General features: G+C 35.3%; 3 protein-coding genes and 1 non-coding gene across 5 annotated transcripts; 2 read left to right on the forward strand and 2 right to left on the reverse strand.

Annotated features, from left to right (window-relative positions):
* Positions 1-11,045: 11,045 nt before the first annotated feature.
* Positions 11,046-101,448, reverse strand: LOC128017335 (NT-3 growth factor receptor-like). 2 transcript variants are annotated; one of them, XM_052602685.1, is made up of 17 exons: positions 100,901-101,448; positions 87,563-87,637; positions 84,263-84,334; positions 66,498-66,566; positions 60,548-60,702; positions 59,351-59,493; positions 59,122-59,263; positions 55,533-55,838; positions 54,202-54,216; positions 52,747-52,796; positions 52,550-52,652; positions 33,385-33,573; positions 24,924-25,054; positions 23,230-23,402; positions 19,568-19,811; positions 13,775-13,933; positions 11,046-12,490 (listed from the first exon to the last, which is right to left on the reverse strand). In XM_052602685.1, the coding sequence occupies exons 1-17, from the start codon at positions 101,146-101,148 to the stop codon at positions 12,305-12,307; spliced, it is 2,460 nt and encodes an 819-aa protein (XP_052458645.1). In that variant the 5' UTR covers positions 101,149-101,448; the 3' UTR covers positions 11,046-12,304. The 2 variants fall into 2 exon arrangements, with proteins under 2 accessions (XP_052458645.1, XP_052458646.1); XM_052602686.1 differs by lacking the exon at positions 54,202-54,216.
* A 19,574-nt stretch (positions 101,449-121,022) lies between these two features.
* Positions 121,023-121,095, forward strand: trnar-ucg (transfer RNA arginine (anticodon UCG)). Its single transcript has one exon. It is a non-coding gene; the product is annotated as a tRNA-Arg (tRNA).
* Positions 121,096-131,650: 10,555 nt separating this feature from the next.
* LOC128017336 (39S ribosomal protein L46, mitochondrial) lies at positions 131,651-133,480 on the reverse strand. Its single transcript, XM_052602687.1, has 4 exons — positions 133,207-133,480; positions 132,826-133,030; positions 132,553-132,723; positions 131,651-132,153 (listed from the first exon to the last, which is right to left on the reverse strand). The coding sequence occupies exons 1-4, from the start codon at positions 133,432-133,434 to the stop codon at positions 131,906-131,908; spliced, it is 852 nt and encodes a 283-aa protein (XP_052458647.1). The 5' UTR covers positions 133,435-133,480; the 3' UTR covers positions 131,651-131,905.
* A 210-nt stretch (positions 133,481-133,690) lies between these two features.
* Positions 133,691-140,243, forward strand: LOC128017337 (28S ribosomal protein S11, mitochondrial). Its single transcript, XM_052602688.1, has 6 exons — positions 133,691-133,881; positions 134,445-134,561; positions 135,468-135,566; positions 136,069-136,198; positions 136,998-137,063; positions 139,929-140,243. The coding sequence occupies exons 1-6, from the start codon at positions 133,802-133,804 to the stop codon at positions 140,034-140,036; spliced, it is 600 nt and encodes a 199-aa protein (XP_052458648.1). The 5' UTR covers positions 133,691-133,801; the 3' UTR covers positions 140,037-140,243.
* The last annotated feature ends 3,936 nt before the right edge of the window (positions 140,244-144,179 follow it).

The following is a 144,179-nucleotide window of genomic DNA, read 5'->3' on the forward strand; positions in this document are numbered from 1 at the left end:
TACGCGCTGAATCATTTGCAGCGATTTCTTACATCAAAACAGTAACAGGATACTTTGGCTATTAGACAGCTATTTTGCATGCGCCATTATTTATAAATCAATCAAATTAAAACACCTTATTTTATTTTATTTATTTATTCCCATTTAGCTTTTGGCTAAAAGTAAAGGCAGCTTATTAAAGGATTACTTCACTTACAGAATTAACATTTCCTGATAATTCACCCTCATGTCATCCAAGAGGTTCACGTCTTTCTGTCTTCAGTTGCAAAGAAATTTAGGTTTTCTAAGGAAAACATTCCAGTATTTTTCTCCATATAATTGACTTACAATGGTGGCCAATGGGTTTAATGTCCAAATTGTTTCAATGCAGCTTCAAATGGCTCTACATGATTCCAGCCGAGGAATAAGGGTCTATCTAGTATATACTTTTTAACCACAAATGCACATCTTGCACTAGTTCAACTTTAAGAAACAGCATTGCATTTGAAAAAAGCATAGGCTACTGTAAGTACATGAATAGGTAAACAAAAAGGTAAAGACACTCAATGAGTAAGAGAGATAAGATCATAGTCCTTAAATAAATTTTTATTTTATTTTATGAGTTTAAGATATTTTACAGGATGAGAAATGTCAGCATGAAAACATTGAAAATTTGGATAATACTTTATTTTAAAGACTAATCCTCTCTATTAACTACTTGCTTATTAGCATGCATATTTCTAGCATATTGGGTGTTTACTAGTACTAGTACTAGTACTAGTATAAAGCAAGAATTAATGCCTTATTCTGCATGGCCATATTTTAGATCCCTTAATAAATGTAATGCTACCCCATACTTAAACTTTACAACTACCTTATTAAATATTAATAAGCAGAAGTTTCAGAGTTTGTTCAGGGAAAATGCTTTTTTAGAAGTGAATATGTGTTCTTAAGTGTTACTAAAGTTTGTTCTTATGAATAAAAATTTGCAATGCAAAACAAAGAAATTGAACAGTAAAATCAACAGCGTGGTTACTGTCAGGAAAAAAATAAATGTATCTCTTGGAGAACAGTTTAAATCACATTTCATAAAAGGATTACTTGAAATTCTCCTGAAGGGAATGTATCTGATTGCAATGATGAAACAAATGAAACAAGTCTATTCCTCAATTCTAAGTATAAATTGGAAACATCACCAAGGCATACATAATTATGCCATAAAAAATGAAACTAGTGACATCATGACAAAGATTGGCAGATGGATCTAGCAACTACAGTGAGCCAAAGACAGCAGACAGGGAAAATATTTCACTGTTTCGAGCCCTCTAAACAATTGGGCCCTATCAAAACATTTACTATGATATAATGAAATACTTGTCATTTATACAGTATGCTGCTTCGAATTGAAGAATCTGCTTTAACCCCCAGATAATGTAGTCATGGCATCTTCCAGCAGGACCATTGTACTGAAATCAGCCAAACTCTTATCCTTTGAGATTGTGATCATTTTGATGGTATAACATAATTTGAAAGTCTTGGAAATGTTTTCTACCGGCCTTGCTTGTGTGACAATACATTTATTTTAGATTTTTTTTTTTCATACAAGTCTCCAGCATGAGAACATACTCTAACTGCTAGGTCATGGCATCAAAAGGATATGTGACTGTTTGATATCAACATGATCAAAATGACGCAATGCATGAACAATGCATTATCAAGGTAATGCAATGCTTGATGAAGGCACAATCAAAGTCTTTAAGTTTCTAGAGTTTTTGTCTTCTTTAGATTGCAGTTACCTTTAGTCACCCCACACCTCTGTACTAAAAGGCCAAGTTAGCTCACCTCTACTGGCAACATGCATTTGCAGCTCCCCACATTACTATTCATGCTCAGATGAAAGTAGAAAAGAGGCATTTTTATTAGCAGAATGTCTTCATGCTGGTATCATTTATTCAGGTTTCTCTTGGAGAAAGAACATGAAAAAGTGCTTTAGCTCCAAGTCCTTATTTTAACCCCATCATCTTGCCACAGTAGCTACATTGAAAGTGTCTTACGAGAGGTAACCAAATGTTTATGTAACCAAGTGCATCTAATGGTTGCCTAATGAGAGCACTACACATTTACCCTTCAAGTTTCAAGGTGAGAGGCCTCTGCCAGCTGAATCGTCCCATCCGCTCAACTCACCGCCTCTGACAGCTCCGAGAGTGAGCAACAGAGAAGATCTACGGGAATCAGATGTTGCTCTCTTATACAAACAACCTTTGAGGCATGCCATTCCTCTGCTTTGTTTGTCAAAGACATAATGTTTTGACAGAAATCCAAGGGAATGCTTAAAAGGACTTTGGTGCATTGAAAGACATGTTGTCATTCTCACAAGTGTAGAAGTGAGTGTGCAGGAGACTGCCGACTTTGTACAACATTCTTATTCATTCGCGCATTCGGAATATAAGACACTTTAAGTGGGCACAGAGTTAGTTTGTAATATACACTTTATTTTTAGTATAACATTTGAGAGATACACCATTATGATGTTAAATGGAATAATGCAATGAACTACAAATTGATCGGGGATGCAAAGAGTAATGATGGGGAATTAATGCTTAAGTGGGAATTTCTTGTGAAAGAATAAACTTCAAGTACAAGTTTCAGTCCATTTGTACGATTTAAAGGTGCACTCAGTAACACATTAGAAATATGAAAACAAATAAGCAAATACATATCTCTGATTAGAGAACTATTAATTACAAGTAGAACAGTTATATGCAAATTTGTTTTGGAGTGCTTTCGTAGTTGTAAGGCACTAGCCTCTAGTTGTTGCTCATGTAATGACTCTCCCAACCATTAGTCGGCGCTGTCACTCATGAGGTGTAATTACTCTCCCATCCACTAGATGGCCCAGCCTTTGTAGAACTCTCTGGGTCACCACTAATTAGGGATTGATTTCAACCACCTGCTGGTCATTATCTTGTTTGTGTTTTGCCCATTTAAGTGTGCCTCTTCCTTGGACTTGTGTTCAATCTTGAGCTAACTTATTGTGTGTAATCCTTGCCTAGGAAGTCAAGTTTGTTAAGCTTCTCGTTTTGTTACTGTTCATCTTTTGTTTTGTATTTTCACTGAAGAAGCATGGCTTCTTTCATGTTGTACTTTGGGAACTTGGAACCTTCAGTGATGCCCTTTTGTTCGATTGACAAATCCTGCTTGTTATTCTTCTGCTCTTGGGTCCAATGGATCTCTATCATCCACCATAGACCAGAGGTAAAGAGGTAGTTCAGTTGACTAGAAGACCTGAGTTCGATTCCAGCCTCAGACACCCATTACAGGAAGATTGAACCATGGAAGTGGACCTAGCAGAAGGAGCCCCACCTGCCTCCAATGTAGATCGTATATTAGCTGCTCTTTCTGGCCAAGCCTCCACCATTCGCAGACATGAGCAGATCTTAAGTGGGATCCTACAACGCTTAGGTGAGCAAACTGAGTCCCGAACCTCTCCAGTGTTTACTGTTCCGGCCAGGATCACATGCTGCTTCAGATCTCTCAAGGGACAAGGAGTGTAGCTGAATTTGCTATTGAGTTCCGCACGTTAGCCACTGAGAGTGGTTGGGACCAACGAGCCCTGAGAACAACGTTCCACCATGCCCTGTCCCCTGAACTCAAGGATGAACTGGCCTTCCGAGATCTGGCTCCCGACCTAGAGTCCCCTATTGACATTGCTATCAGGGTATACAACCGCATTCGAGAGTGCAAACGCTGTGGGGAGGTCCGGCTGCCTGAGCCCCAAGCTTCTGCCAGTACCCTTGATCCACCTCCACTCCCCAGGAATTTCGAGTAACCCATCCAGCTGGGAAGGACCAGACTGTCACAAGCCGAGAGGGAATGACGCATAAGGGAGAAGTGCTGTTTGTACTGTGGAAAGCCAGACCACTTCAGGTCCAACTTCCCTGAGCTGACGGGAGAAGACCACTCTCGTTCGAGAAGAGGGGGGCTGGGACGAGAGTTTTCACATTCCCCCAACCAACAGCTTCTGGGGTTTCACTCAATGCGTCACTGAATTGGGGCAACCAACAACATAAGCTTCGGGCCTTTCTAGATTCAGGGGCTGCTGGAAATTTTATGGATTATACTTTAGCCAGAAGCCTAAGAATTCAGCCCATCTCTCTTCAAGAACCCCTGACCATAACTGCATTGGACGGGAGACCTCTGGGGTCTGGTCAGGTGAGACAGTGCACTACACCCCTCCATCTCCAAATCGGTTGTCATAAGGAGAGGATACAGTTTTTCTTGATTCATTCACCAGAGTTCCCTTTAATCCTTGGTTTCCCATGGGTTATCCCTCCGTAATCCACAAACTGTATAGATTGGATAGCCAGGGCAGTGATTGATTGGGGTACTAATTGTGGTATTTCAGGTCTCTCTCTCTGTTATTTTTCATTTCAGTTGCTGGCGAAGTCTGACTCCCCAACCACTTCCAAGCTGCTGCCCATACCTCTCAAGCCACCAGCCCAATCCACAGAGGTGTTAACTATCTCCAAGCTAAGACCTGTATCCTCCGGCGTCCCAGTGATTCCTCCTGAGCTGTCTCGAGTCCCCTCAGAATACGCAGACCTCTGTGAAGTTTTCAGCAAGACCCGCGCCGCTTCTCTGCCACCCCACAGACCGATCTGCTACCAGGTACCCGCCCTCCTCAAGGGAGACTTTATTCCCTCTCTGCCCCAGAGAGAGCTGCCATGGAGGAATATATTAGTGACGCTCTTAACAATGGATTTATCCATCCATCTACGTCACCGGCAGGGGCTGGGTTTTTCTTTGTGGGGAAGAAGGATGGTGGTCTTCGGCCGTGCATTGACTACCGGAGCCTAGCGGTAAAGAGGTAGTTCAGTTGACCAGAAGATCGGAGTTCGATTCCAGCCTCAGACACCCATTACAGTAGTAAATCATAACATTATTTACAACTTTTCAAAAAAATAAGAAAAAAGATAAATTGTAAACTACTATTAACAGCAAATCGCTATTAACACTGACAACAATGTAAAAATATGAAAAATAATTTCACTGGCTATTAAAACACACATATCGTAAACTATTGTAGTATATTTAACGAGAAGTAGAGGTTCTTCACATTGGCTAAATTCAGATAGCAAAATATTTTTTCCTATTTCTGCAACATAAAGATATGACATAGTATAATTAAGTGGGTCTTGTGCTATTCTGAATTCATCCCTTGTATTTATAAATGCATCAAAACTGGTTACTTATTCTATAGAGTTTATGAAGGAAACACAAGATGTGTTTGCCAGTTCAAAGGATGCCGTCAATGTTAGTTTGCTGTGAGTGGTTGTCAGGGTGAAGCTGTTGTTGCTATGGTGTTCTGGGTGGTTGCTAGTTTTGGTGTGATTGAGTATCTAGGTATTGCGCTTAAATCATTCTTTCAATACATTGCAAGTTGTAAATATATCATGATTGCATGTATTGGTACATTTTACAGGAAAATCCTATTTCTGTCTTTCTACTTGTTTAACTTGTTACTTTCCATTTCTTTGTAATTGTGAAATTTTCGAGCAATTTCTGAGATGTTGTGGTTCATTTGTGAAAATATGCTGGGTACATTAGACTTATGCACTGATTTTATCATTTTTAAATGAAAAACAAAAACAAGACCCTTTGAAAACAAGAATTTAAGTTTACAAAGGAAGAAGGCAAGATCCAATTTATCCTACATGAGAATGTTAACACATGCATATCAAATGTGAAAAATGTTTCAGAGGCAAATACCACAGTTGCTTACATGCTTGTCTGTCTGCTGAAGGAGAACTTGACCTACACACGGTGTCCTGCGATTGACAGGCAACATAAAGTCAAGCCCAGCTAATTAGATTAAGAAACATAGATCCATGCAGGCAGTGTATGTGACAGGCACATTGATCAATCTGCTCTGCATGCCTGTGAGATTCTCTACATTCAGGGATTCTGTAAACTAAAACACAGAATTGGCTGCTCGAAGGGCTTGGAGTTGGATGCAATTAGTCAGGTTTGAATGTGTACAGATAAAAATAGCATGTAAATGATTCACTTAACTGAGTGTAAATAACGGAATGTTACAGTGTAAAGGTTGCACAGCAAGCTGAACAGGTTTCTGATATAAGACAGATGTCTATTAGAATACGCTGGGGACGTGAGCTCTCTTTCACATTAAATAGAAAGCACTTTATGTTAGCTGTTCTGAATAAGAGCATCAGCTAAACGTTTTAAATATAAATGTAAATACATTCAGATAAGTATATGCAAAAATTTAAAGAGTGCAGCGGTTGCTGTAAGGATGTAATACATCTGTGATACATATTTTTTTTTATCTTTAAATTACAGTTTAAAGACAGCAAAGATTATGTTGTGTTTCAAGATATGGCTCTTTTTTTTTTATTCAAGGCTTGAGCTATTAGAACATGATGTGAGAAGGAGCAAATACAACTGAAGATATTTCAAATGCTCAGGAGACACCTTATAATAATCCTACTAAATATCATTAACAAACGTAGTTATGCTTGCTATTAAACAATGTACATTCAAATTGTTAGGAATGTCATCAGCCTTTGATTCATTCATTGAATCAAATGAACTATGGATGTACATTTTGTTATAATGTATTTCATGTTTGCGTAGCGTTCAGCCTTTTGAAATTTGACCAAATAGTGCTCCACATGGTTTTGCAGATTTGGAAATTACCCAAAATCTGTCAATTCCATAGGTTTTAGCATAATATATCAACTCAAAAAGCAAAAGCAAACATAAAAGCATTATAAAAAAGTGAGAGAGAAAAAAAACTAAGTACAGCTTTTAAGCACGTAATTCAGCCCTGGTGCGTAACTGATGGAAAGTAGTCCGTGATAGCCATGAAGGACTTTTACATGAAATGACTAGAATGTTTGCTTTCCGCTCTGATCAAAAGGCCAATTAAGTGATCCACAGTCTGTATAAATTGTTTGTGGAGTTTAGATGCAAAGGGCACCATGCATCTGCCTGACAACTAATTATTATATTTCCAATCTGAATGAAGCTATGCTACACCGTTGTCCAGGGCTAGGATGAAACAAATCTGTTTCCTAATTTGTCTGACTAAATTCTGTAAATTCCGTTCTATATTTATAATTTTCAGTGTAATTACAAAATCTACCAGCAGGGGCCAGTGGGGTAAACTAACTTGGAAAAAAACTTGACCCCTTCTGGTCACTGGTTATCAATTGCAAATAGCACATCACAGTTCACTGCTGTGTCATGCAAAATGGTGCTAAATACACTAAAATAGTATTTAAATTAAGTCCTTGTCATTCTTTTCTGCACAAACACAGATCTTATGTTAATTAGGCTCATTATCGTGTCTCATTCACAGAACTCTGTGCTATTTGTCTGGCGTAATTAGCATCATATTGCTGCCCACAGAAAGCAGGCGGTAAATGAAATGTAATGTTTATGTTTTCTATTGTTCATGGCAGCAGTAATTCATCAAAAGATCAAATGATGGCGAAGAGCATGATATCCGGGCATATATCCACACTTTCACCATTTTAAAGAGCCGACAGGCAACATCAGGAACTGTGTTGTGCAAATTGCATTCAGCATTTAAATGTGTGTGAAAACTCAAAAGGCTATTGGTGACAATCCATTGTCATTATTGGTCACTAATAACAGTATAAAGCATCCTTTGGTCTGATGAAATAATAATAATGATACATTTCAACATTGAATATGAATTGCATTCACTATTTTCAACTGATTTGAAAATATATGATAAACTTATTCTTAGCTTATAACTCTCGCAAGTGTAATTTAACTCTTTATAAGCCCATGGTTGACAGATAGATAGATAGATAGATAGATAGATAGATAGATAGATAGTTACATGTTTTTGCATAAGTGAGTGAGAGTAGATTTAGCTCAATCAAATTTAAGTTTGATTGAACGCGTGCACATGAAAAGAGTTCCTCCTGCAGGGGAAACCGGGTTGAAAGATGATCGAGCATGGTTGTGTGTGCAGTAATGCAGTGTTGCCGCAGTCCACACATTCTCTTTTTAGATGGTACACACTCACACAGCAGACAGGTAGTCGAGCTGTCAGACACACACAGCAGACAAAGCCCCTGAGGGTTGCAGCCCTGGAGTGGAGCTCTCATCCCCAGTGCATTCTAATAAGCTCTCGGCAGCCTGGCTCTCTGCAAACCAAGGTTAATCTAGGTGTCAACACCTGTCGCCGGAATTGGATAATGCTCCGGGGTGACAGGAGAAAGCACCACAAGTATGTACAGCTCTTCAACATGACTCTCCCTTTGTTTCATGTTTTCCATATTTGGATCAGTCACTGGATTCGCTTAGTTTGATTCGAAGAAAATTCCTAGATTCATTCCCCTCCTTTTTTTACTTACTAGTTTAAAAATTGGAGTCAAAGTTACTCTTAATAACTTTAACACTTGATTATGGTGCAACTGTGTGCAATAATTCACAATATCCTGTCATCACTAATCTAGATATAATGTTTTTCTAAATAGGGTTGCTCTCTCGGGAACAATTTTCACCTGCCAAACTAAGCATTTAATGTGACCATAATGTGCCAACATTGTGCTTTAAAACTTTTTGAACACTTGTGGCTATGCAGTGGTGTAATGATTGCGTGGTTGAAGTGTAGATTATACGGTTTCATTACCTTTGATGTATCACCCATTTTTTTTTTTTTTTGCAAACTGTTTATAAAACATTTGCTGAAAATTTACTCCCCTTCAGGCCATCCACGATGTAGGTTTCAGACTTTTTTTTTCTTAATCAGTGAATGGGTGCCGTCAGAATGAGAGTCCAAACAGCTGATAAAAACTTCACAATAATCCACAAGTAATCCACACCACTCCAGTCCATCTTTTAACATATTGTGAAGTGAAAAGCGTCCAGTTAAAATATCTTCTTCCATAAATAGTCTTATACCCCTAATATTTAGCTTTCTTCAGTGAAAAAGATGGGTCTTCTGAATCGGGAGAGAAATATACACACATTAAGCACTGCTTACCAGTGAAAATTGCTCTATATAAATAAATTGGTGGATTTTGGTGTGAGAGCACAACAGGATATGGACTTTTTGGCTGGATGAAGCATTCGTATGGATTATAGACTGCTGCTTTATCCGGAAATTGTGGTTTGAGGTTAAAACACCTTAATGACAAATTTGTTTCAAACTTGCAGCGTTTTGCTTCACAAGACATTAATTGATGGACTGCATGTGGATTATTGTGATGCTTGCATCATGATGAATGTATGTTATGTATAAAGAACTTGAAATGAGTTCGATTTTTGTAATGTTTTTTTTTTTCTTCGGTCTAGAAAAGCTCTTCAACTCCCTCAAGGATTATGTGATTTTAATCACATTATAGTCATATTTTAGCTAAAGAGGACAATCAGTCATAATGGAGAATGAGGGCAGGCTTTCGAAAGTGGTTAAATAGCTTTAAAGGCAATTGTCTTTGTAATTTAACAGTGGTGTCATTTTTTTCTTTATTTTTTTTTAAAGTTCATTTCAGTTTAATAATAATATATTGTAAGTCTCAATACTGTCTTTGTACCTGTCGTGATTCCATGGATAATAATCTAGAGTGTTCTAATAAAGCAATACAATAACTCAGATGTATTGCAGTGCACATTTGTGTTGCGTTTATGAAGGCAATGGGGAATGTAGGTTTAGTTCTCAGTCTGTGCACCCTTAAGGGATTTAATATTGATACTGAAACAGCTGGGTTTCACAGCGCTCCATGAAAGTCCCCCTTCATTATGATAACGCCATTGACAGGGAACATCTTCATCTGCCTAAAGCAGTCCCATCTAGCTAGACTTGAGTGGCTCATATACACAGAGTTCCAGTCGGGGGTATGTATCAAATGTTATCACTTTAAAAGCAATACAGTAGTCATCATGTGTGATGGAGAAATTATACAATGGACACAGCAATCTCTAGTTGAATTTGTGAAATTGTGATGATCAGATTTAATAAGCACTTTGTCATGCTCCTTCTGTATATTGTCAATGTCCATGCATGAAATGTCATGGTCAGATATTTAACCCCTTGACAGACATTGCATAACAAAATAACCCTTAAGATGAAGAAAATAAACCTTTATTACCACTTCAGGTAATAATATGTACCTTTAAGGTACTAACATGTACAATATAGGGCTAAATTATGTACAAATATGTATATTTGAGCTTTTGTACCTTTGGGGACCACCCCAGTGACAGCTTAGTACCTTCTTTTCTGAGAGTGTACAGTTTGCATCACGACATTTTCACGACAAGCAAAACATCACATTTTCCAAAAGGTAAATTCTCATTACTTCTCATTCTCAGTGATTTATTTATTTTCTAAAGCATAATATAATTGACTATTTCTATCATGGGTTTTTTTTTTTTTTTTTTTTTTTTTAAAGTAAAATATGACCTGGACATGTTTTGTAGATGTACATTTAAAATTGCCTGGATTGCTAAAAGGTATCAAATGTGTTGACGCAAAATGTATAATGAAATATTGTAATTGCATAATCTGCAACATTACATTTACAGCATACAATTTTTCCATCACAGGCGTATGAGTATATTTGACATTTAATGGTTTAATGATATGATTATGGTTACTCGTTAAGCCTGACAACCATTGCATACACATGGCCTCAGTTTCCACATGAATAAACTAAATGCACTGCTCAATACATATAATTTGCACATTCTAAATATCCTAAAAACACTCTTTTATTACAAGGAATTATATTACTAAATATCTTTCAAAGAAATTGCCACATTAAAATATGTTAGAACCCAAAGGCTTTTTCCTCAGCTGATTGCTAGCCAGCAAGGCACTATTGTGGATAGGGCTGATATTCAAATGCTATTAGAATAAACTCTATTAGAATTCAATGTACTTTGCCTCAAAAGCAAAAGACAGGACATATCCAGCCGTCACAATGAGTCAAAACTAGGTTATGCTACAAATCTCTGAAGTGCCGTTATCAACAATAGATGGCCTAAACACAATGAACAGAAAAGACTTGATTTGACAAGGTTCTTATATTTATTTTATACTTAATCTAAACATCCATTTGAATATGTCGTTTGCAAATATCTGTGGTACTGCAAAGAGGCAAGAGAATCCACATCGAAATTGACGTCAAAAAGATTTGGTGTCGCATAAACAAACATCTCAGAGAAACAGCCCCTGGTATAACATAGAACAGTTTAGCTACAGACAACAACATGAAATTGTTAACTTCAGATGCAATGGCATTGATATTTATCAAACGCTATGAAGACTGCGAAACGTTAATTCAAACAGGTGTCATTTTAGGATCTCGGAGACCAAGAACCTGCAGTTTAGTTCTAGTTTTACCACATTCAGTTTTGGCAGCACGGTTACAGACTGGACTCGGGCCGGGATATTAGACACACCCTGTATTAATAGTGAGCCGCAAAGTGCTCATTTTAAGATACTGTGTGATATTTATGTTCTCTCCTGGCTGACCCTTTTCTAAAGAGTACATCACAGAAGAACTATTGTGTGTCGAAAAAGAAATCAAAACACATATAAAGGAAAATAAGTTAACAGGTTGACAAGAATAGAAATTTACAGTATATACAATCAGGTACGATGAAAATATATCAACGTTTTAGTATTCTTAAGGTTCCATGTTGCCTGCTCAAGAACTATAGACCGTCAAATCAAAGTTGCAGGAACAAAAAAAAAAAAAAAAAAAGTAAGAGAAAAAGATGCATCTGCAAAATAATCGAAATCTAATAAGGCATTCCTCATAAAACCCCAGCTGTTAAAGCAGAGCAGAACCGAAGAGCAGCCGTCTTGAAAAGATAATATATCAACAGCACTAAACATGACAGGCACCCATACTTCACCTTCAAAATGAAACGAAATAAATAAAAATATATTCATATTTGTGTGTATATATGCTTATAAAATGAAACACTGAAAATCATAATTTCTCAAAATTAGAGCCGCCACACCGAAGGCAACATTCTGCTTTCGCCATCATTTTATAGGAATCTTTTTTTGTCTTTGTAGAATAATTCTGTACACTATATACTGTACCAGTAAACAAAATGTAAAAGTTTGTTTTTAAATATTTTTTACTTTTTTTTTTTTATGTATACTCAGTGTATCGAAAAAAAGTGTTGCAGGCACTTAAAGTCCATCTCCGACGTGTTGGTGTTTTTACAGTGGAGCGCCGACGCGGGGAAAAGGGCTTGTTTGGTTATTCCTGGATTGTGTTGGATTCTGCTGAGAGCCGTCGCACCGGTCTCAGCCGAGGATGTCCAAGTAGACAGGCGTGGCTTTTCCCAGAGCATAAAGAACTTTCTGAATGTCTTTGATGTTCAGTCGTTGTTGCGGCTCTCTTTGCCAGCAGCCTAACATGAGGTCGTACACTTCCTTAGGACACAGACGAGGCCTGTCTAGAACCCGACCTTGAGTAATGCATTCAATGACCTGCAAAAAAAAAAAAAGAGAGCAAATGTATGAAATTGATTTAGAGGTAGTGTGTTTACTTTTTAATGCTATTTCAGTCAAATATAAATAACGTTGCACTTTGTGACTCTGTTTGAGCTTCCTGACCAATCTGATACAGAAACGTTGGTTGAAATAACGGTGAGATTTTAACTCTGTTTGTCCCGTTCCCATAATTCACTCATAACAAACTCCCATTTGATCAATATAAGCATTCTAATCTAAAATATTACACATCAAAAATAAACAGCATAAAGTTATTCTGTTATAGTTATTTCTAATCTTTTATTATTTCTAATAAAACTTTCTAATGGTGGTGTATTGTTTCAAATTATTTTTAATTGGACTGAACTCTTATTAAAAATTTAATTAAAATATAAAATAAAAAAATAAGAGGTATACAAATGGTTAAGATGTAATTACTTTATATTGAAATATATTTAAAACTAATTTATTAAAACAAATTGTCACCACACACATATGTAGAGAGACTTATGTGTAAATTTAATCGAAATTGAGATTTATGCATCATCTGAAAGCTGAATAAATATGCCTTCCATTGATGTGTGGTTTATTACGATTGGACAATATTTGGCCGAGATACAACTATTTGAAAATCTGGAATCTGAGGGTGCAAAATAAATAAATAAATAAAGAAATAAAAATGCTGAGAATTTCTCCAAATGGATTCTTAGCAATGCATATTACCAATAATCAAAAATTAAGTTTTGATATATTTAAGGTAGGTAATTTACTAAATATTTTCATGGAACATGATCTTTACTTAATAACCTAATGATTTTTTGGCATAAAAGAAAAAAAAATATTTTGACCCATACATTTTTATTTATTTTTTTGTTTTTTGGCTATAGCTAAAAATATACCCCAGCAAAGTTTGGTTTTGTGGTCCAGGGTCACATATGAGCTTGTCATAATGCAAAATGGAACTGACAGATCCACAAAAAGGGAATATACAACTTCCTTTGCACTTTTTTTTTTCATTTTATTTTTAAATATACAATCTTTGGACCTTTTCTTCCTTTTATTTAATGCTCATGTCAGTGCACATATGATGCCTTAAAATACAGTCCAGTAAACTGATCACGAGTTTTTCCAACATAACTGTGTGTGTGGCGAGATGTGAGCTGCTAACCTGATCTCTGACAGCATGACACCCCGCCTGTAGAGATCACACTCACTTTCTAAAAATGTCATATTCACACTGACGTTCTAACAATGGCTCCATCTCTTTTTGCGAACATTTACCTCATTATTAGATAACTGATACCATGGCTGTTTCCCATAGGTGAAGATCTCCCACATAATGACTCCGAAGCTCCATACATCGCTCTCTGTGGAGAACTTCCTGTACATGATGCTCTCCGGAGGCATCCAGCGTATGGGCAGCATGGTGTAACCTCCCACCTAGAAGACAGATTAACCATCAGGCATTGCTCACAAAACATATTACGCAGTATGGAGGACATTTCCCTTTCTTTGTAAACAAGCAAACAGCTTAGTCTACTGATTTGAATTGAAAATATGCATACATGACACCCGACAGAGGCTGTCACAGCTTACTTTTCTTGTTTTCTTTTTTAATGCAGCACTTAATTTTAATTCAAGAAATACTGTATATATATAATCCTGAAATATAAATTTTATATTTTAAGGCTGACATCCATGTATTAAGTTGATACACTTTCTGCAGACGTTGTGAATTGCGTTATCAATGTGCTCTGGGAGATCATGTGCTTAACTGTTTTTAGAGGCTGACTTTGAAGAAAAAACAGCATTGCAAAACATTTTCTATCAAAAAAAAAAAAAAGTTTTTGAAGCTGAAATTAATTACAAAAATTGAACTGTAATGAAAGTGTGTATGTGTGTGGCAGTTCAGTGAATTCTGCTGCCACTGCGTATGATACACAGACCCCAATGAGGATATGAAAGAGCATGTACACCAGCAAGAATGAATAATGTAAATATAAACTACTGTTCAAAAGAAAGAATTTAATACTTATATTCAAAGATGCAATGATGCATTCTTAATTCATGGATGCATTAAACTGATAAAAAATGACAGTAATGACTTTTAAATGGTTAGAGATAAAATGTATTTCAAATAAATGTTCTTAATCTTTCTATTCATCAAGTATCTTGTAAAACATTTATCGATGTTACCACAAAAATATTAAGTAGCAGCTATTTTTAACATTGAAATATTTATTTTAACACCTAATCAGCGTATTAGAATGATTTCTAAAGGATCATGTGACACGGAAGTCTGGAGTTATTATGCTAATTTATCATTTAATTTAATATTTAAATATTAATATAGAAAACAGTTAAAGTTGTAATAATTCTGTACTTCACAATATTACAGTTTTTACTTTATTTTTGATCAAACCAATGCAGCCTTCATGAACATAGGAGACTTTTTTTTAAAAACTATAAAAAAAAATTTACCAACCCCAAACTCTTGAATGGGTGAGTATTTACACTAGAGCTGTCAATAGATTAAAAATAATAATAATTAAAAAATTAGTGGCACATTTTTTTCTAATTAATCAAGATTGATCACATACAATATATTTATATTTTCATAATTTTACATTGAATCCCCAAATTAATGCATAAATAACATGATGTTGTATTTTAAATAAGTTTGATGACATCTTTTAACTACGTTGCATATTATTCATGAAGACCATTATCACTGATACCAGTATTGCTATTGATACTAACTGCATTTCCCCTCAGTTCAAGCCATTAATTATAACCATTCAACATTTATCAAGCCAAAGAATGGCAGGTAAATTTACCTTTTGGCATTTAATTTTACCTATTGTACCAAATGGCACTTTGAGAGAAGAAGCAGTGCTTCAAACCATAAAAATATAACCAGTAAATATTTATCACTCAAAGTGTTTAAAACCCCAAAATTGTATATATATATATATATATATATATATATATATATATATATATATATATATATATAGTTGTATATTTAGAGCTTTCCAACTACATTCACTTCAGCCATAGTTGACTGATCATGAAAGCAGCCAATAGAAAGTTGTTCTTCACAGCACGTGTGTGTATCGTAATGGGATTCTTCTATAATATAATTTATAAGAACAGAATTCTTATAAGAACAGTACATAACACATTGATGATCCTGACCCACTCTGTAAAATGCTTTGAGTGTGAGAATTGACTAAACAATAATTTGTTAATTGTGCATGCACTCAGTTTCGATTAAAACGGCTTATTCTCAAATCTATTTCTTATTCACATCAATTCCACTTCATTCATCATGCTGTGCCAGCATGAAATGTTCAAGAGACTACCGGGTATTGCTGGAGCCCTTCCAGCTCGGCGTGGAATTGTCTTTGTAATTACTATTCCCTGTGTTGTGTGCCGTTACATTGATCCTACTTCCGGCTGGGAGAGAGCAGACTAATGGAAGTCTACCTCCACGTAAGAAATTAGCCAATTTCCTGTGACTACTGTCTGCTGCATATAGTCAATATCTTATCGAAACCTTTTCAGGTTGTGTTCTTTAAATGAGTTTGTGTTTATTGGTATTTTAGCTGCTCCTATTGCAAGTGACAGTTGGGAGAAGATACCCATTCTGACACAACACTGACATGTCTGTGACATATTTATAACATTTAGTATATACTGTATGAAAGATTCGATTAGATTACGATTATCACTTTCAGTATCTGAAAGTCTACAGACAGTCATAGTTATGGTTTTTCTTTTTTCCTCAGCATTACTTCTGTTTGATTATTACTGGTGACAACATAGACAGTGGCGGGTTTAATAGGCTGCATTCACGCTAATGCACAAGTCTATTTCGACATACTGTATCAGCTGTTTTGTCCTGTTCTGTCAATTTCATGTCATAAAAGTATTTGGAGATGCAAGTGCTTCAGGATGAAGAAACACAAAGTGCACATGAAAGTCTGTCAGTATGTGAGTTTCGTGCATCTTATATTTACTGCATTCCAAGCGGCATCAATGAAAGCAAATCTAAAGTATAAAACTGAAATAACGGCGGGTGGAAGCACACACTGTCAAGCAATGCACACATATCTCACATCCTGCAATGAAGCCCACCACGATTGTCTCTAGTGCATATGCACCACATGCAGGAAAAAACAAGCTCAGAATAGATTCTGAAATATTTAGAATTGTTTCAGAACTGCTGAAGAGAGGATCGCGATGCATCACAGAATCTATTTTTTTCTCCTGCCATAGTAACTACACAGCTATTACACAGTAATCATTGCCCTGCGTCTCATGTAAACTCTAATATGTTCTCTTTTAAGTATATAAGGCTGCAACATCTTTAATTGAGTATCCTAGTGAGAGATGTAGTGAAATAAAAAGCATGAGATATGCTTCTCATATCTGCAGTACCCCTGCTGTGAAACCATCTCATTTGTGATATTAGATTTTTGTTGTTGTTGTTTTTGCATGAAACAAAATCTAAATGTATTAGATGAATATGTGTTTTACAAAAAAATACACCTGAAAGCATAGATAACTTAAAACATCAATATGTTCTGCCAACTTTTGTAATCAGTACGTTTTATCTATAGTATAAAGCTTTGAAGTCAGTGTCTTGCACAGTTGTTCCCCAGCATTGAATTGAGACTGACTAATTAACAAATCAAACATAAATTGAGGTAGCAAACAAGATGCCAATAAGAAGAATTAAAAATGCATCGAATTGTCAGGAATTCATATAACTCTATTAATATAAAACAATGTGAATTCTGTTTGAACAGTGACCTACAGCTTCAAATGGTATTAGAGTTACTGGATATATTCAAGTGAACTGCTAATTTAAGTTGAGTAACACTAATCTTAATAATGGACTTCCACGAGAGAGACACACACACATGGCCCTTAAATAATGTAAATTACTTTCAAATCCCTGATTAAGACGAGCAACTAAAATTGGTTAAACAGTCATTCAGACCACTATCCACTGTATCACCTTGGGCTTTGTCGTTGAGACTGGAGCAATTAGCTTGACGGTTTGAAAATGGATAAGCCCATTAGGCAATAAAAGACTGAAAGTGGAATTTGATGAATCTTTTTCTGTTCTGTCAGTGTGGTGTGGGTTTTAGGAAGAAGGCAACATGTTTTTTTTTTTCTTTATTTTGGTAGATTGTAAACTGGATTACGGGTTAGTCTGTGGCTCGGTGGTAGAGGGCTAGATTGGATTATGGGTATGAAGAGCAAAGCAGCATGGTGGAGAATGGATTACAGCCCCACTAGAGCTACTCTCTGGGCATTTACTCTTTTTCAACAGGAGAAGCAGATCTATGCATCCATGACCGATAACAGATTTCGCCAACCTTTTACAACACTTGGCTGAATCTCAAGTAAAAACGGACCTTTTGAGAGTTCAGAAAGAAAACCTTGTCAATGTGATGACATTTCATGTGTATTTACAGGGTGTTAAAAACCAAAATGTTTTTATAGCACTTGTTTATAGCGTGTAATCGGCTATCGGTGGTGAAGAAAACCCACGACGACATCTAAGACAATCCGCAGCGTGTTTGCAGGATCTAGGATCTGTGTTGTGACTTTCCCCTGAATCTGTTTTCTGTACAACCATCACTGCCTCTAAACAGAGTTATCAAAGACATCTCATGCAAAAAGCTACTCGGCGGGCCATTGGGTGACAGGATGTCGATGTGCCACTTATAACATCTTGACGAAGGCGGTTGAATTGGTCACTGATGAAAGTACCTCAATCGCTCTTCCAGTCATGCTCCATTCCTGTGGCCAGACGCTCGAGCCCCAGAGGACAACAAACGTCAATATGACTCGCCATGTGTGGATTACGTGCTTGGCAGGATCCGCTATTTATAATCACTTGACACAGTGAACGTGTCCAATGCGGTAATAATTTCGTAATCTCTCTGCTTTGTCAATATTGCAGACTGCGCGTAAGTGTGTGTATGTGTGGCTGATAAAGATGTTTCTGGCCTTTAGCTTATGACTGGCTTGAATACAAAAACCCTCCACAAACCAGTTTCTCAGTGGAATATTTTGAAGTCCTTGGCATTTAACTCGATTGAATATCTTACTGTTTTTAGTACAAATAAAGGATAATATTTATATATATATTTATTGATTGGGAATGTAAATGTAAAATAACCACAGATTTAATGATGCGTCTTGGACATTTTGACCTAGAGAGGACTTTTCATTTTCAAAAAATGTTGATAGTTTTTGTACTTTTCCCCATCATGTTAAAAAATGACTGGCCTACGAAAAAAACAAACAAAAAAAAAAACAACCTTTAATCAGTTCTTTTTGGAATGGAGTGATCTGGGATTATACAGTTTTGAGTGTGTGTTGCCAAAGTTATATATAAATAATTATTTTTTCACCCAACAACTGGGGTGCATAAGCCTATGAGGCAATGAGGCCTGCAATCAACCAATTCCAACAAGAAATGCATATCTGGGGCAATTGAAAGCAATCAAGTTAACAAAAAGATTAAATCCAATGTCATAATGTTGGCTACCACAGAAAATTATTGAATCTAATCCATTAACTGAAAAAAAGTTAATATTATGGTATTAGTCTGGCATTTACAATGGAAGTAAACAGGGTTACGCAATAAATATTAAAATATATGTAAAAAAATAAACATCCCGTTAACGTCAGACTGGTGTGATAAAATCACTTGCAATCCTTGCATTTGCAAAGTTATACTACAGTACAATAAATCTATTTGTGCCAGAATTTTTCCACCAGTTTTATCCACACAGTGAAAGTCAATAGGTTCCTTAATAAAATTGGACCCGAGTGACTTTCACTGTATGTACAAAAATACTTTCAAATATCATTAGGGTGAATAAAAAATGTATTTTCGTTCACTATAATGGACCCTTTTACTTCAGTTGAAAGTGCCTTACTTGATTGTAATTTTTCTTTTACTTAAAACCTGAAAGTTGAAAATAAAATATCTATTTTTTTATAATTGACCCTTTTTTACCACAAAAAAATGTAGTTAATTAAACTTACTCTGTAGTAATCTGAGCTGTAGATGTCTCTGGACATCCCGAAGTCGCCGATTTTCACGAGCAGGCCGTTACCCACGAGGCAGTTGCGGGTGGCCAGGTCACGGTGCACGAAATGCTGCGAGGACAGGTAGACCATGCCTGCCGCTATCTGTGTAGCGATATGAAACATCTGCGAGAGACCAAGTTCCCCATTAGGCTGCATCGGTTGGCCGTCAACGAGGATCATGGCGTCTGGACCATGGGCTCTGAAACATGGGGAGAAAGGCGCATTGGTTACACTTGTTAGTCTTGGCAGTAATTGTCCTTCACTTCTAAGCTTTGTCCAGGTTTGCAGTTACTTGCGTTTAGGATCTGAGCAGGGAAAATTGATTATGGATCAATGTGAAAGGGCACAGGGTCGAAGTGGTCAAACGCACTGCCTTATTGCCCCATAAAATAATTCCCCCCCTAATCCTTTAATCCTGTAAAGCTGTCTAATTTGAAGTGAGTAAGTCAAGGCAAAGAAAAATGTGCTTTAACTGCTTGGTGAAATAAAATCGCCAATTCAGTTAACTTTTTTCGATTATCTCTTCACTCTGGGAAAAAGATTTTTGTCCGATTGTGGCAGCATTTGCATAAGGTGGGTATTCAATAGGGCTCGACTGTAATGTGTGCATCTCTTCTGGTCAGTGCCTCTTCAGCAGCGTGCTCTTGTATTTGAAGAGCTAAAAATCAGAGAGCTAACAATCCCAGCGGCAGTGCTGCTTTAGATTGCAACAGGCTGGATCCGGAAAAACTAACTAAAACAAAACAACAACAACAACAACAAAAAACATTCATTTTCTTTAATCTGAACAGAGATCAGTTTCCATAGAAATGTGAACCCTACCAAATATGCACAGCAGTCTCCCTACGTTCCAAGAAAAACTTGTGTTGTATTTTAACAGTGTGCACTGTGCAGTAAACTTGAACTATATTACAGTTTATATGTACACCACCGTTGTTTAGGGTCTGTCAGATTAAAAAAAAAAAAAAAGTTGTATGGTCATAAAAGCTGCTTTTCTTTAATCAAAAATACAGTAAATACAGCAGTATTGTGAAATGTTATCATAATTCATAATAACTGTTTTTGGTTTAAATATATTTAAAATTTTTATTTATTCCTGTGATGCCAAGCTGAATTTTCAGCATCATTCCTCCAGTCTTCAGTGTCACATGATCCTCCAGAAATCAGTCTAATATGCTGATTTGCTGCTCAAGAAACATTTTTTTTTATTATTACCAATGTTGTATACAGTTGTGCTGCTTAATATTATTGTGGAGACCGTGACTTATCTTTAAGATTTATTTTAAATATAATTTTTGTCTTTACTGTCACTTTTGATTAATGCTTCCTTGTTGAAAAAGTATTATAATATAAAAAATCTAACTTAATAAAAATTATACTGACCCCAAACTTTTAAACTAGTGTATAATGAACAACTTGCTTTGCTTTTATAATATATCAATTTATGATTCAATTACATATGATCTTTACCGAGTATGTACATTTTAAATATTTTTTGATTCTAATCAAAGTTTGCGAGATATGAACCAAACCACAAGTTGAGATTGAACTGTTTATTACTTAACTAAAAATTGCTGAAGAGTATTTCTTAAAATGTCTATAGATTAAATGATGGGGGGGTCCTAACCATGGCTGCTGAAAAACTAAGCTTTACACTGTTGTGCACTCTTCTACAAATGATATATTCTGACCTGTCTAATATGATATAAATCATTTTGCCATCCATGAAAATCAACAAGACATGTATCATTGAAGCTTTTCTAAAAAATAATTTCATCTTTTTTTTTTTTTTTTTTTGAAATGCAAGTCTGGCCATCTGCATAAGTGAAACAATTCTCTCACTAAACAAAAGAATAATTTATTATAATCACAAATCACTTTGCTCCCAGAAGACAACCATCTCACTGCAGTACTCTATCTGCCTTTATATTTTCACAGTTCTCCCCTGCAAATTATGATTCACATGGCCCCAATCCACCTTGGGACATGCATGCAGTGAAGTTCAATCACATGCTGCCATTTTGAAATAGAATCTTGTGTCTCAAAACAAGACATATCTAATACCTACATGGGCAGATGTCTACATAAACAACATTGAAACTGACATGACTTTTCATAGTTGGATTGATTTGAGGAGCAGTAACCTTATGACTCATAGCTGAAATGATACAATTCTTCATATGCATATTTTAAATCATACTGTATAACTACTTCCGTAAATCTTTCAGTTACCTTTAATATCTGAATGACTTCTGCTAAACAGTTATGATATGAAATGGAGTACAAAAAAATAAAATAAAAATCTTCAGAAGAGAACTCAATAATGTTTGAATTTGCTTACAGATCAAATTATCTGAGATATTATGCGCAATTCTCCATGTTTCCATTTTTATTTATGCTAAAGGATTTTAAGAAAGACATATTTTAGACAAAGTTAATTCTACAATAACAATAACAGAGCTCAATTAAGTTTACTGTGCTACCTGTGAGCAATAAAATTTTCCTCTGGTTGGCTCTATCCAACATATTAAAACATTTTCATTGCTTGTTGCAATGCATGATAACGTTACATCATTTATGAAGTAACGTTATCCCCCTTTTTTTTTTTTTTTTTTTTTGCCAAAATAAGGTATCTTAGGTGTTAGAATAATTTCACTTACTGCAATTTCAGACAGCTTTTGCTTAGGGAGTTCATAACATACTGTAGTCCTATAATTCCAGCCCAGACATTTTTGCACACTTATATTGGAATACTGAACATTTGGAATAATTAATCTATGACTCAAACAGTCATCTAATTCCAGACACCTTATTATTAGAGTTGAGCTCTTATTTTCCATCAAAATGTTAAAATTTACAACAGACAAATGACAGACAGCAACTAAAGCATCAGATGTGCTGAATGAAAATGCAAATACATTCTCTGCCATTAGGTGGCGCTTTTGCACAAGCAGAAATACAGTGTTAACCTACTTGCTACTGTAAACAATTCAGCAATCGATTTTATAAGGCATTATATGGAGATAACATAAAAAAGTCAACTAAATATTTCTGAAGAAAGTCAGTTTCCATTCATTCATAATGTTTCCCCCTTTAAACCAGTAAAAAAATTCTCCAACACCTTGCTCCTTGCTTCCAAGCAGATATTTCTGAGCAGGCACTGAGTGACAAGAAGAAAACACATGTATGCAAAGTCTGATGCGAAATAAAATTGTTTTGTTATCCTCTCCAGATATTCACTTTTCAAATATTTGATTATTTTTTTAAGATTTAACATTAAAATTACTCCCTTTCACCACTTTTCTCGCACATCCCTAATCCATATGAAGCATATGTGATGCAAACATCACAATGTATCAGTTTGTAAATCATGTGCTGTAGTAAAAGATTTTTGAGGTCATAACATAGTATCGTGCAGGAACTGCATGAAAGTTATTTAATAATCAATAATCTGCCCTTGTAATCATAATTTGTGTGATAAAGAATACAAGTTGTGGGTTTACTATCTCTAGTGTTCATTTCAGCAGGAAACAGCAGTGAGTGGTATTTATAGTTACATTTTTAGAGGCACGCTTTTCCAAGGAGACTTTGCTGTGTAAATCCCAATATAAAAATACCTCAGAAACTTATTGAGGTCTCCATGCTTCATGTACTCAAACACCATGATGAGAGGGTCGCCATCCACGCACACGCCGTAGAACGTCACGATGTGCTCGTGCTGGAGGTTGGTGAGGAGCTCGGCCTCCCTTTGAAAGTCTTTCCTGGCAGTCAGGGTCGGATCTTTGAGAGTCTGAGAAACAAAAAGCATGTTTACTCTTAGGAGGTGTACAGATGAAAACAAATGCATGGCGGAGAGCGGGATGCCACGTCTTTACTGAAGTACTGAAGTCCTCTAGGCAAGGAGAAATGAGACGGAGGTTAAACTAATATGCCTAATTGCATTTCAGGACGTCTGCCATCAATTGAAAAGAGATGAAAACATTCAACAAAAGGCCACAGCATGACTTGAAATGAACGAAAGTGCTTCAGTGACACGACTTGCATAAACTGTGTTCACTGAGGAGTTAAAATTAAACTATGAATACAAACAGTATACGTAATAAATACAAATGTAATGTCTCATTTTGTTGCACATTATTTGGGTTGTAATAAACCAGTCTAGCAGAGGTTGGATATTTCTGAATATTTGCAATATTTTCCAGTGGTGTTTGTAATTGTATTTCCTGACACAGCATTAAAAAAAAACACAACCATTTAATGTTCCCGGGAACTTTAAAGTGCTTCCTAGAATTTTCACTGTGAGTCCTGCTCCTTCCAATTAAATGATAACTTGACCTGAATGGCACATGATGCAATTTGATTTTAATTATAGAATTGCCCTGATCTCTCCGACACAAGCAGAGGGAGGCATCGAGAGAGAATGGTGTATATGACAGATGGTGGATCGCTCATTTTCGTCAGGGAAAGCGTTAGTGCCATGCCACTCAACACAGTCCTGACGTGCTGGCTTTCTGCTGCAGCATCCTGCAAGATATCCTCATGACACCAGAGTATTTTCACAGCATCTTCAGTTATCTTTATGATGTAAAAGTTTCAGTCGCTCTGGTGAGGCAGTTCATTCGATTAGAGGAGGAAGTTCAAGATGTGGAGAGCGCTTTCCGATGGTTAAATTATATTATTGGCCTTAATATGTCTTTCTAGACCTGTTCTCAACTGTTTTTTGCAAAAGGACCCATATATTACATTGGACATAAAGTGGAGAACCAATATCTGGAGAGTGCTTTCCAATGGTTAAATTATGTTATTGATGTTATACCAGTTCTTAGCTGTTTTTTTTTTTTCAAAAGGACCCACGCTAGAGACAAAAATAGTTTGTCATTCAAAAGTAAGGATTTTTGTATCTGCTTCATTCTTTGGACACATAACAAAAAAAACCATGTTTATCCTTGTCACCACACACACACACACAAACACACACACACACACACACAAACACACACACACACATATATATAGGTTAAAATTGAAAGCCTGAATGCACTGTAAGTTGCTTTGGATAAAAGCATCTGCTAAATGCATAAATAAATAAATATATATATATATATATGTGTGTGTGTGTGTGTGTTTGTGTGTGTGTATTTTGTTTTATTTTTTATTATTACATTTAGACCCAAACTTCTTTAGATTGTCTGAAATGAGAGCAGCAATGTGCATTTACTTTCATAATGCATATTCCTGGTAATAGAATGGAGTGCACAGAAGCAAAGCATAGCCAGAAGAAGGTGCTTTTAACTGCAAAAACATGCCTTACCTTCACAGCCACCAGCATCTTATCTTTGGTGGGGCTGAGGTTGTAACATTCGGCCAGAAACACCTTCCCAAAAGCCCCCTCGCCCAGCTCCCTCTTCAGAACAATGTCCCTCCGTTTAATATGCTGCACATCTAAAAGAGAAACACAGATAGAGAAAAGCATATTGTTATTAAATTTATGTTTTGTATGTCAAGGTCATGAGTTCACAATGGTGCAGCAAAAAGATACTACTGTGTTGTTTTAGTAATTCTATTATTGTACTAGTTTTGCATATATTCATATTTCGAATCAGCTTTGATATTTTCAGTTGCAATTACATTTTTAGTTGAAGTTTAATTTCACAATATTAATTTAAAAACTAATTCAAAATATTAATAAAAACTATAATAGGCTCTGAGTGATACCAAGTAGCCAAGGCAACATTTGTAATCCAGTTTAAGCTTTTAATTTAATTTAGTATTTTATTGTAGCTTTATTTAATGTAATGTTGTTGTACAGTATGTCTTGGTTTCCCCAGAACATGTGTTTGGAATCTGTCGGTGAATCTCATCAACTTCCATAATATACGATCAAACAATGACGAGAGAGGTCCAGGCATAAAATTATCCAAATAATATCATCATAAGAGTGAATGTCCCTCAGGAACAGGTGGCAAAAATGAGTGCAGAAACCCAAGCCAAATTAAATATGAGTGACAGGTTATCTGTATGCGCCCGTTTTGCGTGGTGTGTTTATGCATACTTGTACAAGTGTAAATAAAGGCTTCAATCGAGAGTTGTTTGCATTGTGTAAAAGGTCAGTTCTTGTGCAGATGGTGTTGTAGAATTGCTGCTTGCAGTTACAGCTGGATGTTTTTTGGGTGTTTTTTGTCTTCTCCGAGTTCTCTTTTTCAAAACAAAATGAGTGTGATGCAAATGAGAGTCAGTTGTAAAAGGTCTCTTTTTGCCATCTGTTGGGAACTCACCTGGGACTTGTAATGCTTTGCCATCAATGTTCATTGTCATTTCCAATTATTTTTGTGAATTTAAAGTAGCTTAAAAGCAAAAATGCTAAAAAAAAATAATAATAAAAAAATAAAAAATAATGCTACAAATATGACTCTACACAAACATAACAGCTTCTCTTTTCCTACATCTAATTATTTAGCTATCTACTCATTAGCCTCTACCAAACAGTAAATATAAGTTTCTAAATGAATCAACTGACACCACAGGCTATTAATTCATGTGCATGATGTAAACATATTATATACCCTGTTATAATGCTGTCAGATCAAAAATAACCGTTAGCTCTATGCATGTCCAAAACAAAATGGTTTGTTGTACTGGATCAAATTCTACTGGTTGCTATGGTGAAGCCAATTTATATTATGCTTGGGTCATTGGGTAAAAAATGCTATTCTGAGGCAAAACAGTGTGTTTTGCAATTAAAGATAATAAATATTCCTGTTCATATCAAGTTTTTATAAACCAGCATATTTTGGGTAAACAAACGTACACTCTCAGAAATAAAGTCTAATATGTGCTCTTTAGATATTAATATGTACCTTTTATGTATTAATAAGATACAAAAGTACCATCTGAAAAGGTAGCAACCCAGCAGCTTTTTTTTTTTTTTTTTCTTAGTGTACATCCATGGAGAAAACCAAAATGGCAAAGTGAAGTATGTTTGTATATATAATGCATTATAAAAGTAGTCATATAATGCCTTCTAATGCACCTACTAGGTTGAATGTGTTTTTATAGCCTTTAGCTGTAACCAGAGTTAATATAATCTAATCATTTATAATACAATAATTGTAATACTTATAAATGCATATTTATTGTAAAGAATATGATGCATCAACGCATACGATCAACATGTACATCAGTCACATTATAAAAAAAATTAATTTTACATGTTATTGTTGCATTACTAGATGAGTGTTGTAATGCATTCAATAAATGCCATTTTATAATTAGTTATTATGAAACAGATATGATGCATTACAATTATGAATACTTTTATAAAACATATAGTGTTTTCAAGTTATATTTAAATAAATTATAAAAAATGTGTTGATAAACTGTCAATAAAACAGAATAAAGCAAGATGATATTTAGTATACTTTGCCATAAGGGCAACAATAAATCTCAAATATACAAAAAATGTTAAAATATTTATTATACATATTGTAATGAATAATATCTTTTTTTTTATATAATAACTGTAATTATCAAACCACATTTATTGTTGCCCTTATGGCAAGACGTTATACTGAAAATTATCTTGCTTCAAGCTCTTTTTTTATTGACAGCCAATAAATTGAATATTTTAATAAACACTAAATAATAAACTTTTAATAAACTTAAAAAACTGTACATACTTAAAAGTATACAAACTGTCAATAAAACAGCAAGACTGTATTCAGTATGGCACCTTGCCATAAAGGCAACAAAACGTAGTGATCAGAGTCACTTGAGCCACTGACAGACATCCAATATCAAGTGCTACAATCATCATTGACTCTCAGAGACTTGAGCAGCAGGGATCTAGTGGATTGATGCAGGATCAGTTTAAGTCTGGAGCACCTTCCCGTCCCCCAAAACCTCATTTGTATTCACTTGCTCTTCCATTAAGTGGTCCACTGGGTTTGTCCCGTCCTCCAAGTGAACAATTACATGTGCACCTGCAGTAAGAGTCTGGGATGGGTTAACTTAAAGGGGTCATGAAATGAGAAACCAAATTTGCCTTGATCTTTTGGAATATAAGAGGTCTTTGTACCATTAAAACGTCCTGCAAGTTTCATAGCTTAAGACGTCCTCCCCATTATAAACGAGCCATTTATTTAATCAAGCTCTAAATACAGCTCGTTCTGGATCCATGGTAAGAAGTGACGTCACGGTGCGAAGTGACGTTCCAACCATTTGCATATGACCGCCTCCAGCACCAGACAACTACGCTCATTTCGGATCGTTGTCGAGCCGCGCGCCTCACAAGTGTTCAGTCGACGGACAGCGAGTGGGTCTGTGTACAGGAAAATTACAATGCCATGCAGATGTGCTGTTCCTGGCTGTGGACAAACAACATCTTTGAATACGCTGCCGAAAGATCCTGACGTCAGGGAAAATGTAGAATTGTCATTTAAGGGTATTAACAATATTACTTTTAATCACTGGCTAATATAAACACATTTGTATAAGAGAATCTTGAAAATATGTCGCCTTTCTAGTAGGATTAAAAATGTTGCCTCATCAATGCTGCATCTTCAAATATGGCCTGTGCATGCATTTTTGTCCTTGGTACACCCCATCATTTCATTGAAATTAGGTAAATAATGTTAAACTGTTAGCATATTAAGCTATAGAATAATTATGCAACAATAATCCGTTTTCAAGTGTCTCGGGTTACAATTTTTTTATTAATTCAAAATAGTTTCACTTTCCATGTGGACACGGGCTGATCCAGTGTTCGTTGTTGTGGTGATGGTTCATTTTCCTCTGATTCCTCATCTGATTCCGGCTCAAACATATAAGGTTTTATCATCGCAAGAGCCATCGCTTCGAATGCATCACCCGCTACTAAACAGTTACGCTCAATCCGCAAATGTTCTGTCAAATGTCGTTAGCCAATCATAACAGTGGGCGTTAACACTGAACTCTTAAAGGGGAAACAACCCAAAACAGACTGTTTGAATCAAAGGATGAGAAACAGGGTGGGAAAATGTCATAATTCACTACATTTTAAAAGTTTTTTTTTTTTTTTACTATAGTAATACTATAATTGCACCTTGGGGACCATAATAATAAAATAAAAAAACCCATGTCATGACCCCTTTAACCTTCAGCTTCTCACCCAACCGATAAAGCCCGGCTCCCTCAGCTGCCTATTTACCACAATCCGTTTGTGGAAAGACTCTGAATTAGAAAGGCACTATCCCAAGACTCATTGCCATTTATTTATTCCTCACCCTGACTGAACCTGTATCAGCCCCTGAAGGCTGAAATTAGGAGAGCACAGAGGCAGGTGCGTTTGCGACATCAAAAATCTATGCTTAAAATAATGCTGTTCGTTCCTAATGAAGCAACCATGATTTCTCAGTTAAAAGGAAGGAATTCCTCCAGGTCATGCAGACCATCAATTTAAAAGGCAATACAATCTAGTTCTGAAAGCATGGTGTTATAAAAATAAACATACATAAACATGCAACAATTTGGAATGTAGGCCAGCACATAGAGGTTAAATTGACTACTTTGGTGATTTTTTATTACCTTTCTGAACATGGGCAGTATACCATACATACTGTACATTTTCAATGGAGGGACAGAAAGTTCTCGGACTAAATCTAAAATATCTTAAACAGAGTTCTGAAGAGGAACGGAGGTCTTACGGGTTTGGAACGACATGGGGGTGAGTTATTAATGACATAATTTTCATTTTTGGATGAACTAACCCTTTAAGACTGGTTTTGTGTTCCATAGTCACAAATATGGCTGATCAGTTGTTGTGAAGCACTTGGTTTGTGTCGGTGTCCACCTTCACTGAGATGGTTTGATGAGATAATAGTTCAATTATGAGCAGTAATAATAGATGGACTGAATCCGAATCTTTGTGAAGGTGTGCACGTTCAGAGCTCCATTAAACCTGGTCTGCATTAATTTACAATGCCCTTTTTCTGAGCTCATGCCTTTGTCTTCTCACTCTCAAGCCTGATAAATTCAGCTTGTCATTAAATGTTACCTTGAAACAATCCAATCGAAGTAATTGTGTCCAGAACAATGAAGGTGTACGCAGGAGACATCAGCATGGATATATCTTCTCTAAACGTCCCTAACAGTTCAATGTGAACAGGACACAAAACGGTCACTGCTGAATACAATATCATTGTCACTAATCTGACGAAATGAGACAAATGAACGGATATTGCAGGAGTATGATAAAAACAACTGCTCTTCTCAACTGTATCTTTAAGACGGGTTATTTAAAACGGAAGGTCACTATTTTCATTCATACAAACAGTCTATAATTGCAGTTTGGCTCCTGCTATACAGTACATTCATATGTGGCATTTTCTTGATTGTATTATATAGTCTAGATGTGTTTTTAAATATCTTATAGAGACATTATGTGACAAAGGCATCCAATAACAGTAAAATAAAATAAAAAAATGTTTTAGAATTTAAAATATCTGTTGTCTATTTGAAAATATTTGAAAATGTAATTTATTCCTGTGATGCGAAACTGTATTTTCAGCATCATTACTCCAGTCTTCAGTGTCATATGATCCTTCAGAAATGCTGATTTGGTGCTCAATAATGTTTATTATAATAATCATTGTTGAAAATAGTGAGCATAAGATTGAGGGCATAAGAGACTTAATAATAATAATAATAATAATAATAAAAGGTTTATTCTGAATTCTTTTTTATTGATCACTGATGACTTTTTGTTTAATTCAAAGGAAATAATATGATAAATGTGGTAAACGCAGCACTTGCTCAAAATCATCTATATTTGTGATGCACAGTCCAGATCTTGTATTTATAGCCTTTGCACTCACAGATTATTAAGGACATTTTGTTTAAACTCAAAGGACATAATCTGACAATTTGATCAATGTGACAAATGCAGCACTGCTCCAAATCATCCATATTTGCAATGCACAGTCAGGATCTTGTATTTATAGTCGTTGTACTCACAGGAGCTCATTGTAGATCCCAGTGCACTCACTTCCCCTAGGAATACTGCTATCTGAATAATGATCTTCAGTCTATTGCATGTGATCCAGCCGCTGTATTTCCCATGATTTATGCCAGAAATCCCAGCTGCAAATATTTCGTGATTAATAATTAAAGAAATTAAAGGGCCATCTCACAGAAATCAATTTCCCTTGCTCTTCTGAAATAAATGTGTTATGTTAACATAATCCTGTTTCGTGATCTATATGGAAAAATGCACAAAAAAAAGAAGAAATGTCTTTAACAATTTAGGCAGTTTAGACTGTTCTCCTAATACAGATCAGGCAAACGTAAAAACAAGGTGCTAGAGATTATTCTCGTATCTAGTTAAAGCAAAACTATAGTTGATGTAAGTTAGTTGGAGCTGAATAACAACGGAGAAGCTGTGTAGTTCAGGAAAATTCACCTTGGGTTGAAAAGGAAAGTAAATGCAGCACAACTCAATTGTAATTGCAGAATAGCTTGTGTGAGTCAGTCATCTTATGGATTCCTGAAAAGTCAGCATGTCATGGCTCAAGGGACTCGCTTACTTGAAACCGTGCAACAGCTTCCTTTCAAATACATCTACTGCAGCAGTCTACAGATAAAACGGCAATCAAATAATATTTTTATTTGTCAGAACTCCTGTAGAAATTATACTCTTACAAGGATATTTCTCATTTAGCATTTTTCATATTTAGCATAAAAAATGTATCTTGCATTGTGACCTTAATGACAATTAAAGCAATTTTTCCACAAATGACCATAATGCATCCAGATTTTACTTTTAAGTTTCCTTTATGCCCGTTATTAGATTCTCCTTCATGTATTACAGTAAAGGAATACAATAATGCATTTTTTTTATGAATTGCAGTTAAATTTTTGCAGTATAGAGTATTACTTTGTGTACATAAAATCTAAATAAAAAAAAGGAAATAATAAACGTTATTTTAAATATTACAAAAACAAGATTGACAATGTTATATGTGGTTTCTGCAGGTTTTATGAAGGTAAATTTAAGTCTTTTTCAAAAAACCTTTTAAGACCAAGTAAAAAATGTTTAAGGAATAATTTGAAGGGAACACAATATTTCAATATGTACTCTATAAAAAACAAGAACTAATACCCAGTCACTCCATCCCACACTCCTTACTATAAAAAAATCATGAGCTGAACCTTGGACCATTTTTATAAGGTGTATCTTTATATAAATGATTCAGCTTACTACAGCTAGCACATAAAGGGCTTTCTAGTAGCCCAGAGCCTGAGAAGTAAAAATATACCCTCTCTTCAGCAGCTAACTGCCATTTAAATATCACACACTCATCAGACGTAGGCACACCACGATGGTTATGTATCTACAGCCATAAAGATTTTATGCCATCCATTATGCATAAAGAGTTAATTTATTCATGAGGGCAAAATGTGATTGTCCTCTGCCTTTTGATTCCTTTTCATAGCTGTCAGTGCACCCTTTGAATAGACCACTGTTTTGTGCCTGGAATATAAATAGACTGTGTGTGTTGATGTGTGCAAGTCTGTGTCTCCATATATACCATACTATGTTCTATAAAAAAAAAATAAAAAAAAATCAGAGCCCCTTTAAGCCATTAAAACTGGCTAATGAGAACACTTACTGTATGTAAAGTCACAAGTAAATTTGTTCCAATTAATTACATAAAAGGTCTAAACTAAGACGCTATTGCTCCAGTAAAGTCATTTGAAAGTCTTCAGTCACAAAGAAACCCAAAAATAGCAAATAAATATATAAATGATCACATAAATCTTGGCATGATCTCTGCATTTACATTTCTGCCCATTTATACTAAACAATGGTGTTGGCATTTGTTCCCATGCACTCTGCAGTAAGTGCAAGCTACGGGTATCCAAAAGTCTTCTATTTTTAACACCGTTGTGCTTATTAACACTATATCTTCAAATCGGCCCATATCCTGCACTCTATGATGAGGATATACTATATTATAATTAATGTAGTTTTATTAAAGTTGTTGTCACTCAAGAATTTAGTTTGACCATGTATTCCATACTGTACAAAATTAAAATGAATACAAATATCAGGAAAAAAGCAAGCTACATAAGCAACTCAAATTCATGTGTGTACAGAACAGATTTCACTTTTGAAATGGCCATGATTGATACTATGGTAACCATAGCAAAACTTTGGCTTCCTCAGTGGTTGGTATCTGCCATTTTTGGAAATATTACAGTGACCAAAGACTAATTATGTTCGGCGATATTAATTAACCCATCGTCGGCAGAGCCGTCATGTTGTGTTTACGTTTGGAAGGTTGCTTGGCAGAGCACGCTCTTGAAGGGTTGCCATGTCCATTTATTATAAGCAACACTTTTTAAGCATCTGCGGGTTTGTTGTTTGGGCTCAGTTCAATGCAGGTGCAGTTCGCAATATTTTGGTATGTGGAAAATTTCCAAGATATCGCATTTGGATTTAAGCTTATTACAGTTCAGCCTTGTTCTTATTTGCTGTTTTTACAGCAAGTTCTGGCAATACTAATGAGTCAAATTGCACCTGGTTCACTGTAATTTATTGCATCACGCATGTAGAGAAGAGACACCACTCTTATACGCATTTAAATATGTCATTAACAACTCGTTTTCCAGTTCAGTTCAGGACACACAGAATTTCTTTAAATGTGTTTGTCATGACTTGCATCTTTCGGAAGTCAGTTGCAACTCCAACCACACTGAAATGGATCACAACATCAAACAGTGAGACGTTTACTCACAAGTGGTTGGTTTGTTGCAGCTGTGTCCATGTCGAAAGTACTGCGGGTTCTCGATGACAGGAATGCGACTCATGCCGATTACGACGGCGTCCGGTCCCGCCTCGAGAGAGCAGGGTGTGACGATACCATGGTTGACGTGATGAAGAGGGCTTGCAGAGTCTTCCTCCCCACTGATGACTGCCACTGGGCCTGTAGAATAATCACAACGCAATGATAAACCATCAACCAACGTGAATGTTATTTAGAAGCATTAAAAAAAAAATGGTCTATCACAACATGGCTTTGATCCAAATCGAATGCTGATTACTGTCTTTGTAAAGAGCCAAAGGAGACATTAAACTTTAAACAGCAGCTAAACAGGAGGACTTAACAACCATCGGCTCATTTCACAACATAAAACCTTCACAAGACTACAAAGACGTCACAAACTCTTTCATCAAGTTTACTTATTTATTTATTGTGAAATTGACAGTGGTTTAAAATCATCCAGATTTGCCACCTGAGGGAGAGCCATTGAGCTGAACTGGAGAATTAGAAAGATAGGGTGGTGTTACGGCTGGTAAACATATAATTTTCAACAAGCCCAGCTCAAAGCAGTCGTTTGTTCACAAGCACACTCAGGGGACCAGTTTAAACACGGCCAGCCAAGCAAATCATCAACACAGAGGGACTGAAGTACTGAATGTTGTTTCTTTGTCTCCTCATATGTCTAAAAACTGTTTGTAATAGTTCAGACCTGGACAGATATCTGTAAACCCACCTAATGAGTATCATTTCAGTGAATTAATTCCAAGCCGAGCTCTTGTCAGTTAACGTTTGATGTGAAATTCAGTTATCCTACTGTAAAAATGAATTCCTTTTTTTCTGAATACCCAGATTTTCTAATGAAAATCTCTAGCTCTGTTCCAAAACCTAGTGAGCTGCCTTGCTGTCTAATGAGTGCTGCAGTAATGAGTGCTAACATTTCTGTTCTATTTTTTTTTCACTTTCAAAAACGTTTCAAAAAAGTTTTTTTGTATGCAAATTTAACAGTATTTTGTTGTATAATTACATTAAATGCAAGGTTAGATCTATTACAGTTACATAGGTTTTCATCATCAAATTATGATAATTATGTATTTATTTATTTATTTAATAATCCAAAAACAAATAGAAAAATTATTGTTGGTGTGTTGAAGGAATTCAGTATGAAGCTTATAGTTTGTCATCCTGGCAGCCCATCTACACACACACACACACACACACACACACACAAGAAACACTAGGTAAAATATTAATATAAATATTAATATATTATATTTATATTCCACATTTATGTCCACAAGCCATCTTGGACTATTTTAAATTAGCTAGTCAAGATCCATTTTGGTTTTGCCTTTTTAGTGAAGGATACACATCATGCAAATTTGTCAAATGAAGAAATCTTAAAAGTCTTTGTGCCCATGACGCTTTCAAATGCTGTCTAGGTAGGCAGCTCACTAGGTGAGTTTGTCATATCCTGTGAATTTTTAAAGCTAACATCAGAAATAATAGTTTTCCATCGAATCAATAAATCTCACCAACTCTTGTGTCAGTAGTGGTTGAAAAGCACTGCAATTTTCTTCTTTTTTTTTCTCTCTCTTCTCACCCTGACTTTCTCAGGGTTATGGAACATTGCCCAGACTTGCTATAGGTGTAACCCCTCCAAATACAACCCTGGGTGCAGGGGGTGTGTAGTCTTGCCATAACAGCAGAGCCGCAGACAAGACGCAAACACTAGACTGAAAGTGAAGTGCACAAGTGACATGGCTTGTTTATTTGTATTGTGTGTTGAATTTTTTCAGGCTTTGAATAAGGCATAAGGTTTTAGCTCAAGTCCCTATGTTTGCATGTTAAACTGCCTGCTTGTCCACAACAGTTTCTTATGAGTATTCTGGATAAAAGCATCTATAAAATGTCTTAACCATAAATGTACATGAATGTCAGATTGAAGAAGCTATGCAATCGTCTGCAATTCTCTGAACTGCTGAAGCCTCTGCTCATGTGGTGAAAGAACACATACCCCAAAAGTAAACACACCCCATGTATATAACCACATGTCTTTTGGTTGGTCTTTTGAGTTTGACATTTAGGGTCCTAGTGAGAAATGATGCTTGTTGGCACAAAGTAAATCTGAGAGTTCAATATTAAACATTTGAGTGTAAGTCTTGGTGTTCCCAGTCAAATCTCACTCTGAGGGATACAGACGAACGTTTTTGAAGAGCCTTCACGAAGTAGGCTATAGGAAATTGATGACTCCTCCATTGGGCTGATCATTTATTTTGTTTATGATTATATAAAAAGCTTTGGGAGAAAAGCTGGATAATATTTTATTCTACAGCAATGCTAAACCTACCATACGCATTATACAAGTATAGTTCGTTTTTAGCCACTGATGTTAATGGGCTGTATCTCACAAAAAGCCATGGTCATTTTACCCTGAAAAATAAATAGGTAAATGTATTTAAATGTTTATTTCTTGCATTAAGAGAGTTATGCAGATTTTAAGAGCATTTAAGATTTTTATGGCATTTTTTTTGTAACAATTTATAACATTTAAATAAATCTAGATCTAAACTCAATACAATAATTACAATTATTCTAAGTGGTAATTCTGATTAGATTCTTATTACTACTCAGCATAAAATTTGCATAAATTAAAGAAGGTAAAGCAAATACTTCCATGGATACTACATACTGTACAATATTGAGGTATAAATAATAAATCATTTAATATAGAGTAATGATTGGATATTAATGGGAATATTCGATTTAATATTATAGTAATGGAAAAAAGGAAACTATTTCATCTAGCAAATTATACTTCATCCCTTGCTTTGGTTTTGGTGTTAAATATGACTTGGACGTGTTTTTGCAACAGGTAGATACTTAGGCTATGTGCATCATAATTAGTAACTTGTTATGCAAAAAAAATAAAAAGTAATGTAAAATGTAAAAATTTAGTTTGTCATTGTACAACCACATCAGTTCGCAAGCAATATGTCAATATGTTACAAGGGTAAATAAAAACAATCATTAACTCAATGGTCGAGAACATTATGCAACTGTATTGAGCAGACTCAAAACAGAAACGTAGTGGACACGTTACTAACTTAAGAAAAAAACTACTTGTGTAATTCATAATGTTACACAGGCTTTATGAACACTAGAAAAGCTAAGCAAGCACTCTAAAAGCATTGGAGCAGATTTATTCCTACTCTACACTAGCACACATTCTCCTGAACAGAACTGCAATGAAACAATAAAGAGCTGCTGTCTTCACTCAGACTCCAACCATTTAAACCGAGGGAGAGGTGTGATCAAAATTGATACGGTTGCATCATCCTGGGCAGTCAGTGGTGGGCCACGATTGGGCAGGGGCCATTAAATATTTACCTTTTATTACAGTCGCAGGGAGCGCAAGGAAACATGTGATCATTCAGATTCTGACAGTAAGACTGCTATTGATCAGGCTACTGCATGGCCCCATGACTTCACTGATCCAACAGTGCAAGGAAAACTCAACAAGCCGCATTCATATCCCACAGCAAATGCAGAGAAAATAGATTTGGACTCTTTAGTGCTAGCACAACAATTCATATTGAACTCAAATGAGAGTATGCTATATAGGCTGCAGGTAGAATAAGTGTTTGAGGTTGTATGGATATCTATCTATGTATGCTATGGAACTGACCCACAACTGACTTGTTTTCTTATAATTCTGAGAAAGAAAAAAAGTTATGACATACAAACTCAAAATTTTGAGATATAAACTCCCAACTCTGGGTTTAATTATTTTTTTTTCTTATCTAACAATTATAAGTTTTTATCTCGCATTCAGTTTTTTTTTCTCTCTCTCTCAGAGTCGTGACTTTTTATCTTGCAATTCTGATTTATTTTTCTCCAAGTTGAGTTTGTTTTGCAATTTCTCTGAATTCACAAAAAATATGAATTGTGATATCAACTCAAAAGTCCAACTCAAAAGTCTGAACTGTGATAAGAAAGTCGCAATTACCTTTTATTTTATTTTTTCTTATTATTTTATTTATTTATTAATTTAGTGACATGATATTGCCTGTTGCAAAAGTGCGCACAGTACTCTTGCACTGTCCTACAAATACAAAACACTGAAACCAAGGCAACACATTTTAAGTCCTTTTTAGACCATTTTGATGAAGAAAAAAAAAACAATCTAAAATAGCTGTTCATATTTCTGAAATGTAGCTTCTATAACACTTGCTAAATTAAATATGGTCATGTGACAACAATGTAGCATACTACTTTTTGAAACATACAACATATGTGCAACATGCATTCTGTATCACATACTATTCTTACTAAATGGAAAGTATTATATACTGTATACTGTGCAGTACACTTGAACTGCATTCCAAACATAACCATAGCTTTTGTTAAAGATTAAGTCTGATCAATAATCAATCTCGGTTTTATGGGTTGCATTAACTTGAGTGCGTGGTTTATTGTTGGTTATTATGGTAATCAATGTAAACTTCTATGAAAAACCGTCTGATGACAGAACTTGGCAATTCCACTAGCAATAAAATAGCCTCTTTTATGTTAACCAATCTCATACAGGTTATTCAATTAGTAAAGAACACAAGAACCAGTCAATAATGAAGCCTATCACTGATTACAACAAAGGGTTAAAGCAAATATATTATCCAAAATGAACATTTTGACATCCCTGTCAATAGTGTGAAATATGTTTTGTAAATATATAAATTAAGCATGTAAATAAATATACAAACTATATGTATTTTGCTTTTGTATTTTATTATGTTTCATAAAGCTCCCTCTGTGATAAATGTTAGGAAATGTGCACATGTAGATAGTTTGTATGTCTTCATGTGAATACAAATGAATTTATAGACAAATGCAGGGTCCCAAGTTTGGTTCTAAGAGGCCTGAAGGAAAGGAAATCACAACAATAACCAAAGACAATTACAATCTCCTGAAGCTCGCCCGACCAAAGCACCAGACAGGGTTCAATCACAACTCAAAGAGTCTAGGAAATACATCTGCAAATACCGTGGCAAACAGAAAGCTGAAATACACACCCGCTAATCTTAAATGTGCAGTACAGATAATCACAGAGGTGAGCCGCTGTCACCCAAAATCTGGGTTTGCATAATGGGCTCAATCAGACACAGTGCTAGAGGCAAGAATGTAATTATTGTCTGATTCTCCTCATGTCGTGCCACAGACAGTTACATAACATGTATCATATCAGCATTTCTTTTTAGCTCTCCAGTTAATTCTAGATAGAATTCTATGGGTAGTCCAAGAGGTTCATTAAACACAAACAAATCACACACAGGGGCCCTTGGACTATATTTTGCGGCTCTTAAATCATAATTTAGCTGTGTTAATCCCATCACAAGACAGGAACAAACAAGCTCAAAATGAGAACAAAACAAAAGAAAGTGCAAAACGCTTCATTTAATAATTCAAAAACACGTGATAGAAATAAAAGCATTTTTGTTTTGATGTTGTCTGTGACCCTGTTACAGTGTCTAGAACGCAGGGATTCCCCTGTCAACACTGCTTTTGCTCATCAAAGGCAGATATGAGAAGTATTTCATTTAGATTCATCTAGCTATTTATAGTTATTAACAGAGTTGCAGTTTTGACTAGTACTTGCAGACATTGGAGAATTGTCTGCAGAATTACTGGAGAAACAAATATATTAAAACATTTAATACATTTAATAAAACAACTAAATAATGAACTAAATTTTAAAAAAGCATTCAGTTCTATTTACCATCATGAAGAAAGTACTCTCATAATTTGAATAAAATTGTACATCCCGCCTCTTGTGTTCATGCATATTTGTTTTTGCAAATCAGTTTGAATAAATTAAATGAATGCATTAACGGAAAGTCTTATTAAACTGTAAGCAATACACACACTTACATATTGATACTTTGCCACGTCAAAATCAAACCTCAAATGGCCTGAAAGCATGATCTGTGGGGGTTTTTTAGTGAGCAAGCTTGTTGAAATCAAAGGTATACATCTCCACATCAGTGACCAGCAGACATGAACTGGCCATCGGGTCAAGTAGTGTGCCGATCGCCGAAGCCATTACAGCGCATGCGAAACTGCAAAAAGCAAATACTCTAAAAGTGTGAAGTGTTGCTACTCGATGAAAAAGCAGAGCGGGATCAGTTACCCGCACAGTTGATGGCAAAGGTGCACTGCGCTTCCGTCACAATGTAAAATGATAAACAGCGTAATGCTTGGTCCATTCAGATAATTGAACAGAACAGCTTCTTTCTCTATAAGGGTCTAATTAATTTTAATTCAAGTAAAATTTTAATTCAATAAGAGCCTGATTACAGATAAATATCGGCGTTAACATACAAATGGTAAAGTCCTTAAAGGGATAGTTCACCCAAAAATTAAAACAGTCATCATTTACTCTCCATCGTGTCATTCCAAACCAGTATGAATTTCTCTATTCTGTGGAACATAAAATTTGAGAAATTCAATTTTTTTCTTCTTCTGTGAAGTAGAAATCAAGGGTAACCAAATTGTTTTTTGATAACATTATACAAAATATTTTCTTTTATGTTCCACAGAAGAAACTAAGTCGTAAAGGTTTGGAATGACATGAGGGTTAGGAAATTATGACAGAATAACAGTCAATTGTCTGCATTCAAGCTCAAAATCTGTGCTTTACTGTCAAGTCCAAGTGACAAAAATGCATTATTAAGTTTGTTGCATTTGCTGTTAATTCAGTAATATCATTATTTGTTTCTGTCCTGTTTTATTTAGTCATTTATTTAGCCCAGCACAACATTCACACAAGTCGTGGGCTGGATAAGCTGGGCTGGATCCAGATCTGGCCCTTGGTAATCATTGTTTACCGAGCTCTGATGACTGATGATCCAGAAATAAGTTCATTATCAAAAAGAACAGCTGAACACCACTTAATAAATAAAATATAGAATTAATAATAAAATATAAAAATATACAGTGTCAAAATATTGTTACAAAATATTTTGTTAAATAATGCCTTGATTTATTATAAATGTAAAATGCTAAACTGATGAGACTTGGTTTTAATAAATAGAATAACCTATTACTGTTAATGTAAAAATACTAAATCAATTTTTTTTTCTGACAGTGTTAAGTAATTATTTTTATTTAACCAAGAGAATGTGACTAGAACATGAATTTCCATTTAATTAAAAATTCATTGATTAATTCAGTTTTGTAGATAAATGCCCTTGAAAATATTAGTCAAGGTTTCTTCCATAGCCAGGTTTACGAATTAATTGCTACATCAAACTGTTCGCTTTCAAAGCATCAAGAAAAAATGCATAAATTTTTCACGATATGACCTCTTTAAGGATACCACTTTAATGTAAAGTGGCACTTCTATTCTAAACAGCACTAATGACAAACTTCAGTGTTTTGCTTTAGTCAACGGGAGAGCTTCCGATGCATTTAAATCATTTCTACAGTTTTCAAACATTCACACTGTGTTTTCTTAATTCCTGCTCTTTCAGATGTCATATAAATACTCGATGAGGGGGCTTTGCAGCACCGAATGCTGCCTGAGGCTTATCACTGTTTGAGAGAAAGCAAACAGCTTTTGTTAGGATTTCAATAAATTCTGTCCATAACCCTTTCAGTTTATTTCCTACACGAGGCAGAATATCCTCCAGCAATCAGTGTGCTGCTGAACGATAGCAGCGTTTTTTAAGTTCCAACCCTTTTTTGATTTTCCGATGCTGCCCTTGAAGTCATTTTGTTATGTGTGAATCAAAAGGAATACCCGTATCTCATCTCATGCTTGTCTGTCTGTAATTGTTGTATTAGTCCTCAGAAAGACGCTCTGCTAATGTCTGCGAAAGACATAAGTGGGTAGCTTTTTGTGCACGTTCTGCAAACACTAACCAACGCTGGTATGATTCATCAAGTTCTTGAGGATGCAACATGATTCATGGTTTCTCTCTTAGTGATTTCCAGAAAGCCCATGTCCCAGAGAGGGTAATTAGATTGGCACGCGAAGTGGAGACCAAATTGGACAAGTAATACATAATATATGATTGACGTATATATGATTACCAGTATCTTTTAAGTAAATTTCAAACTCATGTTTGAGAGGATCATGCCATCCATTAAATCTTGCCAATTAACTACTGTACTGTATTTAAATCACCTTATATCACTTCCATTCAGAAGAACTCTTGACATGTCTCTCTTATTACAGCAATTAGACAGATTTACAATAGCTCTTTTCCAAAAGTGAGTGGTCTTGCTTATCTAATTAGGCTGTTAGTGTCGAAGACATAAGCATACTAACAACATGGAACCGCAAAATTGACTGGTTTGAAGTGCTTTACATATGTAGCAACCCTCTTCACGATCATGGCACACAAACAGCAGTTCATAATTCCTTATTTAAAAAACTTGAGTTTGAGAGTATGTTGCTAAGCCAACAATGTGACATGACAAGAACAGCACACTCACATATTGAGTCTTCAGTGTCACATGATCCTTCAAAAATCATTCTAATATTCAGATTTATTATATACTGTATACACTCACCTAAAGGATTATTATGAACACCATACTGATACTGTGTTTGACCCCCCTTCGCCTTCAGAACTGCCTTAATTCTACATGGCATTGATTCAAAAAAGGTGCTGAAAGCATTCTTTAGAAATGTTGGCCTATATTGATAGTATCGCATTTTGCAGTTGATGGAGATGGGATGCACATCCAGGGCATGAAGCTCCCGTTCCACCACATCCCAAAGATGCTCTATTGGGTTGAGATCTGGTGACTGTGGGGGCCATTTTAGTACAGTGAACTCATTGTCATGTTCAAGAAATCAATTTGAAATGATTCGAGCTTTGTGACATGGTGCATTATCCTGCTGGAAGTAGCCATCAGAGGATGGGTACATGGTGCTCATTAAGGGATGGACATGGTCAGAAACAATGCTCAGGTAGGCCGTGGCATTTAAACAATGCCCAATTGGCACTAAGAGGCCTAAAGTGTGCGAAGAAAACATCCCCCACACCATTACACCACCACCACCAGCCTGCACAGTGGTAACAAGGCATGATGGATCCATGTTCTCACTCGGTTTACGCCAAATTCTGACTCTACCATCTGAATGACTCAACAGAAATCAAGACTCATCAGACCAGGCAATGTTTTTCCATGTCTTCAACTTTCCAATTTTGGTGAGCTTGTGCAAATTGTAGCCTCTTTTTCCTATTTGTAGTGGATATGAGTGGTGGGGTCTTCTGCTGTTGTAGCCCATCTGCCTCAATGTTGTGTGTGTTGTGGCTTCACAAATATCTAGCTGCATACCTCGGTTGTAACGAGTGGTTATTTCAGTCAAAGTTGCTCTTCTATCAGCTTGAATCAGTCGGCCCATTCTCCTCTGACCTCTGGCATCAACAAGGCATTTTCGCCCACAGGACTGCCACATACTGGATGTTTTTCCCTTTTCACACCATTCTTTGTAAACCCTAGAAATGGTTGTGCGTGAAAATCCCAGTAACTGAGCAGATTGTGAAATACACAGACCGGCCCGTCTGGCACCAACAACCATGCCACGCTCAAAATTGCTTAAATCACCTTTCTTTCCCATTCTGACATTCAGTTTGGAGTTCAGGAGATTGTCTTGACCACGACCACACACCTAAATGCATTGAAGCAACTGTCATGTGATTGGTTGATAAGAAAATTGAATTATATGTATGTATATATATATAGAGAGAGAGAGAGAGCAAGAGAGAGAGAGTGAGATCATATATATATTGACTAGCATTTCTCAACAATAAGAATATTCCTTCTGTTTAATCAACATATGAGGATGATGAGTGATTCACATTCTCTAACACACAGTGTGTGCTGACATTTTTCAGAAGCAAATTGCGATCTTTAAAAAAAGCAACTTCCTCCCACATCTGGGATTAAAACGATTATAGACTATTTTCGGGGTGTGTGATTCTGAGAGTGCAGTGATTTCCGTGCTGTTTAACAAACACTCGAGCGCTGGAAATAAGACTGATTTGCATTTGCCCACTCATCTACAGTGAACATGACGCGTTCTCTGAGGGATGACGCTGGTATCAGAACATGGCAGACGCTGTTTTTGAGATGTACAGTGAAAGGCTACAAGTGTTCCTCTAGCAGATCAACTGGATGGATCACTGTGTCATTGACTAATGTCTGAGATACGTGACTCTTCGCATGCCTTCAACGGAGATCCTAAATATGCTGAAAATAAAATAAGGAAAACATTCGATGTTCGAGTTACCAAGGATCTCCCAATGCTATACTATCACAATGTGCCATAAATTGTGCATATTATCCTGTCAGGGGGGACAACAATTTAACCCTGGTGACTGAAAAATGACAGATTTAGAGATTTATTTTTATTTAGTGGATACTTTTATCCAAAGCAACCTACATTACAACAATTCCCTTGGAGCAACTGGGGTTAAGTGCTTTACTCATAGGCACAATGGTCATACTTCGTGAATCGGATCATCTAGGGCTCAATCCAGCAACATTCTTGCCTTTAGCCACCACAAAATCATCTACTATGAAAGCAGTACATTTAATGTGGAGTTCCAATATAATTCACTTTCTTTATTTTTTATACAAAACACAAGATGTCCTTGACATATTGGCAGTGACATATTGGTCGGATGGCCTTAAATGAATAGTTCACCAAAAATGATGTATAGAGGACTCATATTTGTGGATTATTATGAAGTTTTTATCAGCTGTTTGAAATCTTATTCTGACGGCACTCATTCACTGAAGAGGATCTGTTGTATCTGATGTAATGATACATTTCTCCAAATCTGTTCTGATGAAGACAAATTCATTACACCTTGGATGTCCTGAGAGTAAATGCATTTTTAGCAACTTTTTTGGTGAACTGTTCTTTTGACAATTCAACAAACTCCTATTCCAAGAAGAGTCACCATGTGCCTTATATTCAATTTAAACCAGCTACTGTATATGCACTATGCAAGTTTTACCAACGTTTACGATTATTGCTTCTCAGGTTGTACAAGATTTATCACAAAGGCAATTAATCTAACATTAGTCAGCATGTAACACTATGCAACCTTCAAATTTAGTCTCAGACGACAAAATCGTCTGAATCAGACGACAAAATCGTGGCAAGAATACAGTGTGCAGCCAGCTTTAAGTTAATGGACATGCTTTGCTCTGTTGAGGTTGCCTAATCTGGGAAATTACTTCTACAATTGCTGCTAATTATCATGCTCAATGATTAAAAATTGGCTGCATTTGTTCCCACTGGAGCAGAAAAGCAGTACTAAGACAGATTAAGTTACAAAAGCTGTGACATGGGAACAGAAGCCTTTTTAGAAGCAAACGCTCATCTAAACTTCGGCCTTTTGGGTGCTGACTAATTTTACAGTCATTAATTAATGCAGGATATTACAGAACCCTATAAGACCATGCATTTGAAGTTTGCTCTTAGTCTGGAGGTCCAAAAAAAAACATTTTGGAGGTGCATTACATGTATACTTGCATTCAAAAGTTTGGGTTGGTAGGATTTTTCAAAAGTCTCATGCTTACAAAGGCTGCATTTATTTGATAAAAAAAAAAGAATGCATTAAAAACATTCCTATGATGCAAAGCTGCATTTTCAGCATCATTGCTCCAGTCTGCAGTGTTTCATGATCCTTCAGAAATCATTCTAATATGAATGACACTTGAAAACAAGGCTACAACTTTATCATCAATGATTCTTTGGGCAATTTTACTTCCAGCCAACTTGAGTCTGCATGCTTATATAATGTTGTTTTTTTTGTATGTTTTTATTTTAGCTAAAAAAGAGAGAACAATAACAATGCATGACCTCTTAGCTTCCATACAACAGAAAACATGCTATTTTTACAAACTTTTTGCTATATAATTTCAGTGCAAAAAAAAAAAAAAGTCTAGACAAAAAGTTCTTTATGCAAAAATCAACATCAAAGTGGCATTGCATCGTATAATTATTCTGCTTGCAATGAAACACTGTATTAATTTTCCTTTGTTCAAAACTTTTGTTACTGTAAGTCAGCCTGGGCCATGTTATCATACAGACTCTATTCAAACTTATAATTATATATAAGTTATAATTTTAGCCTCGGGAGTGCTATCTGTTTTTAATTATTATAAACCATATACTTTTTAAGAAAGTAAAGGAAAAAGTTTAAAAACTCACACTGATTTATACTGACAGGATGTTCAGTATTCAAAGTGTAGCCAACAGCGAAGACATCACTGTAAAAATCTGCATTCTGAATTGCACTTGGTCTTGTTTCTGTTCTGATTGATCTTCTATTTGTCCATCCGTGCTGCATATCATTTTTGCTGCCATGCAAATGCTGGTATTTCCTTCAGGAAACACAAAGGCTTGAGATGTGTACACTAACACAGACTCTGATTCTGCACCGCGATAGCTCTCATCATTGACGTTATGAGCATTGTGGAACCTCTATTAAATTAAGTGACCTATCAATGGATGCAGAACACTGTTGAGGGGGAAACACAGTCTTGATTCAGTGTGGAAAACAAATGATTTCTCCACCTCTAGAGCACTCTTCACGATCACGTCCCCCTCTCCTGTGACAACCGTGACAACACACCATGACGATCACAGAAATTGCCTATTATAGATGACAGTTCCGCTAAAGTTAATGCACAAAATGCCCCAGTGTTTTCAAAAACATATTGCACAGGTCAAACAGAAGTCTATGGAAGACTGGGATATAGAGCGTGGATAATCGGGATCAGGATAAATGCACGTACATATATACATAAATGCATGTATGGAAACAGGTGCTTACACAATACTGAAATTTTGCATAAGCTAGGACAATATATATTTGTATTATTTTGTAATTGATACTTTTATTCAGCAAGGTCACTTTAAATTAATGGTCCTATTAATATCTAATTGTACCAGTGGTCAATAACCTCTCGCTCTATCAAATACAGCCATTTTGTTTAATCATGAACAGGGCATTACATACCAGAATGGAGCCAGTGATTGTTGTCTCAAAGTCCGAGCAAGCTATAGCATTATGATAAAACATTACAAAAGCAAACCTTTCAAAACAAATTGCACAATAACTGAACGTCCAATCTCTTTCTGGTTTCCTTGGCTGATCCAAAGTTTCTCTTCTGGGAGAAGTTTTAGCTGAGGATTTCTTCTCCTCTAGAATGATCCACAAATAAAAGCCCAGAATAAACCAAACATGTCTGTAATGAGAATTCTGATAATGGTGTTCTGGAACTATTTCATCTCACTAGTTCACAATTTACTGCATACAAACTGTTTTTATATAATCTACATGTGCTCACCCAAATCATTATCAAAGCACGTCCAGACCACGTCAGATTCTATTATGTTTAATTGTGTTAGGGCAAGAGGGACTAAGCCATTTCACTAGCATGAAATTGATTTAGTGCACTGCCTTTAGGGGGCCAATAATGACCCTTCGTCTCTGCATGACACACACCTTCATCTCCATTTCATACAGCCTTAAGAGGGAGAGAACCGCGTTTATCAATGTCCCCTATTCCCTATATAATAGAGTTGAGATGAGCAGTATCTGTCTGGAGAACAGCATTGAGAGGTTAAGTGATTTAACTATGCAGTGTTATCTAGTATGTTGGGGAAAAAAAGAGGTTCTTTACAGCAGCTCATTTACAGAAAAAAAATCTATCCACAGGTTACTACAAACAGAGACCATACTATAAACAGAAAAAAAGAAAAAATACCACGGTTGTAAGTATTTCTGAATTGAATTTAGAACACATGTACATATATTTTTAATGTTAAATGCTTTTAAATCAGCTGAATTTTAATTGTGTTAGAAAAAAGGATACCTAATTGCAATTTAAATTTCAAAGATGGATGTCAAACTTGATGGATGGATGAATGGATGGATGGATGGATGGATGGTCGGAAGCAATGAATGGATGGATGATTGGATGGACAGAATAAAAAGGATGGACAGATAGATAATTGATGCTAGATGGATGGATGGATGGATGGATGGATGGATGAAAGAGTCGATGGATGGATGGACATATAGATGGATGAATTGAAGGGTTTGATGGATTTTAACAGATGTCAAATGTCAAATTTCATCAGATGGATGGATGGATGGATGGATGGATGGTCGGAAGCAATGAATGGATGGATGATTGGATGGACAGAATAAAAAGGATGGACAGATAGATAATTGATGTTAGATGGATGATTGGATGGATGGATGGATGGATGGATGGATGAAAGAGTAGATGGATGGATGGACATATAGATATAAGTCCTCTTCCTATGATAAAAAAAATCCAGTATGCTGATTTTTAAAAAATCTTTATCATATTCTAAAAAAAAAAAAAAGTATATATATATATATATATATATATATATATATATATATATATATATATATATATATATATATATATATATATATGCAGAATTTACTTTTGATGCATAGAGTGTTCTGAGTGGTTGCTTATCCCATTCCAAAAGCTACTCTCTATTACATGGCTCGAAAGACCTTTTCAATGTAAGTCTTTGGGCTTTCTTCTGTTTCATAGTACACATAATGCAAGTCTGGCCTCACTTTTCCACTTGAATTGAGATATCATTCATCTTTGTAGTGCAAACAGTGTGGGATGAGTAATGAGTCAAAGTTTAACACTTTTTCAGGTTTCAGGTTTGTTCAAATGCTTTAGCAAACACCACTTATAATACCAAATACTGCTACAGTCAGGCATGGTGGTTTCACAATGGCACTGTGTGAGAGCTGGGGAGCAATTGAGCAACAAATGAACCTGAAACAATGATCAAATATGAGATGAGTAAGGATTTTTTGGAACACAGGTGTTTTCTATCTCAAGAGGGGAATATGTTCATTTTTATTACCAAAATGATGTGATTACAGATACTAGTCCGGTCGCAGGTAGGGCAGGGATATGGTTGAAACCCCAAAGTGCATTAATTCAATGGGGAAAGTATCCTTTTAAACCCCCATCTTAATGGAGTGAAGTGCTTTTCAAAATTGAAAAATAGAGCTGAATGGCCCGGTTCCACTGTGAATGAGGAGGGGAAAAGGCAGCGGGTCCTTGCTGTGATTTTGACATCAGAAAACGGCTATTGTCCTGAATCAGCGACAGCTTCACTATGTCTTTGTACGTGGCCTTCTGTCAAAGAAACTGCATGTCAGGGTCACTGCAGACATGCGAGCGGGTGTCTTCACATGTGAGCTGTTGTTCTATGTGTGGCTCCATTGACTGCTTCATTGGCTCGGGCAAGGTGAGTCAGTCAGGCATGAAATCTTTGGGTTTGATGATGTGTGCCAAACAGCCCTTGGCTTATTGCAGTAATGTTGCCGAGGAAGGTTTAAGCCCTTGTGACAGTGATGATAGGATCTTAATAGGCAGGTGAGCTATCAGGGCAAAGAGCGGAGGGAGGCAAAGCGGAGGGTTTTTGCGGTGAAGCTAAAATAAACTCTGTCACATGCAGTTAGTTACCGTCGTGAGCTATGACTCAGTCTTCCTCCCAAATATTTGGCAAAAAGCAGATCTCATGGCATTTCAGATGTCTGACATGACATTAAGATATGAACAAGCATATATATAAGGTACACTATCATTAAAAAGTTTGGGGTTGTTAAGTTTTTGTTTTCGGTTTAATTTTTGAAAGAAATTAATACACTTGTTCAGAAAGGATGTGAAAGTACAGATGATTTCAATATCAAATAAATTCTGTTCTTTTAAACTTCCTATCAAATCGGAAAAATTGTTTCTACAAAAATATTGATTCATCATTGATAATAATAATAATTTATGTTTTTTAAGCAGCAAAAATTCAGCTTTGCATTTCAGAAATAAATTACATTTTAAAATGTATTCAGACAGAAAAGAGTTATTTAAAATTGTAATAATATTCCTTAATTTTTTTAATTAACAAATTACTGTTTTTATTATATTGTTTGATCCAATAATAAATGCAGCCTCTGTAAGAATAAAATACTTCAATAACACTTAGTTATTGTAACACAATAACAATAACACACTAAAGTATTTGTCAACATTAGTTTAGCATTTGTAATATACATTTCTATATTTACATACATTATTAAAAGCACAAGTTGTAACTGTTGTACTTGTATTAACTAATATTAACAAAGGCTAATAATTACTGTAAAAAAAAAATTTTGTTCATTATAAACTAATGCATTTTATAATGTTAACTAAAAAAAAGACAAAAACTTGTGAAAATCATTGCCAGATATGCAGGTGTGTACTTGCATACATTCTTTGCACTTCCATTAACCTATTTAGGATGATAACATCACAGACTGACCTCTTGGCTCAATAAATTAAATACAAACTTCAATGCTTCTTGTTTTGCAGTGTTCCAGGAAAGTAAAGCAGATAAAATATTTTAACTTTTAAATGTATCATTATTTGGAATGTATTGTTTTTAAAAACAAAAAACAGAAGCCCTAGAGCACAACATCACATCCTGATGGATGCGGATTATCCTAAATGCAGTAGTGCATACCCGCAGTTAGTAATTATCATAATACCCATCCAAAACATCTACATACTGTGTGAGTGCTTTCCGCCTAACTTCACAGTCTGCAAATGTATGCCTTATGCTCTATAAAAACTTGAAGCACATGAAGCATACATATATATAAAAAAAACTTACATTTTAAATTTTATGGATCAAGATTCTTGAATAAAAACACAAATCTGATTATATTACAGATCTGAGGCTGGACAAAATATCTGATTATAATTCAGATAAAGCCTCAAGCTCTCTTAAATAATCCTCCCCTGACAGGAAATGAATGCATTATGTGGAACTGAATTTAATAAAACATCTTAAATATCCCCAGCGGAAATGTTGCAAGGAGAAATGCTTGAAAACAACATTTCTTGTGTACTTTCTTCTTGGTAATCCAAATCAATTATCTGTTTTGTTATTGGCATTTTGATTCATAGCAGACAGGAACTGATTAAAAGAAGTTTCCCTAACCAAGATCAGGAACTTATGGAAGCAAAAACCAAAATCTGTTGATCATTATAAAGGCAGCCATGCAATGTTTTCTTCCTTGCCACAATTTTGTAATACAGAATATTTTACAGAAAATGATTGCCATCCCAATGCAAAAGTGTATATTTACTTCCATGCACATAACCTTTAGAAACAATTACCATCTGACTAGTCCATTTAGTATTGAAGACTACTAGACTACTGGTAAAAATTGATAATGCACTTAAATTAAGAATTTCCCTCTCTTGATATTTACACACAATAACCACAAAACATCAAAATGAAGACTGAGCCAGATTATGAAGCTTTACCATTAACAGAAGTGCCCTGAATGGCTTGAAAGGGAAGAAAAGCCTGCTGAAAGTTGAGCGGCACAACACCTGTTCATGATTTTATGATTTAATAGCAAGGGTCCAAACACCAAAAGCGAAAAATGCACACACACACACACAAAATCAGGTATTACTTGCTGCCTCAAAATACTCTGTGATCAAACTCCAACGGCAAAAAAAAAGGCTCCCGAATGATTGAATGAGGCAAAAATCCAATACAGCTCAATCTGAGGTAATGGCTGCCTAAGACCTCCAGCTGATCTGAAGAGAAAAACAGTACAAGTGGTGTATTGTGGGAAGGCCAGCATGCTGAAAAGGGCTCATATTGACGTCACGCTTTGAGTGTCAATCCTTTTATGCCTCTTCAACCTTGCCAACGATCGTGAAACATAATGAGCCGTTCCTCTCGGAGTGAACAGAACTCATAATTTCTGTCTCTCGCAGGACTGTCACAACAAAGTGAGAGAGCGTTTCATGTTATGACACATATGAGGAAAGAGCAGGTCAAGGGGCTTACGCATAAACTCAATGTGTTCATGTAGGTTTAGGAGAACAATCTTTGAAAAGCGAAGATGGATGTGAGGTCAGCAATGCGGATGGGAAACAAAAGATAATTTCCTGAAATTTGTTTGCTCTTTGACATATTGCCTCGGACACACAGTCATTATTCAAAGACTGAGTGAAATGAGGGCAACTCTGGGATAAGATGGCAGTCTCAGGTTTATAAATGTGATGGAGTAAAGAAAAGGTAGTTGTAACACTTTTTAGTTTGAGTTATTTGTTAATGTTTAGTTTAAACCCTTGAAGGTTTGCCTCTTTCAACTGTTAGGACATGTCTGCAGTCATTTCCAATGCCAATTAAATGTATAACTATGCAAACATTAATGGAAGCAACAATAATGTAATGTTTAGGATCAAATAATGTACTTAATGAAATAACAATTCAAACCAGAATTTACAAAGTCATTTTTATATAGCCAACTTACATTTAACATTGCTGTGTAAGTGTAAAATGATTACTTATGTTACTTAAAATTGTAAAATGTGTTACAATTATTATTGTTACCGTGATCTAAAATGACTCGTATCGTCATATGTTTTTTTTTTTTTGTGGTACTGCCCACCTCAACTACAAACGTAGGCCTGAATATTAAACCGGATCTCTGAAAACACTGGCTCCACAGTGATTTCAACTATAATATTAGCGGAGGAAGTCAGGCTAACCAAAGAAAGGCAAACTCGCAGGCATTTCCGCCAACTGCCGTCCCAAGGTCTGAGACCGGAGGATGCATTCAACTCAAATTCTATTCACACAAACCCACACAGCACAAACCAAACCCTATCTGACTCATGACTTGCCAGACCATGTCTAAAAGCAGGCTCTAAACATAGCCTAAAACCAAAGCCGAGAACTCCTGTTATGTTACAGAGTGCCTTGAGATGATTGACAACTGAAAGACTGAGGAAATCTATTGTGCTGCTTCAAGAAAGGATGAAGAGAATTGAGAATACTTAGATTTTTACCTTAAGACACATTAAGACAAAACTATTTCCATCCAACCACCTGTCGTAAAGAGACCATTGTTCACAATCCAATCAATTCCCCATGGATAAAATTCCATCCAGCCACATATCCACTCACTTTCCTGAAAATATGGAGCAAAAAGTTGCCTTTATTTCAACATATAGCAAAATAATCGAGTCATACCTTTTATCCCAAATTTGTTGCGCCTGCTGTATTTGTTGATGAGGACGAAAATCACAATGAGGAATACAAAACCAAAGCCAGCCAGACCAACAGCAATCGACATCTACAGGAAAAGCAATACAGCAGTCAATGACATACGTCTGCTGAATTTGAATTTAAAGGAGAACTTTAGCCTTTTGCTTTTAAAGACATCTTACTCCAAATGAATCTTCTTCAGGACTCTTCGCCTCATCTTCAGATGTTGGAGCTAAGGGGAAAAAAAAACAAAAAGACACTGCACAATTAAAGAGGCCAAAAAAATGCTTTCCTTTAGACAGTGTTTTTGTTGTTAACCAAAACTTTTTTTATTTATCGCAATAAAGCTGAAATTTAATAGAAATATTAAATGTAAAACTTTTAAATATTGCACAAAATTAGATAGGTGACACTGGCAACCAACTGAAAAAAAATTGTAGCTTTAGTACAAAAATTACAAAAACCTAAACTAAAATTAAAATGAAAACTGAAAATATAAACTAGATATTAATAAATTAATAAAATATTTATATACTGTATATAATACTAAAATAATACTAGTTGTTAACACTTTTAATATGTACTGTATATAATACTAAAATAACACTAGTTGTTAACACTTTTAATATGCACTTCTTAAATGTTCATCCTTGGCTTCAGCAAACCTAAACAAGTTAAATATTTCCACCATTATTTCTTATAGGGATAAAAATAAAGCAATTTAACACACATCGACACACATCATCACACTCATGTGGATTAAGTCGTCATGTCATTAAACTGCTTGTTATAAACTTTTTGGCAGAGTAAAACAATTTATGAATATTAATGAATGACTGCTAATTTGATACCAAATTTTAAAATATCTGAATTTAAAGACATAAATCTAGTTTAATTAGATTTTTGATTCAATAACTTTTCATCCTTGGAACAACTAGGTTTGCTTCCACCAACATATTGAATTCTGTCTGTTCCTTCTAGATATGTCTATTTTCAATTCACTTCATGACTTGTACATTTTTTATGCTGCCTGAGGGGCACACTGTAAACTGTTTTGGTTCGGGAGGCTTTAGTTTGAACCCGTGTGGTTTGTTCACAGGTGTCAGGGAGGAATTGCCATTTAATTGAGTCATAATGGCAGAGGTGCAGCAGGGCTCAGATATTACCACATCACGCACCCAAGGCACGAGCTGTCCTCGCCGGACTCGAAAACAATTACACCGTCCTGAACTCTTAATGCATAGAGCTTGTATACGTGCCAAAAACATGGTGTAATTCATCAGGGCTATTCTGTAATCTACCTCTGTTTTGTATCATTAGAGGTGTCCTTTTTTTTTTTTACAGATACTAGAGAAGATTTCAATTTTGCTATGTTGAGCATTTTTGTTTGCCAACTTCTGTGTTCTTGGTGCACTTAAGAGGAGGTATTATTATGAGATACCACTCGAAAGAGGATACTCTTTTATCAAATTCTTCAATGTTGACCTTAAGATCATAGATTATGTATTTGAAGCAATATATATATGTTTTTTTAATATTTTTTTTTCAATTTTTTTTATTAGTTCAACAAGCAGAACAGGGACATGAGATGTTTTGTCTGTCTGTATTCTTTTGGTCAAAAAAAAAGAGGCACTTACTGTAATCAATCATTCCTGAAAGAACAGCATAAGTGGAGACAATAAACACATACAAAAGTTTAAAAATATAAAACATTTTAAAGCATAAAAATGTACCATTCAAATGTTTGGGGCCAATAAGACTTTTTGTTTTAGAAAAAAAAATACTTTTTATTTGATACGCATTAAAGTTATGTATCAAATATTTCAAATAAATGCTTTTCTTTTGAACTTTCTACTAACCATACAATCCTGAAAACTCTTTTAAACAATTATGATATTAAGAAAAGTTTATTGAGCAGCAAATCAGCATATTAGGATGATTTCTGAAGGATCATGTGACACTGAAGACTGAAGTCATGATGCTGAAAAACTCAGCATTACATCACAGATATAAATTACATTTGAAAATATATTGCAATAGAAAACATTTATTTAAAATTATAATAATATTTCATAATATTACAGTTTTACTGTATTTTTAAACAAATAAATGCAGCCTTGGTGAGTAGAAGTGACTTCTTTCAAAAATATTACATAATTTTACCGACCTCAAACTTTTGAACTGTAATGTATATAGATTTTACAGTGAATTATATATTCCTATCCTAAATATATATATACATATATACACATACATACACAGTACAGACCAAAAGTTTGGACACACCTTCTCATTCAAAGAGTTTTCTTTATTTTCATGACTATGAAAATTGTAGAGTCACACTGAAGGCATCGAGGGCTATTTGACCAAGAAGGAGAGTGATGGATCACAGTCACCGGACCTGAACTCAATCGAGATGGTTTAGGGGTGAGCTGGACCGCAGACAGAAGGCAAAAGGGCCAACAAGTGCCTAAGCATCTCTCAGGGAACTCCTTCAAGACTGTTGGAAGACCATTTCAGGTGACTACCTCTTGAAGCTCATCAAGAGAATGCCAAGAGTGTGCAAAGCAGTAATCAAACCAAAAGGTGGTTACTTTGAAGAACCTACAATATGACATATTTTCAGTTGTTTCACACTTTTTTGTTATGTATATAATTCCATATATAATTCCACATGTGTTAATTCATAGTTTTGATGCCTTCCGTGTGACTCTACAATTTTCATAGTCATGAAAATAAAGAAACCTCTTTGAATGAGAAGGTGTGTCCAAACTTTTGGTCTGTACTGTATATATATATATATATATATATAATATCACATATATTGTTTTGTTTATATAAGCAGGCACACATACCAAGGTATATCAAAATAAAATGAATAAATATCAGAGTCATTCCTATCAATAAATATCAATAAAACCCTCAATCCCTCAGGCTACAAAAGTAAATAAACAGTTAAATAGCTTACCCTCATCCTCAATGAACGGTGGCTCAAGAAAATAGCCGTAGATGGTTTTGGTGACTGACCCGAGGGAGTTGGAGGCTACTAGGGTGTAGTTTCCATTGTCGTAATGTGTGGGGTTCTGAAAAGTCAAGCAGCCTTCCAAGTAATCTTTGTAGTGCTCCATCTCCATGTGGATGTACTCGCTCTGCAGAATCTCACGGTCCTTGTTGAACCAGCGCAGTGTGGGATGGGGAAAGCCCCTCACAGTGAACTCAATGCAGGTGTGATGGCGCCGCTCCGGCTCGTCCAGCTTCAGTATTACTGGTGGAACTGATATCAGGAAAGAAAAACCAAGATTTACACAGATTTCTCAACCATGGTAATACACACACATACACACATACTCTTTCCACCACAACTCTCTTATATTTTTGGAATCAACACTATGGTAACAAACCAATCTAATTTTATTACCTGCAAAATGACAGTGCATACAGATAGTCCTAAATGTCAGATTTAAATAGACAGAACAGAATGGGGTGCAGTGTAAACGGAGCCTAAATGTGCTTGGAAATATGAATATCTATTCCCTTTCATTGTATGGAAAACTGAATCTCAGACATTCAGCCTAACATCTCATTTTCAGTTTCACAGATAAAAGAAAATAATACTGTACACACAACATAAGACTGACGATGGTGACAGACGACAAGAAGAGTGGGTTAATGATGATCAATTTTTATTCCTTTGATGTTAAAAGACTCAAAGATTCACTTTTTGAGAAATGCACCTGCATCGTTATTGTCAAGTAAATAGAAGGCCCACTGTTATGTTAATATGCACTATAAGTTCATGAAACAGCTCGCAATCTTGCTGTCACAGACTGTATCTTATTGTACGTTATTTAAAGGTAAACTGCATGCAAGCATATTGTCCGACACTGCACATTTGTTTGTGATTCAAATGAGAAGGCATCGTTATTGTCAGCTGCCTTCTCTCACTGAAGTGATTTGTGCTTGACTGACTGATGAGACTAGACGAGAGATATATCCCTCCTGTAGAGCAGCTCGGCACACATCCCGCCTAAACAGATGACATGTGTTTTAGAATCAGCATGCAGGAGCACCCTTGCTCTCGGCCTGTCTGCTCTCACTACTGCATGAGGCCTGTCATTTACAGATTCCTGCTGCAATCCCACTAGAAGAGAGAAAGAGAACGGGAGGGATGTGCATCCCATATGTGCATCTCATATTCCGGAGCTTTTGATCGGAATGCTAAAATCCAACGGGTGCACATTTCATTAGCATTATTAATGTGGCTAAGTGGAACAGGGCCAAACCTTTTGGCTTTGCTGACTCTGCACCCAGTTGTGATGTTTCTCAAATCCGATCATTTGGACTGATTGTCCATGTTGTCGGGTAATGAACATTATAGTCAAGAACTGGTCTACAGAGGCTTTTATTTATAAATAAATAATATAATTTATAAAATGGATATTTATTCAATTAATGTATTTTCATGTTCATATGAATTTAAATATATACTAAAAGTATATAGAAATATATATACACATACATATAATTGCATTCCGAAGACGAACAAAGCTTTTACGAGTTTGGAATGACATGGGGGTAAGTGATTGATTATAAAATTTTCATTTTGGGGTGGAGTATCCCTTTAAGCAAAACAATTTCTGACAATTTTAGTACTGATCGATCATCAAAACTGATTAAAATAATGTTTTAAAATATTCAAACGAAAAATCATGAGACTTGACAACATTAATAAATAGAAATTATTAAAACACTTTCTGCATCATGACATAATTATAATACATCATCATAACGCATTAATTATGCATGGCACACGCAGTTAAAATAGTTTTGCTATTTAAATATTTAATTCTAAAAAATTTGTGAAAAAAGAAAATTATCAGGGGCACAAGGCAGGAAGCAATGCAAAGAAGAGGAGCATAAAAAAATATCAATAGCCAATATTGATAAAAATCTATTAACTTTTTTTTTTAATTTAAAAACATTAGTGCATTAGCCCATGATGTTTATGTCGTATTTTGAAATAGCCTTTATAGAACATATTTACTTGATTGGACACCAAATTTCAACAGGATTAAAAGCTAAGTATAATATAGTTAGCTATATACAGGGTTTATAAGCTATTAGAAATCATTCCTCACTCTTCCTTAATAAAGACAAGACCCTTGTACAGTTTTTCCTTTCAGTGCCTGTATATCTTGCCAATGTCATTTCAATTTAACGTCAAAGTCATTAGTCAGCAAAATGATAAAATGTCATGCTTTTCATCTATGCAGTGTCTTAAAATCATATGTTGTTTAATGAACATGATGCCTGAGTGTCAGATCATATCTGTGTCATAAAACATTAACGCCATCAGTGAGAAAAAGTCCTCCATTACTATTAAAACATGTATAAAAGTTGCAGAGATGTTTCGGATTCAGTCCTGCCTCTGTCTAATTCTCATCTTATACCTGTTTAACACGATGCAGAGCAGGTTTATTTTTATGTATGCATTACAACCTAACACCTTCCCTAAACACATGCGCACCCTCTGATTAAATTAACACGGTCTTACAGGTTCATAGCTGTTAATTGGTGTATCATTTCATTTAGTACCTTGTTCTATTTTAAACCTGTCCGTACAGAAGTAGGGTGTTATATTTAAAGTTTGCAACATCAGTAAATGTATTTTCAATGTGACTTTGAAAGGATTCATGGACCATATTCAAATAAATGACAACAATTAATCAGCCTTTTTTTTTTTTTTTTTACATACTTTTACCCTTTTAATACACCAAAACCCCAACCTAAAATATATTATCATACCACAATCAAATTTGATTAAAATTTCTGCATTTAGTATATAATTTTATCCAAAATGACTTACAGTGCATTCAGGCTAACATTTTTTACCTAACGTGTGCTCCCTGGGTATCGAACCCACAACCTTATGCTGCTAACACAATGCTCTACCGCTTAAGCCACAGGAACACTTAAGTCTTAAAATTATGTTTCTAGCATTGCTTTAGTCAGTGACTGCTTGATTCAGTCTGATTTTCCAGACAGACTGAGTGATTTATTCAAATGAATCCATTGAGTGATTCGTTGATTAACTGCACACCACTTTGCATTGTATTTTTGTTTCATATGCACACAGTGAAGACTACACAACAGTTGTGTTTATCTATATCTTTGAAGTACACATTCTCTTTGCATACAATTCCCAAGCTCTTAACTCGACAATTATATATATATATGTTTTTTTTTTTTTTTGCTGTGCCACTGCATATCCAGAAAACACTGCTGATATCTTGACCTCTCATTTTGTTTGTAAAATGAAGCCATTCTTCGCTCAACCTGCAGCAATTACAGGACGCAGATTAAATACCATAAAAAGTAAAAGTAGCAGTTAAGGAGAATTTTATTCTTTATTATTTATTTTTTTACTTCTGGTTGCTAAATGTACTAGCATATCTTTTCTCACCAAGCTGCATAACTGGATGTCATTGCAGTATGAGTAATAGCCAACAAAATCAAGTATGAGACATGAAAACCTGTAACAAGCAATATATACGTACATAGCACAGCCAGCTGAAGGGACACATTGGTCATTCCGACCACATTCTCAGAGATGCAGGTCAGAACAAATCCGTTGTCGTCTCTGCTCACGTTGACCAGCGTCAGGTTGATGGAGTGAATGTTGGGCCAGTAGACATTTGACTGGATGGCAGACGAAAAACATTATGCTACGGTTAGACTGAAAATAAGGTTAAACGGTGTGTTTGGGGTGGGATGATTGGCACCCACCTGGTGTGTGTTGATGGAGAGAAGGCCGTTCACGGTCCAGTCCACCTCAGGTACCGGAGACCCAGAGCCATTACAGCTGAGGGTCACGTTACCCCCCTCCAGCACAGTCAGGTTACTGTGAGCAACGCTGATATCTGGCAGGTCTAGATCACAAAAAGTATTATTATGGACATTACTAGATTATACTCTTACAAGACTTTACCATAATAACCATAGTTTCTGCCAAAAATCTGACTTTTAAGTCCATAATGAATTAACTGGAATGGTATATGGTGTGAAATTTCTGAATATTTTTTTTTGTTTTTACAACCTTGAGTCCATAATGAATTAATTGGAATGGTACGAACTTTCTGATTATTTCAGTCCTTTTGATTGCTAATACAGTACCAAAGCATAATGTAGCATTTGGTGGAAAGTATGGAAAGTCAATCATTTTTGATGTTCTGTTATATATACACATTATATAGAGTTGCTTTATACTTAAATTTACTGGAAACTGGTTAAATTTCATGCCAAATTATATTTCAGGATGACAGCTGTGTACTGAAATTAAAAGAAAGCATCTATATCAGTGCTGTACCTTCAACCCAACCATTAAAAAAAGGCTTTGGTAACTGAAATAAAACTAAAAATAATTATGAAAAACTAGATGAAAAACTCACTTTGGCTGCTAACTGAAATAAATACATTTAAGTTGAAGTACTAAAATTATTTAAATAGAAAAAATAAACTAAATAATTTTAATTTAATGTAAAATACTTATATATACTGTAATGGTATAGAAATATTATTAAAAGTTCTAATAAAAAAGGGCCACTTATACATGACTAACTAGCAATTTGGGGCAAATCATAACCCCCAAATGTGCATAGTTTATACACTGGCAATTTACAAACATGTATGATTTAGTTTTTTTTTTAACATAAATAATGGATAGATAATTATTATTATATAATTATTTTTTTCTTATGTGCAATTTTGCATGAAAAAAAGAATACGAAAGAATAATAAAAAAATGGTTGCATGATTTCCCTCATAAAGATAGCAATGTAACTAACAGATCTTACCTCACTCTCCCCAATACTGCATCATAATGTGAGACAAATATTGCATCATACGAATAATATAATCTTATATAACAATATGTAGTGCATGCTTGGCCTACAGCTGTATTATTTATGAAGAAAGATGTCTTACCACAGTAGGCGATGCTCATTGATCTCAGGCGGATCTTGCTTGCGCCATTCTTGCAGTAGAGGTGCTGGGTGTGCAGGCCAGCCTCACCTCTCAGCTGCCAGAGCTGAATCCATCGGATCTCACAGCCACAGTCAAAGACGACCCCCTCCAGCCTCCTGCATCAACAACACAGCCAACCCTAGTTATACAGTCCCCAAACTCCACCATTGTCATGCTGTTTTAATTCTGAACTGGGCTTGCAAAATCAATCAAACTTTGCCTGCACTGGTTAAAAACAGCAGCTTTATGACACTCTCTCCCGGGTGATGTGGCATTGTGACCCGAAATGATTACTGAAAGGTTGTAGTTTCCTACATAGGGAAATCCATAAGCAATCAACATTATGCCCTTGAGTAAGACTCATAACCACAGGCAGCAGGGTGTTTCATTCACATGTGCTACTAAAAATAGTGGTGTGTGAACTGTATTTACATGTAGGAGTATCTGTATGAATTTTTTATATAGTAGTATAACATAAGTCATAATTATCATTTTGAGAGGTCTTAAATTTGTGGATGGAAATGCAAGAATCGTGATTCAGCCTAAAGTGATTATTAATCTTCAAAAGGCTATAATTCCTTAAATAAATGAGCGTTGCATGATTAAAGTTAAAACGCAGTGCTGTTGCGCTTTCTATATTCTCACATTTTCAAAGTAGTTCGCAATCAGTGAATACAGTGCATTTAAGAATTGATGAATTGTGACAGTGTTTACTTAGATTATTAATTTTGTAGTATGTTGGAGATTGTTGCAATAGTGGATATTTTATCTCCTTCATATTTTTGAATGAGCAGCATTCAAAATGTGTCCTGGTGCGTTTCAGACTTGTTTATAATTAAATAAATTATCTTGTAAATGTCTTTTATTGAAGAAAAACATATTATTTTATACATTTTCATTGAACTTTATTTTTTATTTTTTAATGCGTTCCTAAATTTTCCAGTTTTTCAGCTGGGAAAAAAGTGAATGTCAAACCCAGGTAAGTGCAGCCTAAGAATCTGCTAACTGACTGTACTTACTATTGCATGACATGCACTGCACACATGAGCATTTTGTCAACTGCATCTTCTACATGTCACATACATGATGCAAAACACAAACAGCATTAAAAGCATGGGTATTTGCATTTCAAAGCTGTAAAACTGGCAAGTGCACAAAGCACACGATTACCATTCCCAGCAGTGACATTCTAGATTCAGTTACAAAAACATCAGATTATTAAATGATGTTTATGCAAAACATAAGTAAAAAATGAAAAAGAAAAACACTCAAGAAACATTAGCTGAAAGCAGATCTTAATAGCTTCCAGATATTTACTTTATTTTACACCAGAAACTACCCAAGTATGTAGACGTGCTTGGGCAAGAAATTGTAAGTGCACTGTCCCTTGACAAATCTCATTCCTGACATAGCCTAGGTAATAGAGTTCCTCTATGTCTGTGACATTAAAAACAGATGCGTTATTATTCAGATAGCTAGCTATAAAGAGTTGACAGCTGAACTTAACTGCAAGATTGTGAAAAGAAAGAAGTGACTGCAGCAGACAGCCGCTTGCTTTAGTGCCTACAGAAGGCAGTTTACACTAATGCCTTGCAACACAACACATTCTTTTTGCAAATTTATGAATTATGTTCTGAAACATTATAGAAAGCAACTACATGTGAAATTGATCTTGCACAGCTATGAGAAAGTTTCTAGAGTACAAAAACGTTCAGATATTTTTTTTTTACTGCAAAACAAAACAATTTTATGTAAACAAACTACATATACATACTACCATTCAAACACTTGGGGAATGTTTCAAAGAAATTAATATTATCTAGCAAGGATGCATTAAGCTGATAAAAAGTGATGGTAGACTTAATCATTATTTATTAAAAAAAAAATCTATTTCAAGTAAATGCTTCTACTTTCTACTCATTAAATAATTAACAGCACAACTGTTTTCAAGATAAATAATAATAATAATAAAATATTGAGCATTAAATCAGCATATTAGACTGATTTCTGAAGGACCATGTGACATTGAAGACTGGAGGAATGATGCTGAAAATTCAGCTCTGCATCACAGGAATACATTTTACAATATATTACATAACCGATTTTCTAAAACTAATGAACTCTTCCATAAAGTGCATAGTATGCTGACAAACAGGAATGTGATAACATACAAAGCTGTACTTGGTAAGTGGACACTGATTACTGGAACAATACAACATTTCACTTTATGATAAACACAGTCGCAGTGGCTGAATGGAGAGAAAGATGAGGCGCTCACAACGTGATGAACTGTATATCATTACCCACAGGCTTTGATCTCAGCGTGAAACTTTAGTCCATTAATCTGTATGCTCGGGTTGGAAAATACGCTACTGTATGTTTTCAGAGCCCTTCATTATTTTGCAAATCCCTTTCTGCAAACTTCCAGGAGCCAGGTCACCCGCAAGAACAAATTCATCTGTACAGTGCGGAATGAGCTGACAAGTAGAATGGCCAAAACGATTTGAATGTGATTTTAAGAGAAATATGAAACCGTGACTTCATGAAGTATACTAACAAGTTGTGAGAGATACTGACAACAACAAAAAAAGATGTTTTGTTTTCTAAGGCATCATTTACGCTACCAGGAATAACCCAGCGGCAGCCAATGGGGGGCCTGACTCTCATCAGAATGACTAACAGCCCATAACATGATTATGCACGCTGATGAGATTTAGTTGGGCATATGCACCTGAAAACTATTGAGAAATTAAACTGTAAAATGCAACTCCTCATAATGTAATGGGATATATATATATATATACACAAGTATTAGTATTAGTATTAGTATTTATTTATTTTTTGAAGAATAAAACAAAACCAGATCAAGATTTTACATTAGACTTTAAGTGGAGACCCAACATACTACTGAATTTGCTTAAAAGTAAAAGTATTTTTTTATGTTTTAATGTGGTTTATCATTTGTTTTCTGTATTTCAGTATTTTCATGATTTTCTCTGCTATCTGTGACCCTTAACAGACCTGTGACCCACCAGTTGAGAATCACTATCTGAAAGTCTAAATTCTCAATTCTTATTCCAAACCCTCAGGCTGATATTATATTACAATGACTGTTAGGATGGATTGACTTGGTCTGAAAATCAATAATGCCTGTGAATCTCATCTAGCTTTGAAGATTACACCATTATAACTGATACCAATCCACACCATTCATCTCCATAATACATGCAATTTGTTCAGTGTTTTACTCACAATTTTACTCAGACAGAGGACAAACTCAGACCTTATGCTGATGTTTTATGTCTGCAAGTGTTTGTATACTAAGTGTCCTTGAAGACAATGACTTTGTCGGCTTTATTGCTATGCATTTTTTTCATTTTCATTTTAAGTGCAGTTTAACCATATGATCAATCATTTTGATGGCACGTCATGCCAGTGGTGAAAAAGTATATATGTTTTATTTTTGTAAGAAAATGACCAGTTGTTTCACTAGATAAGACTTTTATTCCTCGTCTGGGATCGTGTAGAGCCCTTTGAAGCTGCACTGAAATGCCAATTTGGACATACAACCCATTGGTTGCCATTGAAGTCCATTATATGAAGAAAAATCCTGGAAACTTTTCCTCAAAAACCGTAATTTCTTTACAACTGAAGAAATCTTGGAAGACATAGGGGTCAGTAAATTATCAGGAAATTGGCAAACTAAATAACATAATTTAATGAAGCATAGCATTAGATCTGGCAGGTCAGATCAGTCAAGCTTGCATCGGCTGACTCCACGTCTACCTATAGAAATATAACGCCTATCACAGCATTCCTATGTAGGGTCTATTCAGTATTATTCAGCAGCCTTTTCACTTTGCTCAAGAGCTAATTACCCTCCCCCATCCCCAGCTCCTCCTTTCATCCAACAGTCGGGACTTGACTTTCTGATTCCTTATTGAATCAGACTCATTTTTAATGAATTACGTTGTTATATTAAAGTGTCATTAAGAACAATAATGACATTTGCTAAATGTGGTTGTATTCTGTTTATCCTAAGGGGTTTAATGCTGCTCTCCCTGCTCTTATCCATGCTAGGCTAAATGGATGGGCAGGGAATTTTTGCCCAGAACAGAACAAAACCACCAACCTAAACTGTATGTTAATTGTCAATCATCTTTGACAATAGTGGTTCTGACAGAACTATAGATTCCCCCCTTAAAAGCAATAACAAAAGAGCTAACCGTAATAACTATAAAGATTTTACATCCACTATAGAAATCTCCATGACTTTGATTAATTTCTATAGCTTTCCCAGGTCTGAATATTATAATTTCCCTCATATTTACAGATTATTCCTTAAAGAGTTATTCCAGTAATGGCCTTTGATCTTTCAATATTAGCTCATAATGGCACATTTTAGAGTTGCAGTTGAACACTTATTAAATTCACTAGTAAATTATCTTTCATTTCAGCACTGAACTGTGCTGAAATGATCTCTAAAAGCACCCACCTGGTAAATAAATTCACCACAACCGTGAACACAATCAGAATCTGGTAAAACTAATTTCCTAGAGGAAAGATTTGGAGAAATGACAGGAGTTGTTTATGTTATCCACGATATCCACATGAGTGAAGACAGGAAAAGGCAGCAATGTGCACAATCCCCGAATCCCCCCCAAAAAAACTGAAATGAAAGGCCAAAAAATGTGCATTATAAAAAATTAAGCAGGACATATGTCAGCTGCTCAAGTTGTGTTCAGCAACAACAAAGAACGAAGACGGGACATGTCAAATTCTAAAGAATTGAATAGTTTTGTCATTTTAAATGCAACACGACGACACCATGTCATCTCTCACAATCAATAAACAAACTCATCACTTTATGTACATGCAGATTGCTCAAATATTCATGACAAATAAGAAAATGAGGTCAGGCTCCCAGCAGACAAGACCAATACATTTCACTGCCATGGCTTAATTAACCAGCATGAGCAACTCGACTGTTCGCAGACATGTAAAAAGTGCTTCTGCTTCATCACTGGAGATGTTTTGCTTTGACAGAGACACAAGTCTATCAGAAGATGGGAGCAGGGGGTGCACAAACAAATTAGTTGACAGTAAAGTGCTGAAAACATTTCTAATGAACACAGCGATGCAATCGAACATCAAGCCTGCATTTCAGAGTCCAATTTGGCAGCCGAGTGCTGCTTATCACAGAAAATCTACACAGAGAGAGTTTTGAGATTTATTTTGAATTGATTAATTATTGCTTGGTCTGTTTTTATGAGCCTGTCCTCCAACAAAAAAACAACCATATAGGTTGTTTGTGCAAGCACCTTATTACGACCTATATTTACGTTTGAAAGTTAAGCGTAAAAATAATGACAGTATCGCGTTGCGTCTGTCGTCATGAAATGACGTATTACGTCATTACCAATCAAAACGCACATTTATTTAAATGCAATGTGTGGACTTTTTACACCAATCTCACAGTAATTCGTACATATTTGACAAGAAGGCTTTTTCGTTCGAATGACCACACCTAACCCCACCCTAAACCTAACCCTCACAGAAATCATGCTAAATCATTATTTATACAGCATATCCATTTTACGTGCACATCCGTTCTCTGGGTTTGAGCCCATGATAGCATGATTACATATCAAGGTAAAACGCAATAATCTACCAACTGAGCTACACGAAACGCAAATAAAAGAGAACAAAATATTAATATGAAAACGACCTTTTGCCAATAGGGGCGCAATTGTAGTATACGCTCTGATGGGTCGTATTTCAGGGATTTGGACAAACGACCTATACGAGCGTATTGGTTGGAGGAAAGGGTTGGTTTTTATACTGTGATTTGGCAGCTGAATTCATGTAGTCATTTTTGGAAATACTATTAACTAATGCAGGATGAACTTACAGTTCGACCAGCTGAAGGTGCTGAAAAAGCTGCCAAGAGAGTGTCGTCAGAGGGTTCTTGGACAGGTTTCTGTGCAAAAAGAAAAACAGAAAGAGGAACAGCAATTTATGATTTAGCTGTGAACAGAGGAAGCAATTAAACCAACATAACATAAGGCTTGCAACATATTTTACTCCCAAAATGTGACATTTCCTGTGAGATTTGTGACATCAGCTGAAATAGAGAGAAAGATGAAGCAAATTGTGTAGATTTAATGAAGACAAACATTTTCTTTTAGTATTTTGAAAAACATGATCTGATGAATCGAGCACAATTTTTATTTTATATTGACCGTAAAAATATAATAAATTGAAACTTCATTACACAAAAAGCTTTTAGGGGACATTACATGATTATGATAAATTTTATCTACAACAGGATAGAACTAAATATAATTTTATAAAATAAATGCTTTTTATAGTTAACAAGAAATTTACCTTAATTATAGTTACTTTCTTTCTTCTGCTGAACCTAAATGGAGATATTCTGAAGAATATTGGTAGCTAAACAGTTGCTGGTCCCCAGTGACTGCCATAGTATGGAAAAAAACTTTTGGTTACCAACAATCTTCAAAATATCTTCATTTATGTTCAGCAAAGAAACTCATACAGGGTTGAAATGATTGAAATGAAAACATTTTGTGTGAACTATTCCTTTAAGTTGAACTTACTGTTTTTAGTTGTATTCACTAAATTAAATTGAGTTTCTATATCTAGCATAGCACAAAAACAAACAATATTATTATCATTAGCACAGCTATTACTCATTGAGTTAAGAAATATACTTTATAATCTTTATTCAGTCAAATAACCACAAGCTCTACTCTTCAGCACAATGGTAAATAGCTAAATCATGTCATACAGCAGAAACTCTTTTAAAATATGAAATGTACTGTAAGTGAATTTCTGTTTACTCCAAAAAATTTGCACATTTACACACCTGATTTGGCCCTATGAAAAGCATGCTGGGAACTAAACAAGTAATTTCACTGAAAAAGTTTGGGGTAGGTAAGATTTTGCTATGATGCTGACATGGAAATAAATTACATTTGAAAAAAAATATATTAAAATAGAAAAGAGTTATTTTAATTTGCAATAATATTTCCACAATATTGCAGTTTTTTTTCCGTATTTTTATCTAATAATAGCAGCCTTGGCGAGCATAAAAGACTTTCAAATAAATTATAAATTTTTAAATTTTTCAGTGTAGAATAGAAAACTCAAAGGCACCTTAACAAGTGCAGATTTTTCCCCTGCTGTTACATATTTACAAGATCGTCATGATTTCCTAGGCAAGAAGTTAAGAAAAATCTTGATACATCCAGTGTGCTTGAGTCTAATACTAACAAAAACTGTACATTTTAAAAGTGTACACAGGCTAAAATGAATATCACTCAAATATTAAAACGAAGTAAACCTTAATATTTAAACCTGTTCCACAAATACTAATTCAGTGAACACGTTCTGTCAAACACAACTTTAACGAAAGAGTTAACATGAGAGAGAGGTACTTTATGCAACAGGAAATCAGAGGGAGCCTCCATCACTGCCAAGAGGAGCTGAGAGAAAAGGAGCAGCTGCAGGGGCCGCTCAGCCAAATCAATAAAGAGAACTTGAGCAGTTCGCCGTCTACAAATTCAGTAGATGCAATGAAAGACTGCAGGTTTTAAAAGCCAACAAATTCAATACAAAGAGGTGGTCTGGGACTGGAAAATGGCTTTTAACTAACAAAGCCAGAGGCATGATATGTGGTAGGGAGCATTAAATAAATCTAGTGGCTATAAAGAAAGATGGACATCCATGATATGGAGAAAAAATAGAGCAGATGTCAGAGAACGGATCTCTAATTCAACTTCAATCATATTAAACATAAATATTGGTCAAAATGGAAATATAATATGTTTTTATTAATGCATTTATTTTTATTTTTTTTCAGTGCAAAATATGGTTTTAAATGGACCTTGGTCTGAAACCTTTCAGTAGATCTGTTCCTGTCTATCTCAAATATAGCAAATAATACATTTAAGGAAGCACTCAGAAGGAACATATAGCCCTTATCTTTCCCTAAAAGTAGAGAAGACTTTTACAGGTTTATCAGTGGAAAAAGATAATGTTTTATCATTTACAGAGCATCTGGCTCAATGATTTAAAGCTTCTGCTTTCATATAAAATAATCAGCAATGAAATGATTGCTGATATGTACAGTAGAGTTCAAAACATTTGGGTCAGTAAGATATTTTTACATGATACTTTTATTCAAGAAGGGAACGTTAAATTAATCAAAAGTGTCAGTAAAGAGTTTTATAATCTTACAATCTTTTAACTTGCTATTCATCAGACAATTTTTGTCATCAAACAATTCTGAAAAAAAAATATGTATCACTGTTTTCACAAAAATAGTGTTTTGAAGAGAAGAGAAGAGAAGAGAAGAGAAGAGAAATTTAAATGTTATTAAAGCTATTTTGAATAATATTGCACAATATTACTATTTTTCTATTTATTATATACTGTAACTCATCTTATTTGCGATACAGAATACTCAAATTGTACAGCTTGATTATAAAGATCAGTCATACATGTTTTGCACAAGTGCATGATTAAATAGGAAGAATCTCACAAAATTACACTCAAGAAGAGACCCAAACCACATTTAGAAACAGAATATCATTAAGACTTGCAGATGGCCTCTTTTAACTTTGACCAGTAAGCAGCCACATAGCATTTTTTCCCCTAGAAATCTGCTCTTTCGAGAAGCACACAGCTGTGAGGTGGCTGGAGTGGTGGATGCATGTCTTATAAGAAGCTATTTTGACTAGACGACTGGCATATTCTCAGGGTCATTAGAAACTCTTATGAGTTTTATAACAAGCACTGCTCGCTGCCAAAGCCTGTCGCCATAGCAACAAGCTCTCTGATGCGGTCTGATGCATGGGGAGGGGCTTTGTTGCCGCTGTGTGCTTTAAAGTGTCAACACCCACAACACACACTCAAAAACACACACGCTTACACTCTGACAGAAGCCTTTGACCATTAGTCCGTTTTTATTTGAAACTCATAGTAATTCAAGCATTCAGTTTCTGCTTCAAGAGCTTCTGATGGAGTCTTATTAAAATGTGTTGCATAAGTCAATCTGTGTAATTGCACATCTTTGTGGGTGTTACTTAAAGGTGAAGCATATGAAAGTGTTATTTTCAGTATCTCTGTAGTGTTATAAAAAAAAAACAGCCTGACATAACAACATGGGATCATCAAATGACTCTTAACATCAGAATGTATGTGCGGTTTAAGATAATTTTATCTTAAATATTATAGATTGAATAGCTTATTCGTTATAAGTCGGCAAGGGATTGTTTACCTGAAGCTAATCTATTACAAAATATTTTTCTTTAAAAGAAACTTTGCTTTTCATTGTGGGGGTCCAAAATAGTTTGTTAGCATCTTATCCAGAGTCTCTGCAAAGCCATGCACATTGTGACAAAATCACAAAACAGTCTGAGATGAAATATGCCACATAAATGAATAAAGTCGGACTGAAATGATCAGGCACTGTTAAAAATAAGGTTCAGCTGCTCGTTTCTAACATCGGGATTGTTTAGAAGGATATGCAGAGTGACAGGTGCTACACACAGTTAGAAATAGCACAAGGTTTGGCAGACTTTTCTATATTTTTTGATTTGATGTTTAGGAATAACATCTCTATGCTTTCTGTTTTTAACTCACCATGTCCAGACCAGCCAAATGTCTGTACAAGCTGATCAGCTACTCCTTAATATAACGTAGAAATTAGAATTTTAAGCTGCTTTGCATCGTGAAAAGCGCTGTACAAATAAGCTTGAATTGAATTGAACTGAATTGTACAAAAAAACATCATGTAACTACACATGTGTTAAAAGGAATAGTTCATACAAAAATTAAAACTCTAAGGTGCAGAGTTTGTTTCTTCACTGGAATATATTTGGAGAAATTTAGCATTACTTGATCACTAATGGATCCTCTGCAGTGAATGGGTGCCGTCAGAATGAGAGTCCAAACAACTGCTAAAAAAAATTGCAATAACCCACAAGTAGTCCACACCACTCAAGTCAACCAATTGACATCTGGTGAAGTGAAAAGCAGCACTTTTGCAAGGAACAAATCCATCGAGGCATTCTAACTTTAAACCGTCGTTTCTGGCCAAAATAACAAAAACAGGCCATACTCCATACTTCAGTTGAAAAAGTCCATTGCATATTTGTCCTCTATGAAATATATACATATTTAAATATAAACATATTTCTTTAGCACTGTTTGGACTGCCTCACTAAATGGTGCTTGATCTGGGCATATTTCTTTCCTGATTCAGGCGAGATGCATTCTTCATTGGAGAAAGCAATATTTTGAACAGAGGACTTTTATTTTAGTTGGAAGCAATGGTTTGAAGTTAAAAATGTCTTGATGGATTTATTTCTTACAAACACTCAGCCTTTCACTTCACAAGCTGTTAATTTATGGACTGGAGTGGTGTGGATTACTTGTGGGTTATTGTGATGTTTTTATCAGCTGTTTGGACTCTTATTTTGACGGCACCCATTCACTGCAGAGGATCCACTGGTGAGAATCCAATGTGTCAGTCGGACATCAGAAAGTTGTGCAAGTTAAGAAAAATCAGTTTTGCAGTCTCCTTTCAATAAGCAGTGCTTCTGGGGAGGAACTTTTGAGTTGTGAAAGTCACAGTACATATCCATAGTACATCAAACTCATTTATCTCAGAAGATCAAGGAAAATGTGATTGCTCATCATCTGACCCCTTTAAGATAATGACAAACCTGTGAATTCAAAGCACTAGATCTCTATTCCTATCTGCTGGACAGGAGATTTACAACAGTACAGCCTCTACACTGGTCTCATCTTCATTATTGCAACTCACTGTTGGCCGACGGCCCAGTATAAGCAATAAAATGTCTGCAGCACAGAATGCTGCAGCCCAGCTGATCCTAAACCAGGCCAGGTATTCATATGTATTTCCTCTGCTATGAACCCGCTATTGATGTCTGGATCAAGCTCCAAAGCCCAACAATGCAACTGCTCAGGTGATTTAGCCTAGTGGTTAAAATTGTACACTTTTTTATTTACTATTAAATGAAATGTGCTACATTTAGAATTTACATTTGTCGCAATGCATTCTGGGATTGCTTTATCCTGAATATTGTATCTATATATATATATAGAGAGAGAGAGAGAGAGAGAGAGATTTTTAAAATTAGGTTTCTTAAGGCTGCATAATCTTGTCGCCTTCTATTTAGTATTTCTATATATATAATGGGTGCAATTTGTTGTCCAGTTTGATAGACCCCATTCTCAACATCCATTTGGGCTTTATTGCTATTAACATGTTTACTTTGTTAGTGTGATAGAGGCATAATTTCTATTAATTTCCATTGTGAGATCCATCAATCAGTATCGTGTGATAATAATTCCCACCTTAACTAACACAGATGAAGCATTGAGTTAATAAGTACAATAGTAAATGGTTTATGTACATGCATTTGGGGTATTTTAAAAGAATAAAGTAGAAATGCTTAATTGGTGTAGTTTTTAGTTTCTATAAAAAGCTACACTTAATACATTTGCGTCCTGGTAAGCATTAAATTGATCATAAAGACTTAAACACGATTACAAATTTCAAACAAATGCTGTTCTTTTCTATTCATAAAAAAATCCTGAAAAAATGTATTACATCAAAAATATTGTTAAAAAAAATATTGTTAAAATTGATGTTTCTTGAGCAGCAAATCAGCATATTAGAAGGATTTCTATAAGACCATGTGCTACTGAAGGTTGGAGTAATGCCTGATGAAAAAAAATTTAACAAATGAATACTGTGGTTGGTAGACCACAGCAGCATTTTTCTCTAAAGAATCTAACACTTTTGCAAGTCTTAGCAGATAAGAGAGTCTGCTAAACGCCTTCAGTGTAAATCTAAATGTTTTGGTGTTTTGTGCAGAGCCACCTGCATATTTCAGGAGCTGCTCTTTTAAAAGGTCATCTTTCATCACTGTGAAGAAAAATGTCAGTGCAAATTGAACAGGGTGGATGGTAGTTAATGACTATGGAAATAAATTAATTTGCCACCAGTTGTGCAGGAGTCACACAGAATTCATTGATTTTTTTTTTAAGTTGCAGTCTAGGAAGGAGATACCAAAATAGTCATGCCTAAGAACATTTGCATTTTCCAATTCTGAACTCCCAAACGTCTGTGAAGGATATTTTTCTGTATGTTTCACAGAAAAGCTATGATCTTAGACTGCCATATAGTCATTTGATGGATACTGTACTTGCTGCAACACGCGCAAATTAACTATTCAAATGTAAAATCTAAAGAGTACCACTGTAATACCATGATCATGTGCTGTTGAGTATCAGGTAAATACCATGAGACATGAATACTGTATGTTAATCAACCACAGCTGGGAAACAAACTACACAGTCTTTTAAAAGCTCTGAGAACCACATTATCAGTCGAAAATACATGTAAGGATATACTTCCTCAATACGATTCAGAATAAAATGAGACTCATGTAACCTCGCACCAATCAGCGATATACAGAGGAGGTTTATGAATCATCATTATGTGCTCACAGGCATTCTGCTACTCGCTTCTGATGCAACTGTTTATGTGTGGGTCAGTGAGGGATTTCAATACGAGAGGCAGGCCAGTGATTCAGAGCTAATAACAGGAACCACACATCAATTACAATTTCTACAATTTGTCAACAAGAAATTATGACATAAATACTTCAGTTACCAAAAACACAAATAAAAATAAATAGAATTATAAAAAAAACATAAAAAATAAACAGAAAACTGAACTAAAAATTTTAAAACATTTAAAACATTAAAATATATATATATTTATATATATATAAAAACAGTCAATATGTTAATACTAATATGCAATTAGTTAATAGTGAATCGTTTTCCCTATTCTAAAGTGTTACAGAATTTCACTGAACACCAGTTTTATTTTAGTATTATTTATATAATATTTTATAGTTTTAGTAATACTTTTAAATAGCTTTTTTTTATTATTATTCATATTAATGTCCCAGTCTTTTAAATAGAAAGAGAGAGCTACACACTTATAATTAAATTATTTTAATCATAAAAGACGCCGTGTGAAGGTGAAGGAAGCTGTCAGAGTTATACAGTACATAGGCTACCTTTTACAGCTATATACAATTACATCTTTTCCTTAACATAAGATCTAGAAACCAATACAGCCACATGAAGCTCTGCACAGAGCTCCTCAAATCAATCAATCCATCACAGAAAGGTTACAGGCTGTGTAAACACACATTGAGTCATAAACGGAGTTAAGCTGTGCACATTTAAAGACTGGCTGAACATTTCTCTTTTTTTCTTTAGAAAGATCCCTGGAATGACATGCTTGGGGAAAGAAATACCAACTGGGATCTTAATTGCTCAGCTCTGGTTCAAGGGCTGAGATGGAGTTCTGCCAGTGTCTGTTTTTGGCTTGACTAAAGCTAACTTTTAAGATCTGTGTTGTCAGAGATGCTGCTATGGTGCCACCCACCCTGTTCAGTTCCCTCTGCCTTTCTCTCTTTCTCTCTCCACGAGGCTGAGTCATGCTACCGTCTATTATTCAGAACTGCAGATACCTGCTTTAAATTGAATACACAGCTTGTGAGCCCTACAACGTTTGGCAATCCAATCGTCAGTGTATGTTGATCAGTAACAGTAGTGAAAGATCCTCTTTACTGTCTGTATCAATATAGGGTGAACAGCTATTCTTTCATGGCAAAACTTTGGAAAACTTGGCAGGTATCAAAGGAGTTTCAAAGACTTCACAGCGTTCTAAACCATGAAACATAAAAGTGTAATCTAACTAAAGTTAAAATATATGTTTCATTTTAAAATTGATTATTTTAGTTTAGTTCTAAAGCTACATAACATATATTATGTATATATATAAACGATAAAAGCTAATTCAAAATATTTATACTGTTAGTGAACAGTAGTCAGAGATTTCCTTCTTTTCTCTAAAGCACAACATTTGGAGAGAAAAATAATAAGACAGGAATTATGTCACAAAATTCACAGTATTCTAAAGCATGAAACATTAAAGTGATGTCTAACTCAAATAAAATAATTTGTTTAAATTTAATGCAATGTCGCCTTTAATTTCAAATTGCTACTTGTTGTTTGAAGCCAGTTCAGCCTGTATTACAACAAATGAACATGTTTTATATGTACTCTTTCATTCTTTCTTGTTTCTTGCTTTAATAAAGAAAAAATGGCAGTCAGTATTGGAATTGGCCAATTTGCTTGTAAAAATTCAGCAATCGGAATTAGCCATGAAAAATTGTGAACGGTGCATCCCCAGTTATCATAATGGCTCTCTAAACTCACTTATATTAAGACATTCAAAGAAAGTTTTCAACCCTTAAATGCAACAACAGGAACCACAATAGAAATATTTTTTTTCCAGACACAAGTGGGTGCTGTTAACAGAATGTGTTATTTTCACGTCAACACACTCATGTTAATTACTGAGAAGTTGCATTGAAAGGCACGCAAGTTCAATAATAGTTTAAAAAGGCTCCATTAATGCCTTGTTCAGTGTAAATGCATTCCAATTGCTCTTTGCTGTAGAAAAAGCCTTTTTAATAGACAGAAACAGTAATATGCACCGGTTTTGTATAAAATAACTGACTCATTTCATCAGTGTTTGCACGCTCTGTGGCACCAAAAAGAGGGAAAACAAAAAAGGTACTTTAAATGTAATATATTGCAGGTCTCTGAATTAGACAACTGAGAGGATTGCATTGCACAAGATGCTCTGCCCCACAAATGGCTTTTCGAATACTGTCCCCTTTGATTGTCTGGCTTTGATGACGCTGGTTTTCAGTGATTGCACAATGAGGAGAGGAAATAGATTCATGAGATGGGACATCATGCTTTCAAGCATAATCCTGGCAGGAGATGCTTTAAAAGAGAGGAAATAAGCTCAGGTAGGGAACAAAAACACTTGGGACATGAAAGATCCACTGCTACTGCAGCCAGACCGAATCAAGCATCGCCTGTGTTTCAGTTCCTCCGGGTGGTCTCTGCACCCAGCAGGTGAAACTACCTCTCTGCTGTTTCCTTCAATAGCTCTCCTATTTCATTCATAAATCCATTTGGAGTCTCATCAGCTGTCAACAGTAGCGAAAGCACGGTCTATAAAAGTCACCTGTTTACTTTCCCAAAGGCCTACAAAGGAATCAACACTTTGCTAAACTATGTTCTGCTTTTTCTAAGTTTCTTGGCAAATAGTTGTATCTTTTTTTAAGCATAAATTAAAATCCTGTTAGATTTATGCTTAATTAAGCATAAATTAAAATCCTGTAAGGTTTATGCTTAATTAATAAAAGAAAAGAAAATAATAATGCAAATGAGGTGCTTTCTAAAATACTTCCTTAAAATAGGTTGTAGTATCATTTAACACAGTTTTAATATTCTCTACTGATTTTGTTGTTTAGATATTTGTAAAGAATTACAAGACAAATGTGCTTATTAGAAAAGATTTTCAGAGTCAGCAGCTTTAGAAAAAAATATTTATGACTATTGGGTGAATGTCACCTAATTAATATTTATGAGTCATGCTAACAAAAAACAAGAACTGGTACAGATCGATCTGGTATAGATCGATCCCACACTCTAGACTAAAAGCTTTCATTTTATATCATTGTATATCATTACATCTATTTTATTCCATCAAGGACACTTGATTAAATAAAAAATGATTAAATTGATGCTGAAAATTCAGCTTTACCATCACAGGAATGATTTTTGATCAAATAAATGCAGCCTTGGTAAGCAGAAGAGACTTCTTTAAAAAATAAAATTAAAAAATAATAAAAAAGCTTATCGACCCCAAACTTTTAAACAGTGTTATACAGTATTTACTTAAACTCATTTCTACCATAGCTCACCCTGTACTGTAATACAGCCCAACCCTTAAATGCACCAATAAGGGCAAGGCTTGTCAGGACAGACACTATAGGGTCCTGTGAATGACAGAGGTGTGAGGGGCACTAATGAATGCCGCGCTGTCACTGTGCCCAGACCTGGCAGAATGCCGGCACCTCACAGCAGCTCAAAGCTGTCATCCACGCAGCCGCCGTGCCCTGGCACCTGGGCCCGCCACCTTCAGCTGCTCTGATGAGTTGAGAGACAGGGGCAGATGGCAATGTTGAACTGGCACAGGGTAACGCTGTTTGGAGCAAAGCTGCATGCCCCTGCAAAACTCAATCAGCGGGCTGCCTTGATCTGGTGGATTGGCTAGAGATTTGGTTTTCCTCACGTAATTGGACGCACTATATCAAAGAGATCAACCAGATCAACCAAGTGTGGAAAGAGATACTTAACAATATACTCCTATGCTCATCAAAGATGCTTATTTGATTAAAAAAAAAAAAAAAAAAAAGTAATATTGTGAAATATTATTACAATTAAAAATAACTGTTTTCTATTTAAAAATATTTTAAAATGTAATTTATTCCTATGATGGCAAAGCTGAATTTTCAGCACCATTACTTCAGTCTTCAGTGTCCCACTATCCTTCAGAAATCATTCTAATATGCCGATTTGCTGCTTAAGTAACATTTCTTATTATCAGTTGTTGAACACAGTTTGTGGCAATCATGATACTCGTTTTTTCAGGATTCTGTACAAAGTATACTTCCTATTCAAAGAAAAAAAAAATTCTGAAATAGATGTCAGTACAGCAATGCAAATTCACGTAGATAGAATATATGAGGACTGTAGAGAGCATGTCAATAATAAAAACAAACAAACCCAAAGTACATCCAAAGAGGATGTATGGCCACCCTAGGAATAATCACTGTAAACGATGGCTTCTCGTGACTTACTGTCTGGCCCAAAGAAAGAAAAAAAAATCTAGAAGTCAGCTGTTGACTATAAAGGATGTACTGAATAGTGGTGGGATATGAAATGAAATCACACTGCCCACATAGTTTCCTGTTTTAGTTATTGGCATCATCTCTGCCAAGCTGACCGATATGGCAAGCAAAAAATAAAAAAGATTGTGAGACGACAATGCCAGAGTCCTACTGTCTGGAGGCCTAACCTGACAGGAGCGCTCTGGCCTGTTTGGCTTCTGTGGGTTTAAATTAGATCAGTCAGATATATCCACAGCGTGAGCATAACATTGTGCATGAAACCTGCGCTTGTACAGTACAGCATGCTACAAATGAATGTCCCACACTTTCAGTTTTAACTAAGCCATGCTATATGTGAAAATTCTTTCATTTTTATTATTTGATTACCGTTAGTTGTATAATTAAGGGGGAGGGGTGCAAATCAAAATTTTAAGTGTAACCATTAAGTCCTCATGTCATAATGGTCCATGCATATTGCTTCAGCTCCACATTTAATATCAGTTTTAGATTTAACTTTATTACTCATTTTGTTCAAGAAAGTGAAATGATTCAGAAAGAATGAAGATGAATGCAGCTGCAGCCTGTAATTCGATAAAAGCATGATTGTTTCTTATACGAAGAGAACAGTTACCGCGGGGAAAAAAATCTAAAATGGAAATAAAAATGTAATTATATGTGCAAATTTGCAGCACAGAACCAGTCATGTAAACAGCTCAGCTCACTGCCTGAAACATCTCAGAAACCACTTGAATAAATGTCACTGTGAGTTCAGTTTTTGTTCACATTTTTCTTCAATTATGTTAAACAGGCCGCCCAACTGAGACTGAACAATGTACAATGAGTACACCAACAAACTTTTTTTTTATTGTCTCGGATGAAACGCATCCTCTTCTGTGCTGCAGACTCAACTATCAGCTGTTGTTGAGAACGCCGGCTAAAACAAGATGAGCCCGACGGTGAGTGGACGGGGTGTGAATGGAAGACATATTCCCACAATCCCCCGGAGTTTGAGCCGACAGTGATGAGCTTGAGCTCGCAGCTGTGATAAAACATTCCAGACTGGAGTGAGTGACAGCGGCTCGGAGAGGCTGTCTTTACCTGTGTACACAGAGTGTCAGGACGAGCGCCCGTTACTGTCTGTCAAAATCCAACCTGCTGACTGAGCAAAGCATGTGAGCTGGGGTGAATCAATATTCCCTAATCTTATTTAAAAGACAGAAATCTCGTGGGGTGGGGTGTGGGGGGTCAATTATATTATTTTTAGCCCGCAGAAACAACAATACATTTGACTTATGTATCATATATCTGCCATCTTGAAATTACAGCGACTCACTATAGATCATCTTTAGCCTCCACTGACAGATGCTTTCAGAAAATTATCATTTTTGGGTGAACAATTCCTAAAACCTGGATGCATGAGCAAAAGCAAATATTCATTAGAATAAATGAAAAGAAAATGTGTTCTGTTGCTGATTGACAACCAAATTTAAGTGCAAATCATGGCAGATGATTAGCTGGTGTCCCAACTGACACAGGCCAAACAGCTCTGCAGGACAAGCAAGGCAAGCCATCAGTAATAAAATACAGTATAAATCTAATCTCGGGCTAGTGATTCAATATTGGGAAGCTATTCTACAATGACACAGTAGAACATTTACTTTCTTTTCATGAAGTAGCACTACGTAAGATGTGCAAGATCCCAAGACATGCTGCCGTTTATCAGTAAATGATGAAGTACTTCTCAACGGATAATTTATTCATGGAATGAAACCCAGATGGGACATTTAACAAAAATGAAGTCAGACAACTCTTGACACATTTTCTATTTTTTCATTTAAAAAGGCACAGCATTCAATACAAGACAAAAGAAAAACGTATGACATCAAAGTGCACCTCTTATGCCATTTTTAAGGTTCCTAGTGTTGTTTTGGGACTTGGGAGGCTCATTTACCAATTTTACATGCATGCAAAGTCAAAAAACACTTTTGTTTCTTAACAATCTACATTTAATTTCACTGCATATCTCAATGATTCATAAAACAAATTCGTACAAAGCAGTTAGAAGAAGTCTTTCTAAACCCCTCCTTTGCGTGAGCCTACTCTGCTCTGATTGGCCCAGTACTTTGTTATAGAGAGAATGTATAGAGAGAAAGCATGGTATTGATTTTACCCTATAAATTCAAGCCCGAGTCCGATGATGAAACATTTAGTTGATCAACCAGACACTGATTCACACAATTCGTTTTTTCACAACGACTTCGGCTTCACAACTTTGCAGAATTGCAGTATGGATTAATGTTAGATTTTTTTACAATGCAAAGATGCAAAGTGCCTTAACAATGTAAATTGAATATTTAAAAATGTATTTCTGAAAAAAAAAAGTAAAATAGATTTTTAAAAATATATGGTATTATAATAACGCCTTTAATGTTTTGAAACCACAAAGAGAGACGGAGTGCTTCCCAAGCCTATCCAAACGCAGTGTAACAAACGAAAGAGTGTAACATTCAACCTTTAGCAAAAGCAGCAATTAATTCAAGCAGAGGATCACGTTAGTGGACAGACCCCTCTATGTACCCAACCACAGCTATTAGCTTATCACCCGCAAAGGCTAAATGCTGTGTGTTCTGCATATCTTACGGGGATATTTGGAAAGCTTTCACAGCCTCTAAAATCTTCCTACTTAGCTACATCCAAATCTGTGGGTAGCTTACAGACTGTTCACTGGCCATCTAATGCACATTTTGCACAAAAATTGCAAGTGACTTCTTATAGTCAGGTGGTGCACCAGTCACGTGAAACAAACAATGTTCACGGCCGATACAGTTTTCAGTCTTGAACTGATGATTGAGCTCTAAGTGTCCATTATGGGACAATATTATAATAGTCCGTAATAGTGTTCCATGATAGCACTTTATATCATTTACAGCTGTTGTGCATGAGAAAATATAAGCTCACATTTGAAAAATACACTGTAACACGCATGGACACTAACTGTAAATAAATGTAATCAGAAAAGACCATTTTACCACCACTGTTGTCTCGATGAACAATACATGCTGCATCTGCCAAATGGAATCTGACTAGTCTGACTAAAACATTTAGGGCCAAAAAAAAAAGCCGTTGTCATTCTCTTGTGAGTCTACACAAGTGTCGTGATGGGGTAAAGTGATCTGTCAGAAGAAACAACATATCAGTAAGACCACAAAAACAAATCAGGCTTCACTGGGCAAAAGCTCTTAAGATCAGTGCAGGATCCCAGGGCTTTTATACTAAAAATACAATTTTTATTTTTGATTTTGAGGTCATTTTATTTATAGTCACACATATAAAGCTTAATAAATAAATAAAAAGATTGTAATATAATACAGTTGTTCTAATTACCATTCATTGTATTCAGCCTATTAGTAGTCTTTTCATAAAAAGCTATTCAATTATGAATAAAATTATACAAATGGCACAACATCCTTCTCAGACAGATCCTGTAATTTCTTTTTATGTCCACTAATGTATAATGTGCCTTTTTGAGTCTTGTACAAATCAAAATCTGGTAATGGGATTGAGCTTGGGGTATTTTTGGTTTTCTTTGCTGTCCTTGGCAACCCAAACTCTTTTTTTGATTGGCTTTTAATATTCCATAAAGCATGTTATATTTAGAATATGTAAGTTAATCATCTAAGGCGGCTAATGCATCTGACTGTCCTATTATATGCATCTACATAACTGTTCTTTTTCTAACTTTATTTACTTGGTGTTTGTGCTGTTGGCTCTAGAGTGCTTTACACAACAGCATGTGCAATGCATGATAATTAGTTCAGCGACAGCTATGCACAGCCAGGGTATTAAATTCAAACTTAAAAATTATTAAAATGCATGTTTACAGCTAGAGTGAAATAAACTTGTGACTGAGAATAAATCAGATTCTGTGAATATATGCAATACAGCTTTCTAAATTCAGTTTGAATTTCCACATGAATGAAGCGCCAAAAAACACTTATTTAAATAATATTTAATGCATTAAAAAAAGCTAAAATAACAATATTTACAAAAACTGTTTCCTGTACTACATAGCCATGCCGCTGCATCACAAATATGTATACTTCACATAACCCATAATTGTAAAAAGGACAGTATGTACTAGACCATAAGTAAAGTATGATGAAACATCAAAAATGTGACCAACAAAAAGCATTTCCACTATTGTAATATTTCAATATGTCTAGCTGTATTTCACACATAACATCACTCAGCCCTACTAAAGTCATTTTATCAGAAATATTCTTGTGCCGGTCTAAGTCATGTTAAAAATGAACACACGATATTTGATGTCAGAGGAGGGGGTTCGGTGAAGAAAGGAGAATCACGTAGAGGAGAAAGACTTAATGAGGGAGAGACTCTCCACCCTCCCAAGAGGATATGACCTTTCCTCCTTCCCTACAATGGGTCCTTCAAATTTATTAGGCTCCTGTTGATATGTGGGCTGTGGAGACACAACGTCTGGCCACCCAGTCTGTGCCCCGTCATTTAAAACACAGGACGTTTAGGACGCATAAAAACCGAAAGGTTCATTTAAGTCCATGTGTGGAATCATCAAGCGGTTTTCTTTAGGGGGCTGGGGAATTAATTTTGATGGAGATGTGGTCGACATTAAAGAGTGTGCTATCAGTCAAACATAAAATGCATGCCAGAAATGTAAAATAATCTACTTATATATATATATATATATATATATATATATATATATATATATATATATATATATATATATATATATATATATATATATATATATATATACTTGTTATTGCAGATTTTTTTCTCGGGTGAATACCCCAAAATCAAAAGAGGAAATTGAGGTACTGGCAACTGCTTGAAAATAGTCTCAGTGAAAATCAGAAACTAAATATAGAAGGAAGAAATTAAAACAGGCATAATTTTCTTTATGCAGAATATATCTCACTATGTAGTTTTTATTAAACCCTCTTAAAAATAAAGGTTCTTTGTTTGGCATTTATAATCCCATGAAGAACCTTTAACACCCAATGAACCTTTCCTTAGCACAAAAGTGGAAAAATATTCATTAGACTTATTATAGACTATTATTATTACCTCTATAGGCATATTATTATTATAGTCTTCAGAGAGAGAGTGTGATTCATTTATTCAGACTAGAAAAATCAACTCTATCAGAGTCAAGGAAGTCTAACATCTCAGTAGTTGTACTGTACTTAACTTATTCCTTAATCAGTATGTTTTGTCTTTTGAAAATGCTGCCCGTTACTGAAAGTGATTTATTTCCATCGGTCATTCCAGCTTCAAAAGTGGCCACTTTAATCCTCTAAGAGCCACAATTGAATAAGACATAAGTAGTCATCATCTTTTTATTAAAGTTCCTGACAGTATTTCTTAATGAGCCCACAATTAGCCTGTCCATCTGCTCTGTCCGTGCCTCAAGTGAACACAGGATATTTTACTTTCTAGCCCATAAGTGCTTAGCCTGTTCACTTGCCTTTACCTGAGACCATTATTGCATACTCTAGAAAACCATGCATTCCTCTGGTTCTGAGACTATGACAAATATTAAAAGTCACAGACATTTTGCTTACTGGCATGAAAGGTAAAAAAATTAGTAATAGGAGTTTTAAAATGATTTCTCCTCGCTATGGTAAAAAGACTGTCTATCCATTAGTTGTGCAAGGATTCAAAGAAAGGTCAGCCAACATGAAAAGTAAAAGCTATGGTTTCCAAAAGAGACCTATCTCCAAAAGGAACCTGCATTTCAGATGTAAAAAAAAAAGTTATCAGCAGAAAATTGTTTAAAATAATTTAGCATTAAAATAAAAATTCACTTTGTCTATTTTCCACATGCATATTATTGATGTTATTGTGAACTATTCATCAATGCACATTTATTTTTTGACCTCACAATCTGTTTTTAGATTGTCAACTCGATCTTACAGTGAAACGACAGACTTGTCTCTGGTGATGTATTTTGGAGTTCTCCAATCATTTAGTAAACTTAAATCCCACTCTTTTCTTATAATAGACTGCAAGCTCCACATTCAACCAATCTGTCATCCAATCAACAACTGAGTGATAGAACCAAGTCCCTGCATGTTTTCCTTTTCGATAGTCCCTTTCATTGGAAATATGTCAAAATACAAAAATGTTGCTACTTCCATTTGATTATAATATTAACTTGATTTACAACAGGTCACATGTTCCTTTAATAACATCATCTGTTCTTTCCAATCATGGAAAAAAAAACATTTTGTAGACAAAAATTTCACTAAAAATTGCTATTAAATTTCACTATTGATTACAAAGAAACAGCAAGTAACAAAATAAATTTAACTTGACAATAACCTTTGTTTTGTTTACAACTTTGAAAAATATTTTTTACAATGTGTCTAACAAATAATTGGCCCAATTTTTATGGCTAGCTATTCTTGACTTGTTGATAGTTATGCCATTAAAACACTGAGTAAAATCTAATCAAGTTGATCTCTGATTGAAACTAATAAACGTAAGAACGTTTAAAAGTCATCCCAATGACTCGGATCTTTTGAATTGTTCACTGATTCACTCATTGACTCTTTTCATCCACTGCATCACTACACCAGCTACTATTTTCTAATATTACAATCTGAGCTACAATATATGCACTAAATGTAGCTTGCCCAACATTGTTTACAAGTGCATGGAAGCAAACAAGAATGATTCATTCACTTAAAAGACTCTTTCAGAGAACGACAAAAACACACTTGAAAGACATTTTACTCACATGTAGCGGAGGTGAGGGTTCTGCACAAATGCACGTGCCTGGATTGTCCGTAAACTGCAATTTATTATAGTCCTGGGAAAAATAAAAGAGAGAGAGAGACGACCACATGAAAAATGCACAGTTCCTCTCAAAAACCTGTGAATGACAGGTGTCATTGGCTGGCCACAAATGACAAGCATCAATCCAGCAATGATGAGGGCAAATCAATTTCATAAGATGAGACCACCAACATTTATATTAGCCTCCACACAGCACAGTTCATCCGGTAATTTTGACTGAGGGACCTGTTGTTAGTCATTTGCACCTGGCATTGGTGCGATCATTCAAATGTCGATCATTCAAACCTGGGGAAGCCAACAGTTCATTAAAGCCTCGCAGTTTGATATACACCGTTTATGATGACAAACTGCAGAAGCAATCTCAGTTCACCATCTTTCCCATCTCTTCAGAGAGTGTCGTTACAATAATGGTATCATCAGGGTCCCCAATTTTACAGCACTGAGCCGCAGCAGTAGCTGGAATGAATTGTGCATCCTAAAGACTCTGTGCACATTAATTGGTAATGACTGCATCCTTTTCATTACAGGAATTTAATGCAAAAAGTGATTACACTCAGAACACCCTTATCCGGTGAACAGTAATCAGTACATAATTAGTTTTATTATTATGATGGCTCTATAGCTATAACTATTTCTAGGAATACAATTATCCATCTCTGTTATGTGGGAGATATAAGGAGGATGTTGGCCATGTTTATACCATTTCTCCACTTAACCATTCAGCTCTTAAAAGCCTGAAAACAAATGCAAGGGGCCTTATTACGAAACCCTCCTGATGGTCCTTCACGTGACACGCATGAACTTGTGGGGGTGGGATTACGAGTGTAGGCAGATATTTCATTCTGGCACTGCTGCAGTTGTGCTTCTGTATGTGCTGGTGAACTCCCTACGAGCAGGTCAGTGGTCCTTACCAGTGTTTGAACTCGAAAAGTTGGGCAAAAAAAAGAAATAATAATAATAATTAAAAAAACATAGCACTTCAAATGTTGTTCAGGCCTTATGTACTTTGATTACCTCAAGATCTATACAAGGTTAAAAGGCTAGTTTAGCCAAAAATAAAATTATGTCACCATTTACTTACACTCATGTCCTTCCAAAACAGCATGGTGTCTTTCTTCCGTCAAACACAAAAGAGATATTTTGGGTACAAACAGCATTTACAAACAATAAAATAAATAACATTTTGTGTTCTGCAGAAGAAATTAGGTTATACACGTTTGGAACTAGTAAATGGTAACATAATTATTATATTTGCATTAACTATCACTTTAAGACTTGCATTAGATGGATGGACACATAGATAGATAGGTGGATGGATAGACAGATAAATGGCAGACAGACAGAAAAACGGTTGGACTAATGGACGGACAAATGATTGGATGGAAGGACAGAGGGATGGATGGATGGATGGATGGATGGCCGGATAGACAGATGGTTGGATGGATTGATAAATAGATAGATGGACAAACTAACAGAGATAGATGGATGGAAAATACATGGTTAGACAGTTGGACGGATGAAAGTGCAGATGAACAGATGGTTGTATGGGTGAATGGAGAGATCAATGGATGGTTAAATAGACTGATGGACAGATGGATACATGGATGGATGGATGGTAGACAGTTGGATGGATGGATGGACAGATGGATACATACATAGATAGATAGATAGATAGATAGATAGATAGATAGATAGATAGATAGATAGATAGATAGATAGATAGATAGATAGATAGATAGATAGATAGATAGATAGATAGATAGATAGATATTTGGAAGATGGATGGATGGATGGATGATAGACAGATGGATGGATGGATGGATGGATGGATGGATGATAGACACTTGGATGGATGGATGGATGGATGGATGGATAATGGACAGTTGGGTGGATGGATGGATGTACATGCAGATAGATAGATAGATAGATAGATAGATAGATAGACAGACAGACAGACAGACAGACAGACAGACAGACAGACAGATAGACAGATAGATAGATAGATAGATAGATAGATAGATAGATAGATAGATAGATAGATAGATAGATAGATAGATAGATAGATAGATAGATAGATAGATAGATAGATAGATGCATTCATGTGTTTGGTTATGTAACGTTGCTATCTGCAGTGTTTGTGCTTAAAAAAAGATGTGAAGCGCAAAGCTCAACACATGCGGAAGTTGATGACCTTTAGTGGAACCTCAGAAGATCATTTAGAAGCCTGGAAAACTGTTCCCAGGTGTGGGAAGGTTCAGGAGAGCCCACCGTTTGCAGAAGAGAGAGCTATGTTAATGAGAAAAAATGCAAATTGGAAGCTGGGAATAGTCCACTTGGCTTCCTTTCTGAGGGATTAAGGAGAGTGGAGTGAGAAACTCTGTCTTGAGGATACGATGAAGAGAGGATGGGGTGAGAAAGATGGGAGGGCTTGACAGAGGTGAAAGGAAGCTCATAAGTGGGAGTGATGAAACTCTATGGGAGGTCTGGATACGCAGCAGATGGTCCAGTCTTTTTCCTCCCACTAGACCTTTCATCTATATATTTTATATATGTACTTTTAACTACATGAAATCTTTTAACTATGTTTCACTGGTGAAACATTGATGAGCAACTCGTTATTTTACTCAGTAACATTAGAATTCTCATGTTCTAATATTTCACAGTATTACTGCTTTTGATTGTATTTTTGACCACCATAAGAGAAATATCTTACAGACCCCAAACTTTGAATAAAAGAGTATTTAAAAAATCTAAGAATTACATAAACCCTAATATCTATTATCTTCATATTAAAGATATTAAACCTTTCACAGAAAGAAAATACATTAATATCACAATTTAAATGTGCAAACCCACTGCACACTTTGTCATTTTTACCATAATTTTTTCAAGTGTTACTTGCCATACTGTCTAATCTAACCCAAGTGAAATCTCTTGGGTAAATGTCACTGGAGACTGTGTGAAATCACCTGTCAGACTGTGTGATATAGATCTCAGGTCTTTAGACACGATTGACAGCGTGGAATGTGTGATCAATCATCTCCCATTTTGACATCCCCATCGACAAACAGAACTGAAATTATATTGCACAAACACAAGCAAGCCCTTGAGCAAATGTCAGTGATGTTTCGCCCTGAGATTAGAGGAAGCGTTCAACAGCCCAAATCGTAGAGTGTGCACCAGGCTTTAGTTTAAAACACAATACATCCACCAGTATAGGATCCGTTCTTTTAATACTCACAGTCTCTGGAGTCCTGTGTACAGTTCCATGTCAACATCCTTAAGAATCTGCAATCCTGTCCAGTTCTCTATGTGTCTACAAAAGAAAGAGAGACATAATATTGAAAACAGAACCATTAGCACCAGTTTATTAAAGCAGGGGATATTTGTTTTTGAGTAACGACAGATAAGCTTTTAGAAAAATTGTTGTTAGCATTTATTGTCCACCAAGAAAAATTGCAGTCCGATTTCTTGGTAAAGTAATAAAATATCTCTCCTAAACAAGCCATGCATTTTGACATATCATTTATTTCCGTAGTAAAAACATGCTGGATAAATTATATGCTGAAGTTTAATACTTAGGGTAGAGGTATATAACCATAAGCAACAGTAAATGTGATTTACATGCATAAAAATATGCTGATAAGCATAAATGAGCACATTATGCAATGCAAGATAAAACATGTTTACAAATTATCTAAAAATATGACAGTTATTACCGCTCTCCCTTACTGTGTCATTGAACGCCATTATCAGTGTCAGAATCTGCTTGAAAACATGCTTCCATTTAATTCAGCTATTTCCAGGGCATGCAGCATAGCCTTTAGTTCCTATTCCACAGGCTTCTTATCTGCCAGCTAAAACAAACACAATCTGGACAGAAGTGGTCCAAGCAGGAGAAATCACAGATGTGCCGCTGACAGAACACAAGCACACAAAGAAGCAAACATGCTTCTAGATCCACACACACCCTGACAATGCCACAAGCCCCTAGAAGCACAGTCCAGCACAGTACATCAGGTAGATTTAATGTTTTTGTTTACAGCAGTGGAGAAAGTGACACTTTACAAATGAGTCGCACTGCAGTTAATGTAATACAGCAGAGGCCTTGCTACTTTACTGCCCATTGGTTTTATAGAGCGTCCTCAGGTCACTAATTTCCCCAAAGAGCATTGACTGAGCTCACCACTGAACCACGTCTAAGACCATTTTACATTGGTCATCATGTGGAAAGTTTTTCATATATGTGTATGTATATACGTATACAATTTAACAATTATTTTAAGTTATTTTATGTATAAATAATATGCAAATCAGACATTACTTGCTGGATGAAAATAAATCTATAACACTATTTATGTATGTATATATGTATGTATGTATGTATGTATGGGCTGTAAAATCAATGATAAATTGCATCCAAAATAAAAGTTTGTGTTTACACAATAGAAGAGTGTGTACTGTATGTAGATATATGTAAGAAATATATGTAATATGTAATATAAATCAAGTGTGTGTGTGTGTGTGTGTGTGTGTGTGTGTGTGTGTGTGTGTGTGTGTGTGTGTGTGTTCCATGAATGTTCCATGAAGATATTTTGTAAATTTCTTACCATAAATATATCAAAATGTATAGTTTTTGATTAATAATATGCATTGCTTAGAATTAATTTGGACAACTTTAAAGGAAATGTTCTCAGTATTTTTTTTTGGCAGCCATAGATTCCAGATTTTCAAATAGTTGTATCTCGGCCAAATTTTGTCCGATCCTGATAAACCATACATCAATGGGAAACGTATTTATCCAACTTCCAGGTGCTGTATAAATCTCAACTTAGAAAAACTGACACTTAAGACTGGCTTTGTGGTCCAGGGTCACACAAACAAACACACACACACACACACACACAAATACATGTAAATATTTCTTAAATATATATGCATGTGTATGTATGTATTTATATATAAAATAAAAATGATACATAAATATAAATAGTATACAAACATATATTATGTAAACACAAATTTTTATTTTGGATTTGATTAATCATGATTAATCGATTTGACAGCCTTTATTTATAAATTAGTAAATTATAAAAGTAATAAATTATTAAATAAATAAATTATAAAATATATCAAATGTAATTTAAAAAAAATATATATATATATATATATATATATATATATATATATATTCTTTTCCCCAACAGTCTCCATTGCTTTTATTTATTTTTTATTTTTTATTTTCTAGATATTATTATTATGTTCTATTTTAGGTGCACAAAGCCATGTGAATTATTCAAATCAGTCAAAGGCTCTGAACATGTTTCATTTCAGCATCTGATGAAAAGCCTCTCTCGGGCTGTGCACAAGTTCATGGCTGTATTCTCCATAATCTTCTCACCAGTCTCTCCATTGCTCCCAAAATCCATGCCTGGGCATGATTGATGACTTTGTTTAAATGATCTACATCACAAGTACACAGAGCAAAATGGAAGAACATTTAATAAAATAGATTGTCTCAGGCGTCCTCTTTAGGCATTGATCGACAACCTTTTTATCTCAGAGTCAGGCTTTGAGTAAAGAACCCTAAAAACCCCAAAATATATTTTTTTAATCCTTATTTACTTCCATTCCAAGAATAAAGAATGCTTAAGAGCACAACTGTGAATTTGACCAATTTAATTGTTTCAAATATTATAAAAGCAATTACAGTAACCATATCTGTAGAAAAGTACAATATATTTCACCATGACTGCTTGAGTTGAACATACTGTTTTACTCTTCACAGACTTTTTTAATGGCCTTCCTTCTACTTCCACATAGCATCTGAATAAATGTAATTATTCAGAGACAGGTGTACAACATGCCTAATTTATAATGGATCTAGTCGATGAAATTACAGCTAGCCTCCATCCAATGGCGCGGGAAGGGGGGTGCTGCGGGGGCTGCAGCCCCCCCCGTCATAGCATCAGCCCCCCCTGGGGGGGCTGTGGACTAACCTAATATTGTACTTAAAAACGTGAAAAAAATAAAAATATATTCATCAGCAACACACCTGAACGCAGGGCCAAGCTTGGTGCACTTTAAATTGAGGTAAGAAATGGTTTTAAATCCCTTATACTGCCGCCGAGCATTTTAGCATTATTTATTTCTGTATGCTGTTGCCTATTCACCGTAGTCCTGTGGCTGAAGAGGCCTAGCATAAGGCAGCACATCACTAAATAATAGTGAATAATTATTTAGTGAATATATGACATATATACTTAATTTTTTTTTTTTTGTTTGTTTTGTTTTTTTCATTAGTTTTTTTTTCCTCCAGAAATGACCATCCCCGTTCTCAGTGGCGTTTTCTCCCTGAAGCCAAGGGAAGCCATCTCTTCCGACAATCACTATTATTGTAAATAAAAAAAAATATTTGACTTGTGACATGGCCTCTCATTTCTATGGAGAAAATGAAATAAATGTAGAGTTTGTCATGCTTTGTTCCGATCAGAATAATGGGCGTTTACTAGCCGCTCTCAAGCGCACGACCGCATGCATAATTTTGCCACAAAAAAACCGGCAAAAGAAATGATTATGAATTTGTCAAAAATAGCAAGGAGACATTTAATTATTTATTAATAAAATGGTGTTTTCTGTGTCACTGCAAAGACGATGCGGACTCGCCATGAACGCCAGAGAGAAATGCACATTTCATATGGATTAGGCCTACATATTCAGAGAGTAGCCTATTTCTTTTCGTTTTGAATATTTTCGTTTAAAAGTAGACATTTTTAAGCTTTCTATAATAGATAGCCTATATTTCTCAAAACTGTCTGTGAGGCACAAGCTGAGTTTCTGCGCCCTCCAGTTCACGTGCAATACAAGTGATGTGCCGGCACCTTATTACGTCTGCTAATATATTTGCTTGTTTATTAAATACAGGCAATGGGTTGATAAAATATTGATCAAAATTAAGATACAATTTATACAAAACGAAAATCTTTTAAACAGAGTCTTTCTACAAAACAAAACTCAATAAAGTGGTCCAAATCATGTCTTACCCACTCCATGTCTCATAGGCTATTGCGCATGATGTATCATATCTTTCTCATGCTGCATGCTCACTTTCATAATAAACATTGATTAAATAAATAAAAAAATTACATTAGCCTATAATATTTAAACAAATATGAAACCAAATATGTTTTCTTTAATGGTTACAACACATAGCCTAAACAGTACAGAGATTTTTTTAAATTATTTTTATTTATTTATTTTTATTAAACATCAAAGTACAAGTACATCAAGTACAATTTTTGTGTATAAAACAGTAACAATCACGCCAGGGGAGAAGAAACAGCTTCCAGCACGCCTGCCTCCATCTGTTGCTGATTTCAGCTTCAGCAATCCAGGATTTACATTTCCAGTGTATAAAAACAACATGTCTCACCTTAACCGCTAACAAGCTATGAATCATTTGTAGGTGCCTGGTTGCTGATTTGCATTTTAGACGCTGGAAATATATATGGCCTTGTGTGAGACAGCACTTCTAAGGGTTTCTTAGCATTTGTTACATGGCAGTTAGAGTATGCAGGATATTTTTTTTCTAAATTAACAACATCTGTAATTACATGCAGTTGCATTTACATTTTCTGAAGTAAATGTGAGTGGTGTTTGTCTTCTGTAGTGCTATGGGTTTTATAGATGCACTGTTATGTGCTTCCTAAGGCTCTCTGACAGGTTGTTTGCATGTTGCCAGTGTGTTTCAAATACTAGGTGTTTGCTACTGTTTAGTGTTTAAGATGGTCAACAGAACAAAGTCACAGCTCTCCTGAACATGTCACATTATTACAGGTATCAAAAAGGAGCACATTACAAAAATTACAACAATCCAAGAATGTGATGACATGAGACTTTTTTTTTAAATCTCTGTACATGAGATTTGTACAGAAAACTATTGGAGAATTTCGATGTAAGCCAAAAGGAGACTGGTTTTCCTTTGCTATAAGCAAAACATGGTCCTCACGAGACTAGCATATTCTTACCGGAGCCGGGAATTTTTTTATATAACTGCCACTGAATTCATCTGAAAGAAGAAAGTCATAATGTATGACTTGAGGGTGAGTATTTCATGGAGTACTTTTCATTTTTGGGTGAACTATCCCTTTAAATACTCTGTATGTCAGATTTATAGTTGAAATGGCAAAAAACGAAATAAATAAAAGCTAACCATTTATTCTTCTGTACATATCTCTGTGACTGGAGAGATATGAACACCTGATGTTCACAACAGGTGCACAAATGGGCCACAATGCATCAAACTGAAGAAAATAGATGAACTAAATACAAAGTAAACACTCGAGTATTCTCTGATATGTAGTTCTTGAAAGAAACCAGTGAATTGGTTTGTTTGTATGGTTCATAAAAATGAAACATTTTCACAAAAATGACACACTGAAATGAATCGATATTAAGTAGGCCTACTACATTTTTGATTTTATATTGTGAATGAGGGTGTTTTGTCGTATTTAGTCTACATATACCTGTTCAAATTTGACACTGCCACCCTAATTGAGATTTTAAAAATAAATAAATAAAGCTCTGATTAATTTATACCTTTGGCGAGTATATTTTTGGTTATAGCTTAAGATGTTAACAAGCCTATAATTTAAATACTTAACAATTAACAAAATACACTTTTTGGAAGGAGCTTCCAGAACACTGGTCAGCCAGAAACATTGTGAGACAGCGACGACTTGATTTTAGAAAAAAAAACAAAGTTATAAAGATATGAAATGACATAAAGGTGAGTCAAAAACTTTCATTTTGCAGAAAAGTGTTCTAAAATATCTGAATGTGACCAGCAAAAAAGCAGTTACACATTCTCAAAGGACATTTCTTCCATATTAAATATTTCTGATCCAAAGTGCTTCTGACATATTATTGAAGCTAATGCACATAAGACTCTACTTTCCCGAACTACCCGTGCCTAGGCAGGCATGCATTTAGGCCATGTATCAGTGTGCCTCACATTAACTGTATGCAATGCATCACAGCTTCATGGTCCATGACCAGAGCTGGCAGTCTAAATATAGGCCCAACAAAACTCCTTCTGAACTGTATCTACATTCAGCACATCTCTACCCTCCATCCACTCCTGAGCTTTAGCCAAAATTAAAATGAGCATAATTAGGTCCCATGAGGTAGAGAGCATTAGACAGAGCAGCAATAGTGGCACGGACGCCAATATCTTTTTGGTGTTGGGATGCCAAAGTCACTTGCCACATAGACTACAGTGAGCACTTGTTTGGAAAACCTGCATGAGATAACTTCCTTAACACAGAATAGCAGGCGATTCTGATTTCCCGCACTTATCAGGGAAAACCGGACCAAATTTTGCTCTCTGTTGAGTGGAAGATATCAGGAAAATACAGCAAACTATGAAGTTAAAACAAAGAATTATTATTATAACATCTGTTATGTTTGTGTATGTTGTTAAGAGCATTCAATGCATCCTTGCTGAATTACAATATTCATTTCTTTATATATGTATATATATATATATATATATATATATAGTGGGGTTTCTATATAAAAAATATTGTTTAGGGGTAAATGTGTTTTTTAGGTTTTCTTGGCATATTTCGTCTATGATGTTGAGTATTTGTGAGGGGGAGATTTAGTCTGTGTGTGTGTGTGTGTGTGTGTGTGTGTGTGTGTGTGCGTGCGTGTTTGTGTGTGTGTGTGTGTGTGTGTGTGTGTGTGTGCTGGGGGGTAATTTGTATAATGAGCATTGCCTTATTGCACTGAATTACATTACTAATATTGCTTCATGTTTCACCAGATCCAAACCTCAACATAGGACACAAAGAATTCCCTAGGGACCCAACAGCCTGAAACATGTAATGTTAAAATACAAAGCTTTAGATGTAAAAATGTGTCTAGCTAATTTAACATAAATGAGAACAAGCATTAGAGACATGTTCTTTCTCATTAAAATTTATTTTCTGATAGCACACAAATCATGTAAAACACTTTCTTTGTACGTTTAAGGGAGACATTGTTTGTTTATTTGTTTGCATTTGCAGTGCCCCACATTTTCTGGCATTGTAGTTTTGGAAAGAAGTGTCTGTGTTTATGAATGAAAAGATACTCTAATTTTGATTTACACTTTGAAAATGTCATTTTTGGATAAAGTATGATGAATTAATCCGATTTGTCAGATATCATTCATTTGTGGCCTCATGGGATAACTGTAGGTTTTATGAATACTGTGAATCCAACACTTTTTAAACAGTTTTTAGCCTAATCGAGCGCAGCGTTAGTTCAGTCAGGCCATGGAGGCATAGGCTGCGACCAGCTGACGTGGTCAGCTGTCAAATATCTCCAATCACTACCATTCTCCAATTAGACACGGGACACGTATACTTGGCACTACTGCTCAGTATGCATACTCAAATAGCTCGAAACACCTTCCTCCCTCCCCATTATAAGCATGAGCATATTACCGTGCAACTTCTGGTTGCCGTCTCTTTGTTTCAGATCACTTAGGCTTTCAAGTCCAAGTTGGCATGGACTTCACTGATGTCCACTGAGAGACTTTGTTATCCTTATAACAAAGCTACAGGATAGACGTCTTACTGCCACATCTACACAATTACCACGGTTTGCTTTTAAAGACATTATTAAGAGTCTTAATTGTCATGTATTTCCAAGCTGATGGTTCCGGGGGGGTTAATGTTTAAGCTCTTGTATGTTCAATTTATTTGGGAGCAAGAACCCTCATAAGGAACCATACCGCCAAAGATAAATTGTGTTCAATAAACTCAAGTAACTTGCCAAAGTGGTCCTGTCTGAACTATATATTAGGGATTTGATTATGATTTGATCACTGATGTAAATGAAATTTATTCAAAAATATTGTTTCTAAACTAAATAAACAAATTATTCGATGAATACATCATTGAATTCATTCATTCAGACAATTTGTTTTAAAACTTTGGCTCCATTGTTTATGGATATTAAATAGAAAAAATAAAAACAATTAACTGGTCTTTAGCGATAACAAACATTGGAGATTAATCTACAATTTTAAAATAATTGGGCGTCATATAAAAATTCATTGACAGATTACATATAAACAACACTTTATTGCTTATAAACTTGCTACTAATGCTGCATCCTTTATTAGATTGGTACCGGCCACCACATTAAAATTAAAATAAAATACTGCTTTCTATGACTTGTTGTTGATTTCTTGGGGCAAAACATCAGCAGCAGCAACGGAGCAGGTATCCCTGTCAACAAGCCTTCTAGTACTATTTCATGTAGCTCTTTCTTTTGTGCACTCAATATGTCTTGTCTTGAGTCGAGCAATACATGGAATATCCCCTGATGAGCATTCTATCAGCCCATTGTTGTACGAGAAGCTTTTAAATAAAATACCGGATCACTGTTCACTTTTGTACTGGCAAGAAGCCCAAAGTGCCATACAGCATGCAAATCTGGGAAACTTTCGGCTGTGAAAATAAAGTGTGTTTAAAGCACGTCCCATCTGGGGTCCGGGTACATACATGCTGTTGATTATAATCTGCAGCCCACCAGCTGGGACAGCAAATATAGTGTGTGCTCACGCACAAGTGTACACTAACTTCCTCTAGTTCCCCACGCCTACAACAAGTGATAACTAACTAAATTCTGATTCAAATTAAGTAAGGACGGATATGCATGGTGAGAAATCATGCACCCCATCTGTGAAATAGTGGTTCAGAAGTGTTGCGTTTCCATCATAGTCCCTGTGGGACACATAAAAGCAGCTTTCTGTAAGAGTTGAACCTTTTCTTTCCATCATGCCTGTTGCTAACACTGATCCTTTTGAACTGAATTGATGGGAAACACACAAAAAGTTACTGTGATAAACAGCTAAGTGACTGATTTCAAAGGTTTCACCCAAAAAAACAACAACTTTTTTTATATCTAAAAGGAAATTTTCACAATCTTTTTCAATAGACTGTAGTATTGCATTACCCCATCTGTGAGTCTTCTGTGCACTTGCTGGCTTTGTATAGTCCTTCAAATTATTATATTTAGGGTGCTGTCTTAAAAGTTGGCTGTGTATACACACATATAACAGAGACAAGTAATGTAAGTATGGTGTCTGAAGCTGGATTATAATAACAGAGACGTTTAAAATAAAATAGTGACATTGACAGCAGTTTTTCCATATTATATACGTCAGATTGCAAGCCATTGGAGAATCTCATCTGACAAGAACCGTACATTTTTCATTTAAAATCTTCCTGCTGTATTTCAATTTCAATCTCCATATCTACTCAGCTCATGTTATTGAAGGAAAGAAAGAAAGCATGAATGTCTTACAGTTTTAATTTCATGATATTATATGAACCTGTACGTCTGAGGTTCTGAAATCTATTCCAGCATGTTACGCAGCAGGCATTTTGTAATATACAGGTTTGTGGACTGCATCTAAAACTTTGTAGCCTAGGTCTTTACCCTATTAGTTTAAAATGCAATCATTACTAGCCTATAGTGTGCACAAATTAGGCTTTCAAAAAGAGAAAATGATAATTAAATTGGATCTAAATATAGTTGTGTTGGTAAGGAATTTGTGGCATGTAGGATTTTACGTGACCTAGAAAAGGAGGATCAAAGGAATTTTGTTCATGAATTCAATATTTCATGGTGGAATAATGGTGTCTTGAAAGTCAAGTTCTGTGGTGGCAGACAAAATCAGTGCAGCATCGAAAAAAGTGTAATTGTGGCATAGTGCTGCTGTCATACAACTGCTGCTGCCATTAAAGTAGCTTTGTTTTTACCGCCTTGAGAAACAGACACCAAGGGTAAAAATCACAAATGTGAGATGTGTGCCTCCCAGCTACCATATTATTATTTCATGATGTGATCTTTTTTAATAAGATATTTTGCTCATTTAATTTGAACTGTCACATTGTTTCACTCTCTGCCCTCATCTCGCACTGATTCTTGAGACAATAAGTGAAAAAAAAGGCTAAAGGTGAGAAACTATGACAGAAATGATTTAAAACCTTTTCTTTTGAGACAAATAAATTAAACATTAATGTCCCTTTGCGGTCACTAATTTTTTCTTTTGATAATCAATATTACATATTTGTAAATTGTTTCTTCACGCCTTAAAATGGCTTCAGAATAACTCTACACATTTACCTCATTAAGTCTTTGAGGATCCATGAACATGCAAATTAGCCCCCGCCTTTATGCCATTCGGCTCCACTTCTAAATCCTTTAACTGAAGTAGTAAATGCTCTACAATTGCAAGTGCCAATATTGGATACATTCAGCCAGATATCTCTGAACCAGAAACAGATTTCAGAGAAGAGAGAATTACAAAGGTAAGATTAATCAGATTGGTAATGCATTTTAAGTATCGCTCTCTACAACATACTTTATATCATTAGCCTTGTGGTGGTTTCAAACTGCATTTCTGAGCATTTCTTTTGCTACACTGCAGGAGGAAATGTTCAACAGTAGTGTTGTCTGATTAATTAGTTTTTAGTTTTGCCCTTAAGCATATTAAAAACACCAGATTTTCACCACAGTGGGGTTTTAAAGTAAAAATATTGATATTTTCAAAACTAAACTAAAATTATGGCATGTTTTGCCTCAAGAATCGGCGCTGGATCAAATGGAATGCTACGTCAGTTTAAACTGGCTCAAAGTGTACAGACGCTCCAGTTTCTTTCTATATCCATATATACATTATACAACATAATTATGCATTATGCTGCATTAAGCACTGCAACTCCTTCAGATGAACTTTAGCTATCGGAAGACTCTCTAATTACATGTGCAATGACAATAAAGTTGAATCTAATCTAATCTAATCTAATCTAATTATAAAGAATAGAGCTGGTTTTGACCTAGAAACCTCACCATTAACACACAGACTCAGGCACATTTTCAGTTAAGAAGGCAGCAAGGTAAAACAAATCTTTATAACATTACATTGTGGGATACATTTGCTAATTTTATATATATATATATATATATATATATATATATATATATATATATATATATATATATATATATATATATAATCAAATCCTCGCTGCTTCTATAGAGCTCTATAGTCGAGGCTAGGATAGAGAAATCAGCTCAAACCTCATAATCTAACACAATAATAAAGACAAAATATGGCACTGGATATTATTGATTCATTTTTATTAATTTATTATGAATGGATGGAATATCCATTATTGTACATGTACTATCACTTTTTAAGCAAGAAGTCATGAGCATTGGTGGGGTCACATTTAATATTAATTTTTAAAAGAAAAAGAAAAATAAATCACATTTTGTATTAAGCAAATGAAGCCTGTTTTTAGGACCATTAAGGTTTTTTTTTTCGCTTTGTGACATTATGTTCATGGGAATTAAGCACATTTCCTTCCAAATTCTCATTACAATAATGTGTCTGGATGTTTTACTTTTGAGGGTTTTTTGTTGTAATTATCATTATTCTCAGCTGTGATTCTCATCAGATTCTCATTACTGTAATATGGTCATATATTATTTACTTTTTTACTGGATAAATACATATTGCATTTACAAATACACAATGATGTATAAATGTGAATTATTTTTTCTTAATTAGATCTTTTTAAAGATGAGAACTGCCAGAAAATAATGCGTATATATATGCGTTTTCTTCTGCAGTTTCTCTCTGTACACTACAGTTTGTCTAACACAACTATTGTTTGTCTCCATGACAAGCTAATTAAAATACAATCACCTTAGAAACAAACTTCAAAAGCTCGAACAGCTCAAACCGAGCCTCATTTCCAGATCTCAAGCACTTGCTTTTTGAACCTCCTCTGCTCCCACAGGTTATCAATGCGTCTTTTGATTGTTGCCTCGGAAGGTGCTTCATTTATATTCCTCAGTAAAAGAGGGGCCCCCGCAGATGGTTCAGAGTAGCCCGGATACTCTGATCTACAGTCAGCTTCCCCAACAAAAATCCCTATTATAGCCATTACAAGACAAACAAGCAAATTTGAGCACAAATTTCCTTTAAAGGATAACTTCTCCAGCAATGCATATACATCAGGGACTGCAGGGAAGAGGAGGGTCAGTGCCATTATAGTTACGCTTCTTCATAGTAAAGAGCCGAACTCTGACATTCTTCTTAATTCTCAAATGGCAGTCCTGACCTACTTAACACAAAAACGGCCTCATACAAACTTGATGATTTGCTTGCAGTAAGTCATATGATCAGTTTCAAAAGCTATTGCAAGAACATTACAAACCACTTGTGCTCTCTTTTGAATAAAACTTGAATGCATTTCATATGCATCGCAATAAAAGATACATAAAATTTAATAATTTACACTTGAAGAATTCTTGATGTAACTGCAATAGAAATATGTAGTTTATAATCAGCTATATGTGCTACTATTTAGTACTATTCAGTAAACTATTCAAAAATACATTAGATAACTTAAGATTTTTTTTATTGAGATTTTGATTGAAACACACATTAGGTAACTTAAGAGAAATAAACACTAAATACATCCATTTAGCCTCAGACCAAACTTAATTTAACTCAAAAATGAAAGATTTTGGTTTTAAAAGCGTAATTGAGGAAGACAAACCAGCTCTTACACAGAACTCCACACACAAAGAACAGACACTTTGCCTTAAAAACTGAAACTTTGACAGATCCCCTCCATTTTCTGAGCCAGCCACTAAATAAATCATGTGTTCACTGAAATAACACTGCCATGTAACATGCCAGCCATGAACTGAACAAACAGAAAGATGGGAAGGATAGAGTGACAGCAAGAAAAACAGATAGATATCTCCCGAATTTTATATGAATATGTAAGTTTTATAACAGATCAAGACTGTAAATATAATCACCCAGTTTGTGGGAGCTGTCCAGAGTGCTGAATGAAAGAAATCTCAGTAACCTGTTGGTGCACAGCTGCTCGCTTCAAATCATTCATTACCAGCCTTACATTATCACTGCAATTACTTCTATAATATAAATGCCACAACAAAGGATTTATGTTTAGACCTGAATATTAATGAGTACCTGCAAACAATCCATTTTGAGCAATAAAGGGAGAATGGACAATGGGCTACTAATTCCAATGTCTGAGCTTGCAGTCGTTTCAAAATTAGCATTTCCTTGAGGGGGTTTCATTCAATAATATGAAAAAAAGACTGCATTGATTAAATCAATTAGGACGCAAACAGGTTCTTACATGCTTTGATCATTCATGGATGCAGAAGGAACGACATACAATTGGCACCAAAACGGCATTAGCATCATCGATATCCTCAATGTTTGATAGTAGTATGCTAAAACGCTCTTGAGTAAAAGGGAAGAAATCATTTTCGGTGTCTTTGAGATTGTAAATCTCTAAATCAGCGAAATAGTTTTTAAATGCATATAATACAACATAAAAGTGGATATAATTGTGCATATATGACACAGAAGCCAAGTATGACTATACGAGGAAGTCGCGGCGAAATATATATTTATATAGATCAACATTTTGCGCAGTAGAAGGGGGACGCACAGAAGCCCACTTACATGGACGTGATGTTCCTGAAGAGATCTTCAATGTCATTATTGTTACTGCCATTGCTCGCCGGATCTTGTAGAGCAAGTAAAGGGAAGAAATTCCCACTGTCGGACTTATTGCAATAGATCTCAATGGGCGAACAGCTGCATGTTAATGGACAATCGAGCATGGAGCTCCAATAACCCTGGAAGATGCTTGAAAGAAAGAGAAGCCTCCAGACTAACACTGGAACCGCAGAACAGAACCATACATCCATGACTTCTGGGTCCAAAACGACTCGACGTCTTCCAGGGCTGATGAGGATGGTGATGATGAAGATCGCTGATGAAGATATGAGTGTTAAATGTCTAAACGCGTTGGCTACATAAGAGTGCGCGCGCCTGGGAACATCATACGAGGTTGGAATCGTGATCTGGTCGCCTTATCAAAAGAACAAGTGTAAATGCCACAACTCGCCTCGACTTTCCATTCCACAGTCCATCATAGAGATGCTCTCAGTGTCCAAGCCGGAGGAAAGTACCGCTGAAACCGGCGATGCTCCGGATGACGAGTATAAAGTCCCACCTACTGGACAGAATTAAGACTGACACCTGCAAGAGGAGGAGGAGGAATCAGATTCCCGACCAACAAAGGCTATTATGTAAGACCACTGCGCAGAAAAAAAAAATGAAAAAAAAAAACTCGTTTATTCCAGTTTCATTAGTGATGCGTTTTCTTTCCCCTAAAATCAGTTATGATCGAGTCTTTTTCTATCGTTGACTTTGTGTCATGGTTGTAGCATGCACACTACACTGGAAATTTATTAGTAAAGTAGGAAAACCATGCATATTTAAACTTTTATTCTAGTGATATGAATTTACCCATATACTTATATTGCAAGTGCATTACTGTAAACACGCTTTTTGATTGTTTTTGTAAATTATGATTTTGGATTATTGTCCAAATTGTTATACTTTAACTTAAAAAAAAATAACAATAATGTGGTAGCTTCCATTGAAATAACCTGAATGTGACTGTATCAATCTGACAAAGTTGAGTTACATCAATAAAAGCAACGTGATCTCATGAGAATACGTGTCTATTTTTACGTTAATTGTGGTTCTACCACACGTACATTTACTTACGTTTTCATGCACATAAAAACGTACAATTCTGACGTATTTATAGCAGTAAAACTTACAAATAGTTACGTGTTAGCAGCGAAAAAAACGTAAATAATCTGACGTAATGTGAATGTAAATGAATTCCCATGTATTAATATTAAAATCGTGGCTATAATGATTTAAATCGGTTGTATTTAATTGTCATATCAATACATGTTTTTATTGAAAGCAGTTTACTCATCTACTCAATAGGAAATAACATTTCTGTGCAATACAACCATAGATACACAAAAGCACAGCATAAAATTACAAATCACGTCCATTTTATTTGTTTGCTGTACTCCATATCTTTAGAATCCAGATGTTTGCAAGGAACATATCCAAATTCAGCCCTTTATCAATCGATCTTCATCTTCATTCTCAGCAACAGCGACTGTCACAGTCAAAGCCCGCGCTCGTTATGATTCGAATTTGAAAATAGCGCCAGTGCTCCACGACTTGGTTTACGGCACTGATATCGAACGCTCATTGGTTCTCACCTAATTCGTCACAGATTGCGACATGTCGTCTTTTGAAACATTTGAAATCAGTTCTGTTACTGGTTACTGCGCCTTCACGGAGAGAAGATAGATACATAACGGATTAATACATTTAATTCTGCTCTGTACCCTATAAATACGATTACCTCCAGAGAGGACTGCGACTGGAACTCATTATCATTTGAACTGCTTTTGGTACCACTTTTGATATTTTCGCAAAAAATAAATGATTAACGTTACGTTTGTTTGTCTGTTATTTGTTTATTTATAACAGTAACGTTATGTAATTTTAAGAAATGGTTATGGGTAGGTTTAGGGGTACGTTAGGTGTAGGATTAACGTTAGTGGCACAAAATAACGTTTTAATGATATATTTTTTACTAAAATAGTTTTATTATGTTTTATTCTTATAACATGAGTAGGTTTAGGTTCGGGTGGGGTATAGGGATCTTACATTTATCAAAAAAAATATATATAAAAATGGAAAATATACATAAATAAAAAAATAATCAGATACATGAAAATTAATTACAGATTCATGAGCAAATTTCTATGGGAAACTGACTGGTCAGAGAACACGTTCTGTCTGTACGTATTTGAGGTTGTTTTTACGTAAATTTAGATACGTATCGAACCTGTAATTACGTCCACATAATACGTAAACGACACTATAAATACGTAAAGGCACATACCTATTGGACAGTTTTAATTTACGTCTAAATATGTACCTTTTGATTGTGAGCTCAGGCTGATAAAAGTCACTTTAATGGTCAGATCAGGTATAAATAGCTTTTAGTTACTACTCTATTAAGTGACTCCTAAGTGGAATTTCATGCAGTCTGTAAGCTCAATATTTATAATGAAATCATGGGGTACATCAAAAATAATTCATTAAAATACATTTGTTTAATACATATTATTCAACACATTTTATTAAACGTGTCAGTGTATACCAGATGAGTGCTAATTGTTGTCTATGAGCAAAGAGAGGAGAACAGGGCTAATTGTAGCACTGTTTGGTTCTTCCTTGCTTACTCAGACTATAAACACACAGCAAGCGAGACAAACAAGTTGATAAGGAAAATGCATTTTTAATAATTTTTGAACCCCAGAGAGACTTTTTAAAAATGCATAATGACATCAGTGAAATACAACTAGTAAAAATATATTCTTCATGCACATTTTCATAAGCAGTCATGGCAATCCATTCTGGTATTGCAGTACTTGACCCACTAAAAAAAAAATTCACAGCTGAGAGCTCATTCACTGAATGGCGTGTTGTCTTGCATTTAAAGTTACAGCATCTTGACATCATAGAATCTGAATTTGTTTTGTACTGATTTATTAATTTTTCAGTTACTGGTCCCCATTGACTTCCATAGTATGGAAAAATACTATGAAAGTCAATAGGGACCAGCAACTGTTTGGTTACCAACATTCTTCAGAATATCTTCTTTTGTGTTCAGCAGAAGAAAGAAATTCTTACAGGTTTGGAACTACTTGAGAATGAGTAAATGATGACAGAATTTTCATCTTTGGGTGAACTGTCCCTTTAAATTCAATCTACCACAAGCCTTATGACTTGGATTTTACACCATTGAATCCATCCACACCCCCTGGTGCTGGTCTGAAATCCACAGCTAGACTAAAGCATGCATCATCTGTTCAGCAGGAAGAATTGCTGGTTGTGCTCTGCTTTTTATTGTTAAAATCCCAGAAAAGGACAGGCAAGACTATCAGTGACCCTCTCGAGCTGATCATTACATTTTTAAGCACTGCCTTCCAAGAAGTAATTCAGAGCAATCAATGCAAAAGCAACCAGGTACAAAAAATCAATAAACAAACCAATAAATACACACAAATCAATGAATGAATCAATCAATTGATCAATTGTATATTCATTCAGATTTATTTTCTTAATGCAAAATGTATTTCTTATTCTTTACATTTTGAACTGAACTGTGAGACTTACCAAAACATTGTTCAGAATATCGTCTTTTATGTTCTGAAAAAGAAAGAAAGTCATACAGATTTGAAACGACATGAGAATGAGAAAATTATGACGGAATTTTCATTTTGGGGTGAACAGACATCACAAGAAGAAAGATTATAAGTGTGTCTGTCCAATACAGTCATGTGAATGACCTCACAAACAAACAACTGAGAAAACTGTAATCGGGAGCTTGAGGTGTGAACATAGCCAGAATTAGCCCACATTTAGCTTCATTTAATTATTTAAGTACTGTGCTTATTTAATGAACCATACAGCAATGACTTCAGTCCAGAATTCAGTCCAATTTGGGATATTTAATTACTGTTTGTTTACAGTTGTTTCAGACCAACATTCCCCCTAACTGGATGCTAAGAGCAGTGTGCCTTCATTTGTACAAATATTTTAGTGATGCTAATGAGAGTCCAGCCCAAAGAAAACCCTCAGAAAAATGAATATGATATGATAGATTGTAAATGAGAACTGTATGTTGTGTTATGCTGTGTAGTACAGCTATTTAATTTGGCCAAATTTTATACTATTAAAAATGTTACTTGTGTTAACATTTTTTACATTACCATGATTAATGAACACTTTGATATTATACTATACTAAAAAGATATACACGAATGCTAACATATGCCTATATTATTTCCTCTGTATTTAACGTGGCAGTTGTCACCGTATCATTCAGTTTGGACTTTTTAATTTTTTTTCATGTTTCCGTTCTTTTAGTTAATTCTGTTATTCCATTCAGTTAGTCAAGTCTTCTTGTATATGCTCTCTTTCTTTTCATTGTTGTTGGGTCTCTTCTATATTATGTGTGTTGTTAGCCTTTCCTCTGTTTGGATTTACCTTCTGTTGATTTATTAACCCTTTCACGCATAGTGGTCACTAAAGTGGACAACTATTAAAAAAGCATTTTCTTGAATTTCCACAGGTTTTTATGGCGAAGTTGCACATCAGCCTCTTCATTGGACCCTGGTGCATCATAAATTGCAACTAAGTGACAAGCTGTTGTGTTTCGATTTTTTCCCCCTCCAAACCAAGATGGCCAAGGGTCAGTCAGACATGCCAAGTTGCTCCGGAATATCCACCCATTCCTTCTATCCTAGGAGACTCTTGTAGGTAAAAAAATATTGCAGCATCAAGCAATATCTAATGAGTCATATCACAGTAAAATTTTCCGAGTTTTGAATTTAGATTGAGAGAAAACTCTGACTAATCACATGTCCACTGTAGTGGACGTCATGCATCAATTGCTATATTTCAGCTACAATTCATAATTATAATGTGAATATTGTTTTTGAAACTTAAAACTCAAAAACTTAATCTGCAGTGACTTTTTTACTGTAAATAAATGTATTTGTATTATTAGAATGTAATTTCCATTGATATCAAAAAAAGTCATGTGTTTACGTATGACACTTGTAAGGCATTACTTGTTAGATCAAAAAGTAATCTGATTTCGTAATACACGTTATTGTAATGCGTTTTTTTAAGCATAAAATCACAAAGTAATCTGATTAAGTAATGCATGTTACTTGTAATGCATTACTTTACTCAACATCAAAAAGAAATCTGATTAGGTAATGCATGTTACTTGTAGTTAGTTACTTGTTAAATCAAAAAGTAATCTGATTAGGTAATGCATGTTACTTTTAGTTAGTTACTTGTTAAATCAAAAAGTAATCTGATTAGGTAATGCATATTACTAGTAGTTAGTTACTTGTTAGATCAAAAAGTAATCTGATTAGGTAATGCATGTTCCTTGTAGTTAGTTACTTTTTATATCAAAAAGTAATCTGATTAGGTAATGCATGTTACTTGTATTTAGTTACTTGTTAGATCAAAAAGTAATCTGATTAGGTAATGCATGTTACTTGTAGTTAGTTACTTGTTATATCAAAAAGTAATCTGATTAGGTAATGCATGTTACTTGTAGTTAGTTACTTGTTAGATCAAAAAGTAATCTGATTAGGTAATGCATGTTACTTGTAGTTAGTTACTTGTTAGATCAAAAAGTAATCTGATTAGGTAATGCATATTACTTGTAGTTAGTTACTTGTTAGATCAAAAAAGTAATCTGACTAGGTAATGCATGTTACTTGTAGTTAGTTACTTGTTAGATCAAAAAAGTAATCTGATTAGGTAATGCATGTTACTTGTAGTTAGTTACTTGTTAGATAAAAATGTAATCTGATTAGGTAATGCATGTTACTTGTAGCACATTACTTTACTTGTAACATCAAAAAAGTAATCTGAATGTGTCATGCATGTTACTTGTAATGCATTACCCCCAACACTGATCATTTCAGAAGAGATATCGTAAAAAAAGAAAAAACGTATCGCTAGGTTTTCTCAGAGGAGGGCTATGATAGAAATGTGCATGTCCATCTTAAACATAATCAGAATTATCAGCTAATAAGGGTAAATATCCATACTCTGGTGCACTGGAGGGAGCATCTGAGTGGTTTCCAAAGTTGTACTTTGACAGGCTGTAGATAATTCTGATGGAATCATGTCCTCATGTTCTAATATCAAAGATGGTGCAGTGCAACTTGTATGAAGTTGTATGAAGCCTTTGCAATATTTCTCATATATATTTTTGTATATATTTTATAGTTTTCACATGATTTTATATAATTGTATTGATTAGTTTGTTAAATTCACATCCTTTTTCTGTTTGATTATTGTCTTATATTAAATATAGTACATTATCAGTTTAAACCATAACCGCATGCTGTCCACTCAATTGGACATCTGAAGATCTCTTTGAAAAAAAAATAAAAAAATAAAAATAAAAATCAATTCTTGTTTTTCATGCCCTAAGAGCAATAAAAACACATCCTGAAAAAAATCCTGACTGAATTTATCATAATTCATGCATGAAAGGGTTAAAGACTGCCTTTCTTCATCATCGTGTTTGTGTGTGTTTAACAACACAGTAGTGTAATAGCAGTCTTATGGCTTACACTTTATCCTCCTATAATCACCTGTTAGAGGACTTTAAACTGCAATCCTCCATGGACTGAGTAGTTATCCAATCAATCAAACAATCGATCTTCTCCATCTGTGATGGCACCACATTTTAAGCCTCAGGTTAAAAGGTGAAAAATGATGGCAAAAAGCTGACAAAGACTTCACCTTTTAATAATTGAGGCATTTATTGATCTGATGTAGTTGAACTGTAATTTGAATGCTCATTCAACAAGCAGGCTAGAATGTGTTGCAAACATTGTGTTAGAAATGTCACATATATAATTGTCAATGCTATATATAAATGTGTGACATTTTTACACAAATTGGATACAAATTAATGTCCCATAAATTAAGTCATAAATTCTATACAGATGTTATATGAACTATTAACTAATCTATACCACTTTCTTTTTTGCTCAAAATGTTTTTTCTTTACCTTCTCGACTGTATCCAAAAATTTAAACCAGTAAATGGTATTATAAATTTCTATTTTGTTCAATAAATATTCAGTAAATCATTGAAAAATATTTTTTTACTCATTTTAATTCATTTGTAAAAAAAAAAAAAAAAAATGATTTGCCTGTATCCGACATACATGCTCCAAAAATATTTACGTAGGTCTAAATTTAAAATGCATGTATATCTGAATTGCATATAGTTTTAACATTAATTTACATTACAGTTTTAACAAACTACATAATGTTATTCATTTGTCAGTCATACTTAAATGAAATGGAGATTTCTGATTTTTTTAATACACAATAACCAGATTTACATATTTATCATCAATAATTCAAATTTTATTCAGTCTCATACATTTTAATTGCTTGCTTTTTCCACTTTTAGCCATTTTAACAAATTTATGATTCTAAGTAAATTTGAGTAATTAAAATCAAATAAATGCAAATAGATGATAAATTTCTTTTTTTTAGTGCAGAAATAATACTTTTTTCATTTACTGTATGACTGACAAATATGGATCACAGATATGCATTATTAGTTTGTTTAGTGTAAAACAGTGTAAACCAAAAGGACAGAAATTTTATACGCAAATAAAATTGTAAATTTAGTTTGTTTGTTTGTTTTTTTTTGTTTGTTTTTTTTTGCATGTAATCTGTTACAGCACAAATGTCCACGGTTAAAAAATAAATAAAAAAATTAACAATTTCAATATTGCATAAATTTGTGACCCCCTCAGGAAGTGACATAAGCGGGAACCCCTTTCTGGATAGAAGCTCAACCATTTAAACCTGTCACCAAGAATGCAAACCATATAAACCACCAACCATGTAAAGAGAAAAGATAAAGCACATGAACGAACAATACATTCTGAAGTCTAAACCTAGTTGAAAAAAGGAACCTGATTTTGTATGCTATTCATGGAAAGTGTCATGTGTGGCACAAGGTAAATATGTGATTTGTTCAAATTGCCTCCGCGGGTAGATTATTACAAGATCACTGTGGAACCAGAGCTGCTGAAACACTCAACGTGCACAGAATGTGTTGATTCATTTTGTTGAACTCATTTCAGAGCTGAGCTTTTGTTTGTCCTAAGAACTTTGATAGGCTTTTGTTCTTATCTCGTTCACAGGTGCCAAACATTTTTTTTAATAAATAAATACAGTGCACTATTTTAGATTAGACGTGCACTCTGGAGAAAAAAAAGAAAGAACTTCACTTAATGGAAGTGAAACCCACTTTCATCAAACATCCATTAGAGTAGGATTGGGTTGGAGGGGGTGTTGTTCTATAGAAGCCAAAATCCCCATGAGTCAGACAACTTTTGAGGGATTAGACATGCTGTTATGAAGTTCTCTACCAGAAACTTCATCAAACGATCACTTTTCCAGCAGGTTGCCCATGGGAGACAGGTCTCTGTCATAGCGCGCTTAGATCATCAGATCTCACAGTGTTTAATCAGTGTCTTTATATAAATTAGATGGTCAAGCGAGACAATACCAAAGAGGGCTCGTCACCCCCCGTCAGCAAGACACAAGTATAATAAAAACAACTACTGCTGTTGGTGGCACAGAGTGAGAAAGCAAAAGTATGAGTGAGGGAGGAGGGTAAGACAGTATCCGGGGACCTTTACTCTGTCCCCCTTAATTAAAAAAGGATTCATTATAAGTGAGGACTGTGACAGAGTGACAGAGATTTTTAGGATACCATACCAGTGTCTATGATAAGAATTTATATAACACCCCTTTTGTTCGGCCAGCCGGCACTCTGAAGTACAGCCTGCGCAAAATGAATTGTGATGAAACAATGCAACTGCAGTGTTACAGAGAGAAAGACATTATTATTCAATATTATTCTTTATCACATTACTTTTACAAGGAATGCATAAATGTAAATACTTGATTATATTGTTGTGTATTTAAAACTGCAGTAGTGTTTAAATTTTTATTTTATTTTATTTTATTTTTTCAAATGTTTTATTTATTTAAGAAAACAATATACACTACGTTTCAAAAGTTTGGGGTCAGTACGATTTTAATTTTAATGTTATTCAGCAAGGATGCATTAAAATGCATTAAATAACTTTAAATAAATGTCTTTTGAACTATTCATCAAAGACACCTGAAAAAAATAGTATCATGGTTTTCACAAAAATGCGATGCAGCCCAACTTTTTTATAATAATAAGAAATGTTTTGAGCTGTAAATCAACAAATCAGAATGATTTCTGAAGTTCAAGTGACTAAAGACTGGAGGAATGATGCTTCATAGAAATTAATTAGATTTTAAGTTATATTCAAATAGAATTTATTTGAAATTTTACATATTTACCATATTTTTTCTCAAATAAATGCAGCTTTGGTGATTCTTGAAAAGACTTTTGTAAGTAATTGTAAACTGTAATTGACAATAGAGTTGGCAATATAGTTTGGTCCTTGCTCATAATGGACTTATACATAAGGAGGATTCAGGACCTTAAAATCTATTCAACATTTTATAGGACTACTTTTGTCCATTGGCTGTTTTCCAGTAGTTTTGTGAATAACATAAAATGTAAGTTTCCCCATTCTATTAAACCACCAATTAAATTTTTTCAGTGTCTAAACTGTTAATTAAAAGAAGGCAGGGTCAAGGGTAATAAATAGAAAGCTGTGGTAATTCTCAGAACTGCAGCGGATCCGCATCTGGCAAAATTCATGTCAACCAAAGGTCAGCTCAAACGGCAAATGGCATTTGAAAACAGCATCTGTGTCAGTCTTCAAATGATTTTATATATGTGCCATTTAAGACAATCTGAAGTTAATTTCAGTAAGTTAATGAATACCAGATATGACACCATTTGTTCATGACTATAATGTTTTTTCCTTACATAAATATTCTCGAGAACCCCTAATAAAGCTTTTTAGAAACACTGTGCCCCAAATTATCCATAGGCATGTAACAAATAAAAACAATTCACTAATGAATATTATTGTGTGATTATGATTTAAATTCGTCCTCCAGAAATTTAAATCAGTAACTAAACATCCTGAGGCAGGTTAAATTTGCTATGCAGGTAAGGAATATTTTTTGTATTTATTCTATGCTTAAAGAAGGAAAAAGTGCCATTAGTTTCATTATTTCTTCTCACATCAAAGACATTCGAGACGAACCTCTATCCTGGATCCTTGTGGTTGTTTGATCTTTTCTGAAAATACAGTTCAAGGACAAGTTGGAAAGAGTGAGCTGAAAGGCAGAAAAACTCTCAAAGCTTCAAAAGCTGTCCAACAACAGCACATTACTTATTATCATACCATCGTCAAAAATTCAGACATTTCATACATCATCAGCAATTCAGATATTTAATTGCATCATATGAGTTCAGCCCTACATTCATTAGAAACAGTATGATGGGATGCATTTTGATTTTGTTTCAAGTGGATGACATAAATGTCAGAATATGAAATTAATGATCACAACCAACAAAATAAAAGTTTACAGTTTAAATTTGTCATACCTTTAATTCTTCTGAATTAGGTTGTATAATGTTTGAAAACTAGATACTTTACATAAAAGGAAGTTTTAACCTTTTTGTCATCATGCTTATATGTGAGATGCTTGGAAAAAAAATCTAAATTAGTTAGAGATGCACTGATATTAAAATTCTGGATGATAGTGTAATGCTGTTATTTTTTTATTTTTATTTTTTTATTTATTTTTTTTTTACACTGAAAAAAATATGTTGAAAGTACACTGCTAGTACATTTTACAAACTATTACAAAAGAGGAAAGGAACACATGTAATTAAACATTTAAAATAGATTTTAAAAAATCAATTGTATTTTTTGTAGAACTCCAATTTAAAAAAAAAAAAAAATTATTCAAAGTGTACTATTACCGATAAATAATAAATAAATGGCCTACTATTTTGTCAAAATTGTAAAAAAAAAAAAAAGATTTGAACGATAAAAACTCAAGTAAATAATTTCATAGGGTACTAGCGAATTACAACATTGCAACATTATAATGTGGTATAATGATATTTGCTAAAGCTTACATTTAAAGGGATAGTTCACCCGAAACGCTACTAACCCTAATGTCATCTTTTTGGAATAACATGAGTTTGAGTAAATGATTGAACTTTCATTTTTGGGGTGAACTATCCCTTAAGTGAATATTAGATGACAATAAATCTAACCTGAAATGTATAAAATGAGGGTAATGAGAATACATAATTAAGTAGATATCAAATATTTATAAAATCTTTAAAAATCTTTATTATTAGTCAATTACAAATCTGTATACTGTGCATCCCTAATGACAGTACCAACATTACATACACAGATGTACCAGAAATGTCCTTGAAGCCAAACATTAAATATTAAGTTAACATGACAAAGGAGGAATACCACTTACCAGCCTAACACAGAGAACAAACACTGAGCCAAATATTGCATTACTAATAGCCAAGAGAAAGATGAATGTGTTCCAAAATACCAGAGATTGAACACACCGCCCTCTGACATCAACAACAGAAGATCTGAGAAGTGCTTTCTCCTCTCTTATAACAGTTGATAAGCTATAAATTATATTATAAATGTGAGGTCTGAAGCCGGAGGCTGTGCAGTAAGAATTTATCAGATAGAAAAATGGCATGGCCTATTCTTTTAAGATTCCCCTGAGAATTAAAACTACAAAGTATCCCAGTTTTCAGTCATAAGCCAGCATGATTTTGTGATCATTATGCCATAATTAATTTAGAATAATTAATGGGGTGGATCGTGCTGTAGCTCCAAGGTGGATTTGAACTTTGGGCATGAGACTTTGAGATTTGCCAAGAGGGAAGGCGTCCAGCTCACCGAGCGGAGAGCAGTTTAAAGCTCCAGAGAGATGCACGCAGTTACATTAACACTAATCAGAGTTTTGTGGTAATGTCATTATGCATATTTTCTTAATGTGGGCTTTTATCATTGGAAATATATGTCATGTTAAACCGACATATGTTGACTCCTTTCTGTTTTTTAGAATTTGTCCAGCCTCCAGTCTACTGTCATTCAAAAATGACAGTAGAATTTTACATTTTTACAATATATATATATATATATATAGAATATATATATATAGTTCTATATATATATATGTAATATATATATAGAACTTGCCAACACAATGCAAATCCATGAGATTTTAAGTCTTTTTATGAATTATTATTTTCAAAAATGACAGTATACATACATACATATTGTAACAATGTAAAAGTCTACTGTCATTTTTGAAAATAATAATTCATAAAAAGACTTAAAATCTCATGGATTTGCATTGTGTTGGCAAGTTCTTCATGAGCAAAGAAAAAATACTTACTTCCTTTATTAATATTTATCCCCCAAATGATGCCTAATAAAATTATATCTACTTTCATGTTGATGTTCCCAGTGAAGATGGTGCGAAAAGCATCAAAAAGAGAGCAGAATAATTGTAGTTATTTACAATCCCTGTTTCATGTTCTGAGACATGTTTTGAAATAAAAAAAACTGTCTGAAAAACATTAAGCGCAGGTGTTTTTTGTCAGTAAGGGTAAATAATGTGGGATGAAAGTGCCATCTCAGTTATTGTGTATGTCACACAATGGCAGAGAGAGTAGCGCACAGGTGAAGATGCTGCTGATCAACAGAAGTAAAGGGAAGAAGAGAGATATGTGAGAGGAGAGACGTGTGTGTGAGGGGTGATAAACATGAGAGAATCTGTGTTAGCTTGGAGACCATGTGTGAATGATGTTTTCTGTCACCTTTCTCAACTCTTGCACTTTAGTAAAGGTAAAGACAGAGAGAGAAACAAAAAGGAAAAGATCTCAAATCTCAGTCTTCCATATCTGCATAACATCTCTGCCAGCCATGGTTCATATGTTGAATCTATATACATACATATATATATATCTACTCCAAAAATTGACATAGGGGAGTATGGGAGTAAAAAGCCATTTCCACCATGTTCCACAGGTATAATGTTACAGTTCATTAAACATAAAGACAACATGCCTCAACAGCATAGCATAATGTAACGGTATAAGGGTTGTCACAATAGGAAACTGATAACAAATTGAATTTATTGTTTTTTTATTGCTTTTTTTGAGCAAAATAATATAAAATAAGTACAAAACATTAAACAGAAAAAAGTTTTTTTAAACCATTCTTGTTTCATTTTGAATAGTTGTTTGTATTCCTGTTTGGTTTTTTTTCACGGCTATGGAAATTGCCGCTCGTTTCATTGCCCTAGCTCGCCAAGATCTCCTGCTGGTGGAGTATTCATGGGAGTTCTGCAGGCTTGCCGCGGCCATGGCCCTCAACAACAGCACCATATGCTCACTCTTCTGGCACATGGCCAACTACCATCACCCCTTGGACACCACGGGACTAAGCTGGAGGGAAGGAATCCTCCAGTGTCTGGAGAGCGCACTATCCTTAGCCAGAACCAGCCTGCCGGCCATGGTGAAGTCAAACCCGCCACCATCTGCGGCTCACCCAAGTCAGCCAGCAGTTCTCGAGTCAAGTCAGCCTGCAGTTCATGAGTCAAGCCCGCTGGTCGTTAATTTGTCAAGCCCGCCAGCCCCAAATCTCCATATTCAAATCTCCCTCCAGTGCCTGCTCCTCGAAAGCGCCTACCAGAGTTCCCTCAAGTACCTGCTCCACCAGAGTTCGCACCAATGTCTGCCCATAGCCCAGAGTTCGCTCCAGTGTCGGCACAGATCACGTATTCATATATATATATGTGTGTGTGTGTGTGTGTGTATACTGTATGTAAATCATTATCAAGGACTTATCATCTGAGCTCCTTTTTTGGACATTCATTAAATGAACGAATGCTCTGGCTTGTACATGTGGATGAGTCAGGGACCAAGGCTTGTGTTTAATTTCACAGGTGTATCAGAGGCCTTGACAGTCAACAAGTGTAGTCACAGAGTGCTACCGACTTTTCCCCTGACACTCATGACACCTCCAAGGACACCATTCAGTTCTGCTCTATTACTGTGAAAATGCGTCAGCCAGCAAAGCCAAGTACTGAGCAACTTCCTGTTGCTCAAGTCACGATGATGAAAAAGGAAATATTGTCACTCCATTATTTGCCATGGAGATACAATCAATTGAAATAAAAGAGCGGAAGCAGCCACTCCAGTCCATTTTTGATGTCTCCAGAAGTGAGTCATCTCTAAAATGTGATTCACTCACTGAGACATACAGCAAATATTATCTGTGTGAAACAAAGCGACTATTTGACCAGCTCTGAACCCTGATTATCTGGTGCCTTTTATTAAAAGAGAATATAATTGCATAAGCGGTGCATCTTCATTTTTGGTATCACTAGGTTTTTTTTTGTTTGTTTGTTTTTTCACACAGACATATAGATGTAAAGTCTGATCAAAGGCAGAGCCTGCAAAGTATAAAGCATTATTTTATGCAGGTTAAGGTCATATCTGTGGTGGAAACGCTGATGCATTTCTTAAGTCTCAAAGCACTGAATGGAAATGTTAGCGAAGTGCTAAACAGACAGAAATCAACCTCTGTCACTACACGGTCAAAGAAGCAGCACATTTTGTGCTGGGAGAAATTCTGAACACCTTATGTGCCATGCGGAACAGGAGAACATTACCATTACTATTTATGGAATGTAATGCATTATATTACTTTAGGGTTACTTTTTCTCATATGGACTGGGCTTGCTTGTTCATCTCATTAAGTTTTCATTCATTCATTGTATATCTCTCTGTACACTCGGGACAATTGGCAAAATGTTTCAGTGATTTTTTTTTTGTCTTGCCAATTTAAATGATCCAAGGGCAATAGCAGAAGAGTACAGTACTTGCACACTTTCTGAGAATGGTTTACTGTAACCACGCACCCAAAACACGTACACATAAAGCAGTTTCTCAGATAGCACGCAAGTACAGAATTGAATTATTTTCTAGACTTATTGTGTAAATGTTCTGATACATATAAAATTATGTCAAAATGCCCGTCTATATATACGTATTGTGCTGAATCGGTTGATTATCTGATCATGCTCCTCCCGAACCTTGTTAATAAAACATAATTTAACCCCTGATGACAATGAACCTGTTACCTACACCCATATATCCCTGTTTATTTGTCAGCAAAAGTCCATCGGATGATGCAAAACAGTTTCAAATCAAATTATTTCTATTCAATTTGCTCGCTAGCTTTGATCTTCAGGCAATGCCTAGAATCAACAATTCTCCGTTTATTTCATAAACAAGAATAGGAAGGCTTTCAGCTGCTGTGAGAAATGTTGGTTGCATTTCAAGTAAGGTTCTTATTTAATAAAGGTTCATGTCAAACATCTTATGAACTGATCCTGGTATAATAGACAGCAGACATATGCAACAACAAACCATGCATTCTGCTGTTATATGTTAGACTATGGAGTAGAATTCAAAGATGAGCCTGATTTTGTCACCTAATATTATCAACACAAACAAGACATGACATTTCATAGATAACAGTTCACTATGCATTAAACATGATTTCACAGATCAGTTTGTATACATATCCATCAAAGCAGCCAGTGCACATACAAGAAAGATGTGATTAAATACAAATTATTGAAGATGAAGGAACCAATAGATTGTTAGAAATCCATTATTTGTTCTCCTCTAATGTTTAATTAAAAGGCTACAGCAAGCTACTAACAATTAGCTCTGTGGATTATGCTTGCAAAGCAACGCTGCATACCTATTAGTGAGGTCATTATGGTTGTTCAAAGACCTTTCATTTATATGAAATTTTATTAGCCAACTAAACCACAAAAGAATACAAATGATATATATATATATTTTATTATTATTATTATTATTAATTAAAATTTATTCATAAACAACAAATTGTCCTTTGAGTGCATCATGATGAAGTAATTATAAAAATAGACTTTTAAATAAAATGTGCTTTCACTGGGGCTTTCATTTATCAAAAGCCTTTCTAGCAAACTTAGAAAACTCATGGCCATGTCATTATGTAAGAGGCAGTGAAGGTTGAGTTGTGCTGGTCTGCAATGCTAAGACATGAGATGATAGATGACCATCCAGTAAGATGACAGTATAAACTGTTTGCTCATACCAAAGGCTTGAGGAAGATAGATGGTAGACTACAAAAATGCAGCAAAAGCTTTCAGGGACAGAGTCATTCATAGCTTAATTCCCATTTATGACACAATCTTAATGATTTTAGACATTTTCATATGCATATATATATATATATATATATATATATATATATATATATATATATATATATATATATATATATACCAATGGAGAAGTAAAGAATTTCCTATTATTGTATGACACTTCATAGCCACTATAGTTAAATAAGAACAACACAGTGCAGTAAACAGTAAATTATTAAATGTACATGTAAACATCATTATATAGTGTGCAATATATTTGTCTTTTGTAATTCAAATTATAATTTGACATCAACAACACTTTTAGCTTAATGACATTTACCTAAAATACAAAAGAATCATTCCGTGTCAAATCAGCCAAATTTCAGAAAATTACCTAGCTAAACTTTTGTATTTTGTTAATATATTTTTTTTTTTTCCTAAAGAAAGACAAACATAAAAAGTGAGGAAGGGGCAAAATAGTTTGTCCACTGAAAAATTGCCATTTGAGCCACATTTAGACCTCCATAACTACTGAGATACGTCAAGTCAAGTCAAGTCAAGTGTGCTTTATTGTCAATTCTTCCACATGTACAGTACATACATACAGAGAATCGAAATTGCGTTACTCACAGACCCCCGGTGCATACAGATAGCATTAACTGTAGAGCCTAAAAATCTACATCAAATATAAAATATAAGATACAGCTATACAATAAGGGAATCTAAAAAAGACATGTAATAAAATTAAAAATAAAGTTAAATAAAGCAGCGCAAGGCACATGGCAAATAGAATGCAAACTAGTGAAATGAACAAACAGTGCAGATAAAAAGATTTTTAGTGCAAAAAGAAGCTTATTCAGTCTAATTAAAGTGACAAAGTGACAAAGGGCTCAAGAGCAGTGGTTTTGTTTAACTGACTGAAGAGGTAGTAGAGTGACATCAGTTCCATGCTGAGTGATGTAGTGAGCAGACCAATGCTGCACAAAGTGACAGGTGCATGTCAATGTATGTTAGTTGGGGGGGAGGGTGTAAGGACCAGGGGATGTGGGATCTGGTCCGGGGTTTCATAGTTCAGTGGTCCCTAGGGCAGAAGAGGGAAGGGGGGGGAATGGGGGGCAAGTTTAGGAGGGTGTTCAGCTTCCTGACAGCCTGATGGATGAAGCTGTGTGATGGGTGAGTGGGATCACCTGAGATGCAGAGGGCTTTACGGGTGAGACGGGTTCCGTATATTTCCTGGAGGGGGGGGACAGACACCAATGATCTTCTCAGCTGCTCTCACTTTGCGTTGCAGAGTCTTTCGGCAGGACGCTTTGCAGGCGCCGTAACACAGTGATGAAGCTTGACAGGATGCTCTCAGTGGTGCCTCTGTAGAAGGTGTACACTGATTACCTGGGCCCCAGAGGAAGAGAGAGCCCTTGAAAAGTCTGGAATACATTTTTTTTTTTTTGGGGGGGGGGGGGGGGGGGTTGGGGGGTGGACTGGGCCCGGGATCTTGTGCAGCGCCCCTGTTCCCAGCACCCTTTTAAAAATTACTTGTAGATCTCTAATTATGCTATCTCCAAATCTTGGATTCAGTCTTTTTGTCAACTTTTAATTCCTTCAATTTGAACAGGTTTTGATTCTCTTTTTGGAACTGACTGACTGTAGGCCTCATTTATCTGAGTAGGTTTTAGTCCAATGGGAACATTTTCAGGAAATAAGAAAATCCTCCAAAGGTCAGAATGAGGACTAGATATGAATCTCCTTCAGTGCAAGTCTTCTTTTCACACCAGGTGAAAACCAGGCCACTTGAAAGTAATATCACACCTTTCCTCAACAAGCCACACAATTAATCATCATGACCATTCATGTATCACTCATGTCCATAGCACGAATCCCTAACCAGCAGATAGTAACAGTGATAGATTAAGTACAAAACAGTGTTGTATGCATTTTCCCTGAATGCTTATAAAAAAACACCCATTGTAATAACAGTTTTTGTATTGAATATATCTCGTAACTATTCTATTGGACAAAAAAATAACCTACAGAAGACAAATAACAGTACAACCAAAACTACAACCTTCAGAAACTTCTAAACCTTAGTCTACTTAATTGTTATATTATGTAAACCACAATTGTCTCATAAAATCATTAAAAGAAAAAGGTGAAAAGTATAATTGCTGAATTGTTCTTTTCAGAACATCTCTTTGCTGGCGTCCACTTTACCACCAGGGGCCGTAAAAACACCTAACAGAGCAATAAATCTATCCAGGTCAGACACACAGACAAATCTGAGGTTCTCACAAGAGCTCTTTGCCATACACAAAAAAATGGAAGCCTTTAAATGTAAGGTGTCTCGTTTAATACAGTTATGAGACACATTTTAACACTAATGATCATTTCTCTCGAATTACTCTCCAGACAAATGGTTTCCAGTAACCAAAACAGCCTTTATCAGCATTTTTCAATCTGATCAAAACCATTAATGTGAGTGTTTTGCATGCTATTGACTGCATCAGTAAGTCTGTAAGTTTATTAGGTTATGTTAGGTGAAATATATTTGTAGTAAGTTAATCTTCCCCTCTCTAATGTGTTTTGGTACGTCTAATGTTTGCTAAAGTGCTGAGTTGCTGTTTCCTACTTTAAAGAAAGGCGTTAAATTGATTACAAATACATTGTGTCACCATGGCATCAATTAGTGGTTACTTATTTGAGGAGACAAGGATATTTATGGTAGCTGTGTAGATTTATGTTGGACTCCAAAGCAGATGTTGTTCTGAACAACAAAAAAGAGACAATATGTTAGTAATGTTTGTACAATAAATTATATCCAAATATTAAATCCTGTGTATGTCATGGAAATCCTGAATGGTGCTCAATGTCTTCAACAAAAAACTGTTCCATTGTAATAAAAATTGTATTTGTTATATTGTTGGAAATGCATCTGTGTTCATGTACTCAAATTTGTAGCATACCTACAAGTTAGTGGCTTAATACTAGCTTGGCAGTAAATACAATGTTGCAAAAAAATGTTGTGGAAACTGGCCTAGCCAATGAAGATAAGCCCACACACTATAGAAGCAAAAAGGTTAAATCTAGGATTTTTTATCCTCGTGTTTGTGGTCTATCACATTTTGAAAATCTTATAAAATGTAAAAAATCTTTTGGTGTGTACCCAGCATTACGGTGGAAATGTTTTAAAACCCACACAAATGTGCACAGCAATCTACAAATGTTCAAGATGCGATTCACAAATCAATGTGTTTTGTGACATAAACAGATTTTTTTTTTTTTTTCAATTTATTTGTCAACATTTTTGAAAACACCTTTACATTTAGGCTATTCAGGATCATAATCTATTAAATTTAGAATTATGAATCAATCCTATCGCCATAGTTCATCTAATCCTTTTAAAATGAGGACCCCAGCAGGACTCAAACCTGCAGTCCTCTGATCTGAAGTCAGACACCTTATCCATTAGGTCACAAGGTCGGCGAGTTACTCAACTGCCTTTGATTTTGGAAAACGCACCCTCGGGACAGTTCACATAAGCACATTAATGATCATTTAGAATGAACGGAGGATTTTGTTGACGTGGTAATGATTCATTTTTTTTATTAAATGTGCTTACAGTAAAAATCATTTGAAATAAATTTCACTGTTGTTTGATGATTAGGTTATATTTAAGTTATAAATACTTCGTTTTTGAGCTGAATCCTGCACCAAACTGAAATTGATCTCTTGAAATTGCCATCTGATATTTCAATATAAACTCTTCCAGTGTATATTATTTGTAAAAGAATTAAGATGCTGGGCAGAGACACGTAACAACGCTGTCTTTGTGCTGCTTTAGGAACTCTGGGGCAAGGGCCGACACCCTTCTATAAACCCCAGTTTCCACTGCTAGGTGGAATTGTAATTGAGACCTCGTGGCCTAATGGATAAGGTGTCTGACTTCGGATCAGAAGATTGCAGGTTCGAGTCCTGCCGGGGTCGTGGTTTTGTAAAGTTATCTGCTGCAACACGGCCCATTAAGATGTCCTGGTAGTTATACGGTGAGTGATCTGTGAAAATATATATAAGTAAAGCTGTGGCTATTAAATTAATCCCTTGCATAGTAGCTGTACTTGTTCACAAATCACTCTGGACTAAAGCTGTACTAAATAAGCAGATGTAAATTCCAGTAGTGCACTATACACACAACCGCCTCCAGCATAACTTCATTGTTTGTTAGTCATGCAGAGTTCTGTTCCCCGCATTCGTGTGATCTATGACGGAAGCATTTTAGCAGAGCCTGCAATGGCAAAATACAGCAAATTCTCATTTTTAAGAAAAAACTTTTATTCATCGACATAAATGTGATCCAGAAAAAATCTGAAGGTTTGTAAATGAATGCACAATGCAAAAATATAGTTTATTATCTATAGGATGTTGATTCCTTTATGTTGATTCTGCTCATTTAAGCAAAAGATTCAATGATATTATATAGGCCTACAGGCCTGTGAATGTAAAATAAAGCAGATGTTATGTCAATGAGATCGCTCTCAGCTGAAGTGAGAGTGGATCATATAAAGACATCACTGCAGGATTTAGGATGCCAGACATTGAGATTTAAATAATCTATAATCTGAATAAAGCCATTTACATGAATTAAATGACAATAAAATGTACCATCTGGATTCATTGCATGATTTTGTTCAAAATTCTTCTGTAGGGAATACATCAGCATTGACATTCAGATATGACCAGTTTGACTTATGTGTATATAACATATGCATAATTTCCCCTGGCTTTAAAGTTAATGGACAGTGGATGGTGCCAAGCTGCCACTCATCCAGACTTGTGGGTTATTGATGCCTGATTCCATATGAAGTCAGTTTGCTACCTATGGATCATTTGTATTATCTCAGTAAAGTAAAATACTTAGTTTAAAATGTCAGTTAGGTTATCTGTTAACTGAAACATAACACCCATCCACATGATATATTCTCGTTTTCAGGAGTGTCAATATATTTAGAAAAAATTGCTTAAAATGTACCCACCCTAAGACCAGCCAAGATGTAGATGAGTTTGGTTCTTCATGGGAACAGATTTGGAGCAATTTAGCATTTCATCACTATAGTTATATCAACTGAAAATTAAAGCAATACTTTGCCAACAAATTACAATTTGCAGCAAATTTACTCTCTGTCTAGTCATAGATGAGTTTTTAACAGATATGGGGGAATTTAGTGTTTCATCACTTGCTCACCAAAGGATCCTCTGCAGTGAATGGGTGCCGTCAGAATAAGAGTCCAAACAGCTGATAAAAACATCTCAATAATCCATAAGTAAAGTCTTTTATTTTTATCGGCTGTTTAGACTCTCATTCCGACGGCACCCATTCAATCCAGAGCATCCATTGGTGAGCAAGTGATGTAATGCTAAATTTCTCCAGATCAGTGTTGATGAAGAAACACATTTACATCTTGAATGGCCTGAGGGTGAGTAAATTTTCAGCAAATTTCCATTTTTGGGCAAATTATTTCTCTAAAACTATAAATGACAATGATTCAGTAATTGACAGAATGTAGAGTTTTATGACACATAATTGGGTCATTAGCTCGTCAAAGATATATAGGCCTCAGGAAAAAGCTGACACAAAACAGGAAGAGCGCCAGTCCAGTGATTCCAAAATGACAATCTGCCAGAAAGAGATTGTCTATATTACATTAGAACTATATTATTAAACTATCTACAGTGTTATTACACTGAACAAAATTATAAACGCAACACCTTTGTTTTTGCACCCATTTTTCATGAGCTGAACTCAAAGATCTACGACTTTTTCAATGTACACAAAAAGCCCATTTCTCTCTAATATTGTTCACAGATCTGTCTAAATCTGTGTTAGTGAGCACTTCTCCTTTGCCGAGATAATCCATCCACCTCACAGGTGTGGCATATCAAGATGCTGATTAGACAGCATGATTATTGCACAGGTGTGCCTTAGGCTGGCCACAATAAAAGGCCACTCTAAAATGTGCAGTTTTATCACACAGCACAATGCCACAGATGTCGCAAGTTTTGAGGGAGTGTGCACTTGGCATGCTGACTGCAGGAATGTCCACCAGAGCTGTTGCCCGTGAATTGAATGTTCATTTCTCTACCATAAGCTGTCTCCAAAGGCGAGAATTTGGCAGTACATCCAACTGGCCTTACAACTGCAAACCACGTGTAACCACACTAGCCCAGGCTCCACATACACCATCTTCACCTCCAAGACCGACTGAGACCAGCCACCCAAACAGCTGCTGCAACAATCAGTTTGCATAATCAAAGAATTTCTGCACAAACTGTCAGAAACCGTCTCAGGGAAGCTCATCTGCATGCTCGTCGTCATCATCGGGGTCTCGACCTGATTGCAGTTCGTTGTTGTAACCAACTTGAGTGGACACCTGGTGGCATGGATTATCTCGGCAAAGGAGAAGTGCTCACTAACACAGATTTAGACAGATTTGTGAGCAATATTTGAGAGAAATAGGCCTTTTGTGTACATAGAAAAGTCTTAGATCCTAGATTTCAACTCATGAAAACTGGGGGCAAAAACAAAAGTGTCATGTTTATAATTTTGTTCAGTATATTAAAAAAAGTGAATGCAAGTTTTATTCAAGCACAATGAGTTTCAAGAAATACAATACATAAGTGCGACCAGGAATGTGCAATGATGAAAATCATACAAAATCAGAAGCAGTTCAGTACTTTTATGATTTAATAAGGAGTGTGTTCATACCAATTCCATCTTTTCCCATTTCACAGTCTAGATTGAAACACTGCTTTCACACCAACTGATCTTACTGAAGACAAACACACTGCTCTGGAAAGCTGTAGTGTGAAGTGCATATTGATTCCATGTCACCTAGAAACAAGGCCCAGCAGTTTCAGGCAAAGTGATGGAGCAGCCGCTAAGAGAGCTACACAGCGATCATTCAAATCTATAGCAATCTATTGACTCACAAATGCTACCTAATCGATAACACCGTATGGGAAAAGGCAGGAAAAGAAGACCACAAAAGAAAATAATCCATTTAAAAAGACACCAAGAAGCACATTCTGTGATTACGTGTACACAGTTTTAACACCTCATGCCATCTCTATCATGAATGCATTAAGACAGATCTAATTATGTGATCTCCTTCTAGTGAGAGTGGATTTCTCAAGGACTTAGGGAGAAGATGATATTGGAGCGAAAAGCGGTTATTAGTGTTATCACAGTAGATTTTGGAGGTGATTAAAAACTAGAATTGTACATTAAATTGTAGGAAGGGCAATGTCGGTAAACTTTCAATTAACCTGTGAAATTGCTTTGGTCGTTTCATATTCCAGTATTTACTGATCTATGACAACAAATCCAACAGTAGTGGTGGGTAATCACACCTTCAAAGAGGCTGCATGTGATTTGATTTAGTTTCAGTGGTGCACTATTGTAACAAATCATAGGTTGCAAACCTTGTGCTTTGATGTCTAATGTTCCATACTGAGTACTCATTATATCATCCTGACCAGCAAAAAGCATTAAAATTCGTAAAAGCATATGAGGGTTTAAACAGCAAGACCAATTGCTTTCATTAATCCATGTGGGCTGTCAAATTATGGATAACAGTACATATTACCTTTGTTAATGGCTCAGTCATTTGAGGTAAGGCATGATTTAAAACATCGTATCAATCTGAGGTGAGAAGATTTCTCTTTTTGGCTGCTGCTTTTGTTCGAAGGTTTCTTTAAAAACATTTATCTTAGAGACCCAACACAACATAGAAAAACTCTTTCTCTATACCTCTTATTTAGCCTCATTTACGAGGGAAATGCGTGTACATCTTTACAAATGTGCTTATTTGGCAATCCACTGGGTGTGTGGGAGGATATAAGGAAGTTAGTTTAAATTAAATGCAGATTTTTGCAGGTAACCGTATTGCAAATTAAAGCCAACAGGTTTTTACTCTTTTTCATGAATCTAAAATTAGGAGAAGGAGTGCATGTATCAGCTTTTTCAGGAAATGTTGGTTATGTGTTAAAAGGTAGTCTGATTAAAATTTAATAGTTTTACTCGCCACAATCAATTTTGTAATTTCTACTCAACTTTATTCATTTAGTGAGTTTCAACTTGAGTTCACAGGTACATTCAAACTGATTGTGTTACGTATGATGAATGTATCACTCTAAATTGTACTACTTGATTTTACAGCATGCACATATGTTTGATGGTGTATTTTTCACAGTTTTTACTATTTGTGACCCTGGCCCACGAAACTAGTCACAAGAGTAAATTTTTCGAAATTGAGATTAATATATCATCTGGTAGCTGAATAGATACGCTGTCCATTGATGTATGATGATGATAGGATAGGACAGTATTTGAAAATCTGGAATCTGAGGGTGCAAAAAAATCTAAATACTGAGAAAATCACCTATAAAGTTGTCCAAATGAAGTTCTTAGCAATGCATATTACTAATCAAAATTAAGTTTTAATATATTTACAGTAGTAAAATGTACAAAATATTTTCATGGAACTTGATCTTTACTTAATATCCTAATGATTTTTGGCATTAAAGAAAAATCCATAATTTTGACCCATACAATGTATTTTTGGCTAGCTAAAAATATACTCCAGTGCCTTAAGACTGTTAGTAAGACTGTTTGACCTTAAGTTTTGTCTTGCTGTTATATTTACCTTCACATTTATATTTGGTACACACTTTTATCCAAAGTGACTTACATTGCATTCAAAGCATACAGTTTATCAATTAATGCATTCCCTGGGAACATGCTGTTTCTAGTACATTGCCCTACTGTTTAAACTACAGGAACACTGTAGTTAACCTTGTCTGATAGGATAGACCACCTTGGAAAACACTTAGATGTCAGAGCCATCAGAATGAGAGTTCAGTATGTTGATAAAAGCATCACAATAATCCACAAGCAATCCACATGACAGGTTTTTATCAGCTGTTTGGACTCTCATTCTGACGGCACCCATTGACTGTGGAGGATACTTTGGTGAGCAAGTGATGTAATGATACATTTCTCCAAATCTGTTCCGAAATAAAACAAACTGATCTGCAGCTTGGATGTTCAATATGGAGTTCAAATAATGAAAATCAAACCATTTTCACTGAACTTAAATCTCGGGTTTAAGGGACTTGACTCATGTTGTAGCTGACTGTAAATTAATTGTTCCAGTGTTTCTTCCTTTCACACTAGTGCACTTCCGACCTTGTACTAAAAAGCAAGATGTTGAATTCAAATGAAGTTAATTTTAAAGTCTATCGGGTCAAGTGCAAAAGTTAAATACAATTACTAACTACTTACATTACCTAAAATGCTTTCTCCTATTACATGCAGAAGGAAAAATGCTGTGTTGCATTAGTTGAATGTGTTCGGCTTCCCAAAAAAGTGTACGTAAACATTTCATATACGTATTTCCTGTGGAGGGACTGAACACAGTAAGCTCAGCCAAGCAAAGTCATACATGATGAAGCCATATGTTTCTCACTAATTATGCATTTTTTTGTTGCACCACAGTGTTTTTGAATGGTAATGTGAATTGCACGTTAATTGATTAATAACCCTCTGTGCCTTTTCCTGGCTTCTATGGCATAATTTAAACAAATGCAAAAAGAAATTGCTTCATTTGGCAGGCCAGTGTGGAGCAATTGCTTTAAAAAATGTGCATCTATTGTGGTTCATAGTGTTTTAACAAAGTTCATTCCTGCAGCGCTGACACTATTTCAACTATTTCAGATGCAAACATTTGAAATCTACCAACAGTTTTCAAAATAGCATCTGCTATTAACACATTATAGATAGATTGTCTTGAAAGAAGCTTGAGAGGGAGACAACGAAGCAGTAAATAGATGGCATGGTATCAATCAAGAACATCGGATGGATGCTATGGAGATAGATAATAAAGGGAAATGTCCTAAAACGATTGTAAAATGTAGTTCTCGCCTAACAGGGACTTCTTCAACCCTCTATTTCCCCCAAAGGGATTTCAGTTCAATTTCAGTCTTCCCATTCTCCGAATCAGTGCCAGGTCAGAAAAGGGGCTCGCTCCCCCCGTCTTGCTTAGCGCTGCCCAATAGGTGTAATTATGATGGATGGGGCAATTTCCAGTAGCTCTTTTTTTGCCAAGAGGGTCATACCCATCTTGGTTTCTCACAAATGTAATGACTCTTCAAAGGAGCGCACTCACAAAAGTGCATCCAAAGCACAGTGTTTGAGAGCTGACCTAAGGCCAGGTATGAAAAAGCAACAAATCACTGACTGTAACTGGTAATGACACCTAATGACACCATTTGCTTTGTGCTCAAGGAACCCATATTCAATGACACATTTTATGTTAGTTTTTTTCAGTGAAGGATATTCAGTAGCACAAGGGACACAAAGGGGTGCTAAAGGATCTGCGGAAAATTTGAGAAGAAAAAAAAAGTGTATTCATATGGCTGTAGAAGTTAAAACATACATTTTTTTGAAGATTATAATAAAAAAATAAAAATAAAGCCTAACTCCTTAATTATTATTATTATTATTATTATTAAATTAAATTATTAAAATATAAAATGTTATTAGCTTTTTACATAATTTTAAATCTATTTTTTATTATTAAATTTTTATAAGACAACAATAGCATAACAGTGAAAATGGTTCTAAAAATATTTTCTTATAGAGACACACACACACACACACACACACACACACACACACACACACATATATATATATATATATATATTACTTAAGCAGTGACAAGGTCACTGAAGGTCCGTTATTTAATTTTTTTAAACAAGCCTTACACTTCTCGCACAGTAAAATAATGAGTCTTATTTTTTTTTTTTTTTTTGCTGAAGTATTATAGACCAATAGAGTTATTGCTTGTTCAGTTATATTGCCTTTCCGGATAAAAAAATAAATAAAAAAAAAGAACACACATGGAAGCAGTGTAAGGTTAACTTGGGTTAAATTTCTCCTTTGGGGCTTTAAAAATATTTTGCATTGTACTCTGCACTTTATAAATGGTTGATTGATTGTAGGCTTTGTTTTTTAACACAGTCTTTCACTTTAATTTGAAATGGGACTTGGTGTCTAAAAACAAACAAATATGAGAGGACAGAGTGCAGAGAAAATATAAATTCTAATATCGTCAAAGGGTGTTTAATCCTTTCAGACATGACAAAGCATTGTGATAGAGATGTGAGACGTGAGCGAGGACAAAACATGCTGATCAGCTAATTGTGGTAGATGCCCTCAATAACTTCACCTGATCTCATACAGCTGAGCTCAGCGCTGGAGGTCTTTGAAGGGAGGGAAGGTTTGGACTCGCACCCATTTATTTCTTTCCCAGCTCCATTTAGCTGTCTCCGAAGACATCGGAGCCTCCGTCTTAACCTTCAATTATGAATTAAGCTGTTGAGGTAAAGCATGTTTATGGGATAAATGTGGCCAATTTAATTTGAAATGTGATTTGGGTTGAAGTGTCTTAACAGCAAACATGCATAATGTTTTTTATTCTCACCGTTATTAGGTTAGACATTAGCGTATTGAGTACGCTTAGGTGCAGAGAGCACTGTATGTTTACATGAACTAATAAAACTAGAACAATATGCCAATATCTGGATTAATGTTAGAGTTGAGATACAGTTCCAATAAAATACTTTTGTAGCTTTACAGCAATGAATCACAGCAGACTTCCTTTGGCTTTTTTGACACTAATCAACAGAAAACACTCTATAAAGGGATTTAAATAATATGGAGTATAAAATCCAAACTAATTAACTTCATAAGTATTCACCCCCTTTAACATGACATAAATAAATCAAGTTGATAGTTAAACTACTTGTGTGTAGTCAGAGAGTTTCAATTGATTGTATAAAAATGACTCAATCTGGGAGATCCAACTCCCAATATTGTGTCAGAACTTACATTATTAAGACAAAAAAAAAAAAAAAAAAAAAAAACCTCCAAGCAATTCTGCAGAAAAGTAACTGAAAAGCTAAAGTCAGTGGACGGCAACAAGAAGACTTCAAGAAGTCATTAAATTCCCCTTGGAGTATAGTTAAATCAATAATTAAGTAATGGAAAGAGCATGGCAGTACTGTAAATCTAACTAGAGCTGGCTATCTTAAAAAAAAACAAGTGACCATTGAGGACACTAGTGAGGGAGGTCACCAAGACCAGTTGGAAGACGTGGTTTTGAGATGGAGACCAAAATAATGTTTTTAGACATCAAACTAAATGAACGTCAGACAAGCAAAATATATATTTTGGGAAGCATGGTGATGGTAGTATCATGCTGTTGGGAAGATTCTCTAGAGCAAGACCTTGGAGGCTTGTGAGGGTATGAAAACAGCTGAATGCAGGAAAATCCTATTGGAAAACTGCAAGACTCCTGTGACTTGACACAATTATTTGTTTTCCAGCAAGACAACAACCCAAAGCTACACAGGAATGGCTTGAATAGACAATGCAATGTTAATGTCCTTGAGTGGCAAGATCAATCTCAATCCAGTTGAGAATTTATGGCTGGACTTGAAAATAGCAGTTTTGCTGAAAGAAAAGCATTGCATTGCAGTAACCAAACTATCCACATAAAATCAAGTCAACTATTCAATGCCGACTTGACTGGGATGGATATTCATGGCTAAAATGTATGGTGTTGTTGTCCTGGAATGACCAGATCAGTCGTATTGAGAATTTATGGATGGAAACATGAAAGTGAAAAGGATGAAGAAAGATGAATATTTATGAAAAGCACATAGAAACATTCAAAAATGTCAACGCTGTCCCTTAAGGGGGTCAGGATGTCTCTAAAAAGAACATTATTTTGTGTATTTGGTGTAATGAAATGGGTTTTTGCGGTTTAAGGTTAAAAAAAAACATTACTTCCCACATACTGTACATTGTTGTTGTTCCTCTATTTCCTGCCTTTCTGAAACTCATCGATTTTTACAAAGCTCATTGGTCTGAAAAGCGAGTTGTGCTCTGATTTGCCAGCTATCCAGTGCATTGTGATTGGGTGAATACCTCAAGCGTGTGACGGAAAAGTAACACCCCTCACCATAGTTTGATGCAGTGTGTCAGTGCGACAAGACAAAAAAAATAAAACCAATTATAAACGAGGAATTTGTTGCATCCAGTGGGGACATCATTAAAGATTATAATGACTTATACTGTATTTTTACACGTTGCATCGCATTGTGCAAACATAAAACCATTTGTGATTGAGAAACGACAACCACCAAACGCTACTGTACACTGCTCAGAACTCACGTTTGATTCATCAGTGGCATCTTTGAACATTTGGGCAGCGTTATGCAAATCTTCCCACATCGTGACATAGATATGTAAGGGCGTGTTTAAACAAGGCATTTTAGGAGGACATGGACAAGGCTGAACTTTTAAAAAGAATATCTCTTTGGGTTTGAGACATTAGTCTTTACAACTTCATGGATCTTATCTATTAACGAACAGCTTGAAACACTCCAAAGAGAAAGAAAGACTTGAAATTGCATTATATGACCCCTGGAAAAGTTAAAGCATATTCTTTCTGTTTCTGAAGTAGGTAGAACCCTCAGCTTCACAAAAGTAGAGTAACGCTGCACAGACAAGTGAGTTAAAGTCAGTTAATATAGATTTGGACTTATAGTGTTCCAATAAACCACGTTAAAACTTTTCTTGAAGTATTGTGTATTTATTTTTCATTTAATATAAGTTCTAAACTGAATCACGATGCCAGCTCAACATTGTGATGTCTGTCAGCCATCGGCAATTGCATTATCTATCAGCCAAACCCTAATACATAGAAAATCTGGGTCATATTTTATTCCCAAAACAAAATGAGAAAAAAAACGTTGGATAAAGAAAAAAAGTCTGTTTTTAGTACCACTGAGGTTTTTCAAAGAAGTCATACATCACTTATCCTTATGAAAACTGGCTAGGCCCTTTCTCAAGTGAGTGTTCTTTAAAAAAAATCTCCCTCTGCAAAGCCCGAAGCCCACAGCTGCACTATTTATGAGGAATTTCAAAAGTAATTTCTCTTCCAAATCCCAAAACGCTGGCAGAAATGACTGTCTACAGCCAATTTTCAGAGACCTACATAATCAAGGTGCCTAAATAACTCATAGTATTACTAATCCCCATTTCCACCAGCACAGCACAAAAGTCAATGACTATTTGACAACTGTGCATGCGGGAGAGACATAAAAGAGCAGAAGAGAAACCCCAAGTACAAGGCATTTAAATTTGACAAGACAGCAATATACCGGCCAAAAGCATAATTGGAGATCCTTTGTGTTTTCATAAAGGGGGATGAGGGTCCGTTGGATTGTCTGTCCTCCATTCTTTGTCCATCTACTGCCCTCAAGTGGTAGTATTTTAGAGGACAAAATATGTGCACGCATAAAGAAGTGAGGGTGAAGTATAGGAAAAGCAAACAATATACAATTTCCACCCTGCTGGAAACATGATTTCATGCTACATTTAAAAATACTTTAAAAAAGATGAGATCACATGCTATAAAGCCAAAACCGGATCTTTTTATAGAAGTTTTCATTTACAAGCAGGATAAATACATATCGACAGGTGATAATATAGTGTATGGAACATACTGTATAACATCTAAATGACAATCTGAACGTCACTCATTGCATGTTACGGTCATCAGGTGGATTAGGGTCCAAACTTATGGAATTATAGTCCAAAAAATATAAAAAACATAAATCTGTGCTCTGTTTTCCAACATATTCTCCATCATGTCCATGTCTTCCCATATTACAGTGCCATAATGAAGCGTCTGACTTGTTTCAGGTACTCTGGCTTCAGGAAGTCCTGGAGTTCCTCCTTTTTAACCCAAGCAAATAAATTCTTCTCTAGGGGTAAGTGCTTATGGCTGGGCAGCACAGCTTTGAAGAAGAACACCTTGGCTCCAACACTGCCCTCTTTCTGAATGTGCTTTGGGTATTTATACTTGTAAAATCCACAGGGTGCATTGCCAAGGAAGGTGGCCTTTATATCAGCCCCTACAGAGGACAAATTAAACAGAAGCTTAATCATGTAACCTGCAGAGAATTACAGTCTTGTTATATCATCACTGCCATGCTGAATGATACCTAATGTGATTTTGTTAGGGAGTAAGAAGAAACTTACAGTTTTTAAACACTGTGGACCAAATCTTTCCACTAGTCCTCAAAAGTATAAACCAAAACATAGTTTTTCTTTTACCAGAAAATGGTTTCTTTCCCTGCTTGTGATGTGGTGTTAAAACAGCTTTATATATATATATATATATATATATATATATATATATATATATATATATATATATATATATATATATATATAAAGCTGACATCAACTCCACAATAAAAACAGACCGACCTGAAGCTGTCTGAATGGATATTACAATATATAAGCATTACCTGGAAGACTTGCAAGGGCACGTTCGGCCGTCTGTCGAAGCGTCTCTCCCGTCTGCCACTGTATCTGAGGCAGGAGCCAAAGCTTTTGACTGCCAACATCCTTCTTCACCAACAAGATTAAGCTGTCTGCTAAACAACGCTCTGAAGAACCCGTGTCTTTCTCGTCAACACCTGTGGAGTAATTTGTGAATATTCTACATGTTTTATAACTCTGAAGTGTCTTAAAAACATGACTAGAATCAAAAACTATATCACTGCCTAAATAATGCTTACCTTGTGACCTCGGAGCTGGTTGAAATAGCTTCAGTTTCTGTTCCCAAATATCTTCCAGATCTTGAGCTGTAACAATTTCTTTATCTCTATAATCCTCCTCCTCCTCATCTGAATCATAATCCTCTTCTTGTTTCCGGCTCATCCGTGCAGCATCCTCCAGGAGCCTCAGCTCGTGGTCCGAGAGCAGACTTCTCTCTAACTCCATCTGAAACGAAAAGCAATATTAATATTAATACATGGGCGGCATTATAAAGGGATGCTGGCAGACCAGAGCCTAATATTAGAATACACAAGACAGACCACAGACACACTAGCTCAAAATACACAGCACACTAAAAGTATTATATATTTCATGTGCAATACAGAAATATTTTTTTAAACCTGGTGCATTAGCTCCATGAACTCTTCCTCTATAGGGCTCCTGTCTTGAGAGACCACAGGTAACCGCTGCAGGCATACAGCTCCATGCAGCCCCCACGGAGACGCAACACCCGCAGTTTTGACATTTTGTTGCCTAGAGGACGAAACATTTCGCACGCCTTTGTTTAATGTACCTGTAATTGTTATTCTCCACAATGGTCGACAAAGTCTACTGAGGGGCGCCGCCATGTTGACCGCACGTGTTCCCGTCGTGCTTAGCGGAGTTTGTGAAATAGACGCGACTATTTCGAAAATAGGGGGAACCAGTTAAAGAGAAAAGTTGTTTGTGGGTGTTTACAAATGCAATTAATGAAAATAAATACCTATTATAGCTAAACAACGTATTATTACTTTTATCAATATAAATAAAATAATTTACGTCACATTCGATACACTGGCGTCTAAAGTATAAGTACAACACCCCTCTGAAATATAGCATGATTGTGACGTGCCGGTTAAACACACTTTACACGAGTCGACCCTTGTGTCCGCCAAGCTACCTGAAGTCATGAGTGTGTGTGTTCGTGAATAAACTGCATGATTTAAAACACACACTATGTATCTTAGGCTGTACAGCTTCATTCGAGGTTCGTGCCAGCAGCTTTTTGAGTCATTTAATTCAGCTGGACGGTTAATGTAAGTAGCTCGTGTGTTTATTATAGCAGCACATCTGATAAAGTGTTTGACGCATATCTTTCTCTGTAATGCTGTGTGTGTGTGTGTGTTTAGGCTATATTTAAGTCAACAAAACAATCATATATTTAAAATGCTGAGATAACATTAATCTGATTTTTGGCTGTGGTTCCATGGTATTGTCTTTTAGGACACGTATAATATTTTTATATAAATGTGCTTTTTTTTGACAATGCGTTGTAGTAAAACCTCCTGGAAATATACCATACTTATACTGTTTCCCCCCCTTATCTAACATGATTATACTGTTACTGTTCTATGAAGCACCTCCTAAATACCATATTCACTGTCAGTGAAAAGTTTGGAGATGCATACTCATTCTTTATTACTACTGTTTTCCACATGTTACAGTAAAAGTGAAGTCATCAAAACTATTAAATGACAGAAGATAAAATGTCTTCTATTTGAGCTTCTTCAAAGTCGTCACCATTCGTCTAAACACCAGCTTTGCACACTCAGGAGGGTTTTTGGTACTGATGTTTATAATTGGTTGTTGTCTCCTGCAGTGGTGGAAATGTGGGTCTTCAGCGTCCGCTGTCACGCAGTGCCATCCGATTACAAGATACTGACACAAAACCAGTGGAAACCAAGAGCTCATCAGCCTCTGTCAGAAGATTGAAAGAGTATGACAGAAACACTGACAAACACCTGATTTCAAATATGGTCTTGCCCAGGGGCTCCCGAACCTTTTTGTCCGTTATCACATAAATTAACCCCAGAGATTACAAATAATAAATAGATTGTGATACATTTTGGATTCTTTAATGACTAGAAAGTTCCAAATCATTTGTTTAAAACAGATATATACTTTTGAAATGTCTTTCCTGTGCCTTTAATCAATGTAATGCATCCATGCTGAGTAAAACAATTAATATATATATATATATATTTTTTAAGTAGCAAAACCTGTTTTGAACATTAATAGTAGGGCTGCACGATTTTGACCAAAAAAATCTGAATTGTCAATTATTCCCTTAAAAATTGTTAATGCGATTTATTAATTACGATTATCACCATTTACATTGAATGATGTCTATACCATTGTTTGCATGCTGCATGCAATTATATGAAAATAAATAAGCTGAAAACACTAACTGAATAACTTTTACTGCTTTTCTATAATATTAAGCCTCAAATGTCAACTAGACATCGGATTTTTAAATTACAAAAAAAGTACAAATATTAATGGTATTATAATGTTATACTAAAAATAAATTAAAATCATGTGAGTAAAAACCCTTAAGATAACATGTAGAAAGAAACAAAAAAAAACATCTTAAGATGCCAAATGACTTTGAACGATTAATTGCCACTTCGAATGATTATGTACTTGGCATTTATAATTGTAATCGTGATTAAAAAATGTGATTAATTGTGCAGCCCTTATTGATAGTAACAGTTATCATTGATAATAACATATATCTATATAAAGTATTGCTATATAGATAGAAAAATAGAGAAATTCTACAGTAGATTTCATGGTGAAATGTTTGTTATTGTTGTTGCTTTATATTCTGTTCTCTATGTAGTCTCTTCCCTCCATTTCCGGGTGAGGAGAGCTCCCTGACATGGGACAGCAAGAAGTTTGAAGAGTTACCGATAGCACACATAAAAGCCACATATAACAAGTAAGTTGCTTCACAAAAAATTAAACGGTTGTGATTGACAAATTAAAATGGAATTAGTCCAGATATATTTTGCTTGCTGTGTGCATGCAGCTATAGCGTGACTTATTTCAGCTCATACTTATGTTTGACATTTATCCATCTATTGTGTTTGTCAAGGTGCTTTTGTTGCATATCATGTACATATAAATATACGCATCATGCCTTTTAGTTTGCATATGTGGAGTGAAATTACAGTATTTTCTGTGTTTTTCTGAGAGCTACAGATGTCCATAGTTGCAGTATGTGCATTATAATTATTATTTATACTGTACGTAATTCTGCATGTTAACTCGGCCCACATTCATACAGACTTCTCTTGTCTAATAATAATTTCAGCATTGATGCATACCTGTTCACAGCCTGTGATTTATCCTCCATCTCTCCAAAAATAGTGGGCTTTTATAGTCAGGAGTCCATAAAAGATGCAGGCTGACAACATATTGTCCTTATGTTCTTGCTGTAGCACACATATCCAGGTCACAGATTGTCTGGGCCAGTACATGATCCGAACCTCGTGTGGATCAGAGGGCTTCAAGAATGTGAAGAAATCCACTCCCATTGCAGCACAGACTGCTGGGATTTCAGCTGCTGCGGTAAGATGGACCATCATCTTGATAGTTACAAGGTTATTGAAACTTATACTGAGATATAATGTGTCAAGGATTGTTTAAGCCAATTTTTGTGGTTGGAGTACAATACAATGTAATAAAAATATAGTTGTCAAGGCATAAACAATATATCATTTTGTTTGTTTTGTTCCATCAAGGTAATTTTGTGTCTGTCATTTGGATGTTGTCCACTTGATGGCAGCACATTTCTTTGTAGTAATTTACCACACCCTGCTTAATTGTTAAAGTACCCTTCTTTACTGTAGATTGTAGATTTTACATTTAAAATCATGCTGAAAAATTCTGAATGAAGAACTTCCGAAAGGTGTTTTATTTATTTGTTTTTGTAAAATATGAAAGTCTTATGTGCATGTATCCTCAGGTCTGAGAATATCAGCAGTACCTCACTGACCGTTTCAGTGTTGTTTATACTGATAATTTGACTGGCCAAGAGAAATAGAAAAAATAAAAATAGCATTTCGAATCTTCAGGTTTCTTGTTTATTCATCTCTTTGGTTACTTCCACGCTATTTGTTTGTAATTTCATCAGCATGTGTTGTGAAGAGTCTAATGACAACCCTGAGTCACAGCGGGCTGTATAATCAGTATATGGCTTCCCACTGATAACCATTCATTTGCTGTATGGACACAAGCGTTGTGATCTAAATTGGTAGTTTCGGACAGACCTCAGATTCTAGACTCCTGCAATTTTGTGTTTCCTCAGTGATTCATTAGTTTTTATTATGCTAAATGTTCTAAATGTATGTATGTTTGTCTTGAGCAGAAGGCGAGGGCAAAGGGGGTCACATATGTCCGTGTGCTGGTGAAGGGACTCGGTCCGGGGCGCTTGGTGAGTAGCTTACTAATGCCTTGCATGATGCCTATAAAGATTTACAGCAACAACAACAAAAAAGTGTTCTGAAAAAATCTGCAGTTCCTTGTGGATTAAACTACATTGTAGGTGAGAATATCCCCATAGTTCCAGGGAAGTTTTTATTTATTGTAACAGTTTCCATTTACCTATATTTTATATGATTGCAGTAAGATTTTCAAATGACGGCTTATCTGTAACTGTGTGAAAACCAAAGTGAACCTTTGTATGCAAATGAGGGTTTTTCCTCTGTACAGCCGTCGACAACATAATTTACCTCCACTCCCAAATTAGACAAACATTATGTTGCTGTTTTCTAATAAACTAGGCAGTGAATTTTGCAGTAAATACCAATTTTTTTTAATGCAAAATAGTGATAATTAAAATATTTGTAAAGGGTCCACCTTGGTTATTCACCACTTATTTATTTGCACAATAGAGAATAAAAGAGCAAACAAAACATAGAAAAGGCATAGAGAGATCAGGGAGCTATTGCATAAAATAATACTAAAATAAAATAATTTTTATGTTTTGGAAAGAAGTTTCTTGTGCTCACCAAGGCAGCATTTATTTGATCAAAAATACAGTAAAAACAGTAATATTGTGAAATAATGTTACAATATACAATTTAAAATAGTTTATATTTATAATAGTTTATATTTTAAAAATTTAATTTATTCCCGTTAACCATGTGCAAGTTGAAAATCTAAAAGAAAAACTAAAGACTAGTGCAGATAAGTGATGCTAAACACTGTTGCATGGCATGCATATGGGAATTTAAAGCCTCTGTTCGCAGCTTGAGGTCCACAGATGTGCAAATGAGTAAAACCAAACATAAGATTTAATTTAAATTTGAAGTAAAAGTAGTCTTATTAGTATCACCTTTTCTGTACGGTTTGAGGTGTGCCGTTACCCTTTAGAGGGGCCTAAGCCATGTCATTGAGAACTTTTTTTTACTTTATATGGCCCATCCACCCAGAAGCCTTATGAGGTTATTCTGGTGCAACTTCAAAAAACCAACAAGGTGTGTGGAAAAAGCAAAAAAAGTACTTATAAAGCCAGCAACACATGTGGAGTGTAGAAATAAAAGAAATAAAAAACCTTTATTGTGCCACCTCGTTTCTGCACACAGGTCTTCATCAGCACTTAATGATTGCAAATTAAAAAAGCAAAAAACTCTGAAATGCAAACAAAGAGCAAATTCAAACTCAAATTCAAATCTGTTTGATTTCCAGCAATCACAAGACACATCAGAAGACAAGCTAATAAGATGCAATGATATGGTGACCAGTAATCCGATATGTAACCAGTATTTTGTAAGCATTAAAAATTATTCAAAATTAATTGCATCACCCAAAACATATTTAGAATTGCATAGAGGCATAGTGTCAGCTACTTTTGCTACTGAAGACACGGGAGGACATTAAGAGCTGCTGGCAACAGGGGGCCTTTAAAGTGCCCCTATTATGGGTAATGAAAGGTTCATATTTCGGTTTTGGGAATCGCCAACACAGGTTGACATGCATGCAAGGTCAAAAAACACTTTAATTGTCTTAAAATGTGCAGTTTTTTTTTTTTTGCTTAATGACTCCCAAACTATGTTTAATTATATTTATTATATTTTAATCAGTATTGTTCCAAACTCCTCCTTTGTGTGACGCTAAACTGCAGTGATTGGTCTGATGACCCAGTCTGTTGTGATTGGTCTACTGCGTGCAGCGCATGTCAATAACAGTAAGCCCATCACCATTACTTAACCCACAGATCGGTGATAAACACCTAAACAGCCATGTTATATGTGTTAGCCCAATGCAGAAATGTATTGATAAAGCACTGCAATTTGTACACGAACGTATTGCTCTGTTCTTTATCAGTACTACAAATAAAAACAACGACAAACATTCAATATTCATCCATACATTTCTAGGCAATTGTGAGTAAACAGATATTGCTGTTACAGAGACCTACAAGCTGCGCATAGCGAACACAACTAAATACGTATTTTGCATGCTACAGTAGACTTCAGAGTGCATGACAGCATGTTTTTAAAAGAATTATTCCGCTTTCACACAACTTACTCACCCCCATGTCACCCAAAATGTTCATGTCTCCCTTTCTTCAGTTGCAAATAATGTATCATTCACAACTTATGTAACGAAACGATCTGTAATTTTCTTTGTCGTTTTTTTTTTTTTTTTTTTTTAAGACTGTTTGATCATACTTGCACATTCACTTTGTAAATACTGGGTCGGTGCTTCTGCAGCGATAGCGGATGATTTTGAAGTTGGAGTAAAAAATAAGTTGGGAGTTTTTCCAGATTTCGCCTATTCTCCACAGGAATCCGACACGGTGTTTGAGGGAGGGGGGGGGTTCAAGTTTTCCCGGGTCTGCGCGCACAACAAATGAGTGGGCATAAATATGCTAATGTTTCATTTTGACATCATCTTGAAACCACTAAACATTTAAAAATTAATGGACTGCAGACATTCACTGCAGAGAATCCTCTGGTGAGCAAGTGAATTTTTGAAAAAAACTGTTCTTTTAAATTAAATTTCAGGTGACCATAAGATGACCACAAAGATACATAACATTTATAATATCCTCCAGTAACAAACAATATGGTGCAGATATAATGTTCATCCCTATTAGAAATAGTACAATTTTCTTTTCTTTTTTTTTGGGGCCAAAACAGCACATTTCAAAATGTAGTTCAAGAGTATTAGGCTTCATCGGATCATTATGTCACTGGAGTCACTCCTATTCCTCTTTTAGAGAGAGTGTATTGTTGTGAACTGTATCTGGTGGCTGACTTGGATTATATTGATTTTGCTCCCCCGTGTGTAGTCTGCCATTAAAGGGTTAACCATGGGAGGACTTGAGGTTGTTTCCATCACCGACAACACCCCAGTGCCGCACAATGGCTGTCGCCCTCGCAAAGCACGAAGGATGTGAGGAGAAGGAAGAAACCCCATGAACCCTGAAGTCCTGTTTGTCTTTCTCTATTCATTATCATCGACCATCCAGTCTGAATATAGAGGTTGAATGTTCAATTATTCACCTCAGCGCTGTCGGAGAGTAATGCTTTATTCCTATTTGTAGCGGCAAAGCTATGTATATGTATTTACCTTTTTAATAATTATTAAAGGTGTGAAAGTTTTACTCATGTCGGTTTTCAATTCTTATTAGTGCATGTGCATCTTTCAGCTACGCATGGCTGTGTAATTTTAGAAAGCAACTCTGTAATACGAAATCTAAATGAAACCTAGAAATAAACAGACCGCGATCGTGCTGGATAACATGGATCATCAGGTTTTCAACTTGTGCAGTTCATTCAGCTTCAGTGATGCTATCTTTAAAGTACAAGGGGAGCAACCCAAATACTAAAACATTTATTTATTCATTCATTTAAACTTTTAACCACATATGGTTATGTTGATCTTAAATAATACAAATGTAAATACAATTGTATTAAAAAACAAAAAGGAGAAGCATTTTCACTTGTGGTCTCAGATTTTAGGATCCAACTGCATTTTGTGATGAATTTAAGTGTTTTACGTGGTTGTTGTTGTTGTTTTTCAGGAAATTGCACAAAATCATTACCCTGTGTGTGTTCTCAAACATACGCTTTAGTTTTTTTCTTTTTAATAATTATTATTGTTCAATATGTTATCACTTAATCTGAGTCTGTTTCCAAGTTGACAGGCACAAGGTGGAATAGCTCCCTATAAATAAATGGACCCTTGTAAGATTATTGCCCTTTCCTACCATTACATCAGGTGCTTCGTTGCTATAACAACAGCAATTAGCGGGAACTCAGGCAGGCGGTTGAATGCAAGTCTGTCCCTAGTACCCATAGCAACCAAGGTCAGGCCTGCAACGCACATCTGCTTTTATTCCAGCGTTAGTGCATGCTATTGCTCGAGGACTGGAGAAAGACAATGACAAAAAGGAAATTATTCCATGCTAATCATTTAGAAGCTCGCTGGACCTCTGTGGTTCATTCTTACAGTTTTGATTTATAAGGAAAACATTTTATGGTAGAAAACCGGTTTCGTGCTTTATGCAGGAACTGTTTTTCTGTGGCTCTCTGGCAACAGCTGTCCTTTTCCCAGTCTCCTTTCACACCAAGCGTCAGAGCCACCACAAAACACATCTCATCAGCGACAAGGCGTGAATCCTACCAACGTTTAACCCAGATGGCCGGGCATCTCAGATGTCCTCACATAGTCTGTGCATCCGGTGGAAGCTCTGACATGCCACCTGAGTATCCCTGGTGGGATTTTGTGGGCAATGATTAGCAACCGGAGCCAGACTCATTTTCATTCCTGTAAAAATTAAATATGGCGCCACCCTGACTAAGATCTATTAAGCCCTGTTCACACCACTAAAACAATAATATGATGCTATAGTGCGGACTATTTTTATATCCACACCAAGGCATTACCATTCTGTTGAGGTGTGGACTCTGCTATTCTTTTAAGTTTTTAAAAACTATATCATTATCTGTCGCTGTAATTGCTCAAGCTCTTTAAAGTCGAGTGAATTCTAATTGGCTGTTGGGGTTTTTATTATTCATCAGCTGGGAAAGATTGTTTTGAAAGTGATTCAAACGATAATGTTCTTCAGTAAGCCGTTTTCTGTGAATGTGCGAGAATATTAGATAGGTGCAATAAAATGATTAAACTGTTTACACCACAAACCAGTGTGTTCATAATTAAAATAATATATTGAAATAATATGATAAGACACATGTTGCAAAATTCATCAAAATGAGGAAAAAAAACAGTTTTAACAAGGTTTTTTTTTTTTTTTTTTTTTTACTTGTTTTTAAAGATAATGCACATGCAACTTGTCGCAACGAATGCACATGCAACAACCCACATGATTTGACTAGGTATACAAATAATACTTAAGGCTAGAGGTTTGTTCACATTAATACAAACTAATGATATTTGTGTTAACAACAAGCACTAACTCAGAAAATTTGTTGTTAAATGTTTTTATTTAAATTTTTTATCATTGTGAACAGCAAATAATAGAGACTTGGTTAATTGCAGCATGGCCGTTTTGCCATGCAAGACTTAAAACTTGATTATTTTGAACTGTGGGTTGCATTTTAAACAACATTGTTCTCAAATCAACAAATGCACTTGGAAATTGCTGAGAGGTGAAAGATATAACGGGTTACTGTGAAATTACTTAAAGATCCAATTTGTTCCTAATTAAAGCACCACACAAATCTCACCTTTTCCTATTGTGACAGTGCTGAATTGATTGCACTGAAATTATAACTTCCACTGGGGATTTTGTTCGATTAGTCTGGTTTTGACATTCATTTGTCACTGGATGGAGTGGAAACATATAACAACGGGCTTACTCAAACTAACACATTTATATATACACATATTCTACGGCTGCTGTTTGTGTACAAGATAATAATTTGTTATAAACAAATGCTATTTTGCCTTTACTTAAGTTTCCTTCGAGATCAAGGGTTAAACGGGCAGTAAATATTGCAGATGGATATGGAAGCGTTCACGACCTAGACCCAAGTAACCCTGGGAACCATATAATGAGAGCTACTCAGGCATCCATTTGCACATATTAGTAGCATACACTTTCATAAGCTGCAGGGATATACGCTGCTGGATATCTGCATAGATTTTGCAATCATAATGTGCATTCTCTATTTAATTGCAGACTTATTTAAAGGATGTAATCATATGGAAACCACATACATATTGTATCTTGAACAATTTATCTGAAAATTTTAGCACTTACATGTTCTGTAACCCTGTTGTGAACACCGTCTTCTTATTTAACCGACTTCCCACAAGCTGTCAGGCTACTCAACAACTCCATGTGACAACCCACCCAACTAACCTTTCAGGTAGACCTCCTCCTATGCACCTGTACATTTCCCAAACCCCTAATTCTGTTCTGTAACTAGTGTAATTTTGCAGCACTATTTTAAAAGCACTATATACTTTTATACACAATAATGGACCTACAGCCTTTCAATTGACATGCATTGTACATTTTTGTATGGCACTGTATGTATTATTCTTGCTTTTATTGTTTAGCCATTTAGTCTAGGGTCAGTGGTCATTGTGGGTTATTTTTTCAATTTTGGCACCGTGATTCTATTGTACATGGGTTAATCTCGCTAAAACCTGTGAGGAAAATATCTAGGGCATATTTCACCTCAAAATCAAAAGTATGAAGAATTATTTTTTTATTAAAGGATAGGCTTTTTTATGACAATAATTTAAAATGTCCCAAAATCATTAGCACTAGAAGCCCCTTCTTTTCTGTTCTGAATATCCTAAAATCATTTTAATGACCATAAACATTTCTGCATTCTTTTCAATTATGTTGATTCTCAAAATCCAATTGCAAATAAAATCTTATGGTGAAAAAAAAAAAACTGTATTATGCACTTGAAATTGTCAAGAATTTACACTTTATTTGTTGTATTGTCTATGCTGATTTAATTTTAAAACAAAAGGTTTCAACCACATTGGACATGGAATCAGAAATAATTGACCTCACCAGGGTTGTTTTTTTTTTTTTTTCTGCTTAGCGGACTAATGCACTAAGTTCCACCAAAAAAGACGAGAGTCCTACGACTCGAACTCTTGCTGATGAACACATAATTTCGACTAACATCTTTTTCTTTCTTCTGTTTTACTGTATTCATATTTTTTAAAGCCAAAAATTAAAGCAGGAAAGAGTAAGAGTAATAAAAGCAGAAAATACAGCTCCATGCATGACTTGAGTGCTTGATAATGGGCCTCCGTCCAATTATCCACTCTCAAGAATGTAGACATATAAGTTGTAATTTTCTGTAATGGCAGGCTCTGGACCAGGGGGTTGAAGAAAGCAGAAAAGTGAAAAAAAAGAGAAGATGTCAGAAGAAGCATGAAATGTGCATCGCTGAATATTTTTCTAATTTTGTGGAATTTTTGGACCACAGGAGCTGGTCTTAATGCGCTGCCCTTTAGAAAATGTTGAAGTGTAATATGCCTGCTCTGGCTCTGCAGAAGCATCTTGAAGACAACCTCTTTCGTCTTTTGTTTTCATCCAAAAATTTCC

Source organism: Carassius gibelio, chromosome A7 (assembly GCF_023724105.1).
Source record: "Carassius gibelio isolate Cgi1373 ecotype wild population from Czech Republic chromosome A7, carGib1.2-hapl.c, whole genome shotgun sequence".
NCBI lineage: Eukaryota > Metazoa > Chordata > Actinopteri > Cypriniformes > Cyprinidae > Carassius > Carassius gibelio.

Coding starts and splice junctions, on each gene's coding strand:
- LOC128017336 (XM_052602687.1), bottom strand. CDS start 133,434: ATGGCGGCGCCCCTCAGTAGACTTTGTCGACCATTGTGGAGAATAACA. Junction 132,724..132,825: donor ACCAGCTCCGAGGTCACAAG/GTAAGCATTATT, acceptor ATTACTCCACAG/GTGTTGACGAGAAAGACACG. Junction 132,154..132,552: donor TGCCCTTGCAAGTCTTCCAG/GTAATGCTTATA, acceptor TGTCCTCTGTAG/GGGCTGATATAAAGGCCACC.
- LOC128017337 (XM_052602688.1), top strand. CDS start 133,802: ATGTATCTTAGGCTGTACAGCTTCATTCGAGGTTCGTGCCAGCAGCTT. Junction 133,882..134,444: donor AATTCAGCTGGACGGTTAAT/GTAAGTAGCTCG, acceptor TGTCTCCTGCAG/TGGTGGAAATGTGGGTCTTC. Junction 134,562..135,467: donor TCTGTCAGAAGATTGAAAGA/GTATGACAGAAA, acceptor TTCTCTATGTAG/TCTCTTCCCTCCATTTCCGG.
- LOC128017335 (XM_052602685.1), bottom strand. CDS start 101,148: ATGGATGTATGGTTCTGTTCTGCGGTTCCAGTGTTAGTCTGGAGGCTT. Junction 84,335..87,562: donor TACACAGGACTCCAGAGACT/GTGAGTATTAAA, acceptor TATTTTTCCCAG/GACTATAATAAATTGCAGTT. Junction 59,264..59,350: donor TCTCCATCAACACACACCAG/GTGGGTGCCAAT, acceptor TCTGCCATCCAG/TCAAATGTCTACTGGCCCAA.